This window comes from Lygodium microphyllum, chromosome 6, assembly GCF_053477565.2.
Source record: "Lygodium microphyllum isolate KBCC chromosome 6, Lygodium_microphyllum_v1.1.10, whole genome shotgun sequence".
Taxonomy (NCBI): Eukaryota; Viridiplantae; Streptophyta; class Polypodiopsida; order Schizaeales; family Lygodiaceae; genus Lygodium; species Lygodium microphyllum.
In genome coordinates, this window is record NC_141140.1 from 130,875,512 (window position 1) to 131,019,690 (window position 144,179).

Consider the following 144,179-nt stretch of genomic DNA (forward strand, 5'->3'; position numbering starts at 1 on the left):
CCCTAAAATCTTATCGTATTTTTTTTCCTTCAGCTTTTGGTGAACTTGTGTCCTTGGTTTGGTGTCTTAGGTTGAAATAGCCTTTTTTATGGCTTTGTGAATATTGAGACTATAGCCTTCCTACATGATTGTAGGATCCACAACCACTTCAATCTACTTGTCCCATTCATTTGTCTCAATGATGGCTATCTGTATTTCGTTTTGTGGTTGGTATGTTTCCATGGCTTGCTTTAGTTGATAAAAGCATCAAATGTGTCAATGTGGTACAATAAGTTACATTAGCAAGCAAGGCATGTAGTAGCCAGGTTATTGGCGAACACATAGTATGGGTGTCAAATTATTGTGTATTTGTACTGCTTGTCCATCTCTAGGTGTACCAAGAAATACATTGACTCCATTTGGCCTTTGAAAAGACAGACTTGAATCCCATGGTTGTCACAATGCTTGCCATCTTGCAAACAACATAATCATGATCATCAATATGTATGGTTGAATTAGAAAAAATTGTAAATTTGATTAGTTTTGGTCTAATTCTTAGTATGTTAATGATCACCACAACCTTATAATATTAAAATTTAAAAGGATTGGTAAATAATCAAATTTAGTCTAATTCTTAGTATGTTAATGATCACCGCAACCTCACAATATGACAAGTGAGAGAGAACTTAGGACCACAGGACTTACTACGTGACTGCCCACGAGACTTAGACTTGCCCCTATTGGACTGTGAGTCTCTATCACGACGATCATTCCCTTTACCATCATGTCTGCCTCTAACTATAAGTGCATGAAAAGTAAGGGTCACATTAATGTTCTTCCTATTTACTTCTTCTATAACCAAAGCTCCCTCTACATTGGGGCATTTAAATCAATTTTCAAGGCATTGACCACTCATAGTAGTATGAAATATATCCCAGGACTTAGATAGTGTAACAAGTGAGAATAGAGGCTTTATGTTATCCTCAAACTTCATGACCTACGAGATAAGCTGACCGATAATTGAGAGAACTCATTCAAATGAGTGGACATATGAGTGCCCTCCTTCATGCAAAGGTCCACAAGCTTCTTTAACTAATATAATTGAGATGCAAGCTTTTGCTTGCATAAAGATCACATATCTTTTTGCTTATCATAAGCACTATCTTCTATCTCAATAACATTGAAATAAACCTTCTCAGACAATGACAACATAATAGTCGACTTGCATAGCCCATCCAAATCATCCCATGCCTCTCTACATCAAACTCCTTGGGCTTTGTGCCTTTGCATTTCAACGGTTGGATTTTCTTCTTTTGCACCAATGCCTGCCAAATTTGGATCTTCCAATAATTGAAGTTGGTGCCATCCAACTTGTCTATATTAAAGATGGCACTATCCCTAGTAGCAAATGCCATGAGAATTATAAAGCAAAGAGTAAAGGGGTTGTTGTACTAGAAGTAAAGCAACCCTAAAAGTGGACCAAAACCAACTGCAAGAGGCGGAGTATAATGCATAATATAACTATCCACAAAACAGATGTTGTAGAGTGCATGTAACAAGTGTCTGCTCTTAAAGAATTGCTGAACTGAAACTCCCATTGCTAGGAATATCTTGACAGCAACTAGGATATGTAATGCAACTAGCAATGCAATATAGGCATAAACCACTAGGGTATCAAATGGTGTTAGAGACCCAGGATATAAGAAACATAGATGCAATCCCAAACAAGAGAGTAGAATGTATCCAAAACTCACAAATCAGTCGGACATAAGGAAGATTTGTGTGTACAGACCAAAGGTCAATCAACCCACAATTGTCAATGTTATCAAGAAAATGTATATTGGAACCAAATGTGCATATATGCATAAGCAAGAGACTCCCAGTATCTCAAATAAACCAAGCTCTGCAATGAGCCACATGACTTCTTCCACCTATCAGGTGTAATGGGCTCCCTTCTTGATTATCAAGATGGCTAGAGGAGAACTTGGTTAAGCTTCTTACTTCGTGCATGGAAAAGGTGATTGTTGAAACAACCACCCTAATCTCCCAACTGTTCTTGGTCGAGGAGCTAGATTTTGTGGTGAAAAAGATGAAGACTAGTAAGGCCCCTAGGCCCAACGGGTTGCCCATTGAATTCTTTTGTCACATATGGAATGTTTGTAAGCAAGACATTTAACCCTTTCATGAAGGCTGGCACCCTTTTCCCTTGCATTAATCATTGGTGCAATCAAGCTTATTCCTAAGTCCCATGACAAAAGTTCCATAAATTAGTGGCATTCCCTTATAAGGCAATGCTCAATGCTAGCTATAAGATCATAGTGAAGGCTTTAGTACTCCGAATCAAATTTCTTCTTCCTAGGATTCTCCACCTTGATCAATATGGATTCCTTCACAATCACCACATCCATGATGCTATCCTCAACCTTATTCTCTCAATTGATCATGTTTTGGGGATAAGGCCAACTTGTCCTTATCAACATGGATATGGGCTAAGCTTATGATCGCATTAGATGGGATTTCATTCTTGCCACTCTTGAATGGATGGATTTTGGATTACTCTTTTGCAAAATGATTAGTGGCCTGTTTGCAAATGCTTGTGTTGTGATCAATGTCAATTGTACGCTTTCTCATGATTTTCAGCTTAGGAGATATGTGTGGCGAGGCTACCACATATCACCCCTCCTTTTTGCAATGATGATAGACCCCCTTTTGACGATGATTTAATGAAAAATATAGCCTAGTCTATTGAAGGGGATGCCTCTCCCTAACAACACACAATATTGTACCCAACTCTTTGTTGAACATTGTTGAGGCCTCCAAGAAAAAGGTCAATAACCTATGGATGTTTATAGTTACCTCTTCTGTAGTGTCTTGGGCTCTGAGATCAGTGTGTGTAAGATAGAGATACTCCCCCCTCACAATCTCAAATGTTGACGATTGGATGCTAGTGTATGGCCAAAGATCATTAAGCCAGGTCAAGTTTTTTGATACCTCGGGCTTCTTGTTGGGATTGCCGTCACTGAGAGGAAGATGTTAGATTGGCTTAAAGCCAAATTGGAAGATAATTTGAGGGCTTTCCACCACATCCCAATTGGTATCAATGGCAGAATCATCATTTAGATGCCGTTATTAACTTGATAGCAACTTTTTTCACCATGACATGCTCTTTTTCTAAGTAGTGATAGGGCTCTTTGGAAAGGTTGGCTATAGAATTGTGTGGAACTTTGCCAATACCATAAGATGGCATTCAATTTCATGGGATCTTCTTTTTGACTCTAAAACCAATGGTGGATTGGGGTTGGAATCCACGTCCAACAAGGCGGCTAGGCTTGTATTTAAACTTGTAGAGCTAGACTAAGTTACAACCTCCCTTGGGTGCACCTCACGACTCATTGGATGCAAGAGGCCTTTCTTGGACATCTTGCATATGGGAGGATGTCCTCTTGGCAGACATAGACTTTAATATTAGGGAATTTCTTATAGCCAACTCTATACTTCAATCATGGAAGGTTACTAGTAAATTTATGAAGTAGAATAATAGCCCATGGAGGGGTGATGATACATCCCCGAATCAACATATGTGGCTATCACCCTTTACATTTAATAATAGCAAGGCTCTGGTCCAAGATAATTTAAAGCTTTTCTAATCCCGAAGTTTGACCTAAATCAATGTGATTGTGCCAGGTTGGCTGTTGCATAAGAAGGATAGCTAGCCTACCCATAATCGAATCTCTCCTTATTGCTAAAGGAAGGCCTCTTTTTGTGGTTAAGAAGGGGTTCAGTTTTGAACCTAGAAGCAATGAGAGATTTGTCAAGGTCCAGGTTTCTTGGAAAGCTGCTTTCCCTAGAGACCACTTGAAGACATGGAAATGCCATATTAGGAACATGTGGAGGTGTAGTCCATCCAATAAGCTCAACACTTTAATTTGGAAAATTTGCACCAAGAAGCTAAATATAGGTGGGTCAAGTAACCAAGGTCTCACCATGGTGTTGTATGCATTTCAAAGTAAAGGAATCCATTCCTTATGCTTTATGGCACTGCTCTATTGCTCAAACCATTTGGAGGGAGGTTAGGTCTTGGGTTGAGAGAGTAGGCCTTAACTCTACCATTAGGATGAAAACAACCCTCTCTAGAGATAGAGTAAACCAAGGAGTAAACTTGATGAGGACTCCCTTAAGCTTGGGGATGTTATTAGTGCTTCTACTATTCAAGCTAATTGGAATAACAAGAATAAAGTTTCAATGGCCTACGAAGTGAGAGTCAAGCATGACTCACTTTTTGTGAGTATTGTACAAGATGATTTAGCTTTATATACGAGAATTAGAAAGAAAGTCTTCAAGGTGGGTCTTAAGCTCTTGAAGAGGGCCAAAGTGTGTTTTGGTTTTTGGGCATCACTCAATGTTTTGGATTAGCATGTGGCACTTAAAAGGTGCATTGTAAATACTTTATTGTTGATAGTAATATCAAATTATTTATGCATTTAAAAAAACCATGTTCTTATCCCTATCAAGTGAGGAATACCCATTGTTTTGGTCTTCTAAAATAGAAATGGTTCAGCCTCTAGACCTCTAACTCTAAATATCTAGATTTACGCACCACCCTAATTTCTAAAAAGCTACTTGACTTATTAGGTCCACATGTTCAAACAATGTAACTATTGAGGCCACACTCACCACTTTCTACTAGATATGCATATATAGTTTTGTTTTTGAATGCATCTTATGTTACCACATTGTTGTAACATGTAAAAGAAACCCTCTTAATTAACTATTTACATAGCTTCGTGAACATTCTTAGTCACATGATGTAAAGATAAATCGATTAAGGTAAAAGCAACTCTTTTATTTATAAGTTCCATTTACAAGCTCTTTATTAAGCACCGGTTCTTTATCAAGCTAACATCCCCTTCACTATGGTTGTTCCTGATTATTTTTAGAAGTGAGGCCTACCAACCCTTTATTGAGTAGGAGATACTTAGAGAGCTCACCTAAACTCACTGACTACACCAAAAGAATGGAGCATCAATATGCTAGGATTATACATCACTTGGTCCATACTTAGGTATCCAGCAAAATTATATTCACCTTTATTGGAAAAAATGACCATTGGATCTTGGGGAGGAGTCCAACTAAATCATCTTCTTGATTAATCTCCTTGTCCTAGTCTTTTTGCATGGGAAAATGTATTAGAATCCTTGCATCACATTGAAGCTAAGGTACAACTACTTTTGAAGCATATCAATTGATATTTTCCAAATAACTTTAGAGTAACCAAGCACAAAAGTCAACTTCTATTTTTACTAGCTTAACTTATCAATATCCTTTTAGTCTAGCCAATATGGTTGTAATATTCCCTAAGTGAGATCTTGTTCTTGTGGTCATTTTTAAGATATTCTATTCCTAACTTTCTAGGGTTAGGGTGTACGAAACATATCTATTTATCGTTAAATTTCCTACTCTAGATATCCTAGTGATAGGTACTTTTCAACATTTAATTAGAGGATTAGTGTGTATAGAACAACTCTACTTATGATTAACTTTTGCTACTCTAGATATTCCTACCGATAGGTGTGTTCTTAATGCTATAATTAAAGGATTAATTAAGTGGCTTAGTAATGTGTCTATGTTAAGAAGAGCCTAGACTTGTCAACACATGGGAGGATCAGTTGCTTCTTTATTGTCAGTCTCCATGGTGGTCTTGTTCACAATATCCTTGACTTTAATGATAGCTTTATTTCACACCTTTTCTTCTCTTAGGTGCCATTGTAATTTGCAAATAACTTGATGATACCTTAGAGGGATTGTAGCCTTTTCTCAAAATTGAGAAGACGTGGATATGGAATGAAGTAAACGTAAACGAAGATAGTGGTATTTCTCTCTGTGTGTGTGCATGCACATTCATTCATGTTGTCATGTGACTATAGGTTCACATATGGAAAACCATAAGAAAGACCATTCACTTGAATATTTCATATCTATGCATACATGATATTATTGCCAGATTTTATGAGGTTACAGGTCCAGCGAATGAGAGTCACATGAACGACTATCTACACAAAGAATTTAACCATAAATGAGACGCTATTTGTTTTGTTTGCATGAAGATATAAGACAATGTAGAGATATAGTATGGTGGTATTGACGAATGTCCTACATGCCCAGAAGACGAGATGTGTCACTAGAGTTAAACCTTAAGAATATGTTCAAGATCTGGAAGTGTCCAACTTTGAGATCTTAGGGCGACTTACAAGAATAAAAGGGCCACTTCACACCAGCTTTTTGGTATGCTTTTCATACCTAAGAGAATCAAGGCTTACTTTACATGATTATTGAGAGTGCCTTTTAGTGAAATTGTCATGGATTTAAAGGGGATAGGCATGCTGAAAAATGGGTTGATTAGGCACATATTTTGGACACTTCTAGGCTGCTCACAATTGCTAGAATGGGATGGAAAAGCATAAGCAATGCTTTTGTGTTTGTAAAGCATAGAAGGCAAAAAGGTAAAGCTTTTGAGTGTGGAAGGAATGTCAAGATCATGTATATCATGAACATGAATGTATGAGGGAAGGCCTAGCCTATTTTGAATTGTATGCAGAGAATCACTGCTGACTACTCTCTAGACTAGGGCAACATTGATGAAATCTATTATCACCTACATTTTAATGCTCATAGAAAGCTTGTTTGAAGAAGAATCATGGACTGTTTTGATTTCTATAAGTGTATATGCTGTCATAAAGGTTTGTGTAGGGAATTGAAGGGATTTTGGAGGCTGAATTTACTCCAAAATAGAACAACTTGAAAGTATAGGTGTTGTCCTATTTTAGGATTGTTCTAATGCTAGATTTTTGTATCTAAAAGTATTGTTTCCTATTTACATACATCCTCCTTGATGCTTATGGATTCCAAGAAGTTTTACATTGTAAACATGATGAAGAATGATACGAATAGACAATGAACATGTCTAGTTTATGAATTTTGAAAGCTCTTATTTTTTTAATCAAGTACTTTGAACTATTGTTATATACCTACACCTCCCTTCTCTTTACCCTAAAGATACTTCCCCTTCTACTAAACTTTCTATTCAAAGACTTTATGTCTTTTGGGAATATATGCTTTGTCCTATGACATCAACCGGACCACAACTAGCAAGATATGCAGTCCCTTACTCTGAGAAGCTCATGATGTTGTCCTAATTCAATGTGGAATTAGTTCTACAAGTATAGATCCCAATCCAAAAACATGCACATTTTCTCTCCCCTTGCGATGCACCTGCACTTGTTCACTCACTCAACATGGCACATAAAGGTAACACGATATGTGAGAGTAAGGTATGCTCTTGTATTATTCAATCAAAGAAACGATACAACATAGGCACATCCCACGACTACCCCCTCATGATGCTGCACATAAGAGGGTTCACCACTGTGTATAGGGAATCACATGTAGAGTGGAAACCAAGCAGGGCTCAGAGTCACTACTACTCCCTATATAGGTGTTTCTAGTAGCAATGCCATGGTATAGCTACAAAGCCCTTACACTCACCCCCACTTATTGGATTGTTGTCCTCAGCAATCTAAGGGTAGAGGTTATTTGACTCATTCAGGGTCTTAACACAGCTTCTACTCTAACAAGTTGGCCAATGTTTGCTAGTCTAGGACTTGAGACATTCGCAGGCTCTTCACACAACCTTTACTATCATATTGGCTAGTGCCTGTCACACTAGGACTTGCGGGTCTTAACACAAATTTTTCTATCAAGTTAGTCAGTGTCTGACCATCTAGACTTGTTGGGGGTCTTTGGTTTATTCAGGCTACCATGCAAGTCCACGCTCGGGTCAATTACATATGAGGAGTGGAGGCGTTACTGGGCCTATGATGAGTTCCGTTTAGGATGACTCAAGGAACATTGGAAGAATTGGTGGGATTCTCCTTGAGCTAGGTGGCGAAGGCCTCTTTGCCACTTTCGCATGCCTTCACTTCCGAAATCCAACTGGCTTCCTTAAGAGGACGGCCTTTCCACTTGGTGAGGTACTCAGGGTACCCTTTGTGTTCTCGGCACGCCAAAGGAATGCTTCCACTTCGAAGGGGCCATTGGAATGAAGCATTGGTATGTGCCATCCCCATTGGTTATGTGAGGATAGAACCTATGCAGAAGCTGAGCATGAAATGCATTATGAACACAAATACTGTTTGGTAGGTTAAGTTTGTATGTGACTTCATTCAACACTTGAGTAATGCGGTAAGGTCTATAGTAGCGGCGATTGAATTTTGGGCTCATATTCTATGGGAGTGACATATGCTTAGAGCTTACTAGGACCATGTCTCCCTCGGTAAAGAGTACTGTCTTTCGCTTTTTGTTGGCTTGTTTTGCCATGGTGATTTTGCTCTATTCTAGGCTATGCTTAGCATCAACATTGCGGTCTCTCCATTTCTTCAAGAATTCTTCCGCATCATCTTGATCTTCAACTTTGGTTGCTCCCAAGGCTAAGGCAAGGGGTGTGGCAACTTCTTTTCCTGTGGCTAATTCAAAGGGTGTGTAGCCAGTGGTGGCGGAGTGGATTGAGCTGTTATAGTGAAACTCCAACACGTCGAGGTACAATGCCCAATCCTTTTGGTCCACCTGGGCATAGCTCATGAGATAGTCTTCAATGCCTTGGTTGACTCACTCTATTTTCCCATCTGTCTCGGGGGTGGAAGGATTATGAGAATCTCAACTATGTTTCCAAGATCTTGAAGAGTTCCTTCCACATGTCACTCATGAATCTTCCATCTCTATCTGATATTATGGCTAAGGGTAAACCATGTAGCTTGAAAACATGCATGAAAAAGAGGCGGGCTACCTCCTTGGTATTCAATGGTGGCTTGGCAGGTATGGAGTGAGGTTGCTTGGAGAAATAGTCCACCACTACAAAAATGATGGTGTAACCATGGGATTCGGGGAGCTCGACAATGAAATCCATGCTAATTACATCCCATGGTTGGTTAGGTATGGACATTGGTTGTAGTAAACATGCTGGCTTAGAGCGTGGTGCATAGGACATGTCTTGTTATAGTCTATGACTTCTTCCTTCATGTTGGGCCAAAAGAATTGCTTTCTGAGTACTTCAAATGTTTTGCTTTGTCCCTTATGTCCACCTAATTTTCCATCATGCACTTCATGTACAATGACTTTCCTTAGTTCCACGTTGTTGGGGATGTACAATCTCTTACCTACAAACAAAATTCCCTCAAGTGTATATATGCCATGGGGTGCCTTGCCAGCTTTCACCTCTTCTATAATATTGTGCATGTCTTGGTAATGTTTCAAAGCCTCCTTCACTAACTAGAGGAAGTTGCTCCTGTATGATCGCACTAACGGCTTTCAAATTAGCCTTGTGACTTAGAGCATCTATTATCTTATTGGTGGATCTTGGCTTGTGTTTGATCTCCAAGTCAAATTCTACTAGGAAGTCGAGTCATTGAGCTTGTTTGGTATATAGCTTCGGTTGGAATTGGAAGTATTTGAGGGAGATGTTGTTGGTGAAGACTGCTATGTGTTTGTTGTCCTGGACATAATGCTTCCATTTTCTAAGGTAGTGGATTACTGCTAGCATCTCCTTCTCGTGTGTGCTCCATCTGGTTTCGGCATCTATGAACTTCTTGGATTCATAAGCTATGGGACGGCCCTCTTGCACCAGCACGCCCCCAATGCCATAATTTGATGCATCTATGGAGATCTCAAAGGGCCTGGTGAAGTTGGGTACTTTAAGGATAGGGGTTTGACTCATACATTTCTTCATCAGCTCAAAAGCATCCCACTGCTCACTTCCCCATGCAAATGTGTTATCTTCTTTGGTAAGGTGGGATAGTGGAGTGGTGATGAGGCTATAATCCTTGATGAACCTTCTACAAAACATTGTGAAGCCTAGGAACTCTCGCACTTCCCTCACAGTCTTCAACATAGGCTAATTCTTGATGGCTTCAACTTTCTTGGGATCTACTTTGATACTAGCCTCTCCTACAATGAATCCTAGGAACCTTTACTGCAAACTTGCATTTTTTTGGCTTGGTATATAGCTTGTGTTGTCTCAACTTCTCAAAAACTAGGCATAAGTGTCTTTTGTGTCCCTCTAGAGTTTTGCTATATACTAGGAGATCATCGATGTAGATAATAACAAAGATATATATTTCGAGCCTAAAGAATCCATCCATGAGGCCACAAAAGGTGCCTGGCCCATTACTCAGTCCAAAACCGTTTTGGGGATATCTTCTTCTACTATGCGAATCTGATGGTACCTTGATCTAAGGCCTATGCGGCTAACGTATTTGGCTCCATGTATCCTATCTAAGAGATCCTCAATCCTTCTTCTTTACAAACAATATTAGGGCATTGAAGGGGGATTTGCTGGGGTGGATGAAATCTTGTTCTTCCAATTCATATAATTGCTTCTTCAACTCCATGAGTTTTGTGTGATTCATATGATAAAGAGCTCTAGCTGGTGGGGTAGATCTTGGAATGAGTTTGATCTTGTGATCCACATTTGTTTTGGGTCGTAGACCCTTGGATAGTTTTGCTGGTGCTACAACCTTAAACTCCTCAAGTATTTCTGCCACTTCTGTATTATTGACTTGGAGTTTGGGCTTCTTGGTGACCTCCTACTCAATGGGTTGAATCATGCATAGTTACACCATGTCTCCTTGCTTTACTGACTTCTCCACTTGCTTGGCACTGCATGTCATGATGTGAGGCCTAATATGGTTAACTTAGCAAGGCGGTGCTTGGGTCGGTGCTTTTGGTTGGCTTGTACTTGGTTTTGCATTTTGGCATGAGACTCCAGGCTTATTCTCCTTGCACTTTGATTGATGTTCTGCCTGGTAGCTGCATTCAAGGTATTCTAACGCCTTCTCCTTACATATCCAACATCATCTTATTAACTCCTTTCCCAAACATTGCAATAACATACTTGTCATAGATTTCCAGGCCTAATATGACTTCAAAATCGTCCATGGAAATGACTAAGAAGTTGAGTTTGGCTTTCCACTTCCCTGCTTGTACTTGCATTGCAAAGGCCTATTTCACCTCCTTGGCTTCTCCTTGTGCAAAAGTTACTGTTAATCCTCCCCGGGCCTTAGATAATTTTAGCCCATGTTTGGTTGTGCAATCTGGTGTGATGAAGTTGTGGGTGGCCCCTATGTCAATCATAACGGCTTGATCCCCTTCACTCACTCTACCCTTGATGTATAAGTGTTGGACTGCTACTACATGGGCTGCCATGCATTGGAGATGAGCACTGACTGTCCCCACCCTTGGATGGTCTAGGATTTTATCACTTCCACTAGGGATTTCTTGGATGTGCGGGGGTTGTGACTTCTCTCCTCCACATGCACTAGTGGCTGCCACTCTAAACTGGCTTGATGAGATTGTGTCGTCCATGGGGTATCTATTTTGATAGTGGGGTCCCCTGCACTTGAAACATCTAATCCTTATGGTTAGGCCTTGGGGTCTCCACCATGACGTATTTGATCCCTAGGCCCATATGATGCACGCAAAGTTGGTCTCTATAATGGTTATCCCCCCCATCTGCCAACTGCTCCTCTTGGTACTAAGGTGGATTGTGATGTGGCTAGGGTTATGCCTGAGGTTTGACTTTGCGTCTCTGGGAATGGGCCTCTAAGGGTATTGGGTTTCGAATTTCAAGAGTTATTGTGGAGGTTGGTGTTGAATCTGGTCTGATTTCCTTGGGATGTCCTTCTCCCTTCTAAGTCCACTATTCTTTCAGCTATCCTCATGGCCTCAACTAAATTGGTTGACTCTTGTCTCTCTACATCTCTCTTGGCCCATTTTTGCATGCCAAATAAGAATCCATGTAGCTTAGTGTCCGTGTCTATGTTGGGTAACTGTAGAATGAGCTGCCTATATTTGTTGACATACCCTTGTGTTTGTTTGAGTTTTCTCCATTCATCTCCAACTTTGAATTTCTCCATCTTTGGAATGAAACAATCTTTGAGTTTCTCTTGGAGTTCTTCCCATGATGAAAAGATGGTGCGTGCTTGCTCTTGTTTTAGAAGGTACCAACTAGTAGCGTCTTTCTCTAAGTAGATTGCTACCACTTCTCCCTTGCTGTCTTTAATGATCCTAGCATACTTCAAGTATTTGTCTACCTCGATGATCCATTTCTTTGAGACCAACCCATCTCTCTCTCCTTTGTACTTGTTGGATTGGGGCATTTTGAACTTGCCATAGTTGTCTTTTGAATTGTCACTCTCCTCCTTTTCTCTATGGTTGTGTTTTTTGTCATTCTTCTTGTGTTTTTTGTCATTATTCTTACTTCTTGCTTCCACCACTATCTTCTCCTTGTCTTTTCTTGTATCTTGCACCCTCCTAGTAGTCTCCTCTCTCCCTAACCTATCCATCTTCTCTTGTAGTTAGTGCTTTCTCTCCTCTTCTTGTTGATATAACACCCACTCTTTGTAACCCTACTCCACTTCTAATTTTTTTCTCATTTCCTCTTCCCCTTTCATCTACATGTTCCTCCAAATAGAATCCAATAGGCTTGACATGCTCCCCAACTACCTCTCTAATTCAGTTACCTTCTCCTCTTGAGCTACTCTCCATTCTTGCCCTTTGCTCTTCTTCCTCTCGTCCATTCTTGGGATGGATGCGTTCTCTCTGTTGTCCTCCATATGGTCGTGGGGAGCCGTCTCAGCTTTCGGGGTTGTCGACGTGGGGAAGCCGCGTTTCGCCTTTGGGTGGTGGTTGTACTGCAGGGAAGCTGTGTCACGTCTTCAAGTACTGGTTGGTGTAGGGGTCAACACGCTGGAGGTTGATGCGACGGGGGCGATGTGGGATGTTGTGACGTAGGGCGACACGATGTGGGTCGTTTCGACACGATCTCTTTGGGGCATTGGATCTCTTCTCTTGCTTTCGTGAGCACTCTTTCACTTCGAGCAAGAGTTGCTCTAATACCAAGTGTGATACATCTGCACTCGTTTACTCATTGAACATGACAGAAAAATAACATGATATATAAGAGCAAAGTATACTCTTATATTATTCAATTAAAAAATATATATAACATAAACACATCCTAAAACTACACCCTCGTGACACTGCATATAAGAGAGTGTACCACTGGATATAGAGAATCACACATAGAGTGAAAACCAAACATGACTCACACTCATTACTACTCTCTATATAAGTGTTTTTGGTAGGAACCGGTCCACACCCCCCCCCCCCCCCCCCCCCCCCCGAAAAACAAAAAAAACACGCACATTTCCTTCTCCCGTGGGAAAACAAACGACACAGATACTCTTTCTCTTTCTCTCTCTTCGTAGTATTCTCTCTCTCTCTCTCTCTCTCTCTCTTTTCCTCCCTCTCAGTCCGAACCTTCCTTTTCCTTGCCTCTCAGTCGGAAGCAGAAGCTCGCACACAGCCTTATCTTACACCTCCGGGGTTTCCATGGGCCCGTTTAGGCCTCGCGAGATTCTCAGCATTGCCGTCTGGCCGAATCACCAGTGATCTTCTAGGTGCGTTTTTCCTCTCCATCGTAGCGCAATCCAAGCTGAAGGAGGATGGCTGGGTATGGCGATTATAATCAGAAGATCGATTACGTGTTCAAGGTCGTGCTGATTGGTGACTCAGCGGTCGGAAAGTCGCAGCTTCTCAATCGTTTCGCTAGGAATGAGTTCACTCTCGACTCCAAAGCCACTATAGGTGTGGAGTTTCAGACCAGAACAATCATGGTGGACCACAAAACCATCAAAGCTCAGATTTGGGACACGGCGGGGCAAGAGAGGTAAGCCTTTGTTTGATTTCTGCCTTCAATTAGTCCGTTTTATGTCTTTGTTTGATTTCTGCCTTCAAGTAGTCCATTTTGCCTTCCTCCAAGCTGAGATCTATGCACTTATGTGGAGATCCATCCGATCTTTGATGTGCAGTATGTTAAATGGCCCCAGGCTTCTCCGATCTCCTGATTGCTTTCCGTTTGGATTCCGTTTTCTCACACTGAAAATGAAATTTCGAGGGATAGGATGTTTGTTCATGCGCATGATGACAATTTGGAATCAAATGACACCTCTTGCTTCCGGGATGTCTTGGCTGACATGTGCAGTTGTAGCAAATCTGTCATGGAAGCATCAAAGCTGTTTCTGTGGGCTTATCTATTTAGCATGGATGTTCACTCTGAACATTTCAGAAGAATAGATGCATGGAAAGCCTTTGCAAAGCTATTGATCCACATAGAAGCAGAGTTGAGGAAATCATTTTGGCTGCCATGTGCAGTTGTAGTAAACCTGTCATGGAAGCATCAAAGCTGTTTCTGTGAGCTTGTCTATTTAGCATGTTCACTCTGTATATTTCAGAAGAATAGATGCAAGGAAAGCCTTTGCAAAACTATTGATCCACATAGAAGCAGAGTTGAGGAAATGCATTTTGCAAAATGCTGATCTACATGGAAGCAGATTCAAGGAAGTCCATGTAGGAGCTAAAAAGGGGGACTTGTACAACTACCTCATTGTGCTTCTGACTCCTTAGTCAACAGTTCGGTTGCTTTCCATCTTTGACAAGACAGTTTTAGAGATTTGCTGCTTGTCTACTAGCATAATGTTTGATAGCAATGACAGGTATTGTGTGATTATTAGTGTCAAATGACAGGCGTTCTCTGAATATGCAAAATAAATCTGAAGGGCCATCATCATGCGCATGACACACTTCTGAATACTGATCATAGCAGCCACTTTTAAGTTACAATACTATGCTGATATGTTCCAGTGGGGCTTGATGCAGACTTTAGCTTATTTTACCTGCAAGTGCATTGGACTTGAACGAACATGTCCAATTTAATTGCTTCATGCCTGTTGAAGTAAGCATATGCTTGTTGCTCCATAATTGGTCTTCTCCTGTTCAGTTGGATCTATGGTGTAGAATAGAAATAGCATTTCCTTGCTGAATCAGATCCTTAAGTGGTTGTGTTAAACTCTGTTAGTTCCAGTGATGCATGTGAGAGTTCCTTTTACTGTTTTCATAACTATATTATCTGACTTATATACAAGCTCAAGTTGAACTCTGCATTTGATGTTTTGCTAATGTTTGGTCCTTAAAACAGAACTAGTTTTGGGTTTGTAGATTATTATGATAGAGCTCACACAGTTTGTCCTGCAGATATAGAGCAGTTACCAGTGCATACTACAGAGGTGCAGTAGGGGCAATGCTGGTGTATGACATCACTAAGCGACAGACATTTGATCATGTTGCACGTTGGCTAGAGGAGTTGAAGAGTCATGCTGACAACAATATTGTCATAATGCTGATTGGCAATAAAACTGATTTGGGAACCCTGAGAGCTGTACCAACAGAGGATGCAAAGGAGTTTGCAGAGAAAGAGGGATTGTTTTTTTTGGAGACATCAGCTTTAGAAGCAACCAATGTAGAGAATGCCTTTTATACGGTGTTGACGGAGATCTATCGAATAGTCAGCAAAAAGTCTTTGATTGCAAATGAAGACCAGGGGAATGGCAATACAGCATTGTTGACAGGAACTAAGATTGTTATTCCTAGTGACAACCAGGATGTGCACATCCAGAAGAAGGGCTGCTGTGGATGAGCTAAGTCTGGTCATATTTTCTGCTTCCAGGGCCCTCCTCTGTAAGCATGTCTGAGTTCATTCAATAAAAATCTTACCATGTGGCAGTGCTGCAGAAGGTCGTATTTCAATTCAAAGAGTTTATAGAGCAATTGTAGTTGGAGCAGTTTTAACAAGTTAATTGCAAGTCTCTGCAACCTGTGAAATGGACATGCAATTGCATGTCTGCACCATTTGAATGGTGCACACGTTTCAAGCTAGCTTCAGGAGGAAGTTCTACTCTGTTTCAGTGTCCTTCTGTTGAGCTTGCCTTTATCCCCATATCATAGGTTTAACCTCATGACAGTTGCTGAGGCTAAAAAGATAAGGGCTATGTGTAGTCTTGGGGCTGTACATCTTCATGTACACTTTTTCCCAGGCCTGTGATTCTTCACTGTCTTTGCAGATGTTAGTTTGTTCAAGAAATTGATAGGTTCATCTATTCTATCTTCTTTTACCGAGTTTCTTTGTATGCCTTGGCTGCACTTTTGCAAAGCAAAGTCTATTTTGATGTAATTGTTAGTCTTTATCTAATTTAGTTGGTCTTTCTTCTGATACTGAAACGTGTAGTGCAAAGTCAAATGCTCTCACAGCAGTGCATGCTATATGAATCTGACATGAAATGTCTGATCAGGTGACATCGTGTTAATTTTGAAATCCTAAAGACTTGTCAATAGCCTGTGAAGAACTTTCTAGTGGGTTGGGGGGGTGCCCCTTCATTAGTCCATGTTTAGTGTTTTACTCTGGTTTTCAAATTTCCATCATAATACATACCTACTAGACAGTCTTTTGGATGGTACTTACATGGACTTGGGCTGTGTGGAGAATGTTACTGTTAGACATAATAGGGTTTTGTGTATGCATAATTCAGCGTATGCTCTTAACTACTATTCAAAATATCTATTGGGAAAAGATTTAAAGTCGGATTGTCAAAATATAAGTAATGTCAAAGGTTGTGATTTACATTAGTGGTTCTTGAACTTTGGTGCAAGCATCTTACATAGTCCATGTGGAAAATTTAGACATTCTAGCAGGCCGAGCTATATAATAATAAAAGAGTTTTCTAGTCTTGTGTTTGCTCTTTGGTCATTCTATGTGGGGGCACAGTGGCCTCCTTCATCATACTTCTGTAACCTGTGGATTCTGCTGCCGCTGCCACTTTCTCTTGTTTTGGTCACTGTCTCATTTCATGGTGACTACTTTTCTGCTAATATGTAGTTGGCAACTCACTGTGGAGCATTGATTGCTGTCACTAGGCTGTTAGTTCCACAGTTATCCGTTTTGTTCACTGTCTCATTTCCTGGTGACTAATTTTCTGCTAATATGTAGTTGGCAACTCACTAGTGCATATGTGGAGATAGAATGACTTTGAGCTCAAGGATTGAGCTGAGAGAAAGTTCAAACTGGAATGTGACTATAGATAAGAAAATGCCAAAATGAATCTTTATATCATGCTTTTGTTAAGGGCATTAGTGGCAAAATGGTTCTAGAATGCCTACTAGCCCTTTGATGATACCTTAAAAATAAAGTTATGGATGGAATAGTGATATACTAATGTTGAATGAAGAAAATAATTATTAGCGAAGTTCAAATCAAGATCAAAGGTTCTAAGAGGTTAATGGAATTTCTTTAGGATGCCCCTGATAAATGTGAGGCTTCTTCCATAATTGTAAGAAGAAGACTCAAGATCTTGTAGCTCATCTCTAAAGCAATTTGGTAATTGTATCTTGTCTTTAAAATAAATAGAAACCATGTGTGTGATGCTCTTAAGTTTGTGAAATGACCCCTATAAGTATGCCTTTGTGCACAGTTCTTCTAAGTCACGAAATAATTATGACAAAATACGACTTGTAATGATCAATATTATTAGTTTGAGGTCAAATCATAGATTGGATTGATAATGCAAGGTAGAGAGCTTGACATCAACCATCTATGTGGTGGTCCTAAGTTTATGCAATGATTCTAAAAGCATACTCTATGCACAACCTTTCCTCAATTCTACCAAATGTTGGTGGCAAAATCCAACTTCTAACTATCAACACTACTAAAGCATGGATTGAATTTATAATACAAGGTGCAAAACTTATGCCTTACTATTTGAAAATACCATGTTGCACTAATCATAGCAATTAAATAAAATTTAACAACAATGAGAATTTATCTTGTTGAAGATCCTCGTCCACAGTAATTAGACAAGGGATAGTATACAATATTCTTGAGAATTGCAATCCCAACATATCCAACCCATTATATCTTTAAAGTACTAACTTTGGGTGGGGGGGGGGGGGGGGGGGGTGTGTGTTCAAAATCTTCAAACTTGTCTTTAACTTTCTCCAATTTTCATTATTCTTGTCTTTCGATTTCTTCTTGCTTGATTGGCCATTCTCATTGTCATCCTCATGGAATGTTATTGGGTACCACTTGTAATTTGTCATGCTTGCAAGCATGATAAAAAACTAGACTTTTTCCTTGGTAGGACTACTCACTAGGAAAATACAAATGACAACAATTGGCAAGAGTGCTCTGAGAGATGCATGGACTTGTTACAAAGTAAGGATATTTGTGGATCACATTGAGGATATTGAAGTTGGCTACCTAATAATTTGATGTATTCTTTTAAGTGGTGCTAAATGTTTACATTAAACATGTCAATTTGGATAATAATAGAGCTAATATTGAAGAAAAGAGCAACATGTCTTTATGAAATGTTGTAGAAACCATTTAAAAGGAGAGGAATCAAATATGCTAATCTAATTAGTAGTTGACTATCAAACAATGAATTACTCTCATTAATATATATTATATCACACAAATGTTATTTCTTGGATGACTCTTTAACATGTCTTATTAATTTGGGCCTGATTATAACATATATAGCACTCTCACATACGAGTTTTTCTTAATGCTTCTATATTGGTCAAGTAGACCAATGTAACATTGGAGAGGTAGTGGTTTTCTACCTTATTGTGACCTCTTCTTAAACAATCAAATTTGAAATGGCTAGATTTGTTATTTGCCTTCATGCCATATACAACTTATTTGCAAAGGGTTCTTATAGTCATAACCTTTCTATTGATCATGGTTCTTATGGTTGTAACGGTTATTTAACTTGTTCACTAGATAAAAGGAATTTAAGAAGAAAATGGCATTATTGTGACATGGATTTTTCCTCTACAAGCATATACCATTGTAGTAATGTGTGACATACTTAGGTTTGCATGGGTACTTTCCACACTTTCAAGTCATCTTTTAGTAGATTCGTGAGATTCACCTTCATCCTCCATTTCCCCTCTTGCTTTCTTGCCTTATGATTCTTTCCTTATAATAGTGCAAAAATGTGTTGTAGATCCACACCTCCAAAGATTGAAGTATATTCTCAAGATGCTCATGTTGCAAAAAACTTTCACTATTATAAATGTAGAGTATGAACTAAGAAAAGCATGACATTAATTTATACTTATTACTGACCAAATCCCTATTTGAGTGATTGTAAATGGGGATGTTATCATGCTCGCTACATGGATATGATCGGGTCTCCAAAGACCAAGTATATTACTCTTTTGCCTTGCTAGATGGCAAGTCCTATTATGACTATTATCTCATGCTTGATGTTTGTGTCTAACCGTTGAATGTTACTCATTAGGCCTTAAGTTTGCATGGTTACCTAGCATTCCATATAGGTCTTGAAGCCCATTTCACAAGTCCGAATGCATGTATAAGATTGAGAGAAAATGCTCTTAATAGGGAAATAGACATGAATAGTCAAGTGTGTTAACATCTCTAGTATATCCTACAAGTAGCAAATGATCTACTCCCAACTCATTAATGTAGTGAGCCAAGCTATGCGTAGAACTACTCATAAGTGACACCATATATAGCATACTATGGTGGACATAAAGAAAACACCCAACAAGACTAATATGAGGATCCTATAGACTAAGGTGTAAGTTTTGTAAAAGCAAGAATAGATAGAGGAATAAAAAACCAATGGCATACAACTTACTAATATGATGATCTTCAAGACTAAGGTGTAAGACAACCTTTGTAGGAGCAACCGCATACTTATAGCTACAAAATCCTACAAAACCGCGTACTCTCTTTACCCTACAAAACCCAGTACTGCACTGCATAAATTGAATGCTATTCTTTTGGCTTAGTGACCAATTCTATTTGAACATTCTTTTTTACTTTATTTGATGAGCTTGATATATTTTTTGAGATTACTTTGATTGGAGTAAGCCGTATAATATAAAATCCTTGGCAACATGGGAAAAGATGCATTTGACCACATTATGCTGGTCACTTTGACATGGGACTATGGCTATGGCTAGGAGGTGAGTCTGATGTCTAGCCTTTTATATTCTATGGATATAGCTTGTGTTGTGTCTCATGTGTAGGTTGAATCCTAGGTGGACATTTCATTGGTATTAGAGCATCATCCTACTATTGATGTGAGATGTGATGACATACACAAAACCACTTTGGCTTATGAAACTGCGATAGTTTATGCTTGACAAGTATACTTTTATCTCGTTTAGGGTGGTATGGTATACTACTAGCGAGGGGCCTATACGAGGCACAAATTGCAAGTGGTGGGTATGACAATATAAGTTTTTGTCTGGCACTCATTCGGAATTTTCGTTGAGAAGATGCTTGTGGGCAAGGTTTTAAGTGGCATTTGTGATTAGAGTTAGAGAAGCTACCACTTTGAAACTCTAGTAGACTATCGTAGATAGTCAAACTCTTGTGGCTCAAATAGACATTATAAATTTTGCTTTGATAGTGGCATTTAATTTTAATATAATCATGAAATTTGATTTTGATTTTACCTTTAATGTTAGCTATCACATTAACATTTAAGTAATGATGGCATTTAATGTTATTGTTAATATTATTGTTTCAACAACATCAATGTATTTATTAATGTTGATTAACATTACCTTTGCCATTAATCTTTAGTAATGTGTCAAATAAAAAAAAAGGTGATGCTGTTGTAGAGATAATGTACAGAGAGCAGTCGTGAAGAGAGATTGCAATTGTGAAGAGAGGCTAGTCATATGAGAGAAAAGTAGGTGTTGTAGAAGGGGGAAGCAATTTTATTTTAAGCACCTATTCTATGGAGCTAAACCTATTGAGGTTGAGCATATAAGTGCTTATCTACATGGCTAAGGCATCAAGGCTATTTGTGGAGCTTGATCATTTGGGAAGTTGCCCCTATCTTGGAAAGAAAAAAAGTGGTATTAAATATAAAGTATATACTACTATTATAATAGTATTTAATCTCTAAACTCTCATCTCTCAAACACTTCGAGGTCACATATTATTTTTGAGAATGATTGATACAAGGACTTTAACTCGACATTGTAGTTACTAATCGAGCATATCGCATTAATTATACAAGCTAATTGTAGACTATTAACATTAAGCAAGACTGATTAATGAGGTTTCACCATGTTGATGTCATCCTTGGCATGCTATGGCTCCTTGATAGATTTTACTCTTTCTAGATTGATTATAAAACTCATATACTTTCTTTTGAGCTTGATGGTCGCTATCATGTGATCAAGGATTGAGATAATGTACACATAATATTTATTATATATATTTGTGATCCAAATATTATTGCCTATGTTTGTTTTCTTAAAAGAGTTCCATCATCTATGGTATAATGTGATTTCATTTCTTTTAGTAATAATATTAATATTGATGCTAATTTAAATGTAAGTGAAGATTTAAATCTCATTCTACACGGATGAGCTCGTCTTTCAATTTGAATTACTTGATAGACTTATATGATCTTACAATGCATTAAACCATAGTATCAAGATATTACATTGTTACTAGATAACTATCTAGTCTCTCAACAACCATATCGATTAAGCTGAAAAGAGGACCGCAAGATAGCTAGATAACTTTATGATTACCTAGATAAGGGCTTTATTGAACCTGGTAAATGTTCGCAAACACCCATGTGCTTCTTAGAAAAAATGATGGCATGAAACACTTTTCAATAGATTATAAGAATCTCAATATGATGATCATGAATCATAAATATCCATTGCTTTGGACATAAAATTATCTTTGTAGCACTTAATATTTCACAAAGATTGATCTCAAGTCTAGATACCATAAGATATGGATAGCTTTAGAGAATATTTGAAGGACCATAAGGCAAGTGAAATGTTTTGTAAATTTTACTAAATTTTTTCAAAAGTTGATTAAAAACTATGATTATTAGTGTTAAAAGAAAAAAAAGAGTCCATCAATTGGTTAAACTAGTAAACTCGATCCTTGTTGTTAAACCTATTGCATGTGAGAGCTTAAATCTCACGAATGCCCAAATATATTACACTACCTAAAAGAAACAAAAATGTAATTATCTATATGCTTAAATTTCAATATCATTACTCTCTGATCAATCCAATCTCCATGGTCATAAGATCACCAATGCCCTTAGTAAGATCACAAAAGTTAATGCCTTCTTCAAAATTTCAATTGATTTCTCTCTCTCAAAGAGCAAGGCACTGCCAAAACAACCTCACTTTGGTGGAATTCGCAATCCTCTCTCCAAGACCTAGTAGCCCAAGAAGCTTTAGTGGTCCAAATGCCCAAAAGCTAGCTATTGAGAGAGAGTGAAAAGGCATTCAACCTGTAATGGATTCTTTTTTAAAAGAGGCAAAAAGTGTACACTTAACAATTAGGATATTTTGTGAAAAAAAAAATTTACATGTCATGACACATGAAACAAGGGATACCCTAGTACACATTGAACTTTAGCCTTGGTTACTATTTTTATTTGATACACATGAAAACTTTGGTTGAGTCTTACATGTGAGAGTGCTCACACTGTCAGTGAAATAAAGTTACACAACACAAACAAGCAAGATGTTACATCCTTTGCAAATTTCAAACAAGAAATGAAGTAACATTTCTATGGATTTTGTGATAGGATTACCAAGTACAAATCAAGGTCATGATATAACATAGATCATGATTATCCATTCATAAAAATGGTTTGCTTCATTTCCACAAAGAAATTGTGAAAACTACTAGACAATTAGTCCCTTTGTTCGCCATCTTTATAAACTTTACGGTGTGCTTGATAAAATAGTTAGTGGAGACCTTGATTTCATTGACTCTCCAAAAATTGAAAACTTGATCATCTATGTCGCCCTTAAAAGATCTTGGAACTAATAGATAGCCTGGGAGAGAACAAATCAAACTCTCTCTTGCAAGGGGGGACATCACCTTTCTCAAATTAAGTTTGCTTATATAAATGCCAATAGCATATGTAGTTGACCAATATCTTGGAGAGCTCTAAGAGAGCATGTGGATTAAGCCCCAAATAGACCATGATCCGATGACTATTGGCAAGTGTTACAAGTTATCTTTGAGATATTGTGGCCCTTTCTAAATTACCAAGAAGAGTAGTGTATCCTATGAGCCGACTTAAGTCCAAAGATATGAGTTCATCTTGTGCTCCACGTAAGCTGTTTAAAAGAACAATTGGAACAAGGTTGACTAATTGTTCCGATTGAGGAAGTCATGTGGCTTGAGGACACTAGATATATTCCACTTGAACCCAAATTGGTTCTTGACCATAGAACTAAATAATCCTGTTGAACCATTCATCCCAAATATAGTTAAGAGGAAGAATTGCTTAGAGGCTACGAGGAGTATACTCAAAGAAGAGTAATTTTCTCCAATTTGGTTTTAAGAATATTATTGAAAACAACAATCATTCATAAGGAGGGAAGTGTTACATTCTTAGGCTTTTGGATGGGCGCTAGTAGCATTGGTCACAAAGGTCATGAAGTGACTTAGTACAAATGCACTAAGGACACTTCAAGGTTAGGGCAACCAAGTCCTACTTATAATAGTTAAGGCATTGTGCACATTGTTATGTCATCACTTTGACTCTTGGCCCGTTGATCAATGCATCCCTATACCAGGATGATGTGGATTGGTAGTATGACATGCCAATTCTTGGGAGATGGTTGTGACCCAAGGTACTGCTAGCTTCGAGGCTAGGGGATGAGCCTGCTTGGCTTTGACTAGGAGGTTTGATGTCCAGTCCTTTATATTTAGTGGTAGATTCACCCTGGGTAGATGTTTCACCATCCATGATACTTCACAAAAGGTTCTAATTGGCCAAAAGTATTCAAGGACAACATTGGGCAGTCCTGCGGTCAGATGATTTCCCATCCTATAATCTATGGCAAAGGGTGGCCCCAAAGCTATAATGAGGACTTGGAAGAAAAGATTGGAAAACGCAGACTGCCACTCCTTCCCACAAGTTAACATTTAAACTAGCTACAAGGAACACACTTGCTAGGTTTCGTACAGATCTCCCCACTTTGTGTACTCTGCAAGAGCGAGGAGACCTCTTTTGGGATTGTAAAGAAGTTCAAGATATCCCCACTTTGTGTGCTCTACAAGTTATGAGAGGCCTAATTGTGCAAAAAATATGGGCATTTAGAAATGACAGTCTTTGGAAGGCTGCATAATGCTAGGGGTATTTTGGCCAATCATAGTGCAGGCACATTTGCCGACGCTCATCTCTTGGTTAAAAGGTTAGCTAAGAAAGACAGGGCTCTTACACTTGCTTGTGAACTGCTTAAATCTGCTGCTTATCCTTCATTAGAAGGTCATTTATCCCTATTCTTTGGGTGGTGTAAATATTTATAAATACAACCACCGCACATTGCAAAAAAGGTATACAAGATAATGACTTACAATTGATATGCTAAGATTGCCCTTCAAAATAAAATTCTGGGCTACACTTTAAATTAGAAGCCCTAAAAATAATACTGACCTTAATATACATTCAAAGAATCAAACAACTGGTCGACAAAAAGTCTTAACAAAATTCCATTCTCAGCTTTGAAAACAGCTCTTAACACCTCAAGGTAAATGTGACCCCAAAGATAGGGGACCCTTTTCACTCTTGCCATTAAGCTTTCAAATATCCAGCTCACCCTAAAACTGATTGTGCGACAGTAGCCTCAAATAAAAGATTGACATCTTCTGGCCACCTTGTATCTGCTGCACAAAATCACTTACAAATCTTATGATCTCATAATCCCCTTAGAAGATTTTGATCTTCTGGATGAAAAGCAGGCACTTACTTGAATAAGATGGCTCATATCCCTCAAATCCTTGATTCTCTGATGGGGAACTGTGACACTTCAATATTGGAGCATCAGTGTCACCTGGGAGGAAACCACAACTTGACTTTCCTGTCTACACTAGCAGTTGCCAAAATTTTTGCTCGTCCTTTCTCTGTGACACAAGTACATATGCATTTGTTAGTGTACTAATAATTTATTTAGCAAACTGGTCATAATCTTAAGGCATGTACTTTCACCTGTGTGAACCAAATCAGGTGTCCAGGAAATGGATGTTATAAGCCCTGCACACAACATCTGAATGTAAGAGAGTTGCTACTAAATTGAAAGAACAGTTGCACAGATTGCCTGGCTATAGAAACAGCTCCATCACCTCATAAGGAAATTTCAAAAGGTCTATTTATGCCAGAAAAAGAAGGTAACATAGCTTCCTCTCACCGTCATGTGCATCTTCAACTGTATCCAGAATTTCGCCTGATTCTAAACTAAGCCATTGAAGAGTTGATCCGTGTGTAACTGCGAGTGTTCTATTGTCAGGAGAAACTGCAAGCCTGTCATAGTGCAGAGCAGTGCCCTTCTTATCGTGCAATGGTATTGGAAACACCTTCAAACATTTTGGATCTTCATCTAGTTGGTATCGCACTGCCATATAAAAAATATAGACAATCGTATATTAGGAATATGTTGCTCAAACCTGTCATCCTCGACAAAAAAGACTAGTAAGCAAATCACTGAAACCACATGCAGCCTTACCTTCCCTTCTTAGCAGAAGCTCCCTCCCTCCCCTCTCTTCACTCAAAAACACCCCTCCCCCTCCCCTTCCCTCACTCCTCCAGCCCAATATATTTGGACTGGTGCATGACAAGCCTCCCCTCAACTGAAGCAAACTAAATACCAAGATAGTACTGCAACAGACCAAGATCAATGACATCAAAAGATCTCTGCAAATTAGCCTTTAAGGCCTCGTCCACATAAATGATAAGTATCAGCAGATCCTCCCTATGCTTGCACAATGCAAACATTGACCATATTCACTCTCAGCAAGTCACAGAAACCAAGAGTAATCAAGTAGCATGGATCTTCTTATACCATGCTTGAGGCGCTTGCTTCAAACCATACAAGACCTTATACAAATGTTACACCTTGCTCTCTAAGCCTTTCTGAACAGAAGTTGAAGTGCAACATAAACCTTTTTATGTAACTTGCCATTCAAGAGGGTGGTCTTCACATCCAATTGATGCACATGCGAATTAAAATTCCATGCGCAACACAATTATGTTGCATATACTAGTCCTACATGAAATGGGTGCAAAGGTCTCATCACACTCAATCCCATGCTTTGACGAATACCATTTGGTGATAAAGCCTTACTTTGTAGCCATTAATGGCACAACTATTTTGAATTTGAGCTTATAGACTAAAACCGGTCTTCTTTCTCGGCGAAGATGGTAATAACCTAATTAATTAACAATTATTGTAAGCATTAAAGTCACATAAGCTGAAAATGCACACTTCACTACTTTAATCTTGGACAATGGACAACCTATTGGCCCAAAAAATGGCGCCTCTTGTGGTATTTCTTTAGCTCTTATTGCAAACGGATGGAATACAACTGAGCCTCTTTGATCTCCTCATCTAATCCAAGTGCTTCTTGCTGTCAAAATGAACCAACAAGCTGGGCTGCCATCACTTGCACCTACAGGGCTCCAAACTATTGTCACCTGCTGTAGGACCGGTCCCTAGAGACTGAAAATCACATCAACACCATCTCCCTGCTCTCTAGCAGCCTTCTTCTCTCTCACAATGGTTGAAATAGACTTCCACCAACCCCCAAAAATGTTTTGTCCACTTGCATGGCCAAGCTTTGCCAATTTGTAGCCTTCTACTACCATTTTCCAACATTATCCAGCTTATTAAATTACTTTTCAGAATATTAATTCAAAATTAATTTAATAATTATTCTAGTGCTTTAAAAACAAATCTCACAAGCCAATAATAAAATTGGATGGGCCAATTTATCGTCCAAGACTAGTCCTTACACCAGAATTAATTAATTAATTAATACCTACTCTCTAATGTCACCATTGATATTAGTAGCTAATAAATTGGTCTAGGCCCAAATCTGCCACCAAGTACCTGTTAGGCATAGCTTACTAGAACTTTTTCCTTTGTGGCATCAACTGATATTTCGGGGTCATATGTAGCACATGATGAAATAGTTAATTTACACCTCACATATGCACGCCACCTTTGCACATTTGATTAACTTTTAGTCAAATGCTAAGCAAAGCATTAAATATTCACGTTCTCATGATAGACCACCCCCTTGAAATTCTTGCAATGTCCTCGATTGCACTGCAATATGCTATATGTTAAATTTGAGTCACTTTAACTAGTTACAATCCACACACACAAATCATAATCACTGTCATAACCATAAGGGATATATCCACATGCCAAAACTCAACACTGCTCTAACCACCAAGGCAAAAGTTGCATTTAGTTATGTCACACAAATATTAAGTGGTATCGAGTGCCAATTATTTCTCTAATTCATTTATTTGGCCATAAGTATAAGGTGGAGACACTACAGATGTGGTGTTTAATGAGACTTAATATCATTATAATAGTCAAAAGTGACACAAGGACTCTCGGGAGATAAAGTGCCCTAGCCAATTTAATTATTGGCAGGTCAGATTATTTTTCTAGGCATAGAAATACTTATTAAATTAATTTATAGAGTTTATATTCTGAAAATTAATTCAATGGGCTGGATAATGCTGGAATTCACTTTGAAAGGTTGCCACTTGGCAAAACTTGCTCATGTAAGTTTGGGAAAGCTGAATTGGGATCGAAGGGGAAAAAAAATCTCATTTTTGCATTTTGAAGCTGTTGGGAAGAGAGGTTGGGTTGCTGCTGGCTGATTTTGGGGCCATTTCTCAACCATTGGAGACCATTTAGGTGAAGTTGGTTGCATATTCCTAACTAGGAGAAGCTAGTGATGATGGCTAATGCACTCTCTCCTGAAGATTACAATTTGTAATGCTCCCTTTGCTGTTGGTGAATCCATTTGGGGTGGAAAAGTGGATTAGCAACTCTATTTCACTAAAATCACTAAATTCTCAAGTCAAAACTCTAAATTTTCTCACTCTTTCTCTAGTCATTTCCTAGCTTTGCTTCAAGTTTAACAACAATCCAACCATTGGAGGTGGAGATTTTAGGTGAATCTTTGCTATAAACCCTAATTTGTGACAAAAATTAGGATTTAGCAATTGCCTCGGGAAATTTCATTGTTCTCGAAGTGGGTGAAGGCCAAAAATGAGTTTGCTTTTCAACACACCACCTCAAGCTTAAGTCAACTATTGTACTCTAAGTAAAACCTTGAAGTAAACAAACTTATCTCTACCAAGTGATTTGGTAAAGATGTCAACTACTTAAGTCTTCAATCTTCACATGAAGCAAATCTATCTTTCTTGCAAGTATCATTTCCTTGATGAAGTGATAATGAACTTGTATGTGCTTTGATCTAGCATGGTAAACTGGGTCGCTATCCAACAATAGACTACTCATGTTGTCACAATGCAATGTGACCTTCCTATCCATCTATATACCCAAGTCATGTAACAATTTCAAGAGCCAAACTGCTTCACATCCAACTAGGGTTGTACCTCTATACTCTGCCTTTGTGCTAGAGAGAGCAACTATAGATTGCTTTTTATTGCTCCACTAACCATACTACTTTCAATACTGAAAGCATGACCATTGGTTGATTGTCTATCATATGCACATCCAATCCAATCAGTATCTATATATCCTATCAAATCAAGTGGCTTTCTAAACTCATAAAACAATCCATAATCAGAAGTATCCTTCACATATTGCATATTTCTCCTAATTGTATCCAAGTGAGGTTTGCGTTAATCAATCCCCCTTGGAATCATTGTAACATTCTCTATATCACTACCAATATCAACTCCAAGCTTTGCATTCTAATCTAGCAGTGTTTTCGGAGCTTACAATCCATTATTCCACACTTGATTAGTATATCCTACGCATTATGTTTTTATAGCAACCAAATTCCTTAAGTGTAGTTACTATCTCAACGCCAAGAAAATATTTCAGCTCTCCCAAGTCTTTCACTTAAAACTTCACATGTAACATGGATTTAATTTCAACAATACCATGGTCATCATCTCCAATAATGATCAAGTCATCCACATAAATAACTAGGACCACATACCCTATCTCTATGTGCTTAGTGTACAAACTATGATCTGCATTTTCCATTTGAAATTTAAGCTACTATAAATATAAGCTAATCCGAGCATTCCATGGTCTCATACTTGTTTTAACCCATAAAGTACTTTTTTTAGCCTATACATATGATTCGGATAATTAGAATGAGCATAACCCTTAGGTTGTTCCATATACACTTTCTCAATCAAATCTCCATTCAGAAATGCATTTTTTACATCCATTTGCCAAAGGTTCCATCCCTTAGACGCTACCAAAGCAATGACAATTCTCACAGTTGCCATTTTTGCAACTGGGCTAAAAGTCTCCTTATAATCAAGACCATACTGCTCCGCATATTCTTTAGCAACCAATCGTGCTTTGTATCTCTCCAAAGATCCATTTGTTTTGCATTTCACTTTGTAAACCCATTTACAGCCAATGCACGTTTTGCCTTCAGGCAACATGACCAAATCCCAAGTGTCATTTTCAGCCAATGCTGCATAATCTGCATCCATAGCTGCACACCAATTCTCATCACCAAGTGCTTTACTGAACTTTGTATTAGTCATATAAGCAAATGTCTGGCTCGATACCCACAGTAAGTCAACCAATCAACAAGCTTTCTAACTCTCTATAACCTTAATTGCAGTGCACTATGCGATTCCCTCTCATGAGGTGGTACATCCCTCCTTTGCCTAACTCCATGTGTAGTAACAAACAATATACCAAGTTCACTATCACTACTAGGTGGCTCATAACCAGAAGTAAGTGGCACAGTAACATCTTCAAACATCTTCTCTTTGGCTTTATCTAATCTCCCCCTCACTGACATGTTCGTGTTAGTGGACATGGAACCACGACTGCACAAGCGACCTGTCCATGGACTAACTGTAGAGGATGTGTCTCTTGTAGGCCCACTAATAGTGGTACTATCCATAATACGAATTTCAACATGAGTATCATCTGTTGGTCCATCAGAAACAACCACATTTGAACCACGATACTATGAAGCTAGCTCATCAAACACTACATCCCTGCTAACAAATGTCTCATGGGTAGTTGGATTATAGCATTTGTAAGCTTTTCCGTCATGTGCATTGTAAGCACAGGGAAGGATGTGAGAATGACAATACTTTGAACGTAATCAACTCGATCAATTATCACCATGAAAATTAGAGGGAAAGGGGGGAGGAAAGAGAAAGAGAGAGAGAGAGGAGTCGACACCACGTTGAGAGAGAAAACTAGCTCCTCCCCCTTTAGAAGAATTTATTGAAACAAACCACAAGCACCAAGTGCCCAAACCATATACAAAAGCACTCATTTATTGCAATTCTGAAAATTAGGTTTTTTGAAACCCTAATTTCTGCAAACTCCGTGCTTCTTGGATGAGAAATAAATAAGATAGTACAAAGCATGTGGCTGAAATTTTAGCATAAGAGCTTATCCAAATGAAAAGAGAGACCTCCAATTTATAGGTGTGGGGCTTCGGAGCTCAAAAGTGAAAAGTAGAGGCCACAAATAACAAGTGTTTATTGAAAAATGAAAGTATGAGAACACTTGTCTCTTTAAAATGGCACATGTCCTATTCTAGATGCCACATGCCACTTTTCTAAAGAAAAAAGCTTCCAAACCTTCTATTCTAAAAATCTCTCAAATGATTAAGAATTTGATATAGCTACTCAAAACAAAATTCTCCCTTGCGAAATTCCAGAGCCTTTCATGCGAACAAAATTTCCATTTGTGCAACTTTCAAAAATAGTAACCTTCTAAATTTTAAGAGTTACCAAATTTAACTTTTGGAGAGTTTCATTATATAGATTCATAGGTTCATGGTTTATTTATTCAATCATGAGCATCTGGTTTCACTTTCTAAAACCACTCATTATATGGGCTTCTAATCAATGTGACTATTTGAGTGTAAAAGTCTTAATTATCTGAGCTTTCTGGTTAATTTAACCACTCGACTAAACTTTTAATTTCTCTTGGGCATCTCGTCTCTAGCCATTGGTCACCCTTAAATAAAAAGATGAGTTTTTATCCATATTTTGAAACACTTAAATAATACAAATCCCTTTTTAAAGTAAATGAGCGTCAAATTAATTTAAAATCATTGAGCCAACATGTCTTCGTAACAATTAATATACAAAAGGTTTGTTACATATATAGCTAATAAAGACACACTTAACAGCCTTCGGATCTAACTTCTTCCTCTTCTCATTCATCACATGTATATAAGCAATATATCCGAAGACTTTAAGATAGATGATATATGGTTTGTGTCCATATAGTTTCTCATACGGTGTAAGATCATGAATACCAACTGTAGGAAATCTATTTAAGGCATATACTGCAGTTACAACTGCTTTAGCTCAATAATGGTTCGGTAAATTCTTCTCATTTAGCATGGTTCTTGCAACTTCCACTACTCAGGAGTAGGATTTCTATCGGGCAATCTCTGTTAACATCATCTCCAATATCTAATTTCCAATAACCTCTTTCAATTAGAAAGTTTTACATTTTGAATTTCCATAGAGAAAAGTTCTTATTGTCAAGCTTCTCCCCCATAATTTGAGTGATATTATCAGTTCCTATTGTATTAGCAATAATGCTACCAGTTCAAGACAATACAATGTCTTTTCAGATAGGCAATAACAATGCCTTCAAACAGTCTCCACAACCCTCTTACAGTTAACTAGCTATAGCTGCAAATATCATCAACTGCTCAAGACAAACCAAGTGTATTTACCACAATTAGTGGTAATGTAACCAAGATTCAAGATAGCAAATGCAGTTCAAATCTGCAGCTTAAAAACTCCCATAAAAATCTTCATATGTGTCCATGACACCCAAAGATTCAATACATCCACTAAAAGCACTCAATCAGTATCAAACCGCTTTATGGATGACCTATCCAGATGAGTGCTAGCTGTAAACTAGATTACAATAGAAAAATAACAATTTAACTGAGCTCAACACAAGCCCAAATCAGCTCAAAAACATCTCAAGACATCACCACAATATCCCAGCATCAATACATGTCCATACAAGCGCCAATGGATACATAGAACTCATGCAAACATGAAGGAGATCCTTACTAAGAGCAGTAACTAGAATAAGGCCTGCTATAACCAGCAATAAACCAGCTCCAAACTGAGCAAACAATGCTAAAGGCATAAAACATTGCAATATGGAAGCATCTGGAGCATGCAAGGAATAAATCTACAGTCACATACATAAGCATTCTTAAGCAATTTTGCCAACATTTTACTAACATCTAGGGCCAAAATGAGAGTGCTGTCCACGGCAGTAAACAGCCAATTTGCAAAAGTCTATGTTGAATATTTCAAAATCCGTGCAAAATTTGAAAAAACTTTCTTCTCCAAAGTTGTAAACCACATCGAAACACTTAGGGAGCGCAAGTCATTTCTTCAAAATCCATTTCTACAGTAAGATATGGCTTTTGCAAAAAACCAGACTGTTGTAGGGTTTCTCATACACTGAAGAAACTCCAACTTCCGCGAAGCTGAACTTTGATACTATGTTCAAGAAGAGGGAAAGAGACACACAAGAACAGGAGCTATAAATAGAGAGGAGTGTACTCTCTCTTCTTCCATTATTCATTCATTGTGTAACACAAAAAAAATATTATAAGTCTAAGTCACACATAATGTATGCAAGTAAGTCACTAACTAACTAGACATCTCTAACTTGTTGAGTTGTGTGTGACCAACTCATTATTATGCCACACATGACTAGTAACAACTAGCTACAGCTGTACTAAGTAGAGTCAATGTCAATAACATTGATGAGCTTGATTTTCAACAATACAATTATTACATCCAGTTCACTATGCCGTGGGCTATATAAGCTCAATAACTATGAAAAATATGTGAAAGACATGGCATATACTATTGGAAATTCTCAAGCAATATTAGATACAAAACTTTGGCATGCGCATTTTGATCATCGAAATTTTGCTAGTTTGTTGCATCTACTGAAATCAAATATGGTGTCTTCATTGCCTACTCATGAGACACCTTGAAAACACATTTGTGAAGGTTGCATATTGCGTAAAATGCAGCATACTTCATTTCCAAAAGATGGTTCAATGAGAGTTATTTGCAAACAACAACTTAAACACAATAATATTTGTGGTCCAATGCAAACGTCTTTTGGTAACTACCTATATTTTATGAGTTTCATTGATGATTGCTCTAGGCACGCATGAGTATATATTATTTAAAAGCTAAGTCTGAAGTGTTTTAACTTTTTGTGCTTCAAGCAGTTTGTAAGCATAGCTGAAATTTTGTGAGAATGTAAAGTGGAAACTCTCTCCTCTGATTGAGGAAGGATATATGTCTAAGAAATTTAATGCATCTCACTGAACATGGGATAAAACACAAATACAGTGTTGTATATACCATAGAAAAATGGTTAGCTCGGAGAAAAAGCACATCATTGATGGAGTCCAAACAGGTCCTTAAATAATGGCATCTGTGAGGAGGTTTGGTCTGGCAAATCGGTCTCATATGACCATTTATGCATATTTAGTTGTGATGCTTTTGTGCATATTAGAGATGAGCCGATAAACAAACTTGACCCAAAATCCATCAAAGGCATTTTCATGGGCTATGGTGATAAGGGTGAATTTGGCTATAGAGTGTGGTTACCTCAGTCCAAGAAAATTACTCACTGTCGTAATGCTATGTTTAATGAGGTAAAATTGTTGAAAGGTACTTTAGCCTCTAATGAAGATATGAAAAAGGCCAAGTTTTAGAATTTGCAGCCCAAAAGATGACATAGAAGCAAATGCTATGAAGGGAGTCCCTTATGCATCAGTTTGTGGCTCTCTTATGTATGCTATGGTTGCTACTCATCCAAACATTGCTCATGCAGTGGGATTATGTCAAGTTCTGGCAAAACACATTGAGAGGTTGTCAAGTGTATTCTTCGGTACCTAAAGGGTACACAAAGAAAGTGTATTTGCTATGGGTAGGATGCATCTAGTTTGCACGGTTATTGCGATGCAGACATAGCAGGTGACTTGGACACTCGTAGGTCCACCAACGGGTATGTCTTTACACTTGCTAGTGGGGCTGTTTGTTGGTGTTCCATGTTGCAGAACATCATCGCACTGAGTACTACTGAAGCTGAATACATATCAGCTACGGAAGCTTCTAAGGAAGCTATATGGTTTAACAAACTTGCAAAGGATCTCGGCATGTCTATGGGTACTGCAGTTTTGGGATGTGATAGCCAAAGTGCTGTGTATCTAGCTAAGAATGCCATGTATCATTCACTCACAAAGCATATAGATGTGCGATATCACTTCATCAGGCAGATTTTGGAAGATGGTCTGATCACATTGACCAAGATCAAAACACACGACAACCCTGCAGATGTTCTCACTAAAAGTCTAAGCAGAGCTTAGCATGAGTATTGCATTATGACTAGTGGGAGTTGGTAGAGGTTCACTTCGAACCTTTAAGTGGGAGGTTGCTAGGATAAAGGCTCGTTTGACCTCCATGTATAGTACATACACACTATTCAGTTGTACATGTGAATGCACCCTTATATGCCCCAAGTATAAATACATCGTATTCTTTGTGTACCAACACATTGTTGGTATACTCAAATCTAATCGTACTTTCACACACACACACACACACACTCTCTCTCTCTCTCTCTCTCTCTCTCTCTCTCTCTCTCGCCGTCACTCTCACTCCTCGAACTGCTACACATCCCCAGCTGAGCTCCAACAACCTTTGCTTCCACCTACCATATAACAACTATTCACATCATCTGTGCATTGACAACTCATAATGGTTGAGATGTATATCAATTGGACATCAAATTTTCATTTCTCAATAGTGATTTACATGAGGAATTATATGTTTTTCAACCTCATGGTTTTGTGCAAAACATGCAAGAAAACAAAGTGTGCACATTGAAAAAGGTGATGTATGGTCTAAAGTAAGCACCTAGAACTTGGTATGAGAAGGTACATGCATATTTAACGGGACACGGTTTTGAGAATAGTCTAGTTGAAAGGATGTTAAATGTCAGACTTGAGGGTGATATGCCTCTAATCATTGTGCTTTATGTCGATGATATATGTTGCTCACTAGTCCCAATGAGACACGTATTGCTAAGTTTAAGGCTAAGTTGAATTCACCTTTGGACATGTCAAATGTAGGACTATTGCATCATTATTTGGGATTTTAGTTTAAGCAATGTGATGAAAGAGGTACTGCTTTGTGTCAAACAAAGTATGTTGAGATACTATTGCAGAGATTTGCTCTTAAGGACTGCAAGCTTGTTGCTACTCCTATGAAGATAGATTTGAAGTTGAGCTGTCACGATGCTTGAGACTACTTTGATGTCTTTCTCTTATAGCAGGTTGTTGGATGCTTAATTTATGTATGAATTACAAGGCTTCACATTCAATCTGCAGTTTCACAGATGATCACATTTATGCATAGCCCAAGCACGACACATTGGCAGGCAATGAAGCAGATTGTTCGCAACTTGAGTTTTCCTAAAGTCTATCTGCCCTTGTGTTCTATAACCATCTCTCTCTATCCATGTACTAAACTCATGTTTTAACATGCATCCAAATATCTTGGTCAAGTAGTAACCAATCATGATCATCCAATTGTTCTCCAGTACCATAGGATCCCCACTCTTAAAGAGCGGTACAATAGTATGCTCTGTCCAACTCGTTGTAAAACCTTCACACATAGCTCAATTAAAAATGTTTCTCAATAAAGGAGCAAGAATCTCACATGCATGTATAAAATGTCCATCAACCAATCCATCATGATATAGTACATTCCCATGCCACGGATAGCAGATGTCGGGCTGGTCAAACTGAGTGCAAAGTTCAAAGTAGAAAGAGTGAGCAGAGGGAGTGAGAGCACGATACATGAAGTGTTTGGTACAATGATGGGGTGTACCATTTTAGGTTTAGATAATATATAAAGTACAAGAGTGTAGGGGTGTGTTCACACCCGAACACCATAAAACGCACGGTGAGCCTTTATTCCCAACAACCTCCCATCTAAAGGCAATGAGCAAACCACTCTGTTGGAAGACCCTTCATGAGAAGGTTTACACGGTTATCATTTGTATGTACCTTGATAAGCTCAATGCTTTTGTTGTCAAGTACATCCCTAATAAAATGATACTTCACATGTATGTGCTTTGTCTTTGTGTGAAAGACAGGATTCCGTGCTAGCATGCTTATAAGAGGAAAATAATCTCTCTTTGTATTTGATCACAAGCTCTAAATGAGACTATGGTTTGGACCAAATTGTATACATCATGTTGGTAGAAAATAGAAGTTGTCAATCATCATTACGTAAGGGCAAAACACTCCAGGCTGAGTAATGATCATGCTATACAATGTAAGTTGCCAATCATCATTAGAAATTATTTTTATCACTCCAGGCTCAGTAATGACCATGCTATACAATGTAGAGTATATAACAAGCCGGGATCATGGTCTCAATGCTGGATATGCATCCTGGCTCTCGTCTAACAAGGATCTAGCTTCCAATTCAAGATTTTGTGTGTGTGTGTGTGTGTGTGTGTGTGTGTGTGTGTGTGTGTGTAATTTTCTTTTCTTATTTGTGATTAAAAATGGCCCTTCTATGGGGGAGGCAACTAGCCATTCATGTCTATAATAGGACTTTTTTTAAGTAATACTAATATTTATTATATAATATTTTTTGTGTCTTTATGTATGTTTTATAAAACTGCCTTTTTCTCTATTTATCCAAGTCCTGATAGAGACCCTGTTGATAAATATCCAGCAGGGATCCATCACACACCAATGATGAGTGATTGCACTTTGAATTTTTCATACTCTATCATGTATTCCTCACGGAGTTTGCAGATGTTAAAGGATGCCCTTCCCTCTGCAGAATGAAAAAGTTTTTATAGGTGCTTTGTGATGCATCTCCATAAGTTTAGCTAGATTGTGGGACTGAAATAAATGGTCCTCAGTGGTGGATAACTCCTGCTAGAGGCCCCATACCATCGTTCTTTCAGAATTATCCAGCAAGGATCCCTTACACCACCACACACACCCACTCCCCCCCCCCCAAAAAAGAAAAATCCCCTCTTTCCCCCAAAAAACAAAAACAAAACAAAATGAAAGCTGACAGGTATGCACACAAGCAAGGCACTATATATAGGAGCTGCATCTATCTAACAGTTTGGAAATCCTTGCTTAGGGCTATAGATAATTTACATTTACTGCCAGCTTAATTGTTAGTACATGGAATGAGTAGCTCTAAACATGCCAAGTCATAACAAAAGCTTACTTTTACCACCCACATGTATTTACCCATTGGGAGTCAAAGCCTGCAAATTGGATAAGTAAAAAAATGCAAATACACAAATACCCTTCTAATAAGTAAAAACCTCCTGGAATGGTGAGTAGCATAAATACAAAATGTTTTTGAAAATGAACAGGAAGCAACCTAAATTTACCTCCTAGAACGAGATTTTAAAATAAGAATCCTAAAAAGTCATAAGTCAAGAAACAGGCATTTATGGCTTCAGATTAGTACTCAAGATGGATGATGAAAAAGACCATCAGGCTCAATGCATAGGTTTCTAATACTGAGAACAGCATCAAAGGCATTCGCAAAACACAAGTGCAAACTGGCTTTAGTTTCATACCATTGATATTCCAAACCCTGATCGATCCATCTTTTGATGCTGTAACAATGCCATCAGATGCCCACGTAAAGCTTAACCAAGTAACCGCACTCTGTCATTATGGCCAAAAAACACTTGAGAGTTTCCCACACATCTCTCTCTCTCTCTCTCTCTCTCTCTCTCTCTCTCTCTCTCTCTCTCTCATAAGCTTAAAGTAAATGAGAATATTTACATCAGGTCTTCTGGCCAGCCAAAGAAAATCACATCATAAGTGAAGCGGCTACCAAAACACAGCACACAAATATAATGTAGGGGGCACTTCCCTCTGCTATCCTGAACACGCCATTTGGCTCAATGACCCACCTCTTACCCTCGACCGTCTTAATCTTTTTAGGAAATCGTCTGGTTTCACAAATGCCCAATCCTGCCAAGGGGAAGAAGGCTGAAAATCAGGCCACAAAATATGCCCCTGAAGCTGCTCCTGCAAGGCTGACCAAATGGATTGTTGGTGGACCTTGGTAAAACCAAGGTCATGGTGTTTAATACCACACCACAGTGGGTCAAGAGATCAGCTCATCTATAGGCATGAGGAGATGGAGTATGTGGATTATACATACTTGGGAGTTTTATTCACAGGCCCCACCTTCTCTATGGGAGAAGCAGCAGATACCACATTGACCTAAGGTATAACTATTTGATATGCTGGTCACATCTGCATTGCTATATGGAGTGCAGATATGGGGGCCTAGCTTTGATCACTAAGTTGCACCTATGATGGATGGAGATCAATGAGAGACCCCTTGTATCCATGATCTCCAAAGCCGGTCCATCACCTACATACACAACCTACGGGATCTACCGCGACATAGATACGCTCAACTAGCTCTTGAGTCCTCCTATTAGCTTCCAAACAGGGTGACACTTCGTGTTGGTATGCACAGATGTCAGCTTGCTTTGAGCTGCATAGCCTCAGCATGGACAGAATATCCCCTTTCAGTATTCCCTTGATGTGCCATCCCTTGATTTGAGCCGATCAGAAATCAGCAAGATCATCAGGGTAGACATAGCCTAGCTCAACACCAGGAGAACATGGTTGGCACCAGTGCAACAGTTAAGGACGAAGATGGCTTTCTACAGAGAGCATCTTGTCCACACTAAGGATGATGGCTTTATTGTCTTCCCAAGATATATGGATGCCCACATCTCTCTCATGGGATCAGATGTCCTCTCGGCCAGTTGCAGACATCATCACATCAGTTAGAGACTGAGACCTGGTGGTTATGGGTCCACCCAAGGAGCGCATATGTAAGATCTATCAACTTAAGCCAAAGACCAAGGAGCACTATGTCTACTACTGCCCAGCTTACTATGAAATCCAAGGCCGCTTTCATACTCTCTTTAAAGACGGGTTTGGCCCTCTATCGAGAGTCGTGAATTATGCAAATCAGACATGCATTGACCTCTTTCTCCTGTAGATCCAGCAGCTTAGAGAGATACCCCTCAAGAGTACAGACCCAAGGGCCAGGATAGCAAGCACCTACCCAAAGGCAGCTTACACACTTCTTCACGAGGGAGATCCAAGAGACCCCATCCCAATCCCATAATAGGAGGACCATCAAGCTACATCCAGACAAGGGACACTGATTGATCGCACCATCCAACTTGGCGAATCCTACCACCCCAGAGCCCAACATAGACAACAGTGCCACATGCATGTGCAGTTAGACGAGATCATTGCTCCAGCGCATGTACCTCCACGATATCCCCTCGCATGTAGCGCCATGATACCCCCTATTAGTGGCTTTATACCTCATAGATTGCAGCACATTTTGTGGTAGGATTCTACCACCATAGACTGTATCAGCTAGGCTTTATCACTTTATTGTAGCTTATTTAGTTGATTTCGTTCTACACTTATAGTTGTTGTTCCAAATAGTTGGTTCATCACAAATGGTTGTAACTCATCTCATAGGTCATTTATCCTTTTGCAGACGTTAATATGTCATTTCATTTCTCTTTCCCCCCCCCCCCCCCCCCGGCGGGTCCCTACGCTATCCTATAATCAGCTCCTCTTTCCTGCTATCAGCTGCCCTACTATATCGGATCTATCTCCACCACCACCAACCAACTATCGCGTTGGTTTGCTGCCCCTTCCTCTATTGCAATCCTATCACATTTACTTGCCAACAGCCTGCCCCATCTTTCTCTCCTGCCCTCCCACTTGTCACAACTGCATGCCCTAACTGATTGCCACATCCAAGCATTAATTCATTTGATGTCACTAAGCCATGGACCTTAATAATTAGCATTAATTAAAATGGCAAGTGACCGGTCTAACACATTAATTGTCGAGACCCATGGGGCCGCCTCTCCTCCCAATAGCCTTTAGGCCAACCAAAAAAAATCCTAACAATGCACAAGTCAAGCCAAAAGGCTATCAAAGCCTAGCACACAAACACAAGTCGCATCATCACTATTTCAACTCTTCAAAGCTTCTAGGTCAAATTTAAATTCTTTTTTAGAGTCTAAACTTCTACTTGAAGTATTGTATCAAGTTTATATTGTTTAAATTTTGTCTTTTACTTTTCACTAAATTTCTTGTTCAACTTATGTAATGCTCAAATAAAAAATTTAGTAACTTCAATCCCTAGATGACTTTGTATGCATAGAGCTTACGAAAGTGCCATTCTCAAAGCCACCATATGAAGATTGACATCCAACAACACAGCTCCCCCCAACCATTTAGAAGTAGTGACATGCTGCCAAGATATCCAAACCTAACCCAAACAATTGTCTTTCTTTTTGTACAACATAAAGCGGTTGGGCTATACCAATTCCAAGAGAGAGTTCTTGGCCCAAGGACGTAATGGTAAACAATAAGAGACCATACTGATCATGATAGATTGAGCCGCACATGAAGAGGCCTGACATGAAATTTCCAATACATAAACCCGTCATGAACTCGAGAAGACATCCAATCAAGCAATGCTCTAGGAGCCTAGGAGGCACATCCACAACAATGGGTTATCCCAAGTGCCAGGTAATATCACCTTTAGAATCAATGATTACCTACCAGCCCAATGCCTATAAATCAATCTCCGTGCAAGAAATCAATGTAGATTTTTGAGCATGTCTATGAAGACCCAAGGCTAAACCAAACAGATGCCAAATAGCCATCACCTAATTCACATTGGTCTCGTCAGCCCCAAGAAACATAAAAGTGTCATCTGCCAACCATTGGCACAAAAGTTGAGGACCGCTGGGAAAAGACAAACCAACGATCTCCCCATCAGCAACCATCTTGTCTAGCAAAGAGAGCATTGGGTGAGTCACCAATGCAAACAATAAAGAACTAAGAGGGCATCCCTAACGAATGGAACAAGATAATGCAATCTCATTTGTAACTCCCCTGTTAAGCGCAACATGTACCACTACATCCCAACTAATAGTGTCAACAAGAGAACTCATACAGGGACCAAAGCCCATGGTAGCCATCAATTGCCTCATGAAAGACTAATTGACATGATCAAAAACTTTTTTAATATCAAGTTGGATCATAACAACCTGCTAGCCAAAGGCCTTGGAATAGTATATTCCCATTTGAACATTCAAAATATGATGCATAATGTTCCACCCCTTAATGAAATCATACTGACTGGCAATAACTTTGGAAAATATTTTATATAGGGAGGCCATAACAGAAATGGGTCTCCATTCTTTCAAAGAACATGGGGAAGGAACCTTGGCAGCAAACGAATAATTGAAATCTTCCAATCCAAAGGCATCAATCGGATCTCTACACATGCTAGCAAAGACGAGTCAATGAGTCCTTAAGCTACTCCACATTGACCAAAAAAAGCTCTTTAGGGAGGCCATCCCAACCTCGGCTTTTCCTGCATGGTAAGTGCGATAGCACTTCTTTCACTTCTTCCTCAGTAATATCTGCTTCCATCAAGTCCACCCATTCAAGCTTAACTTGATTTTGAACTAGGTTTGTATCGATGAGCAAAACAAATAGCATCAAAAAGGACTTCCTGTGGACCCATCAAAGATCTATAATATTCGAGGCACATCCAAATAATAGATATCAGCTCAACAGCCATATCACCCTGCTCATTCATCAATCGTACAATATTTTCTTGTGCATATTTATAATGCAAACGAGCAAAGAAATGATGAGTTTGACAACTACTACTACACAAAGCCTCCAAATGAGCCAACAATTCAAATTTAGCATATTCCTCCTCTTGGAGAGCTTAGACTCTACATTTCAGCCATTCAGAGCATGTGATCAAGTCATCAAGGGTATCTCGGCCTGTTGCATGCTAACCGAACACTCCAATAAAGAGTACAAATACTACAATTCAATACGAACAGATGCATGCTGAATATCATATCGTCGAGACAATGCACGTGCATTATCCCTAAAAACTGGCCATGCACCAATACCTCCTTGACAAAGTGTGCATGCAAAACGCAGCAATCAACTACTGCACATACCCAAAAAACCGATTGTGTAATGAAAGAGACCTAACTGTCCTAACTAAGGGGAAGGAGAGAGAGAAGGACTGCAGGAGAAGAGGGAGAGGAGAGAGAAAGGCAAGAAGAAGAGAGAGAAAGAGGAAAAAAGAAAGAAGAAGAAGAAGCCATGGAAGCTTGAGAAGGTGAAAAGAGAGTTTCTTGATAATTTCTGTGATGCCTCAAAATACCCTCTTAGACCTTATATACCGTTAGTGTAACTGGTATGTTCCCATGCCATGTTCCCGTGATCCCCATTCATTACAAACCATCCCGTCTCATAAAGTTTTTGTCCTCAAAAACAAGGGATGTGGTCACGTCCTGTAAGGGTGTACTGTAGGAAATCAGCCATAACTTTGTGTAAGAAACTCCGAATGGGACAATTGAGGTGTCGTTACGGAGCCCATGAGATGTACTTTCAGCCTATGTGGGTGGGGCGGGGCTGCAATTAGGTCAGGACCAAAACTATTACAAAATAGAGGGCTGTCCAGGAATTACTAGTGTGCTGTCCCAGATGGTATGGCTGGAGAAAAACAGCCATAACTTCCTCTAGGGAACTCCGATCGGGGCAAGTAAGGTGTTGGCACGGAGCCCTCGAGGTGTACTTTCAGCCCATGTATGGGGGATGGGGCTGAAAATGGACCAGGACCAAAACTGGTGTAAAACAGGTGGCTGTCCAGACGCAGACTGCAGCCCAAAACAGGTGTCATGGTTAAGTTCCAGCCAATACAGCCTCCTTGAGGTGTGGAAATTCATCCAAGATAGATGCTTGGCGCCAAGAGGCTTCTTCTGTTGGTAGACCTTGCCATTTGATCAGGTATTCATGTATGGAACGGGTGCGGAGTTGCTTTTCACGTTGCCCAATGACCACTTCAGGAATATACTGGATAAGGCCCTCCTCATCTATGGGTGGTAGCTCCTCTACATGATCTTTGGGAGTGCCAATGAAAGGTTTCAATTGGCTCACATGGAAGACATCATGGATCTTAGTAGTGGGAGAGAGTTGGAGACGGTAAGCCAAGTCCCCGACCTTCTTAATGATTTTGTAGGGCCCATAGTAACGGTGTGCCAACTTGTTGCAAGAACCGTCCTTTAGTGTAGCATAACGGGACTTGGGGACCTTGAGGAGTACCAATTCACCCTCTTGAAAGTCAAGGGGTCTTCTTTTTGCATCAGCATGGAGCTTCATGTGCTCTTGAGCCCTTTTGAGGTTTACCTTGCATTGTTGAAGTAAAGCTTGCATGCGGTCCAACTCTTCTTTTCCAAGGGGGTTGAGCTTTTCATTGCAGATCACGGTAGGAAGGGGCACCCGATAACCATACAATGCTTCGAAGGGAGAGACTCCAATGCTCGAATGAGTGGAGTTGTTGTAAGAAAATTCAGCCAAGTGCAGCCATACATCCCGATAACCATACAATGCTTCGAAGGGAGAGACTCCAATGCTCGAATGAGTGGAGTTGTTGTAAGAAAATTCAGCCAAGTGCAGCCATACATCCCAAGAATTTTGCACGTCATGACAAAAATGTCGCAAATAGGCTTCAAGCTACTTATTGACTCGCTCGGTCTGCCCATCCATTTGGGGATGATAGGCTGTAGACGGAGCCAATTTGGTCCCTATGGAGCTGAAAATTGTCTGCCAAAACTGACTCATAAATTTGGTGTCCTGGTCATGTACTATGACGTGGGGTAAGCCATGCAACTTAAAAACTGAGTGGCAACTTGAGATGCTGTAAACTGAGATTTTGTAGGGATGAAATGGGCTGCTTTAGTGAGTCGATCAACTACCACATAGATACTATCCCAACCCTTCTTGGTTGTAGGTAAACCAATGATGAAATCCATGGTAATGTGGGTCCATTTTCCTTCGGGAATAGGTGAGGGCTGCAACAATCCACCCGGATTAAGAGTGCTATCTTTATTTTGTTGACAAGGCACACATCTAGACACAAAGTCTTTAACGTCCCGCCATAGGCCTTTCCAATGGAAGCTTTTTGAGACTCGGTCATATGTTTTGAACACCCCTAAGTGGCCAGCAAACGGTGAAGAATGCATCTCTTCAAGGATCCTTTGGGTGAAAGGAGAGATATGGGAAATCACAATATGGCCATGGATCCAAATGAGGCCGTTGCGGAGCTGATATTGGGAGTTGTCATCCATGACACCTTGCTGTAATTTTTGGAAAAGAGGGCTAAATTCAGCATCAAGCAAGTATGCCTCTTGGAGCTCTTCAATCCAATCATGGTGGAGTTCAGTGATGGATGAAACCTTGCATGCCCACATGCGAGAGAATGCATCAGCCACTAAATTGTCCTTGCCACGGGTGTGGCTAATCTCAAAGTCATAGTTTTGTAGGGTAGCCACCCATCTACGTTGTTTGGGAGTGAGGTTGAGCTAAGTCAAGAAGTATTTGAGCACACGGTGGTCACTTTTCACCTTAAATCTGCTGCCATACAAGTAGTGATGCCACTTTTTGATAGCATGAATGACTACCAACATCTCCTGATCATAGACATGCAACTCTCTCTCTTTATCATCCAATTTTCGGCTCTCAAATGCTATTACCCCGTGTTCTTGCAGCAAGACTGCACCAATACCCCGTCCACTAGCATCACACTGGATGGTAAAATCCTTTGAAAGTCGGGGCACACGAGGATGGGGGCTGAAGTGAGCAAGTCTTTCAGCTGCTGAAAACTGCGGTCAGTCAATTCATCCCATAAGAAAGCCTCTTCTTTCAGCCTGTCTGTTAACAGGCCTGCAATTGTGGCATAATGGCGAATAAATCTCCGATAAAAAGAGAAGAGGCCAAGAAAACCATGCAAGGAGATAGTGGTAGTGGGGATGGGCCACTCCCGGACACATTGCACTTTCTTAGGATCAGCTTGGATGCCTTTTTCACTAACAATATGTCCCAAGTACTCAACCTCTGTTTGCATGAAGACACACTTGCTTTCTTTGGCAAATAGCCAATGCTCTCTTAGTACATCAAAAATTTGCCTGGCATGCTTCAGATGCTCATGCAGTGACTTGCTGTAAATGAGTATATCATCAAAGAATACCAACACAAACTGGAAAAGCCATGGCTGCAATATTTTGTTCATTAAGCTCTGAAATGTGGCGGGTGCATTAGTGAGCCCAAATGACATGACAAGGAAATGGTACAAGCCACGGTCAGTCCGAAAGGCTGTTTTGACTTCATCACCCACCCTCATTCTGATTTGGTGGTAACCGGATCGCAAATCAATCTTGGTGAAGTAGCGTGCTCCCTTGAGTTCATCAAGCAAGTTATCAATTCGAGGGATGGGGTATCTATTTTTTACGGTGATCTTATTGAGATCACGGTAGTCAATGCACAACCGAAAGGATCCGTCCTTTTTTTTAACCAATAGAACCGGGGAGGCATAAGGGGAAGAGCTAGGCCCTATGAATCCCATTTCAGTGAGCTCCTTGACTTGCTTTGCTACTTCCTCTCTCTCACATTTAGAGAGTCGATATGGGGGCTTATTGATGGGCTTGGCATGGGGCTCCAAGTCAATCGAGTGATCCACCGATCTCTGAGGGGGAAGGGTAATAGAGGGCTGAAATAGGTCCTCATATTCAGCTAAAAGCGCTTTTAGTGCTACATTTTGCTTCCCCAAGGTGTGTTGGTCATCATTATCCTTATGCGAATGCAAGACAAAGATTTGGGAGTGTTTCTTGAATTCCTTTTTGAGTTGTCTTGCTGTTATAAGCTGAAAATCTGCAATTTCTTTGATTCCCTCCAAGTGTACAACCTGCCCATGCATTACAAACTCCATATACAGCTGAGAGAAGTCCATAGAGATTTTTCCCAACTGCTGAAGCCAATCACATCCCAAAACAACATCCACGGGGCCCATATCAAGGGTAATTAAGTCCACCTTTGCTGTGTAATTTTCGGCCAGCATAAGAGACACTTGTGTGCATACATGGGAGCTCACTTCCTCATTTCCATTGGCCACTTGAACCCGAAGAGGTTGCTGTAATTCAGTGGGAACACACGTCAAACGGCCAAGAGTCGATTTATTCACAAAACTGTGCATGCTGCCACTATCTATGAGAATGTATACACTCTTGCCATCAATGTTACCATGTACTCGTAGGGTGTTCGGGCTCCTAGAGCCGGTCCATGCATCCATGGAGATCGAGCAAGCTGATATAGTGGTGAATGAGGGGTGCCAAGGGTCATTCCCAAGCATGTCATCAATGGGGCAGCCATCCGGGTCAAAAGGGAACCCGTCCGGTGAGTCGTAAAACTGATTGGTATCAAGATCCTCTTCATATTCAGCATTTTCAGCAAGTGTCATCATGGGAGAGTTGTCATGCAAGTCCTTTTCTAACTTGTCACTATCTTCTAGCACATACATGCTATTAAACTTGACAATGGCGTTCTTAAAGGGGCATTTGGATGCATGATCAGTCGTGTACTTATCCCCACATTTAAAGCACAAGCCTTTAGCTTTTCTATCCTTGACAAATTCAGGAGGAATGAATTTTTGACCGTTAGGACTGAAGCCATTCCGTCTTATTTTCAGCATACTTCGGGTCACTTTTGGAGGGTGGTGCTGTCCCAAAACTGCCATATTTCCTTTCAGCATTAAAAGTGGGTTAAGTAGGGATTTTGGGGCTGCCATTCCCTGCATTGTTGCTGCGATAATTACTAGCATATGGGGGTTGCTTGATAGGGTATCTTTGCTCTCCAGCAATAGGCTGCATGCCCTCATTGCGACGGTATTTCCGACCATAGCGTTCAGCCAATTCTATGGCTGCAAACAGGGTGGCTGGCTTTTAAGCCATTACATCAGCTGAGAGATGCGCATCTAGCCCATAAATGTATTTATGCAATTTGGCCTCATCACTGACTGCCTCAACATACATGGATAGGTTCATAAATTGGTTGGTATACTCCCTCACGGTGAGATTTCGCTGATCAAACTGATATCATTGCCTAGCCAAGCGTTCTTTTTCCACCGGGGAGACAAAAACTTGGATCATATGCATCTTGAACTCTTCCCAATCACGAAACTGCTGATTTTCTCTTTGAACGAATCTCCACCATGTGTGGGCAAAACCTTCTAAATGAAGGGAGGCAAAAATAATCTTCGCCTCATCGGTACGAGGGTAGATGAGAAAATAGGCTTCCAATTTAGAGGTCCATTCCTCTAGTTCAACTGGGAATGAGGATTGTCCATTGAATTTAGTAAACACAATCTTTGTTAGAGATCAGCGCCTGACCGGGACTGTACAGTCCAGTCGGACTGCCACGTGGCAATCCGACTGCCTGCAGTCCAGTCGACTGCATTTAATGCAGCCGACCTGCCCTGATTTTCGCCCAGATTCTGGCTATAAATAGCCGAGTTCTTCAGCAGTCTCCAACACTTCTCTGCTTCTCGACTGGTGGCACGCGCAGATTCCGTCTCTGTTCGCAGATTTCAGACAGGAGATAGTGCAGACTGCAACAGACTTCGAGGTGAACAGCAGGTTGCATCGTCGAGGTGGAGACACGCAGTCCAGCGCACTGCGCCCGTGTACATATCTGCATATCTTTGTATACAGCACACTTTATACAGCAGATCTTCAACTTCCACTGTCTCTTTCTCTCTCTTCTCTCTCTGCATTCTCTCTCTCTCAGTCCTACGCTTCCGCACCGCTGCACTCTGACATGGTATCACAGCAGTGTTAAAGGGCTGACTGAGCGCAGAACCAACCTGAAGAGGAGTTTCTATCGCGACACAAAGTTGCGTTTTCAGCGTTTGAGGGCAGGGAGGAGGGCTGCGCCTCGGAACAAGGCTGAAGCGAGCGTGGGCGCGCAGGAAAGGAGTCCAGGTGGTGGATTTGCTGCTGTTTACTGCTGTTTGACGAGGAGGAAGTTTGAGTTTTCAGCTTTCAAGTGCAGGTTTTGCTTTTTCATTGCCTCCGGCGGGTGAAGAAGTTTCAGGACGCGGAAGAGCCCTAGCAGGCTGAGTTATCACAGTCGAGGGGGCTGCTTTTGCATTTGTGAAGGCATTACAGGTGAAGATGTCTACAAAGATTGACTTGGAGTTCCAGACGATTATGGACTGGAAGGTGCCTATCTTACTGGCTCTTCCCGCAGATTAGAAGCTCGATGGCGACAACTACCGCATCTGGCGCGTCATGATGTTGGCCATCCTTGAGTCCTATGATTTGGCGGAGCTTGTACAGGAGGAGATCGACCGGCCCTCGGTAAGAGATGAGTCCAAACTCTCTTCCGATGCTCGTGCGGAGTTGGCCAAGGCTCAGTCTCACTGGGACAAACTGAATGCCAGGATTCGTTCCTTTCTTTTTCTGTCGTGTACTACAGCCGTGATAGCTCACATCGAGCACTTGACGGTGGCTCGGGAGATATGGCTGGAGCTTGATCAAATGTACAACCGGATGACTCTTATGAAGCGGGTTTCTTTGGAGGTTCAGATGCGGACCTTGTCCATAAACAAGTCTTCTTTGTTGCGAGAACATATCAACAAGCTTAGACAGCTTCAGATGCAGGTTCAGAATGCGGGGAAGCCGATTTCCTCCGAAGACATAGCGATCACACTCTTGTCCAAGTTGCCGCCACGATTCTGTACATTCTACTCTGCCCTTATTGCTTTGGGGCGGGAGTCTACTCTTCGGTGGGAAGAGATGGTTCCTATGGTCTTGGAACAAGAGGAACAACTTAAGGGACAGAATGCTTCCAAATCGGAGGCATTGACAGGTCAAGCCTCTCAGAAGAAGGGGAAGGACCAAAAGAAGAAGAAGGGGGATAACAAGTCAAAGAAGGACAAGGACAAGGACAAAGAATCCACATGCTATATTTGTGGAAAGACTGGCCATTGGAAGAAGGATTGCCCTGACAAAGACAAGAAAGACACCAACAAGAAGGACACGAAGAATTCTGGAGCGGTGGCTGCACCCTCATCAGCTGCATTTCTTCATCTAGCTGTCATTGAGGACTTCACCGAATGCTTCTGATGCTACGATGACGGCTCCCCAGGCTCGAGAGTGGATCGTTGATAGTGGTGCCTCCCGGCACATGACTCCTTCATCAGATGGTGTTGCCCAGTTGCGACCCTCGCGTGGGCAGATTCTCATTGGAGATAGCTCTTCCGTGTCTATTGCAGGACGGGGTAAGATGCAGCTTATTCCAGATGGACGTGGTGGTACCCATACCTCAAAGGTCTTGCATGTACCAGGTTTAGGATATCATCTCCTGTCAGTTCATAAGATTTGCTCCCTTGGACTTTTGGTGGAGTTTGACAGTAACTCGGTGCGAGTCCTTGATCGTGGGTCAAGGAAGGTTCTATCATCCGGATATGAGGAGAACGGCATCTATAAATTGAAGTCTTCCACCGCCCTCTCTACTCTTCTTCTTACCTCTCAGACACAGTCAAGAGTTATGGCATGCTCGGTTTGGTCACCTCAACTATGATTATCTTCGGAGGGCGCCACGTGGACAGCTTGTTCGAGGGTTGCCGGATATAGTGGTGAGCCAGCAGCCATGTGTCTCCTGCACTCGTGGGAAGCAGCATAGGAATGCCATTCCCCACACAGCTTCGCGGCGGTCTACTTCACCGATGGAGCTTGTATCTACGGATCTATGTGGCCCTATGAGGAACGCGTCCTTGCGTGGGAGCTCGTACTTCAAGCTGATCGTAGATGATTACAGCAGGATGACATGGGCCTATTTCTTGGCATTGAAGTCAGAAGCTTTCTCCCACTTCAAGGATTGGCTTCTCTTTGAGGAGAACCGATCAAGCCGGAAATTGAAGACCTTGCGATCCGACAAGGTGGTGAATTTGTTTCTAATGAGTTTGCTCGTTTTTGTGCAGATAAAGGTATTCGCCAGGAGTTTGCTAATACCAACACTCCTCAAGAAAATGGCATTCTTGAACGAAAAAACCGCAGTGTGATCGAGCCACGCACCTTGATGGAGCACCGACAGACCCCTCAAGTTCTGTGGGCCGAGGCTGTGGCTACTGCAGTCCACATTCTTAACCGATCCCCCACTTCGGCCGTTGATAGGATGACCCCTTTTGAGGCTTACTTTGGGACTAAGCCCGATGTTTCTTACTTTAGGGTCTTTGGGTGTGATGCCTATGTTCACATTCCCAAGGCTCACCGTGATAAATTTGAAGCAGCTTCCCGAAGACAGGTATTTGTTGGCTACAGCTCCCAGTTCCAAGGCTATCGATTGTATGATCCCATCAAGCGAGATGTGTACAGTAGTCGAGATGTGCGGTTTGTGGAGGTTCCGGCCATATCAACGGGTGAGGAGCATCCCGTTCTTGGAGATCCAGGGGAGAGTTGGGCTCCTGCTACAGTTCCATTGGAGCCCGTGCCTTTTGATTATGATTCTGTTTCTGACACAGAGTCTATTGTTCCACCGGTCACCCCTGAGGAGTTACCACCGCTGGATCTTCCAAAGTCTTCAGCTGATGGAGAGAGACGAGGGGAGGTTCGGCCTCCTCCTCGATAGGCCCGTGACACACTCCGTTATTTAGGGATCGAGGGGGTTCCTGAGGAGTGGGGACCGCAGGATGGTCCGCGGCGGTTACGGAGGCACCAGGCACATTCTATGGAGCTTGTTTGCTCTAACTATTGTTTGATGACCCGTGTTATGCAGGATCGAAAGCCCATCTCCGTGAAGGAGGCTTTACAATCCGCACCATGGAAGAAAGCTATGAAAGCCGAGTTGGAGGCTATTGAGAGGAATGGCACTTGGTCACTCGTGCCCCGCCCCCCGAATAAGAAGGTAATTGGCGTCAAATGGGTCTTCAAGACCAAATACCTTAGCGATGGTTCTTTGGATAAGCACAAGGCTCGCCTTGTTGCTAAAGGTTTTGCACAGCGCCCAGGGATTGATTATCATGATACTTTTGCCCCCACTGCTCGTATGGCGACCATTAGAGCTGTTCTTGCTTTGGCTGGACATAGGAGATGGCCTATTTACCAGTTGGATGTGAAGTCGGCATTCCTCAATGGTGATTTGAAGGAGGAGATCTATGTTGAGCAGCCTCCTGGCTTTGGATCTTCAGATGGGAAAGTCTACAGGTTGAAGAAGGCCTTGTATGGCCTCAAGCAGGCTCCGCGTGCATGGAACGAGAAGATTGATTCATTCCTTCAGTCTCAGTTGGGATATCGGCGTTCTAAGGCCGATCCGCAGCTTTATATACACACTTCCGAGGATGGTTGTGTGCTTTTTGTGTTGTATGTTGATGATTTGATTGTCACAGGTGATCATGCGCAGCAGGTCCAAGAGACGAAGTCAGCTTTACATCGAACGTTCGAGATGACGGATTTGGGTCTACTCCATTTCTTTTTGGGCCATGAGATTTATCAGTCTCAGAGGGGGATCTTCATCTCTCAGCAGAGATATGTACAAGAGCTCTTGGTGTCTTTTGCAATGGAGGATTATCGGGCCCTTTCTACTCCTATGGATCCGAACTGGAAGGCCACTTCCCATTCAGCTTCTCCCATGGCGGATACTTCCCGCTATCGTCAGTTGATTGGATCCTTGATTTGGCTCCTCAACACTCGTGTTGATCTTTGTTTTGCTGTTGGGCTCTTGGCAGGGTTTATGAGTGAACCTCAAACGGTGCATTGGCAGGTTGCTCAGAGGATACTTTGGTATTTGAGGGGGACGTCTGATTTAGGGATTCATTATCCCGAAGGGACAGATGGTTCAGATCTTGTACTTGCAAGTTGGAGCGACTCGGATTGGGCCGGTGATGTGGACCACAGGCGGTCTACTACAGGTTATTGTTTTACCTTGGGTGCAGGTGTTATCTCATGGAGTAGCAAGAAGCAGCCCACGGTAGCCCTTTCGTCTACTGAGGCGGAGTATCGGGCCGCGTCTTCCACCACATGTGAGGCTGTGTGGCTTCGGAGATTGTTGGAGGAGCTTGGCTGCCCCCAGACTCGTCCTACTTTGCTGCAATGTGACAATGAGAGTTGCATTGCCTTGGCACGGAATCCTGTTTTGCATGCCCAAACGAAGCACAATAGAGATCCAGTACCACTTCATCAGAGAGAAGCTTCTGGATGAGACTATCACTGTGGAGTACTGCAAGACGGAGGACAATCTTGCCGATTTGTTTACGAAGGCCCTTCCCCAGGCTTTACTTCTGCGACATTCCAGATTCCTCAGGCTTCTCCCCCGCCCAGGCTCTGAGAGGGGGTGTTAGAGATCAGCGCCTGACCGGGACTGTACAGTCCAGTCGGACTGTACAGTCGAACTGCCACGTGGCAGTCTGATTGCCTGCAGTCCAGTCGGCTGCATTTAATGCAGCCGACCTGCCCTGATTTTCTCCCAGATTCTGGCTATAAATAGCCGAGTTCTTCAGCAGTCTCCAACACTTCTCTGCTCGCAGATTACAGACTGGTGGCACGCGCAGATTCCGTCTCTGTTCGTAGATTTCAGACAGGAGACAGTGCAGACTGCAGCGGACCTCGAGGTGAACAGCAGGTTGCATCGTTGAGGTGGACACACGCAGTCCAGCACACTGCGCCCGTGTACATATCGACATATCTTTGTATACAGCACACTTTATACAGCAGATCTTCATCTTCCACTGTCTCTTTCTCTCTCTTCTCTCTCTGCATTCTCTCTCTCTCAGTCCTACGCTTCCGCACCTCTGCACTCTGACAATCTTGTCACGTAGCTCATTTGGGCGTTGCTGCCCATGAATGCCATGTGCTACATGCTGCCCATACATGCCTTGCTGTCCAATCCCCGACTGTCCAAAATTTCCATGGGGGCCATGCTGCCCTTGCATTACATGAGGACCAAATTGCCCATTAGGACCTTGCTGTCCAAAATGTCCATGCTACCCATTACCATATGCATGCTGCCCATTGCCATATGTATGCTGCTCATTGCCATATGCATACTGCCCATGTACTCCGTGCATCCCATGCTGCCCAAGATTTGCATTGGAACCATTCCCTTGAGTGTGCAAATAGCTTCCGTTACGGGGGATTTGGGGTGCCAAGGATGGGCTTGAAGGATTCATAACGGGGGAGGGAAGGAGGGGTTCATCATATTGGGTGGAAGGCTCGCCCGTCTCATAAGTGCTATGGGGAATGCCATGGGTAACACCGAGACCTTGTGGGCTACGCCCCGTCTCCAAGGGGGGAGGGCGGTTAGTCTCACGGGGAGGGACATACTCCTTGGGTCGATCCGGGGGGGGGGAATGGCGGGGATGAGGGCGCCCATGCGCTCTATGAGTAAGTCCATCTTGGCCATCATCTCGGAATGACGGTGATCTTGGCGGGTTTCCATCTCCTTGTGGCATTGCTCCATCTCTCAATGTCGTTCAGCATGATGGGTCTCATGTTGGCAAAAGGTTTGGTTGAGCATAGATAAGCGATCTATCTCAGGGGCACCCTCTTCAAACATGTCTTCACGATCCTCCTGGGCTGAGCTAGGATCATTCATTGAGGCACAGGAGTCCCTTATTTCACACTGAAAGTCCTCCTGGGCCTTTGCTTTATCCTTGTGGCATGCCATCCCAAGTGCAGTCCACCAAACCCCTTGTTACAAAAATGACGATATCTTGAGTAGAAAGCTCCGATCGCCAAACTTTTTGATTCAAATGAAATCCCTTGATCCCCTCTACGAGGCTATGTAAAAATATCTCTGACAATAAATGATCAGGGCTTTGCTGTAATCACTTTTTGTGGGCTGACTGTGTAGGACTGCCGCCTGTCCCACAGTACCTCTGGGCACAAAACTGAGTGTATCTCCCAAACCGTAGGGCGGAATGGGGAGGTTTTTAGTTCAGATCGAAGGGGAGGATGCCCTCTTTGAATCAAGCTATAGAGCCCGCACTCAATCACACAAGAAGGCTTTGCTGTAATCAACTTTTGCGGGCTGACTGTGTAGGACTGCTCCCTGTCCCACAGTACCTCTGAGCATAAAACTGAGTGTATCTCCCAAACCGTAAGGCGGAATGGGGAGATTTTTAGTTCACATCGAAGGGGAGGATGCCCTCTTCGAATCAAGCTATAGAGCCCGCACTCAGTCACACAAGAAGGCTTTGCTGTAATCAACTTTTGCGGGCTGACTGTGTAGGACTGACTGTCTGCAATACCCTGCAAAGACTCCCTCGAGGAGCATACCTTATCCCAATAGTGAGGGTCTTATCCCAAACATCCAGGGCCTCAACGGTGGTCCTTAATGCCACATGGAGCCATACATCCTTTGCATCCATAGTTCTATTGCTGAGACCATTTCCATAACTGCATACCCTGCCCTTCTTGCATTGCATCCACCATACATTTCCAAGTGATACATGACATTACCAATGCATGTAGAGGGCTGTAGACTCAAATGATCAGGGCTCGGGCTATTCCATCAAATGTACCTGCACCTGCAATAATTCTTTGGGCTCCGGATCTCCGGGAGGTGGGCAAATTTCCCCCTCGGGCCAGGTTGTGCACCCCTTCAAGGTCTTTGATGGCAAGGGGGGGTCACCCCTCTTTTGTCTTGCCACCTCGCCTGGCATCAAGCTTTTCCTCACCCGGAATATACATGGCAGGCATTTATTATTAAGCAACCAACATGATATGCATTTACAAATTGAAGATTGGGCTTTTCATGATATGCATGATCAATAAGGAAATGGGATTGGGAAGGGGATTACCTCTGCAATTCAGCGACTCACTGATTGCATGACTTACCCTTCTTACAATTTTTGTCAATAGGAATCAAACAAGAGCACAATTAAGGATTAGAGTAAAATCTTGATCAATGGGAAAGAGATTGAAGATTATCCAGCTATGCATGCATTCCCAGGGTGTGGACTGAGGTGGGAATCCCATTGGCAATCATTGACCCAAGCATTTCTTCCATCTCTCTCATCAAGTGGCTGAGCTCAACAAATGGATGTAAAAGAGAGAGGAAGAACTGATTGACATATCTTGTTCAAGCCTGGGGAAGAGTTAATGGCTGCCTCCTTCAAGAGCTCCGTGGTTGCCCCTCTTCTTGCTGCCCAAGGTTGTATGGGGGTCTTCAATGTCGTATATCTTCACTTGTTGAAGCTTGTAGCTGCTCCCAAGGCTCCCGAGAAGAGTAAATTGAAGGGGATTCAGAGTTTTATGAGCTGGGCTGAAGGTTCCATGGTTGCCGTGGCTGCTGCCCACAGTAGGGTTTGAGGAACTGCCAAGAACTGATGGGGGGGGGTCAATACCCATGTTTAATCTTGTCCAGGGTGTGCCAAAACTCAGGAGTGAAGCAAGGGAGGACTAAGGCTGAGCTGGAGCAGAGGGAGAAGGCCAGAAAGATCAGCACAAAATGCGCCGTGATTTTCGGGCTGCTCCCTGGAGGCTCCAAACAGGGTAGGCCAGGCTTGATGCTGCTCTAGATGTTGCTCAAGCTGAAGGGAAAGCATTGGGATCAACCATTCTTGCTGAGGAAGAGGGGGAAGCAAGATTTCTGAGGTTCGTGGGCTGGAGGTTCCATGGCAGCTTGGAGGAAGGAGGAGAGAGAAGGTCTTCTTGAAAAGTAACTGAGCTTTTGGTCTTCTCTAACTGTGCTACACTCCTTTTTGCCCAAAACCCTCAAGAAACTTACATGAAAATTAGTGACGACCTGTCAAATTTGTCTGCCCGCCTCCAGATGTGTCCATGGTTCTTGGGAAAGCTCCAAGAAAGGCTACCATAGTCTTCAAGAGGGCTTACAGCCTGCCTGAGTACTCCTATGTACCTGTGAGAGAGATGTAACTGGAGTTTTCTAACTGTGGGAAACTGTGAGAGCCCTAAATCTATGGGAAAAGAGAAGGATCAAGGACAAAGCTCCGATACCACTTGTAATGAAAGAGACCTAACTGTCCTAACTAAGGGGAAGGACAGAGAGAAGGACTGCAGGAGAAGAGGGAGAGAAGAGAGAAAGGCAAGAAGAAGAGAGAGAAAGAGGGAAAAATGAAGAAGAAGAGGAAGAAGAAGAGGAAGAAGAAGAAGAAGCCATGGAAGCTTGAGAAGGTGAAAAGAGAGTTTCTTGATAATTTCTGTGATGCCTCAAAATACCTTCTTACACCTTATATACCGTCAGTGTGACTGGTATGTTCCCATGCCATGTTTCCGTGATCCCCGTTCATTACAGATTGTTTAACAAGGAGTGATTATAGCGTAAAGGCAAGCGAGCAAGCAGCACCTTGAGGGAATGCACCGGCCAATGAGTCATTTCCAAAACCAAGGGGTAATGATCAGAAAGAACATCATGCCTCTCCACCCACATGTCGATCATTGTTGGACGAAAGGAATCACTTTCACAAATGTACATCTTATCCAACCTGGCCCAAGTGCCTGAATGTTAAGAGAGATCAAGATGTAGATCTAGACTCATAAGGATGCATCCACGACCACATATCATGTTTTAGAGCCAGAGCTACCAAAGCATCCAATGCTCAATGCTCAGGACCATCCATAACATAGTGAGGCAAAGTTGCCCAATCCATAGACACACAAATATTAAACTTGCCCATAACAAGCCCCTGGTGGGCCATGGAAAGGGATTGCAAATCCTCCCAAAGTTGACGACGGGCTTGAGCAATATTAGAGGCATACGCACCCACCAACCATGAAACCTCCCCCTCGCACATAATCTCCATCACCAGGAATTTGCCCTGAACATCCTGACAAACCAATGAAGACTACAACAAACATCGAACTACCAACATAACTTCAAATTTATGAGGAAACCGACCACTAAAGAACGTTGTAAAATCCCTATAAACATAGGTGGAACTAGGCGATGATTGCTGCTTACGCTCCACTATGCAAAAAAACATCCCAACTATGAGCAAAAGCAGTCCTCCACAACCTATACTTCTTACTGCCCGACAAAACCCCTTTGACATTTCATTAAGGAAGTTTCATGATGAACAAAGAGAGAAATAGTGGACCATTGCTTTGCCTTTTGCCCACATATTTAACGGTCTAGAAACTCTCCATTTGACTACAAATCACATTCACCAAATCTGCCCTTTGCAAACCAACAATCAATGCACGAGGGAACTAGTGTTGCTAAGCATGGAATGCATCTCGAGAGGGCAATAGCCTACCATGAGCATCAAATCTCAATGCAAAATCAAAAGCACCTTTAACAACCACTGCAATTGCAGGCACACAACATAATTGAGGCTCAAGTTTAGAGTAGAATCCTTTATCCCTACATTAAAAAGTCAGTGTGATATTATCAAAAGCCAAACACATAGGAATCAAACAAGCTTATTTCATACACAAGCTAGCTGACATATACAATCATCATGTCTAGAATAGGCTCACATAGTTCGAGCACACTGCACCTCCATCCTATACTGATCGGTCCCCCCCAAAGCTTCCCACACTTAACACACTAGTGGACTCACACAACTTGGGGCCACACTAGTGGACTCACAACTTGGGGCCATGCCCCAAAACAAATGGTATGATGATGAGTGCAAGAATCTATGCAAACACCTCTAGATCCAAAGAGCACTAGTGTCTATTACACAGAGGAAGGCTCACAAGCCACTAAGTCTAGAGATCCCCCCTAGATCTTGTTAGCTACAAGACCCATAGTACCCAAGAAACATGTTTCCTCCTAGAGAAACATAAAACGTTGAAACACACGACACGTTTCATTCAATTTTGCAGAACAGGGTTGTACAATGAAATTTTTTTAGTAAGGAGATTTTTTTGATATTTTATTGTATTAAAAAGAATATACAAACTATTATCTTTTACAATTCATACGTGCCCAATCACCTCCTCCATCTCTTCCTACTTTGTTTCATTTCATGAAAGAGGGTTGCAAAACAAAAAGTTCTTTAAAGATTTTCTTTTTTTAAAAAACATGCTAGCTGTATTTCTATTACAACCCACGTTTTTTCTATGCCCTCCTTGCAAACCCCATCACCTCTTCCTCCTCCTCCATCTCTTCAACCTCCACCTCGTCCTCCTCCATCTCCACCTCACCTCTTCATGCACTTCATCCTCCACCTCTTCCATACACTCCTCCTCCACCTTCCCCTCTACCTTAGGCCTCCACCTCAAGCAAAAATGCCTTCCCGCAAGGTTTTCACTCATGAACATCAATTTCTACTTTCACTTTACATTATGTATTATATGAATGTTGTAGCCTATACATTTTGATTTGTGAATCCTAAATACTAATTTCTAAATCAGTAGGTGAAATGGATGTTTTGGTTTTAGGCTTTTGACTTTCAACTCTAGGATCTAGGTGGAAAGAACATTTTCATTTTATAGATTTCTTTTCTTCCTCTAATAATTCTATATATGGATCTATTTTTCTTCCTCTCATATTGCTAATATATTGTAATCTTAATTATTATGAATAATATTTTTCAAAGGCTCGAAACCTCAAGTTAGTTGACAAAACAAAACATGAAATGAAACCTTAAAACCTCAAAACATGAAACAATATGAAATATTTATTTTGGTTATGACACGACTATCACGGGTGTACCTCACATTGGCCAAGATATATGAAGCAATGATGGATGCAGAGCTCAATGACTATGCAAAGAGAGGGAGATTCACAGCAACAAGATAGGCTGGATTCAAACGAGGGTTCTCCACATTTCCACGAGATAGACTACTACAAAGGCTACAAACACTCCAGATCCCATTGCACACGATTTTGGGCATCTGTGTGCTATACCTAGGGGTGATAGGCCAAGTGAGATGCAGAGGACTTTCCGAAGTGGTCTCTAGCACCATTGGTGTGAAGTAGGGATGGCCACTCTCCCCTACACTCTTTGGTCTCTATTTCAACAAGATAGAAGACCACGTCATATAAGGAGGAGAAATCAATGTGGACATAGCAAGTACACTAGTTTCTATTATGCTTTATGCTGATGATATTGTTCTAGTCTTTGAGTCACAAGAGGGTCTATAGTGGAATCTACATGCCTTTCATGACTTTTGTGCACAGCATGGATTGACCTTATCTTGGGCAAACCAAGATCTTGATTTTCCACACATCACTCCAAGCGAGGAGGAGATCAATCTTCTCTAGGAGCTAGACAAGTGGAGATTCTAGACTCATATGTCAACTTAGGGGTCACATTCATTGCATCCACTAGCAAATTCACCATAGCACACATAGCCAAAGATCCACTTACACAAGGATATGCGACACTTGCCATGTTGGAGAGAGTGTATCATCAAGCACACTTGCATGACCCCCACACATGAAGAGCATCCACTAGGAAATTCACCATAGCACAAATAGCCAAAGATCCACTTACACAAGGATATGCGGCACTTGCCATGTTCGAGAGAGTGTGTCATCAAGCACACTTGCATGAGCCCTACACACGAAGGTGGCTATTTGACACATTGGTTACCCCAACCATGATGTATAGTATACCTATTTGGACTCCTGGCTTGGCTATGCATCAATGGACACAAATTGAGAGGCCACAAATCACGCTCTCATGGATGATCCACAACAAACCATCCGTACCACATGAGATTATTATGATAGAGTTTGTTGTAACCCCCCATGATGTTGGAGGCCCTCTATCCAACCATCAACTCCATACACAAAGTACAAGACATGCACCCAGACAAACTACCTACAAGAGGCTTCCAAGCCTTTAGGCAACTAGTTCATGCAAGACGCAAGGCCTTATGGTATGTATAAGTCAAGCAACAACTTACAGGATATGGGATCAACATGAACCACCTCCCTCCCTTTTAGTAGTATAAACCTAACTCCACCTTCAAACATCCCTCTCACATTGAAAGGAACCTTGTCATGCAATAGGATATTTACCAACTACACATATAGCACACATGGATCTTATCTCAATAGCCCCATTCCCCAAAGATATCATGCAATAGGGAACACTTTATCATACAACATACATCGGTCTAACCCCAATAGCCCCTTTCCTTGAAGATATCATACTTTATGAGGACTACAACAAATGGTTTCATTGAGAGATGTGGATACCTAGACATATACATGCCACACAAGATGTAGGTAGCCGTAGGCCAACTCAAGGTCTCCTCTCATTAGCTTAAGATTGAGATTGGGAAGTATGTTGCATCCCAAGAGCCGAGTGGATATACAAACTATGCCAGGAGGAGGTGGAGAGCAAAGAGCACTACACTTGTAGATGCAAGGCCTAAAGTACCGTTTGAGCTAGGTACCCCACACTATTTAGAGGAGACACATCCTTCAAACTAGTCATTGCATCGATACCCTACAGTCTCTACCACTAAACCTCCTTTGTTAGCTCCTACAAAACAAACCAATCTCCTACTAAGGCAACAACTTGTATAGAGAACCTCCCCCAACATAGATAAGTGCTCTATCCAAGAGTGTGGCCCCACTCTGATCTCAAATAGTGATTGAAGAGAACATGTTGCCTCCTCTTCCTTTGCCTATAGTCAATTATAAAATGAACACTAAATCAAACAAATCCCCATGCTCTAATGATAGAAACTAAAAAATTATCCTCAAATCTCCTCCTAGATCTATGGTCCTAATCTCCTAAGAAATCCATTGAACGTTGGGCTATCATGATCCTCCATGTGTAGGTGTAATAGACTCAACCCTCCCTATCAAAAGCTTCTTTCAAGGCCCTTCATCCCCAAGCCTCCTCTAGAACTAGGCCATATGATGACATCCCAGGCCACCTTTACACTAGCCAGAATCCCATCTCCTCCTGACCAATTAAATTTCCTGTGAAGGGGCTTCACCTATCCAATGCATGACCTAAATAATGCACAATAAGAAGTGATGTACCACATGGTCGCAACAGAAGAACTCGGTTGGCAACCACCACTCCCATTGTTAATGAAAGCCTCACTAAGCTCCATTAAGGAAGCTTGTATCTAATGCTCAAAAGAACAAGTATCAATTGCTGCACTGAAGTACTGTTAATCCCCACATGCCACCCAAGTTATCTCATTGTGGTCCCATAGGGAACCCAAGTGAGATCCTCGAGCGAATGCCATTCTAGAAGCCTAGTATCATATATCCAAAGTCCATAGGACTTGTCCCAATTATTTAAGGCACATGTTACTTTATAAAATATGTCCATCGCCGCTACAAAGCCCCTAAAGCTACTCTCATTTCCGTCTAAATAAATAGCAGTGCCATTATCGAGAAGCTCCTCAAACTCAAGGGTTGTTGACTTGATCCCTCTGATATCCATGCATCAAGGAGCTCATGGCCTCTGCTACAAAAAAAAACAAGAAGAAGACTATTGAAAAGCAGCCCTTAAGTCATTGATCTCTAGATCTAGAATCTCTCTCCTTTGGTTCCACATGCCCTCCAAGAACTCCCAATCCACAAGGTCGTATGACTTCTTGAAGTTGGATAATGTATGCCCCATCAATGAGGCTAGTTTGAGATTGATCACCTTCACAAGAGTCTTGTAGGCAGTTCCAAGTAAAGTGATCAGCCTCCATTGTGTTTCCAATTTGTCTCCACTTCTCTTGAGAATCAAGTGAATCAATTCCTCAAAAAGTCTCTCTAGCATAACCCTTCATGCCATAATCTCTTGGAAAGCTAATATGAGATCTATGTTGCTAAGGTCCCAGTAGCTTGAAAAGGACTTACCTAGTCCAACTTCTCTTGGACACTTGCCTAAGGGTAGTGCCAATAGTGTCTTCTAGAGCTCCTCCTCCATACCCTAGAGTGGCATCAGAGGAAAGATATAATGAGACAATAAATAGGCCTTTAATAGGACTTAGGCTATATCTACCACTACCTATTGTCCAATCTAAGAGATGCGGGGCATGTTCACATGCCCCTTGATACACTTTTTTTTTTTTTGGTGAAACCATTATTCATCATCTCATTAATGTACAAAGAGAATATGTTTTATTACAAAGGGCAATTAAAAGTCAAAAACAATGTAAAATACATTGAAGTATGAAGAGTATTTGCCAAATCTTGCTGGAGATGTGCCCTGCAATTATTGAGATAAGTCTATTGAAGAATACTCTAGTGACCAAGCAATTCCAAATGATGAGGGATTGCCTCTATAGCATATACACATCTCAAACATTGGGTTATTGCTAGTTGATGCCGCATTAGTGGCATGCCAGTCATACACTTCCAAAAAAACTTTAAACAACCTTTGTTTTAACACTAACTTGTTTTTCCAAAGCTTGTTAAGATTGGATTTCCCCCATTTTAGAATGGATGACGTACCCAAAGCATACCTTTTGAGTTTCCAATTCCTATAAGCAGGTTGAAAGGCGTGTGGCATTATCATGTGATGGTGATCTACAAGCCCATTGAATGTGGATAATACACTCCTGCAATCCTGTATCAATCATGCAGAAGAGGGACAACCTGCGACTTTCCTCAAAAGGGGTCAAAACCACTTTCCACCGTTCTGTAATCCCATTTTTATAGGACTTCATTCTCATATTGACACAAGTGACAGTCAACATGATTGTGCAAGGCTAGTTTTGTTCAAAGAAACAACTAGTAAGGTATCCTTGCTAACACATGATTGTGAATATACACATTTACACCCCCATGCGTCTTTGAAGTGCAAATCAAGTCTACCTTCAACAATCGCAAAGCTTAGTGACCTTGCAATTTCTGTCACATCCAATCAATTTGTTGCTTAAGAGTGATTTTCCATCCAATAGAATAGCCAAGCCTTTGACAATCTTATGCAGCTTCAAAATCTACACCAGCTAAAGCCAAGCGTGCTAATCACAGGACTTCAAAGGAGAAATCTTAGATTTTGCAAAACTAATTTGCAGCCTGGCTAACAGTTCAAATGTAGACAAGGTATCCATAAGTATTCTGAAATGTCATTCCTGGCCTTTTAAAAAGATTCATCAGCATAACCTGAGCCCAAAAAGGTTTGGCACCAGGCCACACACACATACCAAAATGTGTTCGGGGATGTAGGAGAATTGCATACCTAAGATCACCACAGAAACAATAGCTATCCTGGCTGAGCATTAGCACAGTTGAATAATACAGATAATTAAAAAAGCCTGTCATTCTTATCTATCATTCTTGAAAATGAGCATTAAAAAATCATGAGTAATGTGGATCCTATTATTCATCACGTGAGGCAGTAAAGGTGAAATCACATACCTTATGTCCTTTGAGCTGCATGACCTTACTAACTTCACGTACTGAGCCATCTTTTGCATAAATTATTTCCCATACCTGTATATGAATTTGATTATTATACTCAACTCTTGCTACAAACTCAAGCCAAAAACTACACGCATTCATCTTTTCCATTGTCTTGCAGGAATGTAGACACTTACTTTCACATCTGCAGTAAATGCTGCAGCAGCCAGAAAGCGTCCATCGGGAGAAAGTGTAGCCATATTATTCTTCAGCTGATTGGTGTCAACTGTTCCAACACACTTTCCATCTGCTGCTAGCCATAGCTTGATATCTGTGCCTGTGCACTCAAAGCAAACAGCAAGGTCATGCACAATTTGATGTGAAACTGCAGATTCCAATATCACCTCTTTAAAATACCCTAAAAATACTCAAGCACTTAGCTTTTATTTTTTCTGAAACTGGCACTGCAGATTGCAATAACAACTCTCAAGTATCCTTGGAGTACTAACTATTCAGCTTGTTTTCCCTGGAAGAGAATGCATTCTATAAGTTGAAGACAAACACACTGTACAAGGCAACATAAGACCAGTATGGCTGCCTTGTACGCTGGCTAGAGATAAACACACTGAACAAAGCAACATAAGGCAAGTGTTTTTATGGTAGAGATAAACATGTATTAATATCAAACAACAATTATAGAGCCATTTCTAGGCAACTAGAGGCCCTCCAAGAGCTGGTGGCATGCCGAGAAGAGACTACAACAGTAGATAACAAAAGTTCAAGGGCTGTTTCAGCCAAGCAACACCAAATTCAAGGTTTTTCACCAATGAAGACAGCTTTCGTGGCTGTCTAGACACTACAGTAGTTAATTTCTTCCATTTTCTCACAATGGAAGTCTGACTTTTCTCTCTCCTTACTCTTTTATCCTCGTGTTACTAGAATCCTTCCCCAGCAATTTCCAGTAAAATCAGTCATTGGAGGTGGAGATTTTGACCAATCCCTACTGCAAAGCCTAATTTACAACAGAAATTAGGGTTTGACACCTACCTCGGGAAGCATGCTTTGACATTGAAGGCCTAGAGACTTGAATTTCAGTCTCAGAAATTGGGGCAGTTTAAGGAGATTCAAGTGGCCATTCAACCAACAAACATTTAGGGTTGAATTTGTCACCCAAGGAGCACAATTGAAGGCCAATCCCGAGTAAACCAAGGAGCAAATCGATTTAAAGGCTTATTACATTTATGACAGCAAGAGGCACTTGGATTAGTGAAGAAGCATCAAAAGCTTCTCCTAATCCTCAAGTGTAAATCTGTGGCCTACCTCAACGGGCATAGAGATAGGCGTGCAATCTTGCATTTGAAAATGCTCAAAAAGCTGCCCAATGTACTTAGACTGCTGCAAAATAATGCCCCCCTCAACTGCAATAAACAGTATGCCAAGATAGTAGTACAAGTGGCCAAGATCAAGCACATCAAAAGCATGCTGCAATTCAGCATTTAAAGCTACAATATGTGTCTCATGAGGTCCAATCAACAACATGTCATCCACATAAAGAATGACAATCAAGAGGCTATCCCCATCTTTGTGGACATAAAGAGTGCTTTCAATGTGTGGATTGCTGAAGCCAAGAGCAATCAAGTATGTATGTATCTTCTCATACCATGCCCTAGGTGTCTGCTTTGGATAATAGAGAGCCTTAATGCAAACAACACACTTTGCCTTCTAACCCTTTTTTAACAGAGCCAAGAGGTAGAATAACATAAACCTCCTCATAAAGATCACCTTTCAGAAAAGCAAATCTCCACATCTAGTTGATGCATATGCCAATCATAATGAGCAGCTAAAGCAATCACACTACGAATGGTGGTAATACGTGAAGTGGGTGTGAACCTCTCATCATAGTCAATCCCATGCTGTTGGGCATACCCTTTGGTAACAAGACGTGTCTTGTAGCAATCAATGCTACCATCATATCTGTATTTTAATTTGTAAACCCACTTAGTACCTATAGCACGCTTGCCAACAAGCATGTCACATAGCTCCCATGCGTCATTTTTATCAATAGAGAGCAACTCTAATTGCATAGCTACCATCCAATGTTCATTTCATAAAGCATCACGTAAAGAAACAAGTTATTCATTGCATGTAGTAGCTACAAGTACCTATGCAACCAACTTACCCTATGCATGGCAAGTGGCTGCTCTAGAGAAACATGTTGTTTGTTGTCCCGTAATGTATCCAACAGCCATCTAGGTTTATTTTAGCTTCCCGAATAGCAACCCTCTCATCAGCCACTTCATAGTCAACAATGCCTTGATCAATGGGCTGAAAATCAGGCTGCTATTCAGCACATGTTTGTTGCTGATTTTGATGTTGTAAACCCTAAATAGGTTGCTGAAATTGACCAAATTCAAGTGGACTTTGCTGAAATAAAGGCAACAAACTATCAAACATGTCCATAGGCCCCACATTGGGCTGATTTTCGCAGTCCATGAGCTGACCAGCATGTTCAATAAATATCACATCTCTGCTAACAAAAATTTTATTGGTGGAGGTTGGTACAAGCAGTACCCTTTACTTTCTGCACTATAACCAATAAAGATGCATTTGAGAGCCTTGTCTTCCAATTTGGTTGCGGCACCAAAGCATATGCCAAACAACCAAAGACACAGATATGTCACACCACACCACTTATTTCCGGCCATTCCAAGCCTCATAAGGCATACATTCAACAAATCTTTAGTTGGGCTATGATTCAATACATACACTACACACATGATAGCAACAAGCCAAAATTCTGGGGGTAGTTTATTGTGTGACAACATACAACATACCATTTCCATCAAAGTGCGATTTTTTCTTTCAGCTACACCATTTTGTTGACACGTGTAAGACGTAGTACACTAATGGATAAGGCCCTCTTTCAGCCAAAAAGGAGTTCAACTCTTGTAACATATATTCCCCCTCTCAATCAATACAAAGTATAATCAGCTTGCATCCCCTTAGCACTACCATCTTGTTTTAAAGCATGCAAACATCTCAGATTTGTGCCTCAAAGCATATGCCTAACAATGATGAGTGATGTCATCAATGAAGGTAACAAAGTACAAGTATCCTTCAATGGATTTAACATACATGGGCCCACAAACATCACTATGCACAAGCTATAGATTCTAATCAGCACAAATAGAGCCACCCTTGGGAAACGAAGCCCGATGCATTTTGCCAAGTACACAACTTTCATATACATTGTGAGGAGATGCTTTCAACAAAGGAACGTCAAGCACCATATTTTTGCTTTTGAAGCGATGCAAACTGCCATAATCAAGATGACCAAACCGAGCATGCCATGACTCAATATCATCCAAAATTGTGGCATCAACCTATAATGCATCCTCTAATACTCTCCTCTCATCTAAATCATGATGATAGAGTCCATTGTACAAAGTACCGATGACAACAAGGGCATCCTCATCACTATATTTAACCACAAAACTAGCATATGCAATGGGGGGCTAGAACTGAAAGCAATTTTTCCTTTATGCCTAGTATATACAAGACCTTTTCAAGTATGACAATTTTCCCATCCACTACAATAATGGGAATTTGATCAATGGGTTGAATTGCATATGAAGCATTGTTTGCACGTACAACGAATCCCCTCTTTTATACATCTACATATGATACAAACAAGTTACCAAAGGACATTATGTGCTTAGAAGCACCACTGTCAAAATATCATGTGCTTCAATTTTCAACAACTAAAAGACCATCCTCAAGTGAGAAAGATGTGAGAGTGCGCAACGGAAGAAGAACACGAACACATAGGAGAGGAGAGAGAAAGCAGAGAATGAAGGAAGAAAGTCTGCACTGACTAAGATGAATGCTGAATACACTGAAAAGGACAGAGCAGTCCCTGCACGCAGCCCGGAGCGTCAGTGAGGGAACCAGGACAGACTGGAAGCAGTGGCAGCACCAATGCCGGAGACGGAGACGGAGGGAGCAGTGCTGTACCTGCAGAGCACAATGCTGGACTGACTGGGGGGGCTGATATAAATAGCCCCCAGGCCAGCAAACTGGCCGACCAGCCAAACTGGCCGACCTGGCCAGATTTGGCCGACCAGCCAGATCTGGCCGACTTTGGCCAGATCTGGCCGACTGCCCAGAAAATGGGCAGTCTGGACAAAAACAGCCCAGTTTGGGCTGTAACAAACCCAGGGCTGCATGCTGACTAGGGCAGCCACAAAAATGCACTGACAGAGCTCCTCTGTCTCCTGCCAGACTCTGACAGGAGCTCACAACCAGGAGATGACAGACTGAGACTGAAGAAGAGCAGGCTAACAAAAGAATCATAAGAACAATGCACAACAAAGGCATACGACTGAGCAATGTCCAAGCTTGCCAAATGTGCGATTGCATCCTTTGCATTTGCTGAATTTTCAATAACACTTATGCTTGATTGTTTCTTCTTTTCACTTGCCATCCTCTTTCTGCATTCTTCGATAACATGCCCCTTCTTCTTGCAATAATTGCATCTCGTTTTCTTAGCACCATCATCATTGGTGCTGCAAGAGTCCATAGAAGAAGTTGGTTTAACTTTTCCCTTTAAGTTTGTTCAACCTTGATTGCTCTTCTTGCAACAATAGTAATACCAACACATCAAATGTGTAAGCATTTGCATCTCCCTTTGCAAGTAAACAGAGCATAGTGGCAAAACTCTCATAAGCATCAGGTAGGCCAGCCAAGACCATAGATACAAGAGATGCATCAGGAATTATTTCATCAATATTAGCAAAATGCTCCATAATGTCCTTGACACCTAAAATGTATGCATCCACAAAATCACCCCCTGTCATGCACTCCATCTTAAGCTACTTACGCAAATAGGCTATGCGAGCCTCATTGTGCACATGATACAACGAAGCAAGCTTATCCCAAGCATCCTTGGCCATTGTGCACGACCAAATATACAAGTTAACCTCTTTCATGAAAGTGCACCAAAGCATGAGCTTGGGCATCATGGTTGTCCGATCTCAATTGGTCTATTGTGAGAGATGCATGAGGAGATAGAGCTGAAGATCCACTAGTGATTGTGGATGAGCTAGAAGAACCTGTGACATTCTATGTAGTAGGGCCCACAAGCCTAACTTCTGAACCACATACATAATAAATCTCCTTGACAACAAGTACATGCTTCATCATGTATACCCACATGGGATAATTAGTGACGTTTACTTTGTTCCAAGTCCCCAAACATGTTGAGCAAGTCGTTTTCCTTGGCCATTGCTTGCTGAAATTTCCGGTTTTTTTGTAACCAGCTATTGTCCAAAGTATAAATGCAATTGCATCACACAAAAAAAGCCAAAAAATATTAAAAACTCTCAATTTTGTGAAAAATTCATGGCATCAATGAAGAATTATCAGCTTAGCTGACACACGTAGGTTGAAAAGAAGAAGAGCAACCGAACTCAAGGCCGGTTATGGTGGCGCACGAGCAAAGTGGCGATAGCTACAAGTATGGCTCTGATACCACTCTTAGGTTAGGGTTCAGCAACACATGTACACTCACACACACACAGTGAGCAAGTAAATAGCAAGAGAGAAGAGTGCTGGAAGGTCACGTCCACTATGTGAGAATGAATGAAAGTACAATCCCTAAGTAATTAATTAAGTACCACACCCATTGGTACGTGTTCACACGGGGAAGAGAAACCTTCTCCAACTAGAAGGTAAAAAGTGCCCATGGGATAAGGGAGCGTTTACACCAGAACGTAGGAGGAATGCAATAAGTGTAATAGGCCCTACGCTCAAGTCTGAACAGAATATCTCCGTACGTAGTACGAACTAATCCGTGCGGTACATTATGTATCCGTACGATCTAGTACGAAAAAATAGGCACTTTTGGCCACTCTCCTTCAAGCCTACAACTTTCTTTTTTCTTTCTCCTTTCCTTTTTTTTTCTTCTTTCTTTCTTATTTCTCTCCCCCAAGCCTCTCTCTTTTTTTTTCGTAAATCCAAACCTCTCTCTCTCTCTCTCTCTCTCTCTCAAGTTCCAGCACTAGGGGCAAGAGAGTTCCCATTCTATCTCAAGGTGTTAGTATGCACTCATCTCAAGTTGTCCTTGGTCATTGCAGTACATGATCCACAAAGAGTACTCAATTGTCGGCTTGAGATTAAGTCATATTTTAGGATTTATGATCACTTGTATAAGGATTAAAATTCAGGAGATGTGAGTTCTTGAAAAAAACCCGCACTTTGCTTGGAGATTCACATCTATCCTAGTCTCACTTGCAATCATTTACAATGGTTAACCTAGTAGTAGACGGAACACAAACGGCTACTTGAGTGTAGATGCTACTACCGATTAGAGCTTCATTATTCAAAAGGAGTCCCAGTTTCCAGTGTCACTCACAGCAGAGTTAGTAGACACTTGCAGGATTCAGTCAACAGTTACCAAGCACGACTAGTAATCATCAGCACAAAACTCTGCAGTGAATGCTTGTACAACTTCTTCTGGTGTATATCATGTGGTATATCTTCTTAATTATTAGTCGATGCTCTTACCATTCCTCTGTTTTCTGTGTTGAATATCGTCTTCATCACCTAGTTGATACTCTCACTACAACTTTGGCCAAAAAGATGCATGTTCACTTCATAATTGAAACCTTCTCATGTCATGGCTTGGTTCTTGGATAATCAAATGGTGAGACCCTCTTTGCCTTGATAAAGCATGAAAGAAATAAATAGCAGTTATCTTGGCATACTCCGGACTCTTTTTAAAGGACTTTTCAACACACCACGGCAAAAGATCTTTCATCAACCATATGGAGACAACAGCACTAAAAAGCCACATTAGAAGTTTTTCACAGTCCACTTTCTGAAGGCATCTGGGAATCCAAAGAAACCTGCTAACTTACAAGAGAGAGGAGGTGCAGATTCAAACAGAGAAATAAAGCATGCATAAATATGGCACACAAGGACAACACAATGGACACAAGCTAGAAACGAATATCCTTGCAGACACATTGAGAAAGCCAACAGACCAAACATGCTCAAACAGGACCCCGTAGAACCCGGTTCCTCCTAAGACATCCAACCATAATCCTAAGAAGCACTGCCACACTGGGTGAGTGATGCAAGTAAACTAAAGTAGAGGATATACTAGAGGCACCCACTGGCTGCAGCTGCACTTATGCTACGAGCTGGCTGTAAAATACACACGATCACCTTTTATGCTAATTGGACCCTCAATCACAGGTTTAAGAAACTCCAGTGTGTTCATGTCTCTTTCACATAGCAGCCTTTTGTACTTGCTCTTGATACAAATCCATCCCTGACAAGTTAAACAACTTTCTGTTTGTTTTAGAACAAATTCACTTTACCTTCAGAGCAAGAGGCAACTATGATGCTCCCATCACCACTTCCATAGCTAGCAGGAGCAGCTGCAAGGGTTAGAATATTCTTCCTGTCATGCACCTTGTGCTTTTCCCATTTGACTTCTGGAGGGGGTAACTTGCCTTGGCCCTTAGCATCAGCAGCTGCCTTCCCTCCTGCAGCAGCATACATATACAAAGAAGCTCCAGAAATGTTTTCAGCTGCAACTACAAGTTGAGAAGCACCTTCACCAAACGCCACAGCCTTTGGAGAATTGCCTCCAGGCAAATTTAAATGTAGAAACCTGAAATTTGCACCAAATATCAAAACAGTTTAGAAGCAGATTCTGTCGGGACAAACAGATTAAATTTTAAGTATTGCATAAACAGTTTCTAATTTAAACACACACTGCATATCAAATAAAAAACAGATTGATTCCATGCCTAATTTCTCACCACTTGTGTAAATAAGAGTAAAGCATTTTCACATAAGAATTTTGAGAGTTTAAGTCAACATATTAGCATTTTAAGGCTTCAGAAGCAACTGCTACCCTGGAGTACCTGAAGATCTCAAATTCCAGTTAAGGGCTAGAAAATCTCCAATCAACTTCCACTGTATGTAACATGCCACAAAAAGTAAGAAACACTTACTTGATGTTCTTATTTGATACATCGTCCAACTTGAAAACCCGCACCACTCCATCTCCACTTGCTAAAAAGCAGGAAGCCTATATTCAGATCAAGTATTTTCTGCTTTAAACTTTTAATCCCTAAAAAGAGAACCATGCAAGGATTTTGCACTCATTCAGAAAGTCCCAGATATAACCATGTGAAGACTGTTTCTACTAAAACCTCACATAGTAGTTGCTGAACATATTTTGCTAGCAAAACTGAAGTATAGCAAGTCTATCATACCCATCAACGAAAGAACACATTGAATATATTTACTTGCGATGTCTTAGACTCTAATTTACTACAAACTCCACAAAAAAAAACCCCCAAAAAAAAAACAAATCAAAGGCCTTAATTATTTCTATATTGACCCTAATATGCTGGAGTTCCAATCACAGGCACCCTTGGTGGCGTATGTGGGGCAGGGGGCCATAGTTGCCAAGAAACAAATTTAAACATCACAAACAGCTGCACCTTTCTCAAACGTAGGAAGTGCCTGAATTGGAGTTTCATGTTCAAGTGATAGAGAGCCAAAATTCACATGTCCATACAAAATTATGATGTTCTTTTTTCCTGTAAAATGTGGCTGATTATATTTCTTAAAAAAAACTGATCACAATGGAGTACTCATGCTCAACAGACCAAGCTGGAGCTGATGAAAATCACAGATACATCATATATACAAGCCTCTCAAGGTGGTCTGGGGGGGATAGGGGCAAGAAGCCCTGGAGGGGGGATGTATCGCCATCTGGGGCTGCCTGCCTGCATCACGAAGAACAGGTCCTGGCTGCCTCAAGTGCGCATGAAATGACATCAGAGCTCCTGATGAGCCCTGGACTCGCCCTGCACCTGATCCCATCGACCTCGAAGGGAGTGGATGATGGAGATCCAAAGCTCTGCTAAGGTCGCCTGTACTGAAAGTCTCTCTCCGCCAAAAGCCACCTGACACCGCACCTTCCAGATATGACAACCACTAAGACTCCCTATGATTCCCTATACCTCAGAGCGGTCTGTTGTGGGCTCCAGTACCTGACGGATGGGCAGAGCCTCTAAAGCCACCACTACGCACAACCCTGCCTCGATAATGAATATCGTATCTTGCATCCCGGCCTCATACAGAAGGTGACGGCCCTGGCTGACCGCCTACCAGCAGAAAGCTTCCCAACAGATACATCCAAGGCTGGGTGTTATGCGGCGAAGGATGCGGCATACTCCTCTCCACACGAGTTGTGCCGCCTCACATGACCAAAGGCGGTGCTTTGGGGTTTCCATAGACTACTGTGTGCAACGCTTACAAACTCCCTCCTCCTGCATCTGGGCAAGCAAACTTCCCACCGCCAAGCCTCCATGTGCCACCAGCCATAAAAAATATAATACCCTCCTCGGCCTCCAGCTGTCCTATAGGCGGCGCCATAAGGTCCGTCGAAACTGCTCTGCCCAGTGCTTGCTACGTGACGGTGCCCAATCCGTATCCTCCTGCATCAATACGTGTCTGCCAATCCTGGCAGTGTACTCCAGGAACCTTGGTGGCTTCTTGGCGACCACAGTGGCCGGCCAAAGCCACTCTCCCAAATCCCACTCCAGCTCATCAAGTGGCCTTCCTTCCCAGATCCAAAGGTGCCACTCCCTGAGCTCCTGCCAAAAGACCAAAGGGTCCAACCACCATATCTTCCCCTGAAGGCCAACCACTCGGATCCTCTTCCATGAAAGGACAGCTATCCCCTCATCTTGCTGCCCTCTGTCAAGAGCCAGATGCCCCCCCTCCTGCACTGTGAAAAAGGTCCTAGGTGGAGCGCCACCCACTCTTCCTGCCACCTGTATGGGGATGCTTGCTGGTGAAAACTTAGCGGCCCATACCTCCCCGGGCTCTATCAGCTCTCGTATCAGGGAAGCAAGCCACTCCTAAGGTATTGTTGCGTCTATCTCCCTTCTCCTCAGCTCCACTCCTCGCTGGCAGCATGATACTTGCTGCAGCACCTCCTCGTCCGCCACTTGTACACCTCCCGCCATGTCCTAATGGTACAAGCCAGGCCAGCCTCCCAACCAGCCCACTGGATGTGGGGGCACTCGCCAATCTGTGCCTCTTCCCAATCCCTGACCTAGGGGTTCCAAATCACCGGCTAACAGTCTATCTCCTCCTAGCAACCTGGGGGGGATTTGGATTAGGGCCTTACTAAGGCCTTGCCACACGCGGAGCAAGCTGCATTGGGGGAGGGGGGGGGGGGGGGGGGGTGGTGTGGTGTTTGATCTAGGCTAACGTGAAGATCCATCTTAGGGACGGCCTCCACTCACCGCCAAGCCTCGGCCTACAGTCCTGAAGACTCTCCTACAATAGGACCTTCCAAGTTTGCCCTCCCGGTGTGAGGCCGCGTACAACTAGTTTGCCCAGGAGGGCCATCTCTGATACTCTGGGTCTATGATCCGAAGCCCTCCCTCTGACCAATGTCGTATGATGGTCGCCCACGCCACTTTGGCCCTGGAATCCCTGGAGCCGTCTAACCCGGACCAAAGGAAATTCCACACCAGGCGGCGAAGCTACATTATGCAGGAGGAGAAGAAGCACCAACACGAGGCAATGTACCAGGCCGTCGCTAGGAGGACCTGATTAACCACCAGGGCTCGGCCGACTAGTGAGAGGCGAGCCGTGCTCTAGTAGGTCAGCTTCCTCTGAATAGATTCGAGGACTGGAAGAAACTGCTCGGTGGGAGTGATGTCGAGTCCCACCTGGAACCCTAGGTACCGCACGGTCTGTCCTCTGCTCACCCATCTAAATCCTAGGTGGACACCCCACTCCGTGCTAGAGTCCGGGTCTGTGAGGAAACCAACCGACTTTCGTCAGTTGATTTTTGCTCCCGCTGCTAAACAGAACACCTCAAGAGCCAACCTCACTCTCTCCAACATCAACTCATCGTCCTCTATGTAGAGCGTTGTATCATCTGCATACTCTGAGTCTAACAACTCGGTCTCCTCTCTTACTGGAAGTCGGAGGCCACGTAATCCGCTCACACGTGACCTGAGGAAGTGAGACATCACCTCTGCAAAGAGAAGGAACAGGTACGAGGCCAGGGGGCAGCCCTGTCAGACCGATATCTCCAGCCAAAACTCCTCCCCTCGCCTCCCTCCTATGAGAACCCTGCTAGTGGCCGATCTGTAAAGTGTGAAGACCCCGGAAATCCAAGCCTAGGGGAAACCCAACCTCACCATGGTGCCCTCTAGGAAATCCCAATCCACCCTGTCATAGGCTTTCTCAAATTCCAAGAGTAGTACGGCCAGTCTTTGCCCACTGTGCTCGGCCCACTCTGTCGCCTCAAAGAAGGTGAATACATTATCCAGGATGCTCCTATCCTGGACAAAGCCTGCGTGTGTGTCATGGATGATGTCTGGAAGCAAGGGGCGTAGTCGCCTACCAATCATCTTTACCAGCGCCTTATAGGCCACTAACAATAAGGTGATCGGTCTCCACTGAGAAAGCTCCAACCGGTCTCCCCCTTTGGGGAGAAGACTGATAAGGCTTGCCGAAAGACTCCCTGGCATCTGTCCTAACGTGAAAATCTCCTAAAAGGCCATCAGTAGGGGTCCTTCATCACTTCCTAGAAGGTAGAGAAGAAAGTCTTAGAGAGGCCATCCTCTCCCAGGCATTTCTGCCCGTCCTGTGTATGGAAAGCCTCCTCTAGTTTCTTCTCTGTGAAGGGGTCTAGGAGGGAGCGTCCCATCTCCTCTATGACGAGAGACGGGATATTATCCCAGACCTATTGTCTACATCGTTGTCCTCTAGCTGAGGCTGTCTCCTGCTGGAAGAGGCGACTATAGTAGTCGATGGCAATCTCCATCACCTCGTCTGGGCTAGAATGGGTCCTCCCATACTGATCTCGGAGGCTGCGTATCTGCTCTCCTGAGGTGCGAGGCTGGTGCACCTGGAAAAACTCCCTGCACATCATGTCCCCCTTCCGCGCCTAGAACGTTGCTGAGGTGCGGAAACAGAACTCTGAGCACCGGTGAAGGCCAATTGCTCAAGCAAATCAATTAGAAGACTTGCTAGTTATTATTGACAGCAAGGGCCTAGGATTGCAAAAGGAATTGAAGGAATCCCATTGTATTTGAATTCAATTGCAACTAAAGATAAAAGAAATACCGAAAGCAGCACTAGTTTTGGAGTCAACAAGGTGTCCAATGTCCAAGATTGATTGATAAATGTTTATGTTCAACATTTCATTAATTATTGCTTGATGTAATTAAGTTATAATTAGGCTATTACTACTCCTCCAAGCAAGAAAGGCTGGTTTCATATACATTGAAAGGGAGTTGGAGCCTATAAGATAGCCTGCTCGATGAAGAAAACCCCAATCCCAACTCTAGTAAGACTGTAAATTGAGAGTGAGAGAGAAAGAGGGAGCAAGAGAGGGATAGGAAGAGGAAAGGAGGAGAAGGCATGGGTGAAAGTGGAAGAGGGAGGGAAAGAGAGAGTGGGGGTGGAGGTTAAAGTGGGATAGGAAGAGGGAAAGGGGAAATAAGAGGGACAAAGAAAGGGATAGCGATAGGGAGTGTAGGTTACAATGGAAAAGGAAGAGAGAGAGGGAGAGGGAGAGTAGGTCATATGAAATGATAGACTAGCAAAACACACAAGAACAAGATGAAACCGTATAAAACGAACCTACAATACACTACGGAACGTTTTGTAGATGCATTGAATGCAAATATGGAGCAGAGGTAGAGGAAGGCTCAAATGATTTAGTGCCATCCTTCACTCCTAGATGAAGGTGAAGGTTTTTCAACACTTCTTAGAATGAATTCTACAACCAGTATTCCTCCTCGTAGAGGATGGTAATGACCAAATTAACCGACAATTATAGCAAGTATACAATTCACATAAACAAAAAATGCAAATGTTACACTTAATCTTGGACATTGGACAACGTGTTGGCCCAAAAACTTGCCACCCCTTGCACCATTTCTTCAACTTGTATTGCGAATGCATGGAGTACAACTAAGATTCTTCAACCTCCTCCACTAATCCAAGTGCCTCTTACTGTCATAAATGACCAGCAAACCTTCAAATCAATTTGCCCATTGATTTACTCAGGGATTAACCATCACCTATACTCCTTGGGAGATAAATTAGCCCCAAATTCAACGCTGGTTGGCTAGCCTCTTGAATCCTCCTAAAATAGATTGATTTCAACTCTAAAATTCAAGTCTAAAACTTTCAAATCTGGCCACGCTTCTCCCAGTGGCTGTCAAACCCTAATTTCCGTTGTAAATTAGAGTTTATAGCAAAGATTCACCAAAATCTCCACCTCCAATGGTTGGATTGTTGTAAAACTTGCAGCAAAGCTAGGAAATTTCCTTGAAAAAGAGAGAGAATAATGTAGTGAGAGAAAATTCTGAGATTTGTTGCGAGGATTTTGTGAAATCAAGTTGCTGACCCACTTCACCAACCTCAAATGGATTCAGCAACAGCAAAGGGAGCATCAAAGGCTGCAAACTTCAAGAAAAAGTACATCAACCACAATCACCAACTTCCCCTGGTTAGAAATATGCAACCGCCTTCACCAAAATGCTCTCCAATGGTTGAGAAATTGCCCCAAAAGCATACAACAGCAGCCCAACCTCTCTTTCCAACAGCTCCAAAATGCAAAAATGAGATTTCCTTCTTCCTTCAGCCCCAATTCAACTTTCCCAAACTTGCATGGGCAAGTTTTGCCCAATGGCAACCCTTCTAAACTCTATTTTTAGCATTATCCAGCCCATTAAATTAAATTTCAGAATATAATTCTGAAAAAATAATTTAATAAGTATTGTCGGCCCAAACAAATCATCTAACCAGCCAACAATTAAATTGGTTGGGCCAATTTATCACCCAAGTGATCTTGAGCACTCACTATCCCCGAATTGGTAGTAATTAATTAGTTAATGTCAATGCCCTAGTGTCACCAATGACGCCAATGGCTAATTAAATGTTCTAGGCCAATTACTAACACCCGATATCACCTAGCACATGATAGGCATAACTTATTACAACTTTTGCCTTCAGCACTAACTAATATCTTCAGATCTTAGGCCCCACACTATGAAATAATTGACATACACCTCGCATGTGCAAGTCACATTTGCACATTTGATTAACTTTTAATCAAATGCTAAGCAAAGCAATAAATTTTGATGTCCTCGTGGCAAATTCCCTTCCCATAGATGTAGGCATTTAAGCTTCCTCTCTGAACCCATGTCACAAATCGAAGAAAACTCGGAGTGCTTAACCTATTGCTTCTTGTTTTTTCCTTTCTTATTGTCCTTGTTTCCCCCTCTTGAACCTATAATAAAAGCTTTAGTAAAGTTGGATCCACTAGCTCCAATATCCTTGAATTGCTCTTCACGCTCCAAACCAAGGAAAGATAGCTTCTCCCATAGAATAGTGTCTTGAGTCCTAGAGGTAAGCAAACTTGTATAAAAGCCATCATACTTAGGAGATGGAAGATGAGTGATAAGAATCATTGCCATGTCCTCTGATGAAATCATCCTACCGAGGGATGCAAGCTCACTCCAAAATTCCTTCATCGTGTTGATGCCATCCTTCATGGAAGTAAAATCATCAATAGAAAGCATCCGGAATTTCTTCTCTGCGGTAATGCAGCACACAAAGGTCTTCCCCTCATAAAGAGAAGATAGTTGCATCCATACCTCCACTGTGGTGCGAAGTTTGTTGTCCTTCTTCGAAGCATTCTAAATTGAACAAACTGAGGATCCTTTCCCAATTCAATAAAGAGATTTGATGTTGTCCTCATCAAATTCTTGAGCTGGTCATCAAAATTCCTCTTCTTTTTGCTGGGTATTAGCCTCATTTGGCCTTGAAAGCCCTACATCTTGTCCAACAGCAACATTTTCAGATTGTTGTCCATCATGTGAGCCTTGCCCAAGATCAACATTGCATTTCCTTCTTCCCCGTGTGAATGTCCATACTAAGAGGCATCATCACTGCTTGATTCCATCTCACTATATGAAGACATATTACTGTAATTATTCGGCTGAGCACAAAAATCAGCACTAGCACAAAGCTTTGACTTGCAATCAAGTGCCTCGAGCCCACCAAATCAAGGGATTGAGTGGTATCCCGACAATAGAACCATGAAACCAACCTTCTTTCTCAGATACGGTGGTAATTCCTTATTAAGCACTTAATTACAGCAATGAGTAAATAATCACAAACTGAAATGCACACTTTATCTTAAGATTCTTGGACACTGAACACCCTGTTGGCCCCAAAACTAGCACATCTTTTAATATTTCTTTAACTTCAATTGCTAATGGATTGATTACAAGCAGAGATTCCACAATCTCCTTGGCTGATCCAAAAGGCCCTTGCTGTACCAACAATCAACAAACAAAATGGGCAAATTTCTCCTTGATTTTAACCCAAGACTTGCTCTAATGGAACCCCGACGAGCCAAATGTTGCCCCAAATTCAAAATGGATGGACTGGCATCCGAATTCCCTAACAATTCCACAAATTTCAGGAGCTGAATTCAGTGTCCCAAGTGTTAGCAAATATGTCAACTCATGTGCGAGTCTATGCATACAGAGACTAGGCACATTATTTAGGCATATTTTATGGTCTTCATTTTGGTCATATTGAGCATTTATTGTTGGCCGGCCTGACCATATTGAGGACATATTTTTGTCCTATATATTCAAGCTCCTCCTCACTCAGTCACTCATTTGCCATCACATGTGTGGAGACTCCGTGGAGAGAGGAGCTAGTGCCGGTACCCACGCAGCCAGTGACTCACTATTGTATGCAACTGTCACGTGTTGGATGTATGGATTCAATTTCCCAAGCATACGTCTGAGTTCTCATCTGTATTGTGTTCTTCAGTGTTCTTTCTTTCCCTTTCTCTTTTGTCTTATGTTTCAGCAATTTATTGAAGCATATATTTACGCTTCTATTGCTGCGCCACTTTTGACATCGTATCAGATTTCAGGATCTATGCTCCTGCTGTGTTTTCTTTGCTGATTTCAAGATTGTTTTGACCATCACTGATCAGGCAACTCCTACTCCAACCAGGCAACCCATTCTTTCGGTGCTATTGCTAACGTCAACATCCGTACTGTATGCATCAGCACCACTCCTGCCTACCTATCAGTTCCAGTCTGCGTTTTGGTATTTTTGCATCTCCTCCTGGCTGGATGACTACATTATCATGCCGTCTTTGCTGTTTCAAGTAGATTTTGGCTAATCTTTTGACTTTCCACAATTGATTTCTTCTTGTTTTGGTCAGTTTTTGGTAAACAGTGCATGTGAACTCTCATTTTCTACAGTCTATGCTTGTGGTTTGATTGTCTTCCCTCTCCAAATACCTTCTTTTATCTATCTCTTCTAAATCCTCTATAGTTGGCTTCTCCATGCACATCCACTGACGATAAGTTCCATGAAGATTCTAGTGAGGCTCTTGTAGCTTCAGAGAGGGGTTCGAAAAAGAAGAAGTCGAAGACCCAGTGTTACCACTGTGGGAAGAAAAGTCATTTACGGAAGGACTGCAAAGAGTTAGTGGCTTCCAAGAAGAAGAAGAAGACGAAGCGGGATGCGAACTCCTCTAACAAGTCATCATCTACTCAGACTCCAATCCTCTAGCCAAGGCGAAGTCCAAGGTATGGACACGATCAGCTTCTTCAGATCACGGGAAGGGATTGATGGCCCCTTCCTCAACTGCTTTCTAGTGGTGGTGATGATGGCATCCCTCAAGACTCTCCAGTACCAAAGAGGGAGTGTGAGAGGGTGGTGAGATGGGGATGTCGCGTCTCATCTATACATCTATACAGTTGCACAAGATCCAAAGAGGAACTTCCTTGACGCATTGATTGAAGTCTGGCAAGTTCAAATCCTGGAGCTAGGATTGTCATCGAGGTTCATGATGGACTATTTATTTGATAGAGAGCGGGCTTGGCTCCTAGTCTTGAGCTCACATATGGGGACACTTTGGTGGTTTGCGGGGAATCCATGATCATGTATGTTCCAGAGGCATTTTTGACAGGATGATCATCTATGCTACTGAGAGATATTGGAACAAACACTAAGCTAGGCTATGATCTTCTCTATTTTCAGGAGTTGGTACGACCGACATCAACATCAGGTTCTCTCCAAGGCACATTGGTGGTGGCTTGATCACCCACTGCTTGGGTATCCATGGTTCTACTTATCGGTTCTCTCTTGTATGGTTTATGATTCATTCTCATTGTACCATTGTATTGTATCAAATCACCCATGACTTGAGAGAGGGTGTTAGCAGATATGTCAACTCATGTGAAAATCTGTACATGCAGAGGCTGGGGACATTGTTTAGGATATTTTAGGCATTTTTTATGGTATTCATTTTGGTCATATTGAGCATTTATTGCTGGCCAACCTGATCATATTGAGGACATATTTGTGTCCTATATATTCAGGCGGCTCCTCCTCACTCAATCACTCATATTCCATCACACGTGTGGAGACTCCAGGGAAAAAGGAGCCAATGCCGATGCCTATGTAGCCAATGACTCGATGTTGTATGCGACTATCTCGTGTTGGATATATGGATTCCATTTCTCGAGCATACATCTAAGTTCTCATCTGTATTGTGTTCTTCTGTGTTTTTTCTTTCCCTTTCTCTTTTGTCTTGTGTTTCAGCAGTTTATTAAAGCATATATTTACGCTTCCATTGCTGCTCCACTTCTGACACCAAGGTGGCTGCTAAACCCTAATTACTGCTGTAAAGTAGGGTTTACAACAGAATTCCTCTTGCTGCCCACCAAAACTAGTTGAGATCTACTCCAAATGGCTAGGAATGCTGAGATCTTCTTAGAATTGACTAAAGAAGGTGAGAGAATGCCAAAGGAGAGAGAAATTCCTGATTTCCAGGTGGCAAATGGTTGAATCTGCATGTCACAATGTCTCATACACCTTCTCAAAATCCCATGATGTTTTATCGAACTTTTGCATCATTGGAGACCCTGACACGACATTATCGACTGGGTAAGGAAGACGACAACCCACCTTCACCTTCACCTTGTCTATTTTCTCTTATTCCAGATTTCGATCTCAGACAAAGGAGGAGTTTGAAGAGTACTTGTGCATCACGTATAGTCAAACTTGCACCCCTTTTGCGAGCTTTGCTACACTATCTGGACCGGTTGGTGAGACTAGCCACCTCTTCGATCATGGAGGACATACGACATTTGGGATGACTCATGACCCATCTTCTTCATCTTAGCTAGGCCCAATGTCAAGTTCATGCAAACCCTTTGAGTCGTGTGAATCACAACCCTCTCCTGTTTTTGCTTTTGTTGTGCAAGATCCGAATGTTTTTCTATATGTAAACTTGAATAGAGGGAACTCTTGAAGCAAACATCCTTCATAAAGGTATACCTACATCTTCTGTTTCATTTGAGCATATAAACCACTCTTCTCAAATCCCTCCCATCCCAGCCTCTTCTAATCCACACCTCAATTTTCTCTCTTTATTTCAAAACTTCGGATTACACTCCACTTCTGTATCCAACACCTTAGGAGTTGGATCCTCAATCTCTACTCCTAGGACTTTCTCTTTCTCCACACCATCTTCTACCTACCCTCACTTCACTACCCCTTTGCACCCCGCTATATTGTTAGAGGGAATGCGACCTGCCTTCCACATTGCCACAAGTGAGCACTTCTTTTCACCTTGGGATGGCTATGATGGGTATCCCTCTCATTACCCTCGAATACTCGCATCCCCATTCATTGACCTTTCAAACACAGGGATTTCCATCCTTTGCTTATGGTGCATCATTACACATTCCTTAGATCACTCCTACGCAGGGATTTCCATCTACTCCAAGTGTCCCCATCCCTCCTCCATGGGCTCCTCATATAGTTACTATATCCATGCCTACTCAATCCACGCCCACATAAGGATCTATCGTGCACACTTCCCACATGTATGGTGGGCACTCTAGGATTAATTCCCAAGTGTACTCCAATCCCCCACCCTACCCTTATTATACACCTTATCCATCTCCTAGTACTATCACTCCTTTTGCAACGGCTAAGAATGTCTTCACGGATAAGACTCATTATAAAAACCACTTGGGAAGGGGCTTATGAAAGCCCACATGAAGGGGGGCTTTCTAAGGGGCCCTTAGAAGCTTTTGTGTGGCTGTCAGAATCCACGTGGAGGAAGAGGGGACGATTATTATTGACGGATGTTGGCGGGCAGGACGCGAAATATGGGGGTAGCGGTTCTTCCAAGGCAATCCTCCTCCCTCTCGGTGCATTCAGAGCGGCGTTGTTACTCTCCTCTTTCTCTCAGACTGGCGGCGTCACGACCCTCCTTTTCTTCCTTCCCTTACCACCCTCACATAGGGGGGTTTATATAGCTTTTAAGGGAGGGGGACCTCCCCCCCCCCCCCACGCAGCCTATTGCATGGCCATTCTCACCCCACCACACAAAGACCAATAGCAAGCTCCGCTTTCTCCTTCCGCACCAACATCCAAGGTTGAGAGGGGGTTTCTACCCTTTCATGCTATTCTATAAGTTTTGGCACTTGTCTTCCACATCGACCTCCCTTCCCTATTGTATCTTCTCCTTTGCATTGCATGATTTCATCATCTTTGTAAAGGGCGCTTGGCCAAGTGAACAATTTCCCCATGAGGGACACTGTCTAAGTGGCACCTGCTGCATAAGCATTCTCAGCATGTGGCATACTATGCATCTCATTGTGCAGAGCACCCCTGAGCAAATCCTATCTCCAACAGCAATTCCTACGCTCCACCACAACTCCTTTATCACTCTTTTCCTCATCATCGAGACCCTCGAGTGGTCGGGTTACCTTGTTTATTTTGTGGTGTATTGTATCTGGCCACCCCTTTTCCTTCTTCCGTACAAGCACAGTTACTTAATCCACTATAATCCAACTCTAATCAAATCAGTTACCTCCCAAAAAAAAAAAGTTCAATGTGGTTCCATCTGCCTTTGCAAGACCTGGTAGACCATTGGGCAGCCGACATTCACCCTTTGTCCGATTCCCTAACCTCTCTAGGGTGACTACTAGGACTCCCTTGGTAAAATGACCATAACCTCTATAGTCTTGACATGCCATTGGGCAAACACCATGCATCCTTTGTTTGATATCCTAGTTGCTTTGGGATGGGACACGCTAGGATAAAACTGGGTTGGCCTTCCTTTCTAACCTTGTTTTGGGTTTGATAGGCAGTGTTGAACTAAAAAACATTACATGTTGTGTAGTCTCTTAAATCACCCCAAAACATGCTTGATTAATGAAAAACCCTAGAATCGGAAAGACTTTGAGAGAGTTTTGTGTAAACCCGAACTTGGGAGGGTCCATCCACATCTATAAATAGACAACCTACCCACCATTCAGCCCATCCTTTTGTGCAGGTTTCTCACTCTACCATGCAAATTTCAACCATTGTTGACCCAGGAGTAGAGCAATTGTGCAACTAATTTAATGAAAAATGAATGAGAATAAAATAATTAATCGATGCACAACAATACTTGATAACGAATGAGAAGGACTACTTCAATGAGTGAGACGAGGTACAACGCTCAAGGCGATCACACTTAATGATGCTAGACTTGTGTGCTAATGAGACACAAAGTGTCAATTTATAATAAAATGAAACCCTCACAGCTTAAATGTTATAGGAAACCCTAAAACAAACCCTAATCCTAGTGTCACTTAGTGCCTAGGACACTAGGGGCAAAAGCAACGTTTAATGATAGTTTAAATGCCTAGGAATCCTAGATCATGGATCAAAGGGCATCAGCATGTAGCCCATGAGACGGCCTACAAAACCCCCTCCATGAAATGGATTGATTGATCTAGGAAAAGTGATAGAATTCTAGAAAATCAAAAGAAATATAAGGTCATGAAAAGCTTGGAACTTTTGTCGAGGAAGTGCCTTCATGAAAAGATCTTCCAAGTTGTCTTTAGTGGATATATAAGACAGCTCTATTTCTCAAACTGATATCCGCTCACAAACAGAATGATAATGTACTTGTACATGCTTTGTGCAAGCATGGAACACTAAGTTCCACACAATGGCCAACGCACTCTGGCTGTCAGTGTAGATAACTGTCAGAGCCGTCTGGTGTACATGAAGATCTGCAAGTAACTTGCAGAGCCAATAACAGTCCCCTATAGCTATGAATGCTGCTCTGTACTTAGGTTCACAACTAGAAGTAGCAACTATAGTTTGTTTCCTTCTAAGGAAAGAAACAAGAGATGCACCCAAGGGTTAACAAGATTGTCAGCTTGTGTGAGTCTGTGCATGCCTTTTAGGGTTGTGCACACTAGTCATTATTTAGGCATTATTTTAGTGATTTTTGTGTGGCATTTTATGCCAGTTGCCAACATTGAATGTTAGCCGACCAACTGCCATTTTAGGCCTATTTTATGCCTATTTATTCCATGGCTCCTCCTCCTCCCATTCATTCATCATCATTCTTCAAGTGTTCTTCCTATTGGAAAGAGAAGTCAATGCCAATGCCCACACAGCCAATGACTCATTATTGTATGCATCATTCTCGTGTTTGATATGTGGATTCCATTTCCTAAGCACATCTTTGAGTTCTCTTCTTTTTCAATGTTCTTCTATTTTCTTTCTCTTCTATCTTCTGTTCAGCAGTTTATTTCAGTGCTTGTCTATGCTTCCATTGCTACATCACTTTTGAAATTGTATCAGATTGTAGGTTCTAAGTTCTTGCTGCAATTTTTATGCTGATTACAAGTCTTTCTTCCCCTTGCCGATCAGGCAATCTGCTGGTGGTTTTCAGCCTATGTGTACTCAGCCACTGCCTGCATTTTCAGACCAGCATCCTGCGTTTTCAGCCTGTGCCTGGATTCCAGCCTGCAATCATCAGCTTGCTGCATTAAATGCTCAACCAGCCTGCGTTTTTCATTTTTTGCCCCTAACTATGGGGGAGCGACTATCTATTCAAGCCGTTTCTACTGTTTCTAGCAGCATTTGACTAGTTTTTTTCTTCATTTTGTAGTAGTTGCCCTTCAATTCTATTCAAACTTTTGGCTACATTGCATGTGAACTCTCATTTGGTGAAGTCTTTGCTATTGGTTTGTCTGTATTCCCTCTTAGTATACCCTCTATCCTCCATCTTCTCTTCTTATCCTCTCTAGACGACTCCTCCGTGCACTTCTACAAATGATAAGTTACATGGACCTGACTATCTTACATGAAGTGTTGTGATGAAAGACTAGTTTGTGTAGAGGCGGATTTGGTACATTGTATGTGAAGCTATTCCTCGACCTCAGCGTCCTTTTCCTCTTCCCGAGTATTTTGATGAGGACAATCATAAGAAGCTATGCTTACATGGGATTCAAACGATGCACATATGCATTCTGCATTGCTTCGGTGTATTTCTAAACAAGTATGTCCGGTAGTTACCTCCTTTAGAACATCTCTTGAAGTATGGGCACAGCTTCAGATGTTGTACAAGGTACCTTCCACCATGCGTGCCGTGACCCTTTATGGATAGCTTCAATAGATGAAGTTCGAGCCGAAGGACACCATTCAGTCCTTTTTTGCTCCGTGCTACACAAGTACAAGACCAACTTCGACACATGCAATTCACCCTTCTAGAAGCACATCTAGTGGGAACGGTACTCTACAAGCTCCCCCCGGAGTTTGATGGAATGGCCAGTCCTTTGTTGGCGCAAACATCCTCTAAACCTGTGAGCTTTACATATGTCCTCGATGCTACTTGAGCATGAGGCATCTTTATGTTTACAGGGGCGGCTTTCGTCTCATTATGGAGGTTCCAATGAGGCCTTTAAGACTTCAGAGAGGGGTGACAGAAAGAAGAAGTCAAAGGCCCAATGTTATCACCGCGGTAGAAAGGGCCACTTGAGGAAGAACTACAAGGAGTTAGCAACCTCACGAAAGAAGAAGGAGAAGGAGAAGGAGCAGGATGCATACTCCTCCCACTCCGATCCCCCAGCCAAGAAGAAGTCCAAGGTGTGTAAGGGATCCGCTTCTTCAGATTGAGGGAAGGACTTGGTAACCCTTTCCTTTGCTACTTTCTAGTCCATGTGATGCGGTCGTCCCTCAGACTCTCGAATCACAGAGAGGGAGTGCAAGAGGGTGGTGAGATGGGGCAGGCAAGCTTCATCTATACAAGTATATAAGTGCACAGGTTCCAAAGAGAGACCTCCCTAACGTATCAACCAAAGCCTGGCAAGTTAAAATCTTGGAGCTGGGATTGACATTCATGTTCATGATCGGTTGATATTTGACAAAGAGCAGAATTGGCTCCTAGTCTTGAGCTCCCATAAGGGGACACTTTGGTGGTCTTGGCCAAAGGCAAAGAATCCATGGTCACATATGTTAAGAGACATTTTTGACAAGATGGTCTTGTATGCTACTGTGAGACTATTGATAGACACAAAGATCTATTATAACTCATCTCTATTTTTAGAAGCTAATATGATCAACATCAACATCATGTCCTCTCCGAGGCACCTTGGTGGTGGCTTCATGACCCACTGCTTGGGTATCTATGGTTCTACTCTTTGAATAATGCCATACGTGTGCTAATGAGGCACAAAGTGTCTATTTATAATGAAATGAAACCTTGACAGCTTAACCTCATGGGAAACCCTTAAAAAAACACTAAACCCTAGTGTCACTTAGTGCGTAGGATACTAGGGGCACCAACTACATTTGATGATAATTTAAATGCCTAGGGAGCCCCGATCATGGAGCAAAGGGTATCAATGTGTAGCCCATGAGATGGCCTACAGTCATCAGCCACCTACCGTTTTTTATCCAACCATCACCAACTATAGCCCATCAGCGTCCAGCCCTAGGTGGCTTGTTTCCAGCCATTGACCTATTGTTTGGAGGTCTCCATTTGTTGGGTCGTCATAGCACTTGATCAACCTACATTTTCAGCATCTAGTGCTAGGTGTCAAGCTGTTGCCATCTCTCCCACCAGGGGATTGCTACAGTACTTGTGTTTGTGCTGTCCAACAAGCTGCCTACATCAACAAGCCCCTCTCCTCTAGTCACTCGACAATTCTCAACTTCTCTGCCTCGGGTGATCAATTTTCAACCTTCTCTCGTAGTACACTACTACATTTATCAAATTTCAGCAGTGCCATCACAGCCATGCAAAGACCTATGGTAAAGGTTCTATTAGATACATGCAAACAAGCAGGGGGGAAACGAGGGAGCTCTAATCTTCTAGATCTGTCAAAGTGTCGCACTCTTGAGGGTCATGGTTCTAATCTTCAATTTTCTCATCACTTCCCATCTTCAGAAGAATAGATTGACCCACCATCAGTGTCATCAAAAGCATTGAACTCATAATCCATCCCTCTTCAAATAGACCTACACACATACAAAAAATTATTGTGTTTTGGCCTCGTGCTATCAGAATGGAGAAGAAATCAGCTACTTTGTAGAAGGCTTGAATAGTGCAAAAAGTCTCCATTTCTTGTCACTCTTCACAATAATCTGAGTGGTGGGTCTTCCTATCTTCACAAGAGTAGATTCACTTCCCATCAATGTCATCAAATGCATTGAGCTCGTAATCTCTCTCTTCAAATAGACCTACACACATATAAAAAATTATTTTGTTTTGGTATCATGCTGTCAGAATGGAGGAGAAATCAGCTACACCCTAAAGTTGTAGTTACCCCGCATACTTCGTAGAACATCTGAAAAATGTAAAGGTAAGACTCTAGAGTCTAATCCAAAATCATGAACCCTCATGAGTTATGACTCATGAGTCACTACTCAAACTCATCATCATCACCATCACCACCATCATCCCCATCATCATCCCCATGCTCATCCTCCTCACTCACACTCCAATCATCCTCTATGTCACTTATGACACTAGCTTGAGCACTAACTGCTACCATCCTACTGGAACCTTCTGTTGGAATTGATGCATCAGCACCCTCGGCCCTAGATCTTGTTTGATGCCGAAGTTGTGCTCTCTCTACTGCCAGTAAGGTCCACACCTCATCATCCTCATGTGCAGGATGCACCAATTCTTCTAAGCGAATTTCCACCTTGAAGGAGTTGGGGTTGATATCATTTGGTCCCGTGCAATTCTGTCTTTTGCGTAGGACTATTGACAGGGCAGAAGTGGGCAGACACAAAAGCGAACAAGCAGAGGAGTTGGTGTGGGAGTTGGGCTTGTTGATGGTCAACGGGGCAGGAGCGGACAATCAAACGGGGAACAGGCGCACAAGCGAACAAGCGAAGGAGGTGGCGTGGGACTGTCAACGGTCGGCAAGGTAAAATCGGGACAAATGAGCGAGATGAGAAGCGTGAGTTGTGACAAGCTGCGCACACAACAAGTCACGAGTGATGAAATGTATATTTCTTTTTTTTTTTGCTTTTTTTTTCCATTGATCATAGACTAACACTAACCTTTGTTTTTTCACAGACTAACTCACGTTTTTTTTTTTCCGGGGTCCCCCCTCCCCACGTTTTTTATGCAAAGAAACGTTTTGTACTTTACGAAACGTTTCGTAAGTTTCAAAAGCAGAGAAACGCGTTTCTTTGCTACTATGCACCGGATCAAGATAATGATAAATAGCAACACTGGAAGATGCTAGAGCATCCCGAATGTCAAAGCATGCTGAAACCTCCAAAGAATGATGACCGGCCAAGCAAAGGATGGCTATATATAGATATAAAATCCCAAAACTGGCCTACTACTATCTAAGCACGTCAAAAAACCTAACTCACCTACATAAAGCAATGCAATCACCTCTAAGAAATTATGATCGCCTCATATAAGGTGTGAATAGACCCTTCAACCACTAAAAAAGAAATACAAAGGCTAGAAAAGACCATCAACCGTTGTGAATGCACCTAAAATTGACTACAAAAAATAGCATACTCTAAACAAAGCTACCTCCTCCATCAAAATACATGACATGACTAATGGACACCTATTTCATGCATTTTAGGAAACTCATATGAAACCTTTCAAACCCGTTTCATACCCCCCCAACCTTTCTGAAACCCTTGGCAACTTTTTTGTTTTCTTGGGTTGCACAAATGCCGCCCCCCGCAGGGGGAGCGGGGGGCGATATATGCGCAACTTGTCAAAATAGTGGACACCAATGGAAACAAAGAGACACTACTATAATAGATTGCAAGAATGCAAACAACAAAGAAGATGTCATGGGAATGTGAATTTTTTATGCCTTGCTTAGTATTTGTCTCAAACATTAATCAAATGTACAAATGTGAGGTGCACGTGATGTGAAAGTCAATCAAGTCATAATAACGGACCCAAGACCTCAAGATGTCACTTTGTGTCAAAGGCAAAAGTTATAATAAGTTATACTAGTTAGATACTAGATGGTGTGCCTAGTGACAATTTTGCCCTAGGGTATTTGATTGGCCAATAAGTATTAGCGATGACATTAGGAACTAGGCATCAATTAATTAATTAATGCCAATTTAGGGCATAATTTATACTTAAGATCACTTGGGAGCAAGGTTGTTAAGTATAAAAGGTATGGTACGGTACGCTACGATAAAATACGGTACTAATTGGTACCTTATGATTTTATAAGGTACGATACGATATTAGTACGAAAAAAAAACAAAAACAAAAACTTGGTTATTTTGGATTATAGATAATAGAACACATGTTTAGAGCAAAAATAGCAATGTCACTTTAGTTAATAGGATGAATACATGAGGATAACAAGGAAAAACCTCATGCACAACATACGCAAGGCACTACTAGAAGACTGATGGGAGTGTATATATAATACATCAAAGAACAAAGCAAAGTTTAGGGTGGGTGGACAAACAGGCTCTTCTTTCTTTTGTGTGTATGTGTGTGAGACGAGAGAGAGAGAAAGAGAGAGGCTTGGCAGTTTAGAGAGAGAGAGAGAGAGAGAGAGAGAGAGAGAGAGGAGGGGAGGAAGGGATGCTCTTGGAATTGCATACTCATCTTGGAAGTTGGAAGAGAGAGAGTGTGTGTGTGTGTGTGTGTGAGAGAGATTTGGAATTATGATAATAAACATAAGGCTTAGGAGTTGGAAGATATTGTATGGTCTAGTCTCCAGAGGCCAACAACAGCCTGTTTTTTGGTACGAAATGGTACGGATACGTACCATACGGTACAGTACGAACCGTACGAAACGAACTAGTCCATACGTAGTACGAATGCAACTATGCTTGGGAGTCAAAGCAATTTCATTGTGGATGGGCACTTCTAGCTTTTTGGGCAAGTGCCAAGAACAAAGGGCTAAATTAATTTTCAGAATTATTGATTCTGAAAATTAACTTAAGTGGTCAAAATCCATTTAGAAGGTACCAAGTGGCAAAACTGTCCCATGCAACTAGGGAAAAGGCTATTGGGGACTATTAGAGGATCATTCAAGTCATTCTAAGCATGTGAAGACTCTCTCTCTCTCTCTCTTCTCACACACACACACTGTGTGTGTGTGTGTGTGTGTGTGTGCACGCATGCGCTGCTGCTGCTGTAGACACCTTTTCGCAGCATATTTCAGCCATCCAGAAGGTGAAATTGGCATGCAACTGCCACCAAAGGGCACAAGAACAGCATGTGACTGCATTTATGACCTCCCAGCTACAGGCAACAACAAGTAGAGCAGCATGGCAACATCTATGGTCAAGTGGCAGCATTAACTACTGTTTGGATCAGACTAAAGTCGGAAATCTCTCTCTCTCTCTCTCCTTAGCATTCACTCTCATCCTCCAACCATTTCCTAAAGTTCCTCAACAAATATCAGCTATCACAACCACTGTAGGTACTGAATTTAAGATTTTAGCTGTTGTAAACCCTAATTTACAACAGAAATTAGGGTTTAGCAAGCACCTCAAGTCCCATGCCATGAAATTGAAAGCTTGGAACTTGGAATCAGCAATTGGAATTCCAGGAATTGCCAAAGTTTTCAAGAAGATGGCCATCCCAATTGGATTTGGGTTCATTTTGACTAACCAAGGGCCAATTAGAGGCCAATCCCCTATTAGATCAAGAGGCAAATCTGACAAAAGGCTTGCTGGTCATTTTTTACAGCAAAAGGCATTGGAAAAAGGAGATTGGAGCCAAATCTGAGTGTACTCCATTCAATTTTTAATAGAAGCTAAAGAAATACCGCAAGGGGCACCAGTGTTGGGGCCAACCAGGAATCTACAATCCAACATTAAGTGGTAACATTTGTATTTTCAATTTATGTGAATTTCATGCTTGTTGTAATTAGTGCTTCATCACATCATTACCACCCATTCCCAAAAGGATTGGCTAGTTTCAAAATAGCACTACAAAGAACACAAGAACTCAAAAGACAATATGCTTGGAACATTGAATCCAAATACCGAGGCACAAAAGCATTACAAAGGCTTAGGCACCGAGTCAAGGAGTGTGTGCATGGTCTCCTTCTCTCCACCCAGACGCACTCATGTTGAAGGATGACTCCGAAAGTGGATAAGGGAGCCTGCCTATAAATAGGCAGTAAAGTGATGTCAAACAATACTAGTGGGCCAGCATGGATAATGTCTAGGATAAAATCAAGAATGCACACAAACACAAACTCTCATCCATGAGGTGTACACTTTGCTAACGAACTCTCACCCATGAGATGTAAACTCTACTAACACGCTCTCTCAAATCATGGCAATCGATACAATAAAATATACAATGATAATGACTCATCATAGGACATACAACAATGACCATCATTAGGACCATGGATACCCAAGCAATGGGTGATCAAGACACCACCAAGGTGCCTCAAAAAGAGATGGAGGTCAATGTCGATCGCACCAATCCTTGACTACAGAAGTAGTCACAATAGCTCGCAATGCCTACCACAAACTAGCTCCGCAAAAAGCACATCACGACCATGGATTTCCCGCCTTTAAGCAAATTGCCAAGGAAAGTGTCCCCTCGTGAGCTCAAACTAGGAGCAAAGATGGTTCTCTATTAAGCAAAATAGCCCATCATGAACCGGGAGGTTGTTGGGCTACGCGTGGACCAATTGTGCAATTAATCTAATGGAAAATGAATGAGTGAAAAAATTAATCGATGCACGACGATACTCGATCACGAATGAGAAGCAATGTATTAATGAGTAAAAGTGAGTACAACGCTCAAGGCGATCACATGAATAATGCTATACTTATGTGCTAATGAGGCACAGTGTCTATTTATAATCAAATGAAACCCTAATGGCTTAGCCATCATAGGAAACCCTCCTAGTGTAACTTAGCGCCTAGGACATTATGGCAACAATTACATTTAATGACAGTTTAAATGCCTAGGGAACCCAAATCATGAATCAAAGGGCATCACCATGTAGCCCGTGGCCTACACATATGAATCCCAACTCCAAAATTTTCGAGCATTTTGAGTTTTGGGGCTGCTTAAAATGAGCTAACGAAGGCTGTAATGTACCTTTTTTAGCTTAACATCCACTTCTTTCACCCAACTGTATACAAGCTTACCATCACACTAGCCATTGATTGATATGGTGAGTTTCATTGCCATCATCACTCAACTAAACTCTTTTATTAGGAGTCAAGCCACCATGATTCCTTCCAGTTTTAACCTACTCATGGTGAGGAAGGAAAATAATGCATTAAGAGATGGAATGTGAACCCTACGAAGGGGCGAATGAGCACTCCCGCTCCCCACAATAACCTGTGTTGATTGATGGCTATTTGCAAACCACTCCTCTAGCCAAACTTGGGTGCCTGAATCACACTTAAGCCCTCAAGCTCAAAACACCACTCCTAGTAAAATCAACATCTTCCCCAAGTCTAGAGGCATCACATGCTCCATCGGATCCAATATTTGCTTCACCTACCTCCAAATGTCAGCAATCTCCCCCCAAAGTTGGGAGACCATCGAGCATGGAAAAGAAATCCAATTTTTGGAGAACAATGAATCTTAACAAAGGACCACCACCTCCATGCTGTCACTATGCCAATATGGTGAAGAAGAAACCCTTCTACTGCTATTGATTTGAAGAAGAAGAAGAAATGAAGAATTGGGAGCCTTTTCACAAAGGACTACCACCTCCATGCTATCACCTCCACTTGCAACACAAGCTCTTCAAGGCCCATATAGTGAAGAAGAGACCCTCCTAGTACTACTGATATGGAGGAAAAGAAATAGGAAATTCAAAACTCGAACCCCTCACCAAAGCTTTAGTGTTGCAGTAAAGTTAGGGACTGAAAGCGAAAGCTCTTTGAGCCTCTTTATGATGAAGTATGGGTAGGTGTGCCTACTAAGTAAATGGTGAAACCATTGGTCTATGATATGGAACCTTACAAAAAAGCCCAAATTATGTAGGAAAACTTTACCTCATTTTGATCTTCATGACTATTTATACAAAATACAAAATTTTATATAGCACCTTCACCTTTGACTTTCAAGACTAATAAGAGAGGACCAACAGCTCATTGCATTATTGACCCAATGATAATGGTAGAGCTGAGGCACACAGGACTTTTGTATAGCTCAGTGAGAAAGATTAAAGGGATTTATAAAGCTTGGAAAAAGGAGAAAATGTCTAGGAACCTATGCTGAAAATACAGTGATAATCAAACCTGAAGATAGACACCAAGACCTTTAAAGAATGGGAAATATGGACGAAAAGACTTTAGGAACAGTGTAACAGTGTAGCGGAACACCAGCCATGACATCGATCCCTAACCTGCCTGAACTTCAATATGGCCATGTTCCAGTAATGGAATGACCAGCAATGATGACAACTCAAACTGCTGCAGTGTTTTTCATGAAGGATGATGATGTCTTTTAACAGCAGTTGATGCTAAGTGTAGCCCATGCAAGGACCATACCCATTTCTTCATTGACTAGATGACATGTCTGCCACTTGTCTACACTTTTATCTATCCAATATTATGCTGAGACATTGTAGATTCTCAAAAGAGTACACAATCATATCTCCACAACTATGAGCACTTACCATTCCAATCAAACAACAGAAAGGAAATGGAATTACCTGTTGCTAGACCACGACCATTTGATGTGAAACAAATTCCATAGATTTCTTCTGTATGACCCTTCAAGGTGTTCAAAAGAAGAGGGTGACTCTGTCTATGTGGCTGAGGTCCCTGAAAATTTCCCAAAATGATAAATTGATGCTCTACCCATGTGTGTCAAAACATTGATCATTTGGTTTTGTTGTTTAAATAAGCGCATAAAAATAAAAGCTAGAAAATTAGATTTTTGAACATCCACACAAACAACCAGACAAATTAATCTTGAGTTCATCTACTGACAACTGCCAATCAAGTGTAGCTACTAGCACTAACCACACAACTATACAGAGCTCCACCCAGATGCCACATGTGCATCAACCAACCATAGGCCATCTACAAGAATCAATCACACCACCGAAAATATTAGCAAAGCCTAAGCGACTAGCCAGTTCTTCAAACTTACTTTCAGCCAGTAAACTCTCAACCAAGGCAAAATCACTTGGATGGTTGACAAACAAGCTTCTTGAACGATAGCCACAAGACTCCAAGTCTACGCTACTGACACTGCATGATTGGGGGAAAACTATCATGAAAACCTGCAGCAAGGTTTCTAGTCTTGACAAAAAAACTCCACCAGTTACAGTGATCTTCACTCCAAAGTGTCCATCTCGTATTTACAACCATTTGGCATTGCCATTGTCTTAAACCATCATTCTGAGAACACCTTCCAAGGCAACAAATGGCCCCAAGCAACTACCTCCCATAATTGCACTTGCCCAAGCAGCTTCCAAACCTAAGAAGTCTTAATTTGAAACCCAATAAAGCTTGTACACCTGGAAATGCACCAAATGGTGAACCACTGCCACTTCGTACAGAGTTTTACTCCAGATAGAGTGAATAGATAACGTAACTGCAGACAAAGGAATCCCACATCACATGCACACACCTCATCCTCCACTTACAACCAACTTCTGGTTCTCGCCCACTAAGACCCTTTGAAGACAATCAACTACCTATATATGTTTCAACATATATATACTCCCAATGAAAATTTTTAGTTAATACCCAAGCAATCTCGGTCATGTGAGTGCACAGTACAGAAGCAAGAAAGAACACTAATAGAGAAAAGAACGCAGATGAGAATTAAGAAAACAAAAGACTGACCTGAAACAAACAGGAAAAAAACTGAATATGCAGCCCCTACACTTCTGGTGTGGCCATGACCTTTTGAGGGCACTGCACTGGAACTGCAAAAGGGCATGTTACATTAATAAGGTAAATTATGGGAGACTGGCGCGAGGGATGACCGTCCGGGGGCCTTGGGCACCCGAACGGGGTCTAGGGGAGCCTAGAGAGTTAGAGAGTCCGAGAATAGTAGGACTCACCTGAAGTGGACGGCTGGCAGAGGAAACGGGGAGAGAGGTGCCAGCACTTATCTAGGCGTGGGTGGGAGGAGAAACGAATGTCTCGTGCCACTATTTTCAAGATCGTCAGACTGTTTCGCGAGTGATTCTGCTCTTCGTCAGACAGGTTCCCACGTTTCACTGGTATCAGAGCCGTCGGGTCCTGCTTTCGCCTGTCTCCCCGAAGGCTTTCTCCGGCGCCCACACGTCACACCTCACACAGGTATCAAACGAGAAGACGGCGCCCAATGCGTCACACAGGTACCAGATTTGAGAAGACGGTGCCCAAACGTCACGCGTCACACTAGCCCATATCTCGTCATACACAATTGAGTTCGTGAAGTGCAACAATCGAACGGCAGTATTTCGTGAAGCGCAGCAATCGAACGGCAATATTTCGTGAAGCGCAGCAATCGAACGGCAGTATTAAAACAGTCTGACGATGCCAGTCGGACGAAAGTCTGTCTGACACATAGCTGGGATACAGTTGGTTCACATGACCCGTTGGGGAGGGGGTGTGTTTAGTCCCCTCATTCGGTGTTCCTGCCAATAAGCTTTATTTTCAACGTGACTGGCTCAGTTTTGGGAAAGACGAACTATTCCTCACTCTTTGGGGTTATTACTAAAAGCCATCAACAGCTGCCCTATCACTATCTAATCAGGGAAGTACTTTACTTTGTACGCAAATTTCTTATATTTGCTTTCCAATTGCAGTGTATTAATGGAGAGGAAAGGGAGAGGAAGAGTAATTGAGGGTTCTAGTTCTGGGGATCACCCTATGGTAGATCCCCATGAAACGGAGATACAAGAAGAGCAATGGGAAGAATTTTTTGCCACACGAGAACAATTTGATGATCTAACTCCTCGTGTGCAGGCACAGGGAGTTCAAATGGAATTTCTAACTCAAACACTGACCGAAATAAAATCTCAATTAACTTTATTACTAGAAATAGATAAAAATAAGCTAGAAACCTCGGATATTCTATCTTCATCAAAAGATTTAGATGTGACTATGCGAGATCCTAGGGAACCCCACCAAAAGCTAAGGGATAATCCAGTGTTAAAAGATATGAAACCCCCTCAATTTCACAGGGAGGAAAAATATAGAAATAAAGACACTATCTTTAATTTTCTCCAAAAATGAGAGGATTTACACAAACTTTAAAATACTCCACCACATCTCCAAGTGCTGGAGGCCAGTTTAACTTTGGGGCCAAAGGCGTATAAATGGTGGCAAACCTTAAAGGAGGCAAATAAAATACCTAAAACTTGGCCTCAATTTGAATCGGTCTTTTTGAAAAGAATTCCTTCATGAAAATGAAATGGAAAGAAATTGGAAAGATTGGGATTATGTCAGACAAAAGGGAAGACTCCTGCTGACATATCTGGAGAAATATCGTGAGATAATCCTCAAATTGGAAGGAATAGATGAATTTCAAAAGACAAGAGGATTCATTAGGGGACTAGATAAGGCCTGTAAAAAGGAAGTGAAAAGGAGTTCACCTAAGACCCTTGAAGAGGCAATTAAATTTGCATTAATCAATGAAGATAGTACGCGTCCAGGTACACTCACTAGTCTCACTGATACGGAGCCCAAGACTAAAGAATTGGAAATCTCAAAATTTGTAGGCAAATTTAAAAGGAAAATGTCATTTCTTAAGGGCAAGAAACAACCCTTTGAAAAGAAACAATATGTAAGGCCAAAGTTAAGTCAAGATGACTTTGATAAGGCTAAAAAAGAAAGGTTGTGTTTCAATTGCCTATCCCCTAACCATGCTGCTTGGAATTTCCCTCAAAGGAAAAATGGGAAAGATAAAGAAAAGGATAAGGACAAGGGCGAGGGAAAAGAAAAACAAATCCATGTAGTGCAGACCCTAGAATTAAAGAGGTATGAAAAGTATAAATCTTTAGAGGTTTTGCACAAGGATGTACAACACAGGTGTTGTATGTCAACTTCTATGTGGCAGCCTACTTTTGGGCCACATGATTTAGTTAGAGTACATGGATTGATAGCTGGAAAGAGGGTTAGAGTCATGATTGATGACTCTACTACCCACAATTTCATGAATTATGCACTTGTCAAAAAATTGAAACTTCCCCAGCAAAAGAGTAGGCATCAATATGTTGTTTGTATGATGCAAGGTCAAGATAATAAAATATGGGATACGATGGTATCCAATTTGGAAATTGAGATTCAAGGATATAAAGATAAACTTGATTTCCAAATCATGAATATGAAAAGAGCCGATATTGCTTTGGGGAAGGAGTGGCTATGGGGATTGGAACCATCCTTAAAACGTAGCTATCATCATAATACACTGGAATTTGAAAGGGATGGTAAGACTTTTGTGATTCAAGGTGAACATGAAGTATCTGATAATCCTTTGTTGTGTTCCACTGAAGTTCAGAAGCTGATAAAGAAGGAAGCTTGTGAGGTATATATGTTATGGTCTCTTCCTGTGCAAAACACTTTTACTTTCTGTAATATAAAGCAACAATTTTCTTATATTTGTGAGTTAAATGTAAGTAATGAATTAAGTGGTCTGTTAGATGAATTTAAAGATGTGTTTCCTTCTGATTTACCAAGTGGCCTTCTACCATATAGGGGTGATATAAATCACCCAATTGACACAAATAAGGATACACAGCCTATTTCTAAACCACCTTATAAGTTAAGTGAAACACAGCACCAAGAAGTTAAAAGACAAATTAAGGATTACCTTGATAAAGGGTTTATACTACCCAGCAATTCACCTTGGGCTTCGCCAATTTTATTGGTAAAGAAAAAAGATGGTTCTATGCAACTTTGTGTTGATTATAGAGCACTTAACAAGATAACAATGAAGAATAAATTTCCTATGCCCAAAATGGAAGATCTTTTTGATCTATTACAAGGGGCAAAATTCTTCACAAAGATAGACTTAAGATCAGGCTATCACCAAGTAAGAATTAAGGCACAGGATGTTCCTAAGACAGCATTTCGTACTACATACGGGCATTATGATTTTTTAGTGATGCCTTTTGGCCTCACTAACGCACCAGCTACCTTTATGAAGCTGATGAATAGTGTGTTACGGCCTTATCTAGGATATTTTGTAGTAGTCTTCTTGGATGATATCTTGATCTTTAGTAAATCAAGAGAAGAACATTTGGAACACTTACAATTAGTATTCCAATTGTTAAGAACACATTGCCTTTAAGCGAAGAAAATCCCATGTTTTTAAAGTGGCTTGTAAAAAGTTAGTGTAAGATTTTGCGAGTGTCCAAGAATGAGGCTGGAAGCCAGCTCTAAGTCCTCTTAATTTTGACCAATATATATTACATATTATTTAAAGAAATGGTTGAGATTCAAATGCCTCTTCGTAAAAAGGGACTATTGTTTTATAATACCATATTCTTTTTTCCTCAAAAACCTGCCAGATTTAAACTTAGGTTTTTTCATGGGGTGGGGGGACGTTTTTCGTGGGCGCTGCATCGAAACACTCAATTTAGCACAATCCAAGAGTAAAGGTGGTCATCCAAACGTGCATTGCCTGCAGCCGAAAAGCAAAACGCAAGCACATTTAGCGTGGCTTTTTTGGCCCCCCTGAATTGAACCCTTTCTCATTCCGTCTTGCTTTTGAGAATCAATGTTGCCCTACTTAACATCAAATCCAAGTCAATATTGATCTACCATCAAATCATCCTATAAAATCTCCTCCCCTCTCTAAAGACTATCCCACATGGACCTAGTATGAGGTACATGTTGAGTTATCAATGTTAGTTTGGGATCTAAACCATCTAGCACTCTGCAAATGCTGCCAACCATGATAACATCTACCTAGACTAATTCGAGAAAAACAGATGATCGGCAAAGGTAAGAAGCCCAATGCAAAACTATGTTTCAATGTAGTTTCTTCACATACAATTCTCTGTTTTATACTAGCTCAACTTCTGACCTAATTGTAGAGAAATGAAATGCACATGCTAAAAGCACTTCAAGCAAGCTTTCTTTGGAGCTATAGCATGCCTTATTTGTATCACCCTATCAAAACTTATGCAAATTTTGTAGAGCGAGGTCTACAATGGACAACACAATGTCTACTTATTGGAAGAGCTCATTTTTGAAGATTTTGGGACCAAGTTCTCAGCTTTATGGCTCCATATGGATGTATACATATTGAACTTGGTCTTGAACCCCAGATCTAACAATTCTCTAGAAGACTCTTGAAGATTATGGATTTTATATTTTTATGTCTGAACAAAATGTCGTGTTCATCTCCACAACTTGAACTAGTTCTTAATAAGTCCTTCATTTTTATTTTTAACACTTTATTTGGGTGGGGATGGATTGTAAAGAAGTGGAATTAGTCGGCACTTTTGTTAGACATTTCATAATACTTGTTGCTAGTATATAAATATGTAAAGGACAATTTTCACACTTGCTTCTCGAATCCTTGTACATTTTGTGCAACATACTGAATGGCGAGGGGCATGGGAGCTAAACCTTGCCTTTTTCTCTCTGTTTTCTTAAACCGATGAAAACTAAATCCTATTACAAAACATCTCAGAAATGATCATCACAAAGGTACGCGCAACAAATTTCAAAATATAAGAAGAGAAAGGGCATGGATCAAAAATTTCCTGGTTACTTGTATCTGCTTCTAATAAGTTAGAGATCAAACTCCCATAGTATAGCCCGCCCAGAAAAAAATGAACATGCTTTTTAAAAAAAGAAATAAGGGAGAGTGTATCACGAGGAAGTCTTAGACAAATTCCCACTATAATCCCCATAATGTGGATTATGATATGACAACGTCATGAGCTTCTGCGAGGGAGGGACCGCAGACTTAGCTAGGTGCAGTTGGGGGCAGGAAGCTCATGATGTTGAAAACTATAGGGAAAAACAAAAGAAAACAACCGTTTTCCGTAAAAAAGTTCTTGTGCGTGAGGATCGATTCATTTTAAATAGATCGTATCAAAGAAAGCCAATTCTGAGTACCTTGTCGGAAGTGCGAGCTTTATTGGAGCGCTGAGGCGGGGGCTTCTTGGGCGCAGGCTGTGCGGCTGCGGCCGGGGCATGGGACACCGCCGGCTGCAGCTTCATATGCGATCTTCTGCGGAAGGAGAACAGAAACAGAGCGATCAATCCAGCGAATGCAGACACAAGGACGCCCAACAGAAGAGAAGCAGAAGTGCTTGGGCTTGGAAGATTGTTGCCTGCCATCTCTCTCTCTCTCTCTCTCTCTCTCTCTCTCTCTCTCTCTCTCTGTGTGCGCTGCGTTTCTTGTTCTCGGTAGAATCTTGGGTTTGGATTTACCTCAGCCTTCAAACGTAGCCTATTTCATATCTATCTATAATCCAAATGCAACACTATTTTTCAAAACCCAAAAGTTCAATAAATATTGTTTTTAATGCAAATCACTTGATATTTCTGTCGAGAATATTTGGTAAATGCAAAGCATATGAAATATTGATATTTAAATGCGAATAATATGATGTATGAGTATCAAACATATTTACATGCAACAAAATAGGGTTCAAATTCCTTAACAAGGCAAAGATTGTGCTTTGGGTAAAGTGCCTTGATCAATAATATTTACAAGCATTGCTTAGATTACATTGTGCATTTTACCTCAAAGAGTAAGCTACTTCCCTACCCAACTTGCAACCCACCTTTTTCTTTAATAACACAAGCAAGTGTACTATTAAAAGAAAGAAATGTATACATTGAAATGCCTTATAGGCATATTTAACACTATTTAAGGGACCTATGGAAGACCATATAGGCCTTTTCTTCCCAAAAGCTTTGAGTACAAGCAAGACTTCATTATACAAAAAGTGGGCTACTTATCTATAGGGACTACTTAAGGTTTGAACCTCCCAACAAAAAGCTTCTTATTTCTATACTTCCTGATATCCGTGAAGAGCTAACAATGTTCCATAGCTTCATAGTCTCCTCATCTTTAGAGCCGCTATCTCCAAATAGGATTAGCTTGCAATCATAATTCTCTAGGAAACTAGCCTTACCTATCCAATCCTTAACTCTTCTTTGGAGTTTTCCTGCTTCCCTACAATCCCACATGAGGTGCCTAATTGTTTTAGTCTCCCCATTGTGAAGGATGCAAAGCAGTCCTACATTCAAAGCTTTACTCAATATCCTTTATGGGTAGCTTGTTCATGATGACTTTCCAAAGCATGGAATTGAGCTTCTTAAATGAGGTGGCAAATCAAACACCTCGTACCCTCCTTCTCCACGTCTTCATCTAGGTCCTTGTATGCAATCTCCTCCAATACTTGGCAGTGGCACTATGGAAATTAGCAATCCTCTTAGCAAGGTCTTTTGCACCCCAACAAATATCACAACACCTTGTGATTGGTGAATTTACTTGGGTTTGTGTTATTGATAAGCTTGGACATTGACCATGAGCTTCTTAAGCATCCTCTACAAAAAATGTTTGCTTCATCATTTGTTGTAAAGGTATACTACTCATTGATCTGACAAACTTCCATGAATCCTATGTTTTTCTAATTCCACGAGCCCTTTCACCTAACAATCCCCTTGTTAGTGAGTTTCTTGGTCATCCTATAGGCTTCATCAATCAATCTAAAGAGAGGATCATACACTCCACTGCTTGTCCATCCCATATGTAATAGAGAATAATCTCCTCTTCGATCATATGCTCCAACCCATGTGGCAACCTTGAGCAATTCCTGCCAATAGTTTCTATGCCACTTCACACTAAATTTTTATATTTTTCCCAGTCAAAAGTGAGTACATCCATTATGCATTGGGGATCGTGATCCCCTTAATTTTCACCTTAGCTAGCCAAGACTTAAGCAACATGGCCCAAGGCTAAGATGATTCCATTCATTTTGAAGAGATTGAAGGTAAGGGGTTTGGCATTGTCAGCCAACTTAGGGGCCTCTCAACCACCATCTTGTATAGCTGTAGTGATGAGGGGCCATCCTATGGCTCTCCATGCTTTCTTGCACGTCGATCGCTAAACTTGACACCCACCTTCTATCCATATCCTTTCTTTTTTGAAGGCTTAAGGATCACACAAATCTCCCTCCCAAATTAACTAAACAATATATCAACTTTGACTCTTTTCCTGGTTCAAAGAAACTCTATTCCTATTCTTCCAATGGGTCTTTCAGGTGACAAGAAAAACCTTGATGATGAATCACCGAGACTATGGAATGTAAAAAGGGCCATTGCAATCAATCTATATTATATTTATGTGTATGTGTTCTACATTATTTTTCAAAACCCAAAGTGTCAATTTATATTACAAATCAATTTTTAAAACCATAATTATAATCAAGGAGTACCAAAAGCACTCAACACATATAGGGTTTACTATTCATGCAAATCTGTGCATGAGTGAGGACACATAGTTTTAGCCTAGGGACAACTTAAACACGCATGCTATGGTAAAAATAAAGGGAAAAAGCCCAATGGCAATTTTTTGAAGGTTTTTTTTGCAACATGGCCGAATAATTCAAGCTTAAAAGTTCCCATAAAAACAAAAAAAAGGAGGCTAAAATTTCACCTTAATAAATGAGCTTTAATAAAGTTTTACCCCATTTTCTAATTTCTTCGTGTTTTGTTAAAGTAACATTTACAATGTCTTTATACTCAAAAAATCATGGAGATCCCTTAAATTTCATCCTATACACTCTTCCTCAATGGAGTCCTTGGAACCCTCCAAAATATATACAACAAGCATCCAAAGCACAACCCTTCAAATTTGTATTAATAGAGCTTTGCGATCTTTTTGTGAAGAATATTAGTTACACACTATAGCATTACATGGCAACTTTGCCTTTGATTGATGAAATTGCTAGCTTTTAGGATGCACCACCTCTCCTAAGATCATTCACTCAATTGATGCAAACAATAAAAGAAAGGCATATATGATCAATTACTAACAAAAACTTTCAATATATTTTTACACTCCTCCATGGTACCTTTAGTATATGCCTTTGACTTGATGATAACTAGCATATACAATGTCTTGCCAAGCTCCCATTTATACACCATTTTCTTATCATGGTTTTGTGCATAGTGTAAAGTCAATAGTGACAATATATGATACATGCTCAAAGCACCATCTATTACAATAATAGTAGTGTTTTAAGTCCATGTTCATGCTTCTCCCATACGAAAGGCTTTTGATGGAAAGGTTCAAATTTTTGGTAAGGATTTTTATATATATAATTGCGACAAATAAGCTTGTTCACTTGTATAAGGGACATTAATATTTGTTTGGAAGGATTTCTCTTCTTAGTTTTTAAATATTGGAATAGCAATGATTACACAATATAGTGTCCTTAAGAAGAAGGAGAAAAAAAAAGACTATGACACAATTTACTTGTTAGGTTTAAACCACAAATTTGAGTCACTTTGAGGTGCAATCGATATAAATTTACCAAGCAACCTAAATCATGGGATTCACATTTGTTCCAACCTCTTGAAATTTCACGTGCCATGACTCAATCGTGCTCACACATAGGAAACTCGACACATCTCTCAATTTCTATCTTACACCAATAAAACCTTCCAAAAAGAAAAGTGATGCGTGGTTCTAAGTGAGACATGCAAGACTTTTGTCTATGTTATCTTCTAGTGCCATGAGAGAAAGTTGGTTTTAAATTTCTTACCAAGTTGAAGGTGTGCATTATAAACCCTAGACAGAAATCATCATGTAGTAGGAAGTAGAAATGTTAAGGACGTGACATCTTAAGAAAGTAGGATCATTGAAACAAGGATAAATTCCCATACATAAGTCCCATGTTGAATATCTGCGAATGCTAGGTTGGAAGAATCCAAGTACGAGAGAGTTGGCAAATGCTCGACAATGCGAGCAAGGCTCCTGAGCGTAATGGGATCGGACAACATAGATTTGTATTGTTCTTGGAGATGCGATTGAGTTTTTGAGGCTAGGTAATATGTGTGTACACAGGGCAGACATCTAAAGAAGGCAATGAAAAAAGATGGGATGCCGAGCACAACAAGAAGTGCACAAATAAGCAAGAGAGGTCAAACTTTTGAAAGAAGACTCTATGAGAAACATGTAAGAAATCATTCAACCCATTGCATGTGAAGAAAAATGAAATTTCCCACCGCTTAATGCATCTATGCTAAACACTAGTTATTAGGAGAACATGCAATCAAATCTAACATTAAATAATAATTGTATTTGGTAAAATCAACATCAAAACATATACACAAAGATGACCTTGCTTCCAATCTTTTCATGGCACCAATATTTTAGTCGAAACAAAAAAGTTTTTTCAATGATGTGATTTGTAGAATATTTTAAAAATTACAAAGGTACATTGAGAAAAGCATATGTATATGAACGTCAATCCACATCTGCAAAAGCAACGCAATGATTGCAACAATAAAACTCAAATGTGCAATAACATGAGACTACAACAAAGAGATATTCACAACTATTTTTGGGGAGTCAATTTCATGGTTCAATTCAACAGGAGATGTTGACTTATCAATGTCTGTAGGCCATTAAACCTAGCAACATATAGTTTCAAAGTTGTAGCTTATTTCTTCAAAACCACAACTTGTTCAACATTCTCCTCGTTAACTAGAGTATTTGTCTCACTCTCTGGTCCCCCTTGAATCATGCCTCTCTCTTTTCATCATGCTATCCACCAATCACCTTGTTTCATACACCCCCTCTAGTGCACCTTTCAACTCACAGTGCAACTCTCCAACAATGCTATGAAGACAAAGATGTGCACTCTGCAACTCTTGCATGCATGCATATACTTTGCATTTGCATTTCCTTCGAAAAAGATTGCATGAGTTACCCGAATTGACCTGTCAATTTCTCAACTTTAGCATCAAATTTTCAAAAACTCCAAGAGGAAGAACAACTACTTATCATCTATGTAGTTCTTTGACATGTTGGGATGAAAGGTTGTGTATCTCACCTTGCCTCATCTTTTGGTCATGGGTGTGTCAACTCCTCCTAAGAAACATGTATATGCAACATTTTCAAATAGATCTTAGAACAACACATCACATCCTTATACAGAGAATCAAAGTAGAACATAGAGTATTAAAGTGTTCAAGAAATGCAAAGAAAGATAGAAGAAGCACAAACCCTATTGAACCGCACCGAGAAGGTAAGCGTCATAGAGACATGGTTTTCCCAACATGTTTTGCATCGCACACATCCATTGAATTGGGAGATGTTGCAAGCAATGGTTTAGAAATTACAACACACACAATAGGGGTAGACGATTGCTCATTCTCCAACGTCGTGCAAAAGGCTAATGAACACAACAAAACTTGACAATTACTTGTTTCAACCCTAAGATGGAAAAAGGGAATGAAGTTAACATAAGACAAGCAATTTCGACATACATAAGATGGAAATGCAAATAGAATCACAATTATTTATAAGATACTCTCCAAAACATATTGTAATACACTTCCATAGTGATAAGATTTTTCACGTGATGGAAACCAAAAATGGTTTAAATCGAAATAGAATGGCAAAACACAAGATTACGTAGCTTTCTGCAACACCTCAAGGTACACAATGTTTGTAGTGGTATGAGTGCTTGTACTTCTACCTTCCAACAAAACCTTTATGGAACTTGCAGATCTCATTGGGCTAAAAGCAACATAGAGCTGGCCATGAGAGAACACTAGTGTCTTGAGATATAGACCCAAGAAGAACAATGTTTGACATTGGGACTTTTAAATAGTCATAGCAAAAGCCACCTTAATAGGAAATTGCCTCCTACGTGTATGACAAAGGGAAACCCTGCAAACATCTTAATAAAGACAATCTTGGGTACGAAGACAATAACACCCACATTAGTTCCAATGATAATTTCAGCCTCCAACACTTTTCTATGAAACTATTTGCATATTAATCCTGTACCATTGCAACGGCCAACAACAGGATTCAAGTTTCTCAAGAGCATCACAATAGTTTTTTTTCAACACTAAACAATATGGTGGAAAACCACCACCTAGATCGATGGAGTTAAGATACTTGCTTGAGTAAAGTAAAGAATTTGCATTGGTCTCAGCTATAGAATCAACATTGTAATACATATGAGAATCCCCTGGCATTTCACACAAGGCAACAATGTTCAATGCATCAACGTCTTTGTTTTTAGAGGCCAAAATAGCATGTCCTTTGAAAAAAGATGCATAGTCTTGCCGACAATGGATGCCCATGTAAACATGTGAGATGAGACCATCCATGGTGGCATCGTGCAAAATCACATGTATTGGAATAGCAACACGATTACTGCCATCCAAATAATTGCAACTATCACCAAGAGAGAGAAGCCATTCAACAAATTCATGATTCTCACCTTGCATAGAAACTCATATATTCTAAGACAAACGTAAAACATGCATATGTTTCCACAAAGGAGAAAGGCAAAGGGTTGCACCAACTATCTCTTTATGATTGCTCTTTGGCACCACATGTAGGATTTTACAAAAATCTCCACCAAAGAGAATGATCTTGCCTCCAAAAGGCATATCATATTCCATTATGTCCCTCAATGTTCTATCTAATGCCTCAAACTCATGTCAATGCATCATTGGCTCCTCATCCCAAATAATAAGACATGCCACCCTCAACAATTCTACAAGTTGGCATCGCATCAAAATATTACATAACAAAGTACTCTTGAGCCCTAGGGGAATCTTAAACCTTGAGTGCGCAGTATGTCCCTTTCGCAATAATAATGCAGTAATTCCAGAAAATGTTGTTGCAAAGGATGGCTTTTCTCTCACCTCTCAAATTTGCAAGCAAGCGTTTGCACAAATATATTTTCCCTAAACCCGTGGGTCCATAAAAAAAGAAAACAATTTTATGCGAGGAGGTGACAACATCAAGCACAACCAAGTATGCCCTTGTTTGACATTCATTCAAACAGGATCCCATTGAACATGTAATATTTTGTTGAGTCACATTATCAATGTTTAGCTCCTCGTGTAACAAAGGATTACTTGCATCTACCACCAATGAGCTATCAATCTTTGGCATCCCATCAGGCTGGGATAAACTTCGGCCATGTGGCTACAAGATGTCTTCCAAATGCAACAAACTTAAATTACAAGCCAAGTCCTAAGTAGTTCAATTATTTCCATGAGAAGAGGTCAAGCCATGTAGTATATCTTTTGTCATGGCAACCTTGAATTGTTCCCACAACTAGTCTAGATGCATAGGACCACAAAAAACCAACAATGTTGCAAATAGTGCACGCAAATTATTTTCATGTCTGAACCATTATAGCCCCTCCATGCAGATGTGCCATTCCTGGTCATTCTCTAGCAACCCCTCGGCCATGCAAGCAACCTTGCAAGTTGGATATAGAACTGCATCAAATGTGCATAGGTCCTCAAATGACTTACAACCCCTGCACTTGAGAAGCATTCTCAAGTAGTACATCTCGCTTGTGGAAGGAGAAACAAAGTAGATGTGACCACAAACATCCCCCTTTTTGTGCTTTGTCTGAATTTTTCTTGCTACATTCCAAACCTAGTATTGGGGGAACTCCTAGTACAATAACATATTTGCCTCCGAATGGTTCTAGTTGCAAACAAACCACTCAATCAAGGTTGTCCGCCTGCAAGCTTTCGTTAGAAACAACTTGTCTTATATCATCATTGTGATGGAAGGTGACAACATTTCTTATTGGTAAGTGTATGTGCAAATGCATTATATATGGCTTCTCATCATGCAACTGGTATTCAAAAATCTTCAAGCATGCCTCAGATGTAGAAACATATTGAGCATCAAGGTACCTCTGTATTTCATCTAGATTTTCAACCATAGCAAAACCATTTGCTACATTTGAAGGGCCCCTCCCAATAGATTGCAACATTATAGTTGCACGGTCATGACATTTGTAAACATATTTGTAAATGTATTTTACAGCACAAATGGTAAAACACACATCCACATTAATATGCACTCGATAATTTTTAGAAAGGTAAGGATTATAAGACACAACCCAACGATTGTCAAGGTATGCACCTCTTACCAAAACATGTCTCCCATTATTTATTATTGTATAAATTAGGTAACCATGATCATCTTCTATCATGGAATGCCATTCACCATGCATGAACTTTTGGGACCTAGATAGCCACATGGGCCATGCATGTTGCAAGCAATAATTGTTTCAAATAGCTCAAGAAAGTTCTTTGGTCTGGAAGCTCCGCACAAACCATCCTATTGTACTCATAGACATCCTTTGGCTTGAATGCATCATGCAATATCAAAAGTGTATGCAAGTGTGGCATGCCTCATTTCTGGAACTCCACTATAGTCACATAACCCACAACTTTGCCAAACAAACTTTTTCTTCACAAGCATTTCCATAATATCCTTGTGCTTTTGATAGAAGTCCTTCATGGTCAAGTCAGGCATATCCTGCATTTTTTTTCAAGGCAACAAAGCATCCCAAATCTCCAACACCTTGGATTACATGTGAAGGTGATAAAGAGATCAGATTTACCTTTACTATGAATTATGGCCATGGCATCATGATATAGTTGGTACATGTGTTGAGGGAAGAACAATACACTTACCAGTGGATCTATGCACAACAACATCTTGCCTATCAGTAGCAACAACCATGTCAGCAAGGCCCGAATAGACCTCTGCATGCAAAGTAGATTGATTAAGACGACACCATGTTAATCAGCACTATTCAATGCTATAATATGCATCCACCATAAGTAAGGGATTTTCAAGTGCCACCCATCTTCTCCATTGGGAAATAGAAGAACATACAACAATGGCATGTAGCTTGCATAGTGACACATATGCAGTTTCTTGTGTAAATGTTCATGTTGCAGTGATGCAAGCTATCATCACCAACTTGACCTAGCATAATAGTAGCGACCTCATTGCCACTTGGCACAAAGTATTGTCTTGATGTCACACGCCCTTCCGTAATTGTCATCCTTATCTCTGCAATGGGATTTTCAAGAAACATCTCTCCAACAGCTTGAAAGGCTCGAGCATAAACATCATAAGAATGCATCATTGCTTGCAAGGAAGACAATATCCTTGAATCAAGGCCACGCATTATAGCCATTCTATTTTGAAGCTCATGGTTAGTATCATAAACATACAATCGTGCAAATCTTGGTCTTTTGTGATTGGGAATATCGGGTGCCATTGACCCAATATGATGATATACAGAACCATGAACTCGAAAGGTGTATCCATTCCCACCACCAAGCAATGACTCACCTATATCAGCACCTAATGAGACAAAAGCAAGGGAAGCATTGTAAGCACATATTTGTTTCTTAAACTCTCTACTATCACGGTCTTTTGCAACCAACAAACCATTCAAGGGCTTAGATGGCTCTCAAAGAGGTGGCAATGAAACCTTTCCATTCATGCAACAATGCTTCCCCATAGTCGGGACCACCAACAACTAGACTTAGAAGTCCAAATCTTTGCATGACAATGAGAGCATATCTTTTTCATGTTTGCAAGACTGTCCAATCCAGGGTCACAATAACATAGCACGCACATTGCAGAATGCATTGCCATCTGAGCTATCTCATGGAGTATGGAAAGAGGTCCTCCATTGTAAGGATAAAAATTTGGTGCTCCCATATGTTGTGTATCGAGTACGATTTGGGAAATGTTAAAGACAAAATGTTGCACTTCCTCTATTGGACTTGCATGCATAGGTGCAATTAATGTTGGGACATTACAAGCTTCGTTAGGATTTGTATTTTGAGGAATGGAGGGTGCTAAAGAAACTTGATTCAGTCTACACAATGGAAGATGCATATCACTAAAAGCATCAAATCTAGCATTTTGATTTGTTTCTTGCAAAGCAAGAAGACCTAGCTAAAAGCTTCATAGTTGAATATGAAGCCTAGTATCGTATCTTCAACTAACTTTTGTTGAATTCAACCATAATCTATGCAGTTGTAGAATTGACTCCCTTTCTAACAAACATCAACTTGGTGCCATCCTCGAATAATAATATTATTATTGAGGGCTGTGAGCACAATATATGAAAAACAACCATGAGACAGAGAAAAAGATTTGTACGCGCACACGCGCGCACACACACACACACACACAGATGTATGCATATAATTATCTAAATACACGTACATCTACAACTATACAATACATACATACGTGTGCTATATATATATATATATATATATATATATATATATATATATATATATATATATATATGAGAGAGAGAGAGAGAGAGAGAGCCATATACTTCATTAAAGATGAAAAATGATAATAAAAATACAAATTTACCATAACAACATAATTATTCCCATAAGCAATAGCGAAGTGAAACAATGTCATAGAAGTAGTTCTTGCAAATTGAAACCTGACACTGAAATCTAGATGGTCTACCAACCACGTTACTACTACCAATGACACGACATGTATTATGAATGGCACTGGGCATAGCATTTGTGGCCACACTAGCTATTGTATTGTTCTCAATTCTTACAATGATCGCATTCAAATGCCCAAGATAAGACCTAAGATTGGTAACCTTAGTCATAAATTTATCAATTTGAATCTCCCAATATCGAAAAAGCAACCTACAACTCGAGGGGCACACCACATGGCCTTCAAGTCCACCCCATAGCATACCCCACATCTCACCAAACATCTCACTAGTGTCCTTTTGAATATTTGAGGCAATGTCCAACAAGCCTTGAAGTGCAGCATCAACCTGAGACCTCCAAGAGTTGTCATGCTATGCCAGACATTGGAGATGTGCTACAAGATCTCTTTGGCCCGCACAATAATGCTCAATTTCTTGTTGCAAGCACCAAAGCTCATGTGTGAGGAAGCCATCCAACTCCACATGTGAGCGATGGCTTTTGTGTATACCAGTCAAGGCTCTCTTAATAGCTCTACCCCTAGCAATTTCCTTGACTTGCTTGACATTGATACATCTTTGTGGAGTGGATAGCACAACCTCTAGAGCATCACTATCAAATGTCTCTACTGCGGCATTGGGGTTTCAAATCTTCGTATCTGATAAAACACAAACAATTAGATTTCTTGAAGAAATATGTAATTGCATTTTGCAATACATAAATACATTTAAATATTTGAATACAAATAATGTATTTGGAGGAGTTGAAGTAAAACCACCAATATTGTGGAATATACCAACACCAAGGCACTTGAAATAGAGAACACCTTGTCTCAACTATGCCATGCTTACTTTACCGATCACCATATTTGTGATTTTGAATCATTCCAGAGATCACATTTTTAAAAACATAAATTTTGTGGAATATAAAGAATAAAGACCTAAATGTAAGGTTTGTGGTACGAAGCCTAGCATTGTGTCTTCGACTTAGTCTTGTTGATTTTAACCATAGTCTACGCAATTATAGAATTCATTCTCTTGACAAAGTACGCAATGTTGGTGCCATCCTGTAAGAATGATACTACCAAGTGTTGACATGAAATCACACACACACACACACACACACACACACACACACACACACACACACACACACACACACACACACACACACGTGCGCGTGCACACACACACACACGCACGCACGCACGCACGCACGCACGCGCACACACACACACACACACACACACACACACACACACACACACACACACACACACACACACACACACACACACACACACACATCTCTTTTTCAAAATATGCATAACAAATACACCCAAAAAGTTACCACGTAATAATAGAATATGCAAATACATAGAGCAAGTCTTTGACAAATATGCAAGTCATGAATTGCTAACAACTGCATATTGGACCTTTCTATCAAGTGGATCTACTCCCTTACCCATGAACCCCTTGATCCACTATTTTGTTGCAAAATTTTCATCATTGTACCATTGACAATCAAGGTTTTGGCCACTATTAAGTATCCATGCAAACATTTGCATCTTATAGAGTGACATGAAAGTTTATTCAATATATGATTAGGTTTGCATATAAGTTGGGTCTTGAATTTAAGGTTCCTATCCTTGTTAGTAAATCCCATGTATAACTTCCTATCCTTTTTTTGTATCCCCTAAACTGTATCTATTACTTTTATTAATTTCCAAGTTGCAAGCCACCGGCTTTCCAAAGTAGCTTTGGGATTTCCAGAGTAGCTTCGAGATGTTTGCATGGTGGCCATGTAGGCTTGGGAGTGAGATTTGGTATTTTCTTGAATTATATGTTTAATAGATAATTGCAATATGCTAGCCCACATGTTTTTGTAAATTGAAATACGTTGAAAGCTAGGCCATATGCTTTTGTTGCTTACGATGTCTTGAAAATCATGCAAGCACAAAGTTCACACGTGTAACCAAAATATCTAAGTTAAAGTGGTAATCATTACAACCTTAGAGCATGAGGTTATGGCTATTGTTACAAATGTAAACAAACATGAAGCAATTTATATTCAATTTTTTAAAAGCTTACATTGCTACAAAGCTTTAAAAAATTAGAACATACCACATTTTTGTATTCTCCTTCTTATTAAAGACATTTTTAATGCCTACATTGCTACAAAGCTTTCATTAGTTAAACCTTATCCATATTGCATGTATGTTAGAAACACTCGTGTCATATATAAGCCCCGATGGTTTGCTACTTCCATGTCATACATAGGCCCATATGTTTCCCTACTTCCACATTAATAGTTGCACCTTCCAAATAATTGAATTGAGGGATAATTGGCTCTACTATCCACATAGGAGAGAGAGTGACTCTCAATAAGTGAGAGTTATTGTTTCAAAAATAGTAACTCTCACATGTGTGGGAGTTACTGTTTCTGAAACAATAAGTCTCACTTGATGTGAGAGTTACTCTCACTCTCTCTCTCTTCCCCCTCTCATAGTACCCCTGGCAGTTGAGGCCGTTTCTTCTTCTTCCCTTTCCTACTCACCTCTCCTCTCCCTCCTCCATGTTGCTCCACTGAGTGCCCCTCCATCTCATGTGCTGTGATGAACATTCGGGTCTTTGTTTCTTCTTGCTCCCTTTGTTGTTCACCTCTGTTGTTGCACTAAGGGCCCCTCCACCACCTGCACTGTGGGGAGCATCTGGGTCTTTGTTTTGCCCTCCTTCCTTTGTTGTTCAACTCTCCTCTCCCTACTCCACCTTGTGTGCTGTGAGTACTTGTGCAATGCTCTCCCTCCTCCACCCTACGTGTGTTGAGTGCCCGTACATTGCTTGCATCTTGTCATGTAGGTAGGCCATATGCAGCTCAAACATACTGCATCAGCATGTAGCCTTGTCATGCCTCCTCATTGTGCAGGCATGTGGCATTAGTCAGCAGCCCAGCATCATGCAAGCTTACATTGCTTACAGCCTCGTTGTGTAGGCCAATGGCATTAATGACCCCTCCCATGCTTGCAATATCTCCTTGTGGAGTTTACAAGTACTTAGAACTTGCATGTTCTCCCTAGGCTATTGGGAGTAAAGAGCAATGCACCTGACCACTGAGCCTGCCCATTCAGCATTGTACTCTATGTACTATATACCTATCCAGAAAACCAAAAGATGTACACCATTGTACCCACACATTGTGTCATTCTCTCTCTCTCTCTCTCTCTCTCTCTCTCTCTCTCTCTCTCTCTCTCTCTCTCTCTCTCTCTCTCTCTCTCTCTCTCTCTCTCTCTCTCTCTCTCTCTCTCTCACCTACATAGCATCCACCATTGAATCTCCATTCTCTCTTCAATCTATGCACTTGAAATTGCTCATGTAGTCAAGATGGCTAGTTTGAGAACCATCTTGGGCTTGGTTGCAGGTGAGGATATGAAACTAATCCAGATGGATGTAAAGACTGCATTCTTACATGGTGATCTGCTTGAGGACATATATATGCAGTATCTTGAGGGTTTTGTAGCACAGGGTAAAGAGAAGGTGGTATGTAAACTCAAGAGGAGTTTGTATGGGCTGAAATAGGCACCTCGAGAATGGTATCACAAGTTTGATACATTATGCAGTCTCAGGGCTTTCACAAGAGTCAAGTGGATCACTACTTATATACCAAGAAGGCATGGCAGCTTGATTATCTTGGTCTTGTATGTGGATGACATGCTGATTGTAGGAAGGGATGTTCGTGCCTTGACTCTCTAAAGCAAACTCTACATGGAAGCTTTGACATGAAGGATCTTGGTGATGCAAATCATATTCTTGGGATGCAAATACTCAGGGATAGACCAAAGGGGCTTCTCTATTTGTCCCAGTAGGAGTATGTATCCCAGGTTTTGCAATGTTTCAATATGGAGGGGGAGGAAAGCGATTGGGGTTCCATTGCCTCCATATGTGAAAATCAGTGCATGGACAACCCTACATCTGATGATGAGAAGGCTGAAATGACCAAGATTCTGTATGCTTCAGTTGTTGGTAGTTTGATGTATGCTATGGTTGCTACATGTCTTGACATTGCATTTGTAGTGGGAGTGGTTAGCAAGTACATGGAAAACCCTGGCAAGAAGCATTGGGAAGAAATAGAAGATATTATGAGATACCTCAAAGGCATAAAGGATTTGTGCATATGCTTTGGTAAGCAAAAGGCATCTATCATTGGCTTTATGGATGCAGACTATGCTGGATATGGACTGTAGGAAGTCCACCTTAGGGTATGTATTTACCTTCAGGGGGAGATCAATCTCTTGGATATCCAGGTTACAGAAGTGTGTTGCATTGTCTACTATAGAGGCAGAGTATGTGGCTGCCACACTAAGGCATGCAAAGAGGCCTTGTGGGGCTGCTGAGCTTGGTATTATCGAGGTTCCTGTCCTCCGTTGTGATAGTCAAAGTGCTATCATGTTAGCATGGAACCCTACCTTTCATGCAAATACAAAGCACATATAGGTGAAGTATCATCTCATCAGGGAGGTACTTGACAGCAAGAGCATTGAGCTGGTCAAGATACACACTAACGATAACCCTGAAGACCTTCTTACGAAGGGTCTTCCAACAGAGTGGTTTGCCCATTGCCGACAAATGATGGGGATTGGATAGGTATAGTCTCTTCAGCTTTGTACATACTTAGACTTAGTTGATTCTTTTTTCTCTACCTTTGGGCACATTGCCTTTAGGGGGATGTTGTTGGGAATAAAGGGCAATGTACCTAACCACCCGGCATTGTACTCTATGTACTATATACCTATCCAAAAATACAAAAGTGGTACACTATTGTGCCTACACACTGTGTCATTGTCTCTCTCTCTCTCTCTCTCTCTCTCTCTCTCTCTCTCTCTCTCTCTCTCTCTCTCTCTCTCTTGCCTGCATAGCATCCACTGTTGAAGCTCCGTTCTCTCTTTGATCCGTGCACTTCATAGGCAACAGTGGCAATGGTGGCCGGTAGTATGTCTCATATGCACCATTTGTCCAGCAATAATATGGCATTTTGGTCATCCTCGGCCTCTACGATTCACTTTTTCTATTTTTTTCTATCTTTAGCCTTAAGAAAGATGCCTCTTATCAATTGCATGTGCAAGATTATTTTATTATATAGTCGTAGATCAATTCAATCTGATGTGGTTTCCTCATGTAGCACTCTAAAACATAGATGTTTTGCTCAATGGTTGCAATTAGGGAACATCATATACTCAGAATTGGCATTTAGCAAGAATTTGGGAGTTTTCAAGTGCTCAAAACTGGTGTGTTCTCCTTGTGCCAATAGTGGTAGTGATGGCTGGTAGTAGGTCTCAAATGCACCATTTCTATAGCAACAATTTGGCATTCTGGTTGTCCTTGGCCTCTACAATTCTCTTTTTCTATCTTTAGCATTAAGAAAGTTGCCTCTTATCAATTGCATGTGAAAGATTATTTTATTGTACCATCGTAGGTCAATTCAATCTAATGTGGTTTTCTCATGCACTCTAGAATGTAGATGTTTTGCTAAATGTGCTCAATTGTTTCAATCTGGCTGCCAATGCATTGATGCAACCTCTTTCTCGCTCCCGCTCTCACATGCATTATTCAAAATTGTGTTTGCATTTCATGGTTTTAAATAGAATAGGGCAAGTTGGGAATGTACCTAGTGATGTAGACAATAGTGCTAAAGATACTATTGCGATGGAGAGTGTTCAAGATCACTTGACAACAAAGATGTGGTCAACATCAATCAACATTGGCATTGTGGAAATGATATTGCCAAAATGATGTGGTTTCCTCATGTATCTCAGCTCAATGTACTCAATGGTTTCAATCAGACTGCTAATGCATTGATGCAACCTCTTTCTCACTCCCTCTTTTGCATGCATTATTCAAAATTGTGTTTGCATTTCATGGTTTTGTAGAGAACACAGAAAGTTAGGAATGTACTTGGTGATGAAGACACTGGTGTTGAAGACACTGTTGCGATGGAGAGTGTTCAAGATCACCTAACAACAAAGTATGGTCAACATCAATCAACATTGTCATTACATAAATGATATTGTTGAAATGGAGTCAGCATCAATATCAATCAATATAGTTGATGATGGAGGAAGGATAGCAAAACTACAAGCATGCATGGCTTCTTTGTTTTATAGCTGGGACAATGACAATTTAGGGCTGTCCTTCATTCTCATGCTTATGTGTTCCCTCATAAGTGGCCTCCATCCAAAAAAAGAAAGCTTGAGGCTGCTTTAACTTCCTATGCTTTTTTGGCATTGTAATCAAGCCCATCTATAACTTTCTATCTTTTTTTTGTATACCTTGAATTGTATATACTTTTATTAATGTAGATGACCCCAAGCCGCAAGCTACCTACGATTAATGTAGATGACCCTAAGTTGCAAGCAGCCTACTATTAATGTAAATGACCTTAAGTTGCAAGTTTCCTATTTTTCAAAGTGAAAAAATGTAAATGACCCCAAGACCCCAAGTTGCAAGCTGCCTACTTTTTAGAGTGAAAAAAAAGTTAGCTTTTCCAAGTTGGAAGCCCTAAATTGTATCTATTACTTTTATTAATTTCCAAGTTGCAAGTTGCCTACTTTCTAGAGTAGCTTCAGGTTTTTTGGATGGTGGCCATCTAGGTTTGGGAGTCACGTTTGGTATTTTCTTGAATTATATCTTAAAATAGATTTTTCTTCAATGAGAATAAGGAAGCACACTCAACTCAATTTGCATGGTCTTGCTACATACATGAGCTTCATTTCCATTGGTAGGTATATGTTGCATTGGTTTTCTCTCTGATTGCCATTGCCAAATTTTATGTTTACCTCGTTAATGCCTTTTGTAATAACACAAAGAAACTTGAATAATGAATTGACCGTGCTTTATTTCTCATACTTTTAAGAGTGTATTCCTGTGAGGGCTTTTGCAAAGTAACACTGTGCTTGTGGAGAACTTTTTGTACATTTCCATAGTGGGTCTTGTAACCCATCCAATAATGGAGGGCTAAATTAGTCCCTTCGATGACTTTTGCCTAGTATGCAAAAGTTTCCAATTGGCTTTGATGATTTAGGGGAATCCACTATCTGGTGGAGGTATCCCCTCCTCTATTTAACATTGATCAATTGTCTCCAAATGATTCCTCTCATAGTGTAAAGTTGTTATAGCATTGTGGATTGGCTCTCTCTGATGACTTGCCTCTCTAGACATGATGCCACAACTACAGTGCTAACCTAAAGGTGAGTTGCTGAAGTTAAATTAACATTATTAATACACTATTAATTTAATTATTACACATGTCAAGCTAGTGATTTTTTATTGTGGTTGTCATTATCTATTTGCAACTACAAACTATTGATTCTATAATAATTTAATGGGCTCATTAATACCATTATATATTGTATTAATCAACATTAACATTCTACATAAGTCAACCTATACATCAATGTTACTAAAACATTTTTATTATTTAAATATTTAGCAACATTCATAGTATTCATGTTCAACCTTGCTTTGTATCTATCATTACACCATGATTTTCAATCTTGATTACTATAAAATATAATAATAATAATAATAAAGTATATTATTATTGTAATATTATAATATTATCTTAATATATATAAATAGAGTAATGATAATAATCTCTTTGCGTAGTGCACTCCAATACTTGATTTATAATAAAAGCCTTATAAACTAAACAAAATGATTAGAGCTATAGTTAATTGTGATTGCAGTTTACCACCTTTTAATTATTGTTAGCTATCTTTTAACTACGAGTGTAAAAATTATTGTCAACCACATTTAATTATAAGGATAATTATATTCATAACTACCTTTAGCCACATTTAACATTATCATATAATTATTCTCTTAAGTAAACATAGTTGACATGGTACATGTGTTGCTTGAATGTGTTTGAATGATAATGTATGCCCTAGCTATTGTTTAATTATATCATGTCTATCTTTAATAGTTTCATTATACATTTGCAAACTTTCAAAAGATAGCCATGAATCAAGCTATCATAGTTTAATTAAAATTGTAATTAAACGTAACATTAATGGTATATGCATTGTCTAAATGTGTTTGAATGATAATGCATTCCCAAGCTGTCATTTAATTATGTGTTATCTATATTTAACCATTTAATTATACATTTCCAATGTCTCAAACACATAAGGAATGGTTTGTGCCAGATCATGCAAATGCGAGGGAAGTGCATTTGAAATTCAACTTCTCTTCCCTCACATATTGGAGTTGGAGGTTATTATGATTGTCTTCCTCCTTGTTCTTTGGCATGGAGTGAAGTTTGGGAGGAGAGAAATTAGAGTTATATTTCTAAGAGCAAATGGTTAGAAATCGAGGTTAATAGTTTTAAAGCAAGGTGTTAGGGGAAAATGTTCCTAGGATAGTGCAAGTAAGGGGGGTTATAATTTGTGTGTGTGCGTTGGGCACCATGTGCTCAACATCGAGACTTTGGACACCCTCTTATTAATTCAAGAAGTTCAACCACTACATCAATGACCACCTCTCACATAGTCTCTTGCACTCAAACCCACATTCGATTGTAGTGAATGGCTTTCATCATGCATGAGGAGAGCATGGATAAGGCATGAGAGAGTATACAAGAAGAGAAGGAGGCTTCACCCTTTGTCCCTCACCACACACACTCACTCTCTTTCCCTCAATCTCAACATCTCTCCCTCACACTCTCTCCCACACATGATAAGCATGAAAGGTAGAGCCAAAAGTTAGCACATACAAGAATATCTTATTCCATTCTTCTTTATCCTTTTTATACAAGTTTTTAGGGTTAGGGATTCCCCATCCACCTTGGGCATTCTAGCCCTCTTTTTGGCCAAGTGACTGGTCACTCCTCCTTGCATGCACTTAGCGCTAGTGATTTACATACTCACTTGACACAAATTTCCACTATTCACGGATTGGCTTGAGTGCATGTTGGAGGCATCATTTATTGAGCATACATCCTTTTAATGAGTGGCATAGCTATAACTTGATTCTAGAAAGAAGGGGTGGGTGCAAAGTGTGAATTTCTTGTTTGCCATATCCTATAAAAGCTCCACATAATAAGAAGGAAGAAGGACCACCTTGAGATGTAGCTGCATCATCGGCACTCAATCTATACCTGCATTTACATCAAAGAACATTGGCGATAACCTCTCCTCATATAGTATGGTAAGTTGTTAGTGCAATGTGATGAGGAGGCAAAGGTAGTTGCATGTGGTTATGAAGGAATGATTTGGGCAATGTGTAAATTGCCTCACAAAATGAATGAATGATGGAATGAGGTTAAATTACTGAAATAGGTTGAGTTCTTTCTTCTTAGTAACTTTGACATTTGGAATCTTCATAAAGTTGTATCTATCATGTTCTCCTTCCTTGTATGCCATGTTGTGCTTAGGGGTAGTGAAGTGGGTCTATCTTTACACTAGCAATGGAGTAATGCTACATTACCGTGTCATTTTACAGAATAGAGTATCTCCATTATGACTATCTTGGCCAAGCTTCCTATGGTTTCATGGTGAGGTATCTACCTTTCACATATGTGGCTTGACAAGATCTCTCATAGGCTTCAACATCCAGTAATTATGCCCACTTCTTTGCTATGTTTTTTGCCACTTGAATGAGTACTTACAATATTCTAGGAGGTAGGGGTTTCTTGAATATGTTTTCTTCATCTAGATTATAATCAAATATCGCTACACATTTCCCTAATTAATGATAGTATTCTTAGCTTCCATGCAATTTAGCTTATTGGTTGTTATTATTAATAGGCTTGGTAAAAAATGGCAAAATGGGGTGAAAGTAGAGCATGCAAGAAGAAACAACCAAGGGCAATAGAAAAAATTAGTAGAAAAAAGAGAAAGTAGGTGAAAGATTGGAAAAGAGTCAAAGAGAGTGTGAACAATGGGAAAAGACGACGGATCAACATTAAACGTGTCAACATTTAATGCCATGTCACTTACGAGCATTTGTGTAAATTTTCATGAGTGCCCATGCAACTTGTAAAATCAAAATTGCAACTAATGATGTGCAAGTGTGTGAGTCAGCCTTTTGTGGAAAATAGATAGCTTGAAGGGTTGCAAGACCCTAAGAGCGGGTTTTAAGTGAATGGGCGATAGGCACCAATAGATAATAGGGCCTTGCCCAAGCTTCAAAATATTAAAACTTCATAGATAAGGTGAGAAACCTTATTTGTAACTCATTCCATAACTAATACAACAAAGGCTTATCTACTTCTCCACACTACTCTATTTCTTCATCTTTGAGTACTCAGTGCATGCGAGCTTTGTGAGGTAGGAAGAGAGAAGTCTTGTGAGAGCTTGTGTGGTGGTTCTTGCTTTGTGTTTGATCCTCTACCCTTTTCCTCACCTTCTTGGGATTCCTTCCCAAATTGAAAGATAGAGAAATTGAGTTGCTACATCAAGTGCAGGGAGCTTGAGGGACCGAGAGAGAGAGAGAGAGAGAGAGAGAGAGAGAGAGAGAGAGAGAGAGAGAGAGAGAGAGAGAGAGAGAGAGAGAGAGAGAGAGAGAGAGAGAGAGAGAGAGGGCATAACCATCTTGGCTTGGATGAACAAGCAATAGGATCTGCTTTATGCACACAAGGACAATGGAACTCGAGCTCGAGTGCGAATGTTGGTGGAGTCATCAAAGCTTCAGAGCTCACAACACTCATCTAGACCACAACATGGTGAGCCTCTTATTTTGATTATTCTCTTTTGGCATTCTTCTTACTTGGTGGGCCATGGGTAGCTATTCATGGCTAGCCGAGTGAGCGAGATTTGATGGAAGGAGAGTTCATAGGGTGAAAGACCACGAGCAAACTTGGTTAGAGAGGAGTGATATGCATTTCCCATCTGGATCTGGCAAGTAGCAACTCAAACCTATATTTTGGTTCCGTTGTGCAAAGACTTGACGGAATCTCTCTTGTTGAGTCTCTAACCATAGAAAATGAGTGAAATACGTTGCGTTTGAGAGAGATGGGTTTTCTTAGCATGACAAACTTGATACAAAAACCTCGCATGTCTCAGTTATTAGGATGGATGGATTGGAAGGGTATTGATCCATGGACTATGCGTGTATTTTTCTTTTCATAGGATAGGTTGGAATTTGTTGATTTTCATCAATTTTTATAATGGGATGCATTGCTATATCATGGGTAGGGAGTTTGACAGCAACTAGCTAGTTGCGGTCAATGATGATCGAGTACTCACAAAGAGCATTGAGTGTGGATATCATTGTGATTTTGGTGTGTGATAAAAAGACACTCATAAGGAGCATAAAATAGGATGGATTTATTGTAATAACTTTGGATTTTTTGATTTTGATGAATTAGGAAAGAGGCTCTTAGAAGTGGTGGTACTTGTAACAATTAGGTACATTATTTACTATATATGTGTTTTGGAGCATATTTTGAAAGGGTAAAGTAATGCGGGTGATACTGGAGATTTGTTGAGTTTTCTGAGATTTATGTTGAAGTTTTTATGAGAATTGATGCTTGGAAAAAACAGGCAAAGGATAGTGGCAAGAGGTTGACAACCAACTAGTCATAGTTTCCACAGGTAGGCTATAAAGGCTAGATTATAAGTGCAGGAAGGAAAAGAAGAGTATTGCTCATTTAGTAACAATTATTCAGCCTAAAATTCAGTTTTGGACCTAAACTTGCATGAAATATTGGTGATCTTTTGATAGCTGGCTAGAGTTGCACAAGATAGGTACCAACTACATAGCCATGATTTATGGGAGCGAGTTTGGGACTATTGTGTGGACTTGTTTTGGAACTGAGTTTGCTAAAGTATCACTGCAAAATCTTTGTGAATTTTTTGGAATTTTTGAATATTCATTATTTGGGATCAAAAGGCTGCTTTAAAGCTATTCGGATGATGATTAGCAAATTAATGATAATTATATGGTAGGCTGTCTATGGGTGTTTTATCAATGATGCATTCAAGATTGCATTTGTTGTAATTTATTGATTTTTTAAGCAAATTTTTTTGATGTTGGGATAAACATCAAATCATTAGGCATTAGAACCAATTGGGGTGAACAGATAGATAGACTAGTTGCCATGACAGAGCTAAAATGACTACCTGTGGGTGTGCTGAAATTGTTAGGAATGTTTAAACTCTCTTTGAGGTTTATTGAGTACTAACTATAGGTATTGCAAGGGTTTCACAACTCGTTGAGAAAGTCCTCTATAGGGTTGACTAGCTCTTTCCTATGAGGAAGGAAGAGTGCATAGTTTGAGGAGGTAAGGGGCTGATGTGTAAGATGCCTTGGATTTTGCTTCCATACCAAAAAATTATTTGATATTTATAGCAAAGAAGGAGGGTTGAGCCACTTAGAGTCAAGGATGCTATTAAAAGCACCTAACATGCCAATTGGGGGGCTCAAAAAGTTAGTTTGGGACTTCGAGTGGACACAGTTTGGGTTGATTAATCCTTCCAAGTTTGTGAACTCTCGACTTATGAAGATTCGTAGGTTTTTTGGGCTAAATTGTAGGTTTTGCACTAGCCATGTCCCTCCCATGTTCTTCCACCCATTGTGAGTTGATTGGGATCTAGGAAGCGAGCAAATAGACATAGTCTAGTGATAAGCTTGCCTTTTCAGGTTTGGAAGGGATGACTTGTGTTTAGTTTAGTGATCTACCTCTTTATGTTGAAGGTCACTAATTCATATGGATTTCATTTCAAAGTTGAAGGAGGTAGCTTGTGACCTTATGGAATGGCAGGGTGATCACAACCTTGAGCTATGACACTTTGCAGACTATAGAGATGGGTTGGTAAATCACTTAGTAGTTTAACGATCTTATGAGAAGAACTAATTGCATCTAAGACAGTGCTTTAAGCTCTCCTAAACTTCACAAGAGAAGGAACCATTTGGCTCAAGTATGCAGCAGTGGACACTTGTAGTCCATCAACCCAAGTGCCGACTTGAGGCATAACTCTTTATCCATTGCAAGTATTCATCGAGTGGTGCATCACCACAAGGCTCTTCTTAGAGGTTTAGCACTTGCCTTGTTCACCTTTTGAGATTCGTGCCATTGAGGAGAGTTAGAGTGCTTTGACCCAACCTCAAATGCACCTTGGCTAAAAATCCACATGATCTTGCTTATGATCTTATGAGGCACCATGCAATTATCACAACCTGAGCTTGACATGGACACAAAGTATTACCTTATGTGTCTCTACTAGAGACAATCCTTTGGCTTTAGTCAAGAATACCCTCTTTTCATAGTGGAGACACTACCCTCTTCCCTTGACAAAGAGAAGAACCCACCTCCACCATTGCCATCATAGGATCTACTCTTTCAAAAATGAAAGATATACACTTTCATGCTAGTATCAACTCAACTTTGCTAGAACCTTGGGTTAAATCCCACCGTTTTTTGCATGGCCTTGTCATGAGTTCATAGACAGGCTTGTTAAGCCATATTTACCGTAAATCAAGGTCTCAAAGTTGACCAATAGTGTGTAGCACATAAACATGTAGCATCATGAGTACACTACTCATTGAGCCAAAGAGTTGAGACTCATCTTGCCATAAGTGCACTATCAACAGTGTATGTGGGCGAGTCTTAGAGTATCATCAATAGTATTACCATGAGGATTGTCCCAAAAGCCATTACCATTTTTTGATAACCTCAAGGGCTATCCATCATTATGCACTACATCCAAGTCCATAGGATCCCAAGTGCAACAATAGTTCTAATTTCCTAGACTAGGCAACAACATCATCACCAAATAATTATTGCATAGTGGATGCCACATAATGCCATGTGGAAAGAATCCTAAGTGTTGTGATCCCCGCTCGAGACAAAGATTACCATGATGTGTTGAAAGCACAAAATAGAGCATAAGACACCATTCTTAACTCAGCTTGTAACATCACATTAACCTGAGTAGTAGCATCCGCATTGATTTGAGTAGGGATTACCTATGATTCAAGTGAGCACCCAACGAGTAGCATCTCGATACATTGATCCAAGCAGGACCATTGTTGAGTTGAACTAAGCAACAACTATCACAATTAATTTGAGAGCCTCCCTTAGTTTGTTTGAGCTATGAACACCATGATTGGTCTAAGTTTGATCGACGACTCAAGCACTAGTAGTGATGATCTCACGACTCCTAAATGATTAGAGCCATGTATTGCTATGGTTTGAGTAATGCTATGTGATCATGATGATTAGATGAAAATGATATGAGAAGATCATGCGTGATCTAAGCGACATTGATCCGAGTCGCATGGGTCCACATAGTAGCACTCACTACATTGTCATCATCTCTTTGATATGAGTAGCAATGTCGCAACAATCCAATCCAATTTACCATAGTCACAACATACATGCTCAAGGCATTAACATTTGTACCATACAAACTCATACCATAGTTGTCACATCAATCGTGTTTTTCTTTAGAAGGAAAAAAGCATGGTCGTGCCTTGGTGCCTACTAAAGCACCAATGCCTTCTTGTGGAAAGTGAAAGAGAAAAGCACCAACCCCCCAAGTGCTTAAGAAAGCGTGAAAGAATTTTGAAAGCACTAGCACATTGGAGTGGTTTAAAAGCATGACGCACAAGGGGTGTTGGTCACATGGTTGAACCCGGACACAAAGTAGAGGAACCTCTTGTATAGATAATGACTCAAGGGCACCTCTGAACAAAGAAGTGTGAGAAGGAAAAATATCGAGCCTTAGGACTCATGTGTCACATCAAGTCATATTGAGAAATTAAATCATGAAAAAGAGGTGATTTCCACAACAATTCATTTACTCAATGAATTTTTTAGTTACATGAGCCGCAATTTCCATGTTCACATGCTAGAAGTAAGACCATGCCTCCTTATTGCATAGTTTCTTTACATAGAGGTTGTGAATGTTGAGACTTTGAACCTATTCCATGTCACACACATTACCAAGCCTCTCAAAACCATCTAGGGTGTTCACGTGGGTTGAACTTTGTGTTCGACATTGCGGTTGTCAAAATCAGTGGTGGATTGCAACTTGTTGATCAAGGAACTTCTCCTAAGTTCAAACATTTGAATTAACCAAGTAGAGCAACCACACGCAAGAGGAATCTTATTCCTTACAATTCTAATCCACACAAGACTTGCAAGTGTGGATGTGACATTGCTTAAACTGCATGAGCCTCTAGAAGAACCAATGAGTTTCCAAGACCAAGGGGTTGGCCGAAATCAAGTGAAGCACATTGCAAGATAAGAACACTCTCATTTGACATAGACCACTTTTTTAGGGATAACGACTCATCCTACATAACTCAAGACCTAGAATAAGGACCTAGAGAAGCCTAGGCTTGCCCTAGTGATCACGAAACCCGAGTTGCATCATTTGAGGGGACATTAACTTAATTTAGTGTGCAAATATTGGGGCAAGATTATACCTTCCTTAAGAGTTGTCGAGTGACATTCTAAGGTTAACAAAGGAACAACCATTCGTAAAGGGGGTTGCAGGTCAAGATAGCCAACAAGCCATATTAAGTACGACTTTCTCATGAGCTAAGTCCATGAGGCAAAACACTAGAATTGCCTTGAGTGTAGGTTGCAAGGGTTGTGACACTAGTAACTTACTTGAAGTTGCCCCAACTCTCACAAAACAAGTGACCCATCTTGAAAACTCTAGGGCCTGAGGGCCAAGATCTTGCCTTTCTGAAGCACAATACCTTGTCCACACACAAATCTCAAGGCCATAAGTGATAGCCTCACATGTGGGTGGCAAAAGTTGCCAAGCAACCTAGCACTAACCTCAAGAGTCAAATCTTTAGTGCAAATGTCTTGTTGGTGCTATAGAACTTTGGAAGTACTATAGCAATCACCTCATGGGAAGGAAAGTTCCATTGCAACAACTAGTGCTATTGACCACATAAGATCAAAGTAGTTGCACTAAAGTGAGTCAAGTATTAAAGGCTTTCTTGAAACCAAAGACTCGAAGTAACTCTCTGTATCATGAACCTTTGAGTGGGACTGGAAAAGTCATAATCACAGTTGACCAATAAGGGAGGGCTTGAACCACAATAGTCAAGTAGAGACCTTGTAACATGAAAACATCACAACTCACCCAAAGAACTGTGAGAGAAGGGATAAGACTTAAGGAAAAACACAAACTTGCATTAGATACTTCATGAATGCACCATAATGACAACTTTGGATAGCTCAAAGGATTTGTAAGCCTAGGGAAAGACAGAGCGCTCATGAAAAGAAGAGAACAAGGAACTCCCTTGACTCACTTAAAGGCATACATGAAGAAACAACAAAACATCTATACACACTATGATATAAAAGAGTGAACGTGCCTATAAGACCAACTAGGGTCATGAAGGCAACACGTCCTAACACCTGGCACATGAATTCTCTAAGACACACGACAAGAACAATGTGACCTTCTAAAGGGGACCAATAGGTACATTCTTGATGCTACCAAGATTCATCAATTTCATCAAGGAGCTTGTCAGCCAAGTGCAACCAAGCATCATGGTGGGGATGAGCTCTAACATGGATAGTCTAGAGTTGGATGCTATGGAGTTCCCTATGGATATCTAGCAACTAATATCAACCTACAACCAACACAGATGGGTTGAACATAGAGGAAGGGATGCAAAAGAGATCATGGCAAATGTAGAAGCTAAGAGGATGCTAGGCGTGGATCTCATTAAGCAAGTTGCAAGGTTTATATAAAATCAAAGGTTAGACAAGCAAAGAAAGGAGATAGAGTTGGGTCAAATCCAATGCATCCTACATCTAGTTGGAGGGACATCAATTGGAGAAGTGGCAAAGGAGGCAAATGCATCTAATGCCAACCTCAGTCCCTCTAAACTCCCTCTCAAGTGGTTATTGGATAAAACCTCAGTGGAGAAGGGAAGTGTTGCGTTAGCCAGTACTCTCTTGACCCAACTATGAGTAGCATTAGGGGCTAGAAGCCAAGTGAAAATATCAATCGTCACAAAGCAAGTCGACAAGTATAGGGTAGGAGATGACCCTTATAGCTTTGTTGAATAGTTTGAATAGGTCTGTGAAGCAAATAACCTTATGGATGTTGACAAGAGAGCACAAGCTCTTGGGTTGTGTCTAGGGGAAAAAGGCCGCACATGGTTTACAAGCCTCAATGACACCAAAAGGAACAATTTTGACACTCTCAAAAACTTGTTCATCAAACGCTTCTCAAAAGTTGGATACTCTAATAATCTAATCATCAGGCTCATGAATGTGAGCCAGAAGAACAAGGAGGAACTTCAAGAATATGTCACCCATATGAGAAGTCTTTACAAGAGGATCCTAGAACTTGAGAGATTTACGCTTAGGGCTATGTCAACCATCCTTATTAACGATATAAAAAATGAGGAGCTGTGCAAAGCCCTAGCTAGCAACTCAAGCTTGTTGAGAGACATATTGGCAAATGTATTTGATAAGGCCATAAGGGTGGATGATTTGTTAAAGGAAAGGAGTAGCAAAGCCACACATTTAGTAGAAATCATCACTATTCATAGTGAAAGATCCACCATATTTAGTGAGCAAGCAACATTTGAAGCACAGGATAAAGGCAAGGGAGTGGACTTCTCTCAAGAGATGTCTAACCTCAAGCTAGAGATTGTAAAACTTTAAGATGCCTTGTGAAGACCTACTAGGACAAACATCTATTGTGTACACTACAAAGGTAACCATTTGTCGGTAGAGTGGCTTGAACTAAGAGCTAGAACTTGTGCTAATTGCCGTTGTTGAGGTGATCACAAGCTCAACCACCAAGATCCACAGATCGCTTATTGTTCAAGCATTCCAAGCCGAGCACTAATGGCTACCTCTCACATAATCGATGCGCTATCCCTCTCTACGAGTGTAGCCCTTAGACAAACAAGGTGGAAGATCCAAAAAATCTAAAGCAAAAGATAAGGCCAAGGCAAATGTGAAATAGAAGACGAAGGCATACCAAGAAGAATTTGGAAATACAAGAAGTGCAGAAAAGTCCTAAATCAAGGAGAAAGGTGCACAAGAAAAAGCACATGTCAACACTTTAGTAAAAGAGTGTAAGGTGCACCATGATTTATTTTAAGAGCATTAGGCTCTCACCCTTGCAATTTGTAAAGGTAGATGGGCCATAGGAAGGAAGCTAAGAAGATAGGAGTCTATGGGAAAAAGGGCCTAGGCCACAGCCAGCCATGTAAAAAAGGGAATAAGGGGATGACCGCCCAAAAGGGATTTAAGGTTTTGCATATAAAGTTTAAAAGAGAATGAGAAGCTCATTCTTGTGTGTGGCCAAAAGTAGCTTTTTTTTTTTCTTCTTCTTCTTCTTGCTTGCTTGAACTTGTGCTTGAGAGAGGGAGTGTGAGATTGTGAGAGAGTGAGCGTGTGAGGGTGAGGGACCATGGTGGAGAAGCTCTCCATCTTCTCCTCTCTTCTTCTTCTTTTTCTTCTTCTTCTTCTTCTTCTTCTTCTTCTTCTTCTTCTTCTCTTGCTTGTGGCAATGGAGCTTGGAGCGTGGAGCTTGAGGATGGAGCTTAGAGCATGGAGCTTGAGATGGATCGTGGAGCTACTGGAGCGCTCGAGAGAGGAGGCAACTCGATCGGGCGTGGAGGTAAGCTCATTACACTGGTAGAGAGGGATAGCGCGTCAGCTATGTGAGAGGTAGCCATTAGTATTCGGCTTGGAATACTTGAACAATAAGTGATCCGTGGGTCTTGGTAATTGAGCTTATTCTCGCCTTAACATTTTAGTTCCATTGCTGGGACCACGGATTCAAGCCTTGAGTGCTTACACGCTTTGAATCGAGCATTGAAGTACGGTTTTTTCCAAACCAATGCTTGAGGTAGATAGGTAGAAAGCGAGGGAGTTTGAAGAGGCATTCGATCTCCTTAGCAAGTAGGTTTTTGGTTTTTTGGATTTGGAAAAGCATGTTGGAGTTGTGTAGGTATTTTTTTTTGTGATTTGGATGCATTAGGGTAAGAAAAAATGCACAAAAACAAAGGAAAATAGGCAATAGGGTTTCTGCTATCATAATAAGGCATGAGGGTTTGATTTGTTTGACGATTTACATTTTGGAGTTTATTTACTATTCTAGGTATATACAACTCTGCTCCTTTATCCATAGCTTTGATCTGGAGGTGTGTGTGATATGCCGTGACATGAATCGTGTGATTCGAGTGATTTATCGTTGCATTAGCCAAAATCACGCCACGTTTGGCCCATTCGAATCGACCATTTGAACCAACTTGATATTTGGCCCTTGGCCCAACCCCACTCAGACAAGCTAACATTCGGCCCGCGACCAAAATCACCACTTGAATCAACTTGCATTCGGTCCACTTGACTCAGCCCTCGACCGCAGCCATTCGGCCCACTATCGTTTGACCATTTGGCCCTCGAATAACGACATTCGGACTGGCTGAATCAGACATTTGGCCCAGTTACATTCGGCCATTTCCTCATTTGGCCCTCGGCCATTTGGATGGGCCGAATCGGACATTCGGCCCTGCAATTTGGACCTATTGGGCCAAGTTTTGATTTTTTAAAAATTTAACCTTTAGACCCTGAAACTGAGCCAAAGACGATACATAGCCAAAAGGAACATCATAGATCTATCACTAGATTGAAATCCAGAGCAAGTAGTTCAAAACTTATGGTCCTTCAAATCGTGTATGGTATCTAGTGTAACGGCCCTATGGGTTGGGGGGGATTGCTCCCCCCCCCTCCCCTGCGGACCCCCACAAAGGGGGCTCTGCCCCCTTTGCACCTCCTCTAGGTAGGCTGGAGAGAAAACGTGTGTAGGGACAGGTCCTCCAAATTAGATCTTAATGCAGTAAGGGCTCTGCACAAGCATAGATTTTCACTTGCAAAACAACAACCAAAAGCCCACACCCAAACAAAGACAAATAGAGACCTTAGAACCTCAATTGGCCAATCTAACCAACAAGGGAAAAAAGGCCATGCCACAAAAACATGTATAGGTTGCGTTCGGACTGCATTTAGTCTAAGCGGAATGCAACAACATTAAGCTACAACTACGAGGATGACTAGACATGACATTCCTAACGATGGATGAACCTTGAATGGCACTGCACAGATGATCCAAGACATTAGTAGAGAATCCACATCTGGTTGTGCAGTTGGGGACTCCAGGGCATGTATTAGAAGGCTTAAGTTTATAAGCTAAGACTTGGAAGATGAAGACATAGTACTGCCTGCTTATCTTAGGGTCAAACTCACCGCAAAAAGAAAAAGGGAGCATTGTCTTGACGCTCTCATCGATGAAGGAGCTGATTTTAATATCTTAACCTATGAAGCATGGACCCTACTAGGCCAACCAGAGCTTGAACCAACTGATGCAACTCTTAATCCTTATGGGACACCCACAAGCACTTATCTCGCAGGAAGTGCAAAATCCTTGTAACTATTGAGGCTGAAAGCTTGCCTATCCTATTCCATGTTCCCCCAAATAGTGCTAACTGGGGAAAGGAAACCCTCCTAGGAAGACCCTTCAAAAGAGCAACGAAGTGTGAGGCCGATTACATAGCACAGAGGATACACTTGACACAACCGGGTGTGAGGATAATCACAACCTTTAGTAAGGGTGATCTCATCAAACCTCGAGGGAAAGACAAGGAACATTTTGACATGCCAGGAAAACCTAGTAATGAAAGCAAGGACTTGTTGAAAGAGTTGATACAAGCACATGTTGAACAAAGAGAACCAGTGAGCAAGGCCATGCTTGAAACGAGAAGGTCAGGAGACAATGCCAAGGACAGGCTTTGGACTTACAAATATCGTAGAAGACCACAAAAGAAGCCCAAGCCTTATAGACGAAGGTATCAATGGAGAGCTAGCACAATGCCATGATGGATATCCAAAGCATTGCTACGCACTCAAGGGTATTATGCAGTTAACTAATGGATTTGGGTACCAAAGCTCCCTACTAAACCGCCTCTGCTAGCTGAAGGCCAGATCGTATCAAAAGCAAAGAAGCGAAGGGGGAAATCTAAATGAAAATCCCAGCCTCGAGTCAACAACGTCGGAGCGATTGAGTCCATCATGATTGAAGTCAAGAGACCAACCATGAATGTTCGAAAGGTAGATCCTTAGCCTAACGTGCTTAACAAGCGAATGTCATATGTAATTGTTGAGTGTGCACAAAAGCCTAGTAGTGCCCAAAGAACCTTTTATTTTCCAAGAGGATAACAAGCATCATAGGCGCAACATTACTCATGGTAAGGTTGATGGCTCAATAAATCAAATGGCAGAATCATCTAACCGCCATGAGCAAATCTTCCAGCTAGTGCCAAGTCCACCTAAGAGTCCCAAATCTCCTATACCCTCTTTCCCTAAACAGACACAAAAAGCCCAACAGCAATTGCCAAGTGAAGCTGCTCAATTCCAATCTCTATCTCCATCTAAGCTTCCAAATGTCCAAGAGGTGGGACATGACACCTCCCTTAGTTCTCAGCTTGAAGATATGCCTATGCAATCCACCTTGACTAGCTCGATCTACACAAGTGAATGCGCAAAGGGCAACAAAAGACATGACCACTTCTGATCTGCCTAAGGACTCGACACCATGGTCTACCAATAGTATCCAGTCCACTGAACTTGCTGCTACTACTTCCAATCAGGAATCACAACAGTCACAGCCTTTTGCCATGACGATGTCCCTCTTGCAAAACGTGTCCTTAGCAATTCACATGTGGAGGAGGTGTCGCAACCAACATCCTTGACACCTCCAATACTACCGAAGCACCTAAAGCCTAGGCTTGAGGAGAAATCTCTTGAAGATTTGGTCAAGGGGATGGTGCATCTGACCAATGAACTAGAGGTGAAGTGCCTGATGAAGCTTGATCACAAGCTGGCAGCTATCACACGTGCGTACGTCCATGTGGACATGGGAAGGCCAACAATAGAGCACACGAAGCTCATAGCTGAACCCTTGACTTGGGAAGAGCAACAACATGTTTGCTCCCACTATGAAGCTATTGTTGAAGAAGTCATAAAGGACATCCCAAAAGCCACAGCTAGAGAATTTTGCTTGATACCCTCACTCTATACTACTCAATGTGAGACAAACAAGAAAAAGCTCGAAGCAATTAAATGAAAAGGGAAAGTACAAGGTAACTTTGTGCATAAATGGTACTCCAACCAAAGTTTGGCAGCCAAAATTGGCCATCGACTAATGACACTCATTGAGCAAAGGAAAGCCCTTTGGGCATCAATAAATGATTCCATGTACATTGCCCCAACCTCGTTACGAGTGTTGGCAATGGTCCATGAGGTCCAGCTTCCTGCTTCTATCCAAAAACATTCCTTGTATGATAAACTACTTTTAGAAGAAGATCTACACGTGGCTAGCAAGCTAGGAGTAGGGAGCATAGTTCTTGATGTTACCGCATATGTCTTCTGCCTCAATCAAGACCTTGCAATCCTAGATCTCTATGCTTCCAATCAATACAACCTTGACTTATTCAGTTGGTTTTTTCCAAGCGTACTTGACAAGAATCCTAGACTATCTCTTGGTTCTACATTAGAGTCACCCAAACCTCCTGAGCAAGAGAAAAACAGCTATAAACACAACACGTGCACTGATAAGAAGCAATGGAGGCATGTTCCAAGGGGCAAGGACAAGAGTCTAGAGCAAATGTCTGACCAGAAGCAACTGCCAATGCAATCAGATGAGGGGCAAAAGAAAAGATAATTAGTTGAAGAGCTAGACTCTCCAAGGGGAGAGGTAGTTGTACCCTCACAACCTAGCGAGGCTGTTCAGTACGTCATAGCTACATCCCATGAGGACACATTAAAGGAAGAGAGGGTTGAGGCCCAACCAAGCACATCGACGATTGACTTAGTTCAAGGTCCAGAATCTTTAAAGGATACATATCAATTACCCAAGAAAAAGAGGAGAAAACAACGGCACTTACACGTGATTGTAGATGCCAAGAAGATTGAGACCAAGAGTGTTGAAGAGCTAAGGAATAAAGCATCAAGTCCACCCATGAATGAATCCATTTCCATCTCTCCTAACAACGGTGAAACCTCAGACACATCTGTGTGTTCTGATAAGTCAAATCAACCATTACCATCAATGGTTGCTTGCAACACTTAATCCAACAACAACAGAACTTACATTGACCAATCAAGAGTGGATACAACACTATCACAACAGGGTGACAAAACTATACCAATCACATTTGAGGAGAACCATGACACAATAGCAGTAAAGCCTCAGGAGAAACATGGAAACCCTGAGGACATAAGCAATCCTAACGTTGACCAATCTTGTTCATCTAGGCCTGAGACCCTAGCTATGCTAAAGCCTAGGGAAACTCCCAGAACCTTGCATGAGATAGCAACTGAGCAAGCCCTCATTGAACATAGAAGTGTCACAGAATGCTTAAATAAGTTGGATGCTAAACTCAAATTATTCGCATGTGTCTACGTCCTTGTAGATATGGGTACATTCCCTAAGGAGCAACTTGAGGAATACTTTGCCATATCCTCTATCTTGGGAAGAGTATGACTATCTTAATGACCACTATGACAAGCTCCTACATGAACACATGCAACTCATCTCCGACAAGGAAGGCGACAAACTACGCCTAATTATGACATTCAACAAAGCACTTTGCCAACCAAATCTCTTAGAGATAGAGCAACTAAAGTGACAATCAAAGGGTCTAAGTCAAATTGAAAATTATTGGTTTGAAAACCGTGCTACAGTGGCTAAACTTGGAGCCCAAATTATGACAATAGTCTCAGAGGAGCGATTGGCCAAATCGCGGTCTCAAAGAGACCCAATCTATGTGGCGCCAACTTCCTTTCGAATACTGATTGCTATTCGGGGTATAGACTTAGCTAGAACCAGCCAAGAGAACTCTCTAGTTGATAAGATTCTCACTGAGAAGGGGCTACATGTTGCAAGTAGACTCGGACAAGGTACCATGCTACTCGATGTTGCAAAATATCTGTTGTTATTGATAAGGCTGCCACGAGTATTGGATGTGTGTGCCACACTCCAATACAATCCCGAGTTCTACGATTGGTTTTTATCCTCACAAAGTGACATGGATTTATAAATGTGTATATAAATAAACAATGAGTTTTGTGACTGTGTATAGATAATACCAAAAAAAGCAAAGCCAACACACACACAAGCAATGATAATCAAGCGTAGGTGATATGCATCGAAGTCAACATCATGGGATTCAGATAAGTGATGTCTCTTTGAGCTGCACTTGTTCATTATGGTTGAAACATAGGACTTGCATATACTCTCATGAGTTGCCAAGTGAATGCAAGACGACATAGGTCTCTGTACAAAAGCATTCAATGTCCAAGTCACCAAAGACCACCAATCCCACAAAGAACCATTATGGAGAAAGTGACAAAAATACCAAGAGCAAAGAGCCATGATAGAATCCCCATGGAAAGAGAAGATCACCCCTACAGAAAGTACACATTGCATTTGAGCATGGCCCAAAGCATAGTCATCGGCTACTCTGTCTTTCTTAGCCAAACTCTACATCGGGGTAGGAGCCATGCTCTCAGCAATGACAAATGTTTCTTCATCAACCAAGATTCAATTTACCAAATGCTATGTTCCTTGTCCATGCATAGCTCACTCCAATTCCTACCTCAATTTTAGCGATATCTCACATGTTACAAAGAGGTTTGCAAAATCTCAAGTGTATCTCTCCATCTCGACAGTTGTTCCTCTAGCATCGAGGCTAGTAACACAATCATCTTTGTAATATATATTTTTTATAGCCTTTGGATCTCAACATTTCTCAATCCAAATGAAAGATTGATAGCCTCAATATATTGCATTGGTTGTATTCATTTTATAAAAAAAAACCAAAAAGAGAGAGAGAAAAGAAAAAGAAAAGAAAAGCAAAAGAAAGAAGGAAAGAAAGAAAAAGCACTCACGATCACAGCACAACACCTAAGGGTCCTCAAATTAGGTACATCTAGTGACCTTGGTCGGTTGGCTCCATCCCTAGTCCCCTAGCCCTTTACACATCCCCCACAATTGTTCAAGGCACATCAAGGGCATGACATACCTAGGGAGCTTGTCTCTCCTATGGTTAGACTTGTCACTCTGAACCATTTGCACAATTCTTTTTCGCACTCCATCTCAGTAGTACCATTGCAATCAATAGTGGTAAGCAAGGCACGAAAGATCATGGAAAGTACACCATACTCTTCGAACACTAAAAGTAGCCACCAGCTACTAAAAGCTAAGGTGTCAATGAGCTCAATTATGCTACATTGTGTTGTCAAAATCATAAATGATGTCTCAAGAAGCCTTCAAGTGTACTTCTCCTCATCACGGACAATTTTTTTCCACTCCATTGAGCCCTTGCTTCATCCACACATTGCTACGAGGAACCGGACTAGTAGTCTTCTAACTATGTAATATCTAAGTATGCATGTGCTCTCACAAAATATATGTACCACAATCTATACATAGTTTGGGTTCTCAAGTGCAGGACAATAATCTCGGCTTGCTTAGAGTTTGACCTATCTCCCAAACTAATCAGACTATGTCTTGTGCACAATAAGAAGGCTAGCACTACCCAGAGGGAGGGACCACATATGAGAGGTTTTTTAATTGCAAGTATTGAAGACTCCAACGAAAGTATCGTAAGCTCTTAATCAACACTCATTCGTATCCTTTATCATCCTGCAAGCCCACCAAAGAATCGTCGCCCGTGCAGAATCCCTAGAACATCAACACCTATGCCAACTTGAGTGCAAATCCCAACAAAAAACCATCCCTATCACCAACTTCAACAACCCTATCACCAACCAATCAAGCCACCAAAGTGCCCCCAACGACCTTCAACCGCACCACCACCAAAACTCCTCCACAACAAACCACATCAGTCCCTTCCACCCACGTCTTCGGTGCATGCCAAAGCCTGCTACCTATTACAGTGAGTGCCATGGGACTGGCACTCGTCTAGGAGGGGGTAATGCTAACCATCAGACAAACAAGGTGGAACAAGAAGTGTAGAAAAGTCCTGAATCAAGGAGAAAGGTGCACAAGAAAAAGCGCATGTCAATACTTTTGTAAAAGAGCGCAAGGCGCACCATGATTTATTTTAAGAGCTCCGTGCCCTTACCCGTGCCGACCATGTAAAAAAGGGGATGATTTCCTAAAAAGAGATTTAGGGTTTTGTATATAAAGGTGAAAAGAGAATGAGAAGCTCATTCTTGTGTGTGGCCAAAAGTAGCTTTCTTCTTCTTCTTCTTCTTCTTCTTCTTGCTTGCTTGCTTGAGAGTGTGAGCATGTGAGGGTGAGGGACTGTGGTGGAGCAGCTCTCCATCTTCTCCTCTTTTCTTCTTCTTCTTCTCTTCTCTTCTCTTCTCTTCTCTTCTCTTGCTCATTGTAATGGAGCTTGGAGCGTGGAACTTGAGGATGGAGCTTGCTTGAAGCTTGCACTTGGATTGTGGAGCTATCGGAGTGCTCAGGAGAGGAGGCAACTCGATCGGGCGTGGAGGTAAGCTCACTACACTGGTAGAGAGGGATATCGCATCAGCTATGTGAGAGGTAGCCATTAGTGCTCGGATTGGAATGCTTGAACAATAAGCCATCCGTGGGTCTTGATGGTTGAGCCTCAACACTTGTAGGTATGGGCATGCAGCTATCCATTATAGATTTCCCTGACGTTTAACATACCAACAATCTTATCGGCCATAGTATCCAATGAATCACCAATTCCAATTTGGTCAAGAAGCTCCATTAGATCTACCTACCCCCAATGATCAGAGACTAGCTACACCAAGGGTACAGACATCAATCCAATCGGTATACCTAGGCCTCTAGCACTAATCATTACCTTGCTATAGAGCGATGCTCCTATCTATGATGTAGAGGAAGCACTCAAGGAGGAGCCTCATGTAAACCCTTACAGCTCATAGGATGAAGAGGAAAACCTTGTTCTTATGGACTATAGGCCCATCCTGGTGATGACATTGGGAAGATGAAGAGGATGAGGGTCTAGAGGAATGTAATCACAAGAACAAATGACGTTTTGGAATTACAATAATCTTGGACACATCTCCTCTAGATGCCCTGAGAAGGAACATGCTAATAAAGGCAAAGTCAAGTTGCCATGCCTTGAGTGTGGTATCACATAATTATATGTAGATTGCCTTAGAAGGAAAGCATCAAGTGGCTCAAACATGCCATCAGTGCCCTTGGGGTAATTTGGAATTGAAACCCTTGATGATGACACCACACCCATACCACTTAACATGATGACTAGGGCACAAGCCAAACAGGTTGGGATGTCTATACCTAGACTTAGCATTGTGGATGTTTCTTCTATTGGCAAGAAGAATAAGAATAATGAGCAAAAAAGAAGAGTAATTTGAAGAGCGACAGTGCTATAACACTAACATTAGGAAGGTAAGTACTCGATGTAGAACCCAAAATCTCAGCTCCAAAAACTGAGAAGAAGGGAAGTGCTAAGATAGGGGAACACACTAACCCAAGACACCAAATGGAGATCATAGAAAAGATAAGGATATGGGTCGAAGAAGCTTAAGCACATCTTGGACAATCTATACCAGAACCTGAGGATCATGACATGTCTAGTGTAGATTTGCCTTCCTCACAAACTTACATATGGCTAGCAACTAGTCAAGGACATGAACGTCTCATCCATCCAGAGGATTCGACCTTACCTCACAACCAGATCTAGAGATGGACACTCAACAACCTAGCAGAAATGTAACCAATGAAATTAGTGTGGGATTACTAGCAATTCTTGTATCAATACAAGTGTCATTGCCTTTAGGGCAACTAATGAGACAAAACTGAGTGTTATGGAGTACATTTAAGGCATGTGTTGAGATGCAAGAGAGAATAGAAACAACAAGGGAAGCAAATAATGACACTCATATTCCAAGTGTAACATCATCTCCTATGATAGGGTCACTATAAATCAATGTATTCTAGGAAGGGACTCAGATGCATGTGGTCTTATCCATGGTGGCACTGGGAGATGGGATGCAAAAATGCATTGTAGACATAGGGGCAGGAGTGGTTGTTCTTAGCCACACAATGTTATAAGCATGGGGAAGTTCACCTGTTGAAATTGCTAGATTCAATGTACCCTTACTAATGGTACAAAGGTTCTCTCGTTTGGAGTATTAAAGGATTGGCTAATTAGGATAGTAGGAGTTCAATTTTCAATGAACTTCGTTGTGTTGAAATGCATGGATTATGACATCTTGTTGGAAAGACCTTGGATACAAAGTGCCTGTGTGATAGAGGATTGGGGTAATGGGTTGATGTTTTTGGAAATAGAAAGGAGGCAATTTGAGTGGAGATGGGCACTTGGGAAGGCATCACTAGTCAACTTTGTGGCCATTTCTTCCATGCTTAAAGGAGAATCATGAAGCAAGCCCAAACTAGGATCCATTAACCAAATACATTCCCTGTCATGATGAGGATGAGCTTGATTGGATGCATGTGTGAGCAACCATTGACTTGCCATTCTGTGATGACACCATTGACTTGTCATTCTCCGATAATGATGAGGATGATTACAAGAGGGATGTGGAGAAGGCTAGCATTTTTAACAAAGAGGCTAAGGCCTTTGCACCCAAGAGCAATACCTTATCTATGGTATTCCTGTGCATAATGGCATGAATATCAAGCAACAATCCGTTGTCTATGACATGCCACATTCTAACAAATAAATTGGAATTGCACACGATCCTTGAGTATATGATGAGGAAATTAGCTCATGACCTTGCAGTGGCCAACTTGAAACCTCTCAAATACCTCTTGGAAGAAATGAAGTGGAAATGGACTAGAGTGCATGACCCGAACCTCTTATAAAATTTGGCTCTACTTAAGGACAATGAAAACATGCACAACGATGAGCTGGTAGAGAATGATCTTTTTGAACAAGAGGATTTCTATGAAAAATACATGGATTATGACTCGGGAATTGAGGAGAGTGACAAAGAACTAGAAATCGTTGACTATGATATTGATGGGTGGACAATAGAACATAAAATTATGGACTCTAAGCCAAAAGACATTAATGCCTTTAGGATAGAAAAAGGGGTCATCAAGGTAGATTGTGACTAGACTTGGCTAGAGCATCTAGATGTGATTGACTATGGGCAAACAGGATTGATCCAACCTACATCCACAACATTATATGAAATAGGATCAGCAACCAAGCTCCAACCGCCTGGTGAGACTTGCTCTTCCAGCGAAGGATGCGAATTCAACTCTAATTCTGAGATAAGCTCGGATAACAATTCTCAAATTACAAAACTGCCTAAGAATTGATGCACCAGAGGAGACCTCTAAGTCCACCTGAGGTGCAAACAGTTGAAGGAGAAAAAGAGGAAGTAATCTAAGGATTCAAATGCTAAGAACCAAAAGAAACCACATGACCTACTTATGCAATTCACAAAATTCAAAAAGGGTGATTGAATACTAGTATTATTAGGAGTGAAGAGACAAGGCCAAACTAGTGAGCCCATTGAAGGACCTAGCAAGGTCAAGGAAGTCAAATTAGTTGGCAAAGGTGAAAATCCCCAACTGGTATTCATAGCAGACCACCTCGAGGAAACTTCTTTGATGTGTTCACATGGTCCATAAAGGAGTTGAAAGGTATTGATATGAGAATAGTAACCCATAACATTCCTATGGTCCCTGGCATAACAACCGTTAAACAAAATCCTTGTGCCATGAATCCGAAGCATGCTCATGCTGTAAAAGAAGAGATTGACAAACTTTTGGGTGTAAGATTCATTTATGAGTTCAAGCATATGGATTGGGTATCACCCATTGTGATTGCACTAAAAAGAAGAAGAAATATTCGAGTGCACATAAACTACAAAAAAGTCAATGTAGCTATTAAGAGAGATAACTATCCTTTGCCTTACTTCGTTTGAGAGATTGGCAAGGAAGGAAGCATATAGCTTTCTAGATGTGTTTTTAGGATACAACCAGGTGCAAGTCCATCCAAATGGCATGCATAAAATAGCATGCCCTTTGGGCTAACCAATGCCCTTGCTACCTTTCAACACCTCATTTATGTGATCTTTGAAGACATGCTTAGGAAGTGGTTGGAAATATTTGTTGATGACCCGTGTGCTCACACAAATTGAGAAGAACACTTGGAGAAACTTTACATAGTCTTTGAAGGGTGTAGATTATATGGTCTCTTGGTGAATCCCTTGATGTGCTAGTTTTGGGTTAAACACAGTTGTATATTAGGGCATATTGTGTCGAGGAATGGAATTTCCATTGGCTTCTCAAAAGTTAAGGCGGTTGTTGATCTTCCATCTTCTACCAACTATAAGGGAGTTCAGTGCTTCCTAACTCATACTAGATATTATCGATAGTTCATATTGAATTATGCATTAATTTCTCGACCACTATGCAAACTATTGATTGTGTTTGAGGGGACATAGGAGTGTCGGTAAGCCTATCATCGACTTAAGGAGGCTCTAACATTGGCACCTATTTTAGGAGCCCTAGATTGGTCCACCACTTCCCATGTGCACATTGATGCTTCAAAAATTTCCATGGGAGTGGTATTGTGCCAACTTGGTGAACATAACATGGATTTTCCAATGAGTTCTGCAAGTAGACAACTTACTGATGTAGAAATGAACTATTTGACAAGAGAGTGAGAAGGGTTGGCAATGATGTATGTTGTTAAAATTTTAGGCATTATCTTTTGGCTACACCATTCACCTTCTTTGTTGATCATCATACATTGCTTTACCTTGTTAATAAACCTTCTGAGATAGGGCACATTAACAAATGGTTATTGCTCTTGTTGAAATTTGGTTTCTTAGTGGTAGTGTGAAGAGGAAAGCAACATTATATGGTTGACCATATATCCCATATACCCACCACTAGAGAACCTGTTGAGAAAGGCATTATGGATGATCTACCTAATGCTCACCTTTTCAAAATATCCATAAAAAATGAGCTTTATAAAGCAGTCCTTATGTCTTTTAGGTAGATGATATAGTGCAGATTCTAGAAAATGGAATCCTCAATTGCTTGATCGAGAAAGCTAGACTAAGGCACCTCATTTTGAAAGTTCAACCTTATCAGTTGATTGTTGGTCAACTTTACCGATTAGGGTAGGATGGCCTATTGAGAAAGTGCATTTGTGAAAATGAGATGTGCATGGTATGCTCATTGAAGCACAAGGTTGAATTGCAGGAGGACACTTCAATGGAGACACCTACATGTAAGGTTCTACAGTCTCAATTGTGGTGGCCTACACTATTCTGTGATGCTATCAAGTTTATTAAGCACTATGATGAGTGCCAGTATACAAAATCTTCTATAAAAAAGGACAAAATGGAGTTGACGCCATTAATAGCACGCCAACCATTTGAAAAATGGGGCTTTGACTTTATTGGACCCATTAGTCTTGCTACTTACTACTCTCAAGAAAAATACATCATTGTAGCCACTGAAGATCTTATGAAGTGGATTGAAGCACGAGCAATGAGGAAGAATGATACAAGGACCATTGCTAAATTTCTTTAGGAGGAAGTTATTTCTCGATTTGAATACCCCATTGAATTAGTTAGTGATTAGGACACACACTTCATCAAACAATGAGGCGATTAAGCATATGATGTCTACCTTTCTGATTATCCATTAGAAATCGTTTGCCATACTATCCTTAGGCCAGTCGTAAAGCAAAGGCAACAAACAAAATCTTGATCAATGTAATGATGAAAATTGTATCATTCTTATGTGTGGCCAAAACTAGCTCTCCTCCTCCTCTTCTTCTTCTTCTTCTTCTTCTTGTTCTTGCTTACTTGAGCTTGTGCTTGAGAGAGGGAGTGTGAGGGAGTAAGGAACTGAGTGTGTGAGGGCGAGGGACCGTGGTGGAGAAGCTCTCCATCTTCTCCTCTCTTCTTCTTCTCTTCTCTTCTCCTCTCTTGTCTCCCACGCGGCAATGGAGCATGGAGCTTGGAGCTTGAGGATCGAGCTTACTTGAGCGTGCACCTTGGATCATGGACCTACTAGAATGCTTGTGGGAGGAGCAACTCAATCGAGATTGCTTGAGCTTGCACCTTGGATCATGGACCTACTAGAGTGCTTGTGGGAGGAGTAACTCAATCGAGCATGGAGGTAAGCTCACTACACTTGTAGGTGTGAGTGCGTACGACTATGTGAGACACAGCCATTGAACTTGGCTTAAAGTGCTTGAAACAAAATAAGTGGTCCGTGGGCCTTGGCAGTTGAGCGAGAAGCCCCCACATTTTGGTTCTATTGCTGGGATGACCAATGGATTCAAGCTTTGAGTGCTTGCACGTTCCGAATCGAGCATTGAAGTAGGATTTGCCCCAAACTAGTGCTTAAGATATGTAAGAAGTGAGGGAGTTGAAGAGGTATTCGATCTCCTTTGCAAGTAAATTTTTCTGTTTTTTGGATTTAGGTAAGTAGATTGGATTAGTGGTTGCTTGTGATTTGGGTGCATTTAGGTAAGAAAAAACAAGGAAAACACAGAAACACACGTAGGATTTTTGTTGTAATATCAAGCCTAAAATAGGGGAAAAATAGAGAAAAGAGAGCTTGAAGAAATTAGGACAACAAAGAGAGAGAAGGGGGAAGTAATAGGGCAAGAGAGAAAGGGTAAGCGAAGAGAACAGAGAGAGAGCTCATTTGTGTGCATTCAGTTAAGAGAGCTTAGAGAGAGAGAGAGAGAGAGAGAGAGAGAGAGAGAGAGAGATATATATATATATATATATATATATATATATATATATATATATATATATATATATATATATATATGTGATCCGAGCCCTATAGATATGCTCTGAGTGTCAACTGATACTTGTTGATCCTAGTGAGAACCTTGGTTGCAAGGTTAGGATAGGTGCCATGAGTATTTAAGTGATTTATCATCATTTTGGACCATCGACTGCTACACTCGAATGGATTCCACATTCGTCTGAGTCCTGCTACCACTTGAACAGTCCTAGTCACAAGTCCACTCGGACAACCATAAAATCGTTGAAGTCTGAGAGTTGAATGCAGACCTTGGACCTAATTCAATGAGTCGGATGGTCATTCAATCAAACTCGGATGGCTAAGTGCCATGCCACTTGGGACTCGGATAGT

General features: G+C 41.1%; 2 protein-coding genes across 4 annotated transcripts; one reads left to right on the forward strand and one right to left on the reverse strand.

Moving 5' to 3' along the window:
- Window positions 1-13,271: 13,271 nt before the first annotated feature.
- On the forward strand, window positions 13,272-16,032 carry LOC148035134 (ras-related protein Rab11A-like). The gene is made up of 2 exons (XM_087680102.1): window positions 13,272-13,756; window positions 15,121-16,032. Exons 1-2 carry the CDS (start codon window positions 13,533-13,535, stop codon window positions 15,560-15,562), a joined length of 666 nt encoding a protein of 221 aa, XP_087536228.1. The 5' UTR covers window positions 13,272-13,532; the 3' UTR covers window positions 15,563-16,032.
- Window positions 16,033-24,318: 8,286 nt separating this feature from the next.
- LOC148035135 (Transducin/WD40 repeat-like superfamily protein) lies at window positions 24,319-100,964 on the reverse strand. 3 transcript variants are annotated; one of them, XM_087680106.1, is made up of 12 exons: window positions 100,637-100,964; window positions 94,273-94,384; window positions 71,236-71,296; window positions 70,831-70,889; window positions 70,594-70,761; window positions 63,409-63,548; window positions 63,230-63,304; window positions 37,633-37,723; window positions 25,147-25,350; window positions 24,948-24,992; window positions 24,709-24,862; window positions 24,319-24,622 (listed from the first exon to the last, which is right to left on the reverse strand). In XM_087680106.1, exons 1-11 carry the CDS (start codon window positions 100,859-100,861, stop codon window positions 24,789-24,791), a joined length of 1,254 nt encoding a protein of 417 aa, XP_087536232.1. In that variant the 5' UTR covers window positions 100,862-100,964; the 3' UTR covers window positions 24,319-24,622; window positions 24,709-24,788. The 3 variants fall into 3 exon arrangements, with proteins under 3 accessions (XP_087536232.1, XP_087536229.1, XP_087536231.1); XM_087680103.1 differs by having other exon boundaries at window positions 70,594-70,889; window positions 100,637-100,963; XM_087680105.1 differs by having other exon boundaries at window positions 24,319-24,625; window positions 70,594-70,889; window positions 100,637-100,963.
- Window positions 100,965-144,179: the final 43,215 nt, after the last annotated feature.

Coding starts and splice junctions, on each gene's coding strand:
- LOC148035134 (XM_087680102.1), top strand. CDS start 13,533: ATGGCTGGGTATGGCGATTATAATCAGAAGATCGATTACGTGTTCAAG. Junction 13,757..15,120: donor GACACGGCGGGGCAAGAGAG/GTAAGCCTTTGT, acceptor TTTGTCCTGCAG/ATATAGAGCAGTTACCAGTG.
- LOC148035135 (XM_087680103.1), bottom strand. CDS start 100,861: ATGGCAGGCAACAATCTTCCAAGCCCAAGCACTTCTGCTTCTCTTCTG. Junction 94,385..100,636: donor AAGCTCGCACTTCCGACAAG/GTACTCAGAATT, acceptor GGAAATTTTCAG/GGACCTCAGCCACATAGACA. Junction 24,863..24,947: donor ACCTGATTTGGTTCACACAG/GTGAAAGTACAT, acceptor CTTGTGTCACAG/AGAAAGGACGAGCAAAAATT.